The sequence below is a fragment of the Drosophila rhopaloa genome, unplaced genomic scaffold (genome assembly GCF_018152115.1).
Source record: "Drosophila rhopaloa isolate 14029-0021.01 unplaced genomic scaffold, ASM1815211v1 contig_203, whole genome shotgun sequence".
Lineage (NCBI taxonomy): Eukaryota > Metazoa > Arthropoda > Insecta > Diptera > Drosophilidae > Drosophila > Drosophila rhopaloa.
In genome coordinates this window covers 2,259,295-2,369,386 of record NW_025335088.1, presented here as the reverse complement: position 1 = coordinate 2,369,386, position 110,092 = coordinate 2,259,295, and the positions used below count along the sequence as shown (strand labels likewise).

The window sequence follows — 110,092 nt, the reverse complement described above, 5'->3', positions numbered from 1 at the left end:
ACAATTTATAGGGCTAGCATCTTACTTTCGGCAGTTTGTACCAAAATTTTCAGAGACCTTAAAAATACTGTATTCGCTCACTTCAAAGAAAAATTCAGATTTCGTTTGGCTGTTAGAGCATGAAAGAATTCGCTCGAAAATAATATCCGTTTTAACTCAGGAGCCGGTGATAACCATATTCGACCCTCAACATTCGATTGAACTTCATACAGATGCCAGCGCAATTGGCTATGGTGCAATTTCGCTTCATAAAATCGACAAAAAGCCCTATGCTGTTGAATATTTTAGTAAATTCACGTCACCTGCTGAATCAAAATACCACACATAGGAGCTTGAGACTTTGGCAGTCGTCAATGCCATTAAACATTTTGGTCATTATTTACAGGGGCGTAAATTTGTTGTATTTACTGATTGCAATTCGGTAAAAGCTAGTCGAACAAAATCGTATTTTTCACCAAGGGTGCATCGATGGTGGGCTTTTCTACAGTCGTTTGATTTTGACATTCAGTACACGAAAGGAGAAAGAATGGCACACGTAGATTTTTTTATCAAGGAATCCGATGATTAAAGAATGCAAGAGCGTAGAGAAAATTGTTGAAAAGCGAATTGAATTGACTGAGGTAACTGACAATTGGATAGTTTCTGAGCAACAACGGGACCCTGAAATAGCTGATTTATTAGCTAAGCTTAAAAATAACGAATTGCCGGAAAATTTAGATAAAACTTATGAATTGAGAAAAGGCGTTATATATCGAAAAATACAAAGGAACGGCAAAAACAAGTGTTTACCGTAATACCTAGGGCATTTAGATGGGCAGTGATTAATCACGTCCACGAATCTATTATGCATTTAGGTTGGGAAAAAACCTTGGATAAGGTATATGGGTTTTATTGGTTTGAAAATATGTCGAAGTACGTTCGAAGGTTTGTCGAAAACTGCATTACCTGTAAACTAGCCAAGCCACCGGTTGGGAAAATTCAGGTGGAATTACATCCGATTAACAAGGTCGAAATTCCGTGGCACACAGTGCACATAAATATTACTGGAAAGTTGAGTGGAAAGAACGACCTAAAGGAGTATGTAATTGTTTTGGTGGATGCGTTCACAAAATTTGTTTATTTTCATCATATCTTAAATATTGACACAGAAAGTTCTATTAAAGCCCTTAAAGCCGTCGTGTGTTTGTTTGGTGTGCCTACTCGAATTATAGCGGATCAGGGCCGTAACTTTGCCAGCTCAGGATTTCGTGATTTTTGTTCTTCCCAAAAAATTGAGCTTCACTTAATTGCAACGGGCGCGAGTAGGGCAAATGGCCAGGTTGAACGTATTATGAGCACACTTAAAAGTATGTTGACCGCTGTCGAAACAAGTCAGAGATCGTGGCAAGATGCATTGGCTGAAGTACAGTTGGCAATGAATTCCACAGCTAATCGAGTCACCAAGGTCAGCCCATAAGAAATGCTTATCGGTAGGGAAGCTAGACCTTTCGGCCTATTGCCAATTGGTGAAGAAGAGGATAATTTAATTAATAGAGAATCCGTAAGAAAACAAGCTAAGGAGAATATGGAAGTTAATGCTCGTTACGACAAACGTAGATTTGATAAGAACAAAGCAAAAATAATTAAATTTAACGTTGGAGACCATGTATTGTTGAGAAAGGAAGAGCGACACCAGACAAAACTTGACCCAAAACATAAAGGTCCGTTTGAAATCATTGAGTTACTAGATGAGAAAGAGATCATATAATAGAACATATAAGTATGCGCATGAATTTTTGAGAGCATTGCCGAATAGACAAATAAGTGAAGAAGTTGATGAAGAATTCGACGACTCAAAAGGAGCTGAGTCTGATTCCCAAGTGGGAAATGAAGATATGGTTGGCACTGAAGGTGCTTTGGAATCCCAAGAGGGGATTTAATGACCGCACCATAACAGATGGACATGTTATGGCGGGGGTCAGTGGTGACCGCACCATAGCAGACGGACTTGCTATGGCGGGGGTCAGTGGTGACCGCACCATAGCAGACGGACTTGCTATGGCGGGGGTCAGTGGTGACCGCACCATAGCAGAAGGACTTGCTATGGCGGGGGTCGGTAATTTGGTGTGAATGAAAATGCACAAGTTGATAAAGTTCATAAGTTAGTATGAATTGTTAAATATGGTTAAGAAATAAAAGTAATGTAAAGAATGTTATCAAGAAACTTATTTGTTTATGTTGGTCTAAATGCCTCAAATTATGTGAAGAAATTTTAATGAAAAGAATAAAAATGAATTACAACTGATATGTGAAAATTGTGTGATTTAAAGGTAGCACACGAGGACGTGTGATTTGTCAGGAAGGCCGTGTCGGAGAGCAAATACATGTTCTTCGTAGGTCAGTGTGTGTTCGCTGCGTAGGTGCATTTCCTAGAACGTCATTTAAAGTAGGCGACGCATTGGCGAGACATATTTTGGAACTTTGGATTGTAAATGCGCAGTTAACGGGAAAGAAGCATAGTAGCGGAAATTGAGTGTCTGCTACTGAGTGAGGTCTGATCGTATGTCGCGAACTGAGTGAGAACAGAGGCAGGAGCAAAGAAGGAATTGGTAAAATTGAGCTCTGCGTTCTCGGAGGTCAGTTCGGTTTGCGGCATAGAGACGAGCAGAACTTGCTGTGCTTTAAAGAATAAATAAAAATGAATCCGTCACTAGAGGAGCCCCCGACATATACATCCAAGGTTAGTACGGTTGCGTCGCTCGAGCACTAAGAATCGTCTGTGGGCTGTTTCGTAAGAGTACCCTAAGCTATTGGGGCTCGATTTGCAGGGAAGGCTTACTATGAATCGGCCAGAAGAATGTTGATGTACTGTATCAACGAACGCCTGGGATTTTGTAAGTTCTGGTATTTGCTCAATTTCCCAAAATCTCTTTAGAAGGGAGTCAACTGCAGGAGGCTCGTCAACCGTCCCTAACATGCAGCAGGCTGATGATGCCAAGGGACGCGAAACTGTACAACTTCCGGAAGCTACCCTACCGAATACTGTCTTCTGAAGAGTGGGACCGGAGTCGCTATGTCGAATCTTTCCTGTTGTCAGCAAATCAAAAACATGTCTGCCCCTATGAGAAGATCGATGCGCCTAGACGTGTTAAAAATGGGATCATCAAGGCGAAGGTCTTCAGGAATCCAATCAGTGGGTGCTGTGTAATGCACAGGATAATACAAAACAATAAATTCAACGACGACCTCGAAGGTATTGAAACGTGAGCAAATTGTAGTTTGAACTGCATGGCGAGCTGTGAAACGTGAGTTGCCAATGCCTGATAATGTCGTGTTGTGTTGATACCTCTTCAATTGAAGACCCTTTGCAAGTTCTTCGGTTATGAAATTAACCTGTGAGTCCGAATCTAAAAGAAACCTCGCCGTCTGTGTTTGACATGATTGACTCTTTACATCAACCAGAGCCGTGGCTAACAAAACCTGAATGACACCATTTTGTTGACTATGGCTCAATGATGCGTTAAGTGATTGCTGAGTTATCTAGTACATTTGTTCTTCCCACCTAGAACGCGTCGACTTTGGTCATTACAATGTGAATAATCATAGCGTTTGCTAAAGTTTTATCGTTACCAAGAGATAGTAGAGGCTCATAGACTGCCGTGACCGTGTCGATGAGCGACCTCACCGAGGTGGCAGACGGCAAAGAAATTGTGGGAGTACTGAACAGCAGCGCTCCGCTATCAAAAAGGATTAAGCAAGGATTTTCATACACTCGACTAAGACTCTCCAGTCCCTTTGCGTAATTATCATCCGTTATTTGATATGCCTTGACAGTACCTAGGGCTTCCTTTTCTAGGCATGACAGCTGGTGATTGAACTTTTATACATTTGTCAATTGGCGATCTGCGTCAACTAAGCTTTTTAAGAGTCCCAAAAAATGTTTAAAATTCGCATAATTGCCATCATGGTTCGGCAACTTCATGTGCGGGAGATATATGGACGTATTTAGTCCCAAGTTGTAAGACGATCTAGAGTGTTCCCAATCTGCGTCTGACCTAGTGCAAACTGACATAAGGAACGACCTCGTTCAAATGCATAATTCTTCCAGGTCCGCGCGACGTGCTATGTCCAAGCTGATTTCCTCGATTTCCTCCTGAAGGGTGAATGCCGTTTTGATATAGTCATTGAGAAGGTCCAATCGACATTACATCTCACACGGCTCGAAATGACGTGTCTGCGTGCGAGCTTCCTTGTTGATCCGTTCAATGTTTCGCCTAACGCGGTCCAGCTGTTCAAGCAGATCATTTGTATCGGTATGATCTTCTTCGACGGAAGAAGTTTTGCATATACGCTTCTTACCCATATTTGTAGAAGTGGTTAAATTGAGCTCTGCGTTCTCGGAGGTCAGTTCGGTTTGCGGCATAGAGACGAGCAGAACTTGCTGTGCTTTAAAGAATAAATAAAAATGAATCCGTCACTAGAGGAGCCCCCGACATATACATCCAAGGTTAGTACGGTTGCGTCGCTCGAGCACTAAGAATCGTCTGTGGGCTGTTTCGTAAGAGTACCCTAAGCTATTGGGGCTCGATTTGCAGGGAAGGCTTACTATGAATCGGCCAGAAGAATGTTGATGTACTGTATCAACGAACGCCTGGGATTTTGTAAGTTCTGGTATTTGCTCAATTTCCCAAAATCTCTTTAGAAGGGAGTCAACTGCAGGAGGCTCGTCAACCGTCCCTAACATGCAGCAGGCTGATGATGCCAAGGGACGCGAAACTGTACAACTTCCGGAAGCTACCCTACCGAATACTGTCTTCTGAAGAGTGGGACCGGAGTCGCTATGTCGAATCTTTCCTGTTGTCAGCAAATCAAAAACATGTCTGCCCCTATGAGAAGATCGATGCGCCTAGACGTGTTAAAAATGGGATCATCAAGGCGAAGGTCTTCAGGAATCCAATCAGTGGGTGCTGTGTAATGCACAGGATAATACAAAACAATAAATTCAACGACGACCTCGAAGGTATTGAAACGTGAGCAAATTGTAGTTTGAACTGCATGGCGAGCTGTGAAACGTGAGTTGCCAATGCCTGATAATGTCGTGTTGTGTTGATACCTCTTCAATTGAAGACCCTTTGCAAGTTCTTCGGTTATGAAATTAACCTGTGAGTCCGAATCTAAAAGAAACCTCGCCGTCTGTGTTTGACATGATTGACTCTTTACATCAACCAGAGCCGTGGCTAACAAAACCTGAATGACACCATTTTGTTGACTATGGCTCAATGATGCGTTAAGTGATTGCTGAGTTATCTAGTACATTTGTTCTTCCCACCTAGAACGCGTCGACTTTGGTCATTACAATGTGAATAATCATAGCGTTTGCTAAAGTTTTATCGTTACCAAGAGATAGTAGAGGCTCATAGACTGCCGTGACCGTGTCGATGAGCGACCTCACCGAGGTGGCAGACGGCAAAGAAATTGTGGGAGTACTGAACAGCAGCGCTCCGCTATCAAAAAGGATTAAGCAAGGATTTTCATACACTCGACTAAGACTCTCCAGTCCCTTTGCGTAATTATCATCCGTTATTTGATATGCCTTGACAGTACCTAGGGCTTCCTTTTCTAGGCATGACAGCTGGTGATTGAACTTTTATACATTTGTCAATTGGCGATCTGCGTCAACTAAGCTTTTTAAGAGTCCCAAAAAATGTTTAAAATTCGCATAATTGCCATCATGGTTCGGCAACTTCATGTGCGGGAGATATATGGACGTATTTAGTCCCAAGTTGTAAGACGATCTAGAGTGTTCCCAATCTGCGTCTGACCTAGTGCAAACTGACATAAGGAACGACCTCGTTCAAATGCATAATTCTTCCAGGTCCGCGCGACGTGCTATGTCCAAGCTGATTTCCTCGATTTCCTCCTGAAGGGTGAATGCCGTTTTGATATAGTCATTGAGAAGGTCCAATCGACATTACATCTCACACGGCTCGAAATGACGTGTCTGCGTGCGAGCTTCCTTGTTGATCCGTTCAATGTTTCGCCTAACGCGGTCCAGCTGTTCAAGCAGATCATTTGTATCGGTATGATCTTCTTCGACGGAAGAAGTTTTGCATATACGCTTCTTACCCATATTTGTAGAAGTGGTTAAATTGAGCTCTGCGTTCTCGGAGGTCAGTTCGGTTTGCGGCATAGAGACGAGCAGAACTTGCTGTGCTTTAAAGAATAAATAAAAATGAATCCGTCACTAGAGGAGCCCCCGACATATACATCCAAGGTTAGTACGGTTGCGTCGCTCGAGCACTAAGAATCGTCTGTGGGCTGTTTCGTAAGAGTACCCTAAGCTATTGGGGCTCGATTTGCAGGGAAGGCTTACTATGAATCGGCCAGAAGAATGTTGATGTACTGTATCAACGAACGCCTGGGATTTTGTAAGTTCTGGTATTTGCTCAATTTCCCAAAATCTCTTTAGAAGGGAGTCAACTGCAGGAGGCTCGTCAACCGTCCCTAACATGCAGCAGGCTGATGATGCCAAGGGACGCGAAACTGTACAACTTCCGGAAGCTACCCTACCGAATACTGTCTTCTGAAGAGTGGGACCGGAGTCGCTATGTCGAATCTTTCCTGTTGTCAGCAAATCAAAAACATGTCTGCCCCTATGAGAAGATCGATGCGCCTAGACGTGTTAAAAATGGGATCATCAAGGCGAAGGTCTTCAGGAATCCAATCAGTGGGTGCTGTGTAATGCACAGGATAATACAAAACAATAAATTCAACGACGACCTCGAAGGTATTGAAACGTGAGCAAATTGTAGTTTGAACTGCATGGCGAGCTGTGAAACGTGAGTTGCCAATGCCTGATAATGTCGTGTTGTGTTGATACCTCTTCAATTGAAGACCCTTTGCAAGTTCTTCGGTTATGAAATTAACCTGTGAGTCCGAATCTAAAAGAAACCTCGCCGTCTGTGTTTGACATGATTGACTCTTTACATCAACCAGAGCCGTGGCTAACAAAACCTGAATGACACCATTTTGTTGACTATGGCTCAATGATGCGTTAAGTGATTGCTGAGTTATCTAGTACATTTGTTCTTCCCACCTAGAACGCGTCGACTTTGGTCATTACAATGTGAATAATCATAGCGTTTGCTAAAGTTTTATCGTTACCAAGAGATAGTAGAGGCTCATAGACTGCCGTGACCGTGTCGATGAGCGACCTCACCGAGGTGGCAGACGGCAAAGAAATTGTGGGAGTACTGAACAGCAGCGCTCCGCTATCAAAAAGGATTAAGCAAGGATTTTCATACACTCGACTAAGACTCTCCAGTCCCTTTGCGTAATTATCATCCGTTATTTGATATGCCTTGACAGTACCTAGGGCTTCCTTTTCTAGGCATGACAGCTGGTGATTGAACTTTTATACATTTGTCAATTGGCGATCTGCGTCAACTAAGCTTTTTAAGAGTCCCAAAAAATGTTTAAAATTCGCATAATTGCCATCATGGTTCGGCAACTTCATGTGCGGGAGATATATGGACGTATTTAGTCCCAAGTTGTAAGACGATCTAGAGTGTTCCCAATCTGCGTCTGACCTAGTGCAAACTGACATAAGGAACGACCTCGTTCAAATGCATAATTCTTCAAGGTCCGCGCGACGTGCTATGTCCAAGCTGATTTCCTCGATTTCCTCCTGAAGGGTGAATGCCGTTTTGATATAGTCATTGAGAAGGTCCAATCGACATTACATCTCACACGGCTCGAAATGACGTGTCTGCGTGCGAGCTTCCTTGTTGATCCGTTCAATGTTTCGCCTAACGCGGTCCAGCTGTTCAAGCAGATCATTTGTATCGGTATGATCTTCTTCGACGGAAGAAGTTTTGCATATACGCTTCTTACCCATATTTGTAGAAGTGGTTAGCAGTTGTGCATACAAGCACTGCGAAGGGATGAGAGAATGAATGGTAATTTGCTATAAACTAATGCACTGCTACTCCCGACGATACGTATGTATGTAGACCCAAGAAACGAAATCAATTAAGCATGATGCACTCAGCAGTGGAACCAAAGAGCAGCGATGAAATTTCCGCTCAAAAGACATCAATAAGAACACGCGGTTCCCAACGAAAATGAGGAAGCAGATGAATGCAAATTGTAGTACAGCTAATCTGCGCAAATATAGCTAGTGTCGTTGTATTACTTTGTGTGCGCTTGCAGCACAGCTAACTTCCCTGCAGTTCCGAAATTCATCACTACAAAAATTCATCACCGTTTAATCAGCAGCGGACTGCGACGCCGGCAGAGCCAAAGGCAAAGTCGGCAGAGCCGAAACTCTCAGTCCCCGATCGTAGTGAGAGTGATGAATTTTTCACTGATTAACTCCTAGGACATGCCAATGTTAAATTCATCACTAATTTGTATGAAGTTTCATCGCCGATTAATCAGCAGTGATGAATTTTTGGTGATGAAAAAGCGATTAAAAGGTGATGAACGGTACTGCAGGGTCATCACTCTTTGAACAGCGTTTACTGATGAACATGCGATGAACGAGTGATTAAAATGCGATGAAATAGTGATTAACGAGTGATGAATTACTGATTAAAAAGTGATGAATTCATCACATTTTCATCAGTAATTCATCACTCTTTAATCAGTAATTCATCGCTTTTTCATCTCATTTTCATCGCTTTTTCATCGCATTTTCATCGCTTTTTCATCGCTTTTTCATCGCTTTTTTTCATCAGTAAAATTCATTCAGTAAATTTTCATATAAATTTCATTTTTTATTTTATTACAATATTTCATTATTATTTCATTTATTTCATTACATATAACTAATTAATTTAACTTAATTCAATCTACATATGTACGTTTTCAGTTGTCCCGGAGGTGTTGAGGATGTTTCGGTTTCCGCGCCCTTTTTTTGACTTTGTACTTTATGTACTGGCTCTTCCTGACCAAGTATATCTGAAATAGAAAAATTATTAAAAAAATAAAAACTTACTGCGTTTTTTGTTTTGCCGCCGGCCAAGTCCAGCTTAGTTTATGCTGGCCCAACAGTTTTATTATAAGCTTCGCCTTAAATAATGAATAAATATATTAACAGTATATGTAGGTACAGTTCAAAATAATTAATAAAATAACACTTACATAAATTTCTGATAAATTTAGTTATAAAATTTCACAAAAATCTCAGCTTCGATCTGTTCTCTCCGTTCTCTCAAATGCAAGTGCACGTAAAAACCGCGAAAACAACTTCAGTTGAAAACAAGGGCGCCGTTAATCCTATTGTTCTTTCCTTTGCCTAATTTGTCTTTACATGTTTCGCTTCGCGTCAAAGCAGGGTATATAAAAGCATGTCCGACTATGAAAAATAATCACATAACTTAAATTCACTAAAAAAGGAATCCATACCTTTCAAAACTATCATAATAATTTTATTTTTAAAAAGTATTTCCATAAAATAATATAATTAATAAGAATCAACGACTACAATACAAAAATTAGGCTAATTTATTTTCAAGGGTGTATAAAGGTCGATCTGATTTTATTACATTGTCCTCCACCTCTCAGCTCATTTTATGGGGAGAGAGACAGAGTAAGAGAGGGAGATGGAAATTTTTCTGCGTTGCCTACGATCGGGGACTGAGAGTTTCGGCTCTGCCTGCGTCGCACTCGGCTCTGCCGACTTTGCCTTTGGCTCTGCCGGCGTCACAGTCCGCTGCTGATTAAACAGTGATGAATTTTTGTAGTGATGAATTTCGGAACTGCAGGGCAATTTGATGTCCACGAATAGAAATATGTGTTTGCGAAAATGATGGTCATTAGCAGATTGTTACATACATTATTTGGAGACACTTATGCAATTCCAACGGCGAAATTATGACTTCCAGAGTGCGTTCACGTGTGTGTGTGTGGGTGGAGCCGGCGAATCCAACGAGATTTGTGCCCAAACGTCGTTAATATTTAGTATTTATCCCTAAAGATTATAAAATGAAAGACCGATTTTTAAGGGGATACGGCCACAGCCCAAACCGTAAGAGCAAGAGCAGCCAAATTTTTTCACAGTATTCCATTGGGGGCGTGGGCGCCCACTTAGATCCGATATGTCCCCCCAGTGGCCCCAAACAGTTCCAACATCCATTATTCTGAGCAAAAAAAAGTTTATGTATTTAAGCTTAACTTACAAAGTGGTTGGAATTTCGATATTTGGGTTTTTCCAAATTTTTATGTTTTGAAAAGGCCTAATTAGAAATCTAAAAGAAATTTCGATATCCCCCATAATTTGGGGGCTACATTTAAAATTAACTTTTCGATTTAAAAAATATAAACCGCTGCCCCGATCAAGATGATTTTTCGCTCAATAGTTATTCTATGGCCCAAATGCTTAAGTTTAATTTTTCAAGTTTTTAACATTTTTTTAAGTATTTTTAACGAATTTATTTATATTTTCTAAGTCATTGCGTTGCATTTTGCGGGAGCCTGTCGAGAGAACGAAACCCAGAAGCCAAGAGAGCGACGGCCGAGAGAGCACATAATACGTTACTTTGCTGTTTTTGTATTGGATGCCAATCTTTTACTGTGTGTACAAAGGTTTTCGTTTCATTCAAAACAAGAAATTTGAAAACAACAAATTCCAATTTACAAACAAGTATACATATTTGTGCGCAAATTAAAATTGCATTGATAACATTGTAACTGATAAAAAGTATACTAGCTCACGACTTTTACTTGGATCACTTTCATTTATTATATAGCTCTGCCAGTATCCTTCTGATTCTCTCTCTTGAAGGATCTTCTACAAAGGTTGTTTAAACAAAGGTTTTCAAAAAACGCCCAAATAAGAAATAAGAAAGTCCTGACAACCCAATTTCCTAACTCTAAACTAATATTAAGCGAACGAGCAAAATGTCGTATACAATACAATTTTACAAAGCGTTGGGGCTGAGATGGGTGAAATATTTTTTTTGGATGCACCTGGAGGGACAGGTAAAACCTTCTTGACAAACTTATTGTTGGCAAAAGTTCGAAGTTAAAAAAAAATGGCCCTAGCTGTAGCATCTTCCGGTCTGCTCAATGGAGGTCGAACTGCTCATTCTACATTTAAACTTCCTTTGGATTTAGTTAATTTAGAAACACCTCATTGCTCTATTTCAAAGCAATGTAATATGGCTGCGGTGTTTAAAGATTGTAAGTTAATTGTTTGGGATGAGTGCACAATGTCACATAAAGGTGGGCTTGAAGCCATAAATAGAACCCTGGAAGATATTAATAAGAATACTATGTTGATGGGTGGTATTACAGTCCTGCTAGCTGGAGACTATCGCCAAACCCTTCCTGTTGTGCCAAGAGGTACAAGAGCTGACGAAATAAAGGCCTGTTTAAAATCTTCATTTTTATGGCCACAGATAAAAAAACTAGCGGTCACGAAAAATATGCGAGTGCACTTAAAAGGAGACAGTTCTGCAGGAATTTTTGCCGAAACTCTTTTAAAAATTGGGAATGGCGTCCATCCAACAGTTGATGGAAAAATAGTTATAACATCACGCTTAGGAAATGTAGTCAAAAACGTTCAAGACCTTACATCCAAAATATTTCCTGACATTTCCAACATATCATGTAAAAGCTTAGATTGGCTGTCTGAGCGCGCCATTTTGATAACGAAAAATGAAAGAGCAACCACTATTAATAATTTATTGCTAAACTCATTTGATGGTTTAGAAGTCTCCTATAAATCGGTCGACTCTGTTCATGATGCTGATAATGCTTTTTCATTACCCTGTTGAATTTTTAAATTCCTTGAATCCTCCAGGAATTCCTTAGCATAATCTGTCTCTTAGGATTGGAGCACCCGTAATGTTATTGCGAAATTTAAGTCCCCCAAAGTTATGCAATCGGACACGATTGCAGATAAAAGGTCTTCATAAGAATGTAATCGAAGCAACAGTATTTACGGGGTGCACGAAGGGGGAAACAGTGTTTATACCCAGGATCCCATTAATACCATCCAGTCTGCCGTTTCAGTTTAAAAGGCTACAATTCCCTCTAAAAGTTTGCTTTGCAATAACTATAAATAAATCGCAGGGGCAGAGTTTGAAGCTGGCTGGACTGGATCTTAGAGAAGATTGCTTCTCTCACGGACAATTTTATGTCGCATGCTCTAGAGTTAGCTCTGCCAGTAGCCTTATTATTCTCGCTCCTGAAGGATCTTCTAAAAATTTTGTTTACACAGAGGTTTTAAAGTAATCATATTAATTAACATTATTAAACCTAGAAAGTTTCAGTGGAATAGGTCTAATTGGAGATACCACATTAAAAAAAACGAGCCAATTTCTCTACCTCAGGGGTGGTGTGGAATTGGGAAAGTCTTGACAACCGTACTCAAAACTAATTTTAAGCGAACGAAGTCGCGCCGGGTACAGCTAGTTTAGTATATTTTGCAGCAAAAACTGCTGGTAGACGTCGGTGCATACTATGTACCAACACTTTTGTGTTCTTTTTTTTCAATTTTTTCCCACTCAGACTGCAAAATTATCTTAAGGGAGACTTTGGAGCAATTGCTTGCAGTTATAGAGCAGCCACTCCTTGACCAAACAGGAGGTGTGTTTGGGGTCGTTGTCCTGTTGAAAAAGAAATGTAGTTTCAACTGGAGCTGGTTCGCGCTGTCCTTAAGAATATCCTTCAAAATTTTAAGTTATAGATGCTTGTCCATTGTAGTGTTTATAAACATGCAATTGTTTCGTGTTAAACTCCTAATCAACAACCAGAGAGTGATCTCCAACGTACACTGTTGAGCCTTGATCGTGCATTCATGCAGTGCAGACGCGTTTTATTTTTGAATTGCTGCGAAATTCTTGGTGAAGATTCTATGGACAAGTCCACCTTCGTGGCAAAACAATTTGTTTTTGTTAGCCAGGGAGCAAAAGCTGCAGTGACAGTGTTCATACGCCCCGCTCGCAAAGACAAGTGAAACAAAAATCAAAAGACAACAGTTAAATTTTGTTAATCTTGCAAATTAAATCAATTTCTAACATAAACTTAATAAAAATAAAATAAACAAGAGAGAACGCTATAGTCGGGTGCCCCGACTATCAGATACCCGTTACTCAGGTAAAGGGAGTGCGAGGGAGATGGAGATAGAAACTTTGATCACGCATAACTTTTTAACGAATGGTCCGATTTGAAAAATTTACATTACATTTCGATAGGTATTTTTAAACACAATAAAACTGCATTTTTACTTTTCCGAAATATTTAAATTTTTAAAATCGTATCTAAGCGATTGTGGGCGTTAAAGGGGGCGTGGCACCTTTTTGAAACAAACTTGCGCTGCGTAGGAACTCCTAGAATCTGCATGCAAAATGCCAATCTTCTAGCTTTTATAGTTTCCGAGATCTCAGCGTTCATACGGACAGACAGACGGACAGACGGACATGGCTATATCGACTCGGCTAGTGACCCTGATCAAGAATATATATACTTTATAGGGTCGGAAACGCTTCCTTCTAGCTGTTACATACTTTTGCACGAATACAATATACCCTTTTACTCTACGAGTAACGGGTATAAAAACAGACATCCGTTCCCCGTATTTGAGTACCTAGTGCCTCCTGCCTGCAAGGTGCACACATTGCTCACCGGGCTACGAATACTTCTGTGTAACCTACTCTAAGTGGGTTTGTGTACTGAAAGTCGGAAAAGTAGTGTCAAGCAGTGCACAGTTTCCAATATGCCTACATTGTCGGACTCCGAATCCCAATTTGACATTCATTCTAAGGTGGCTAAGACACAAAAGAATATGACTAATGCTCTAAATTCCTCATTGAAACAATTTAGCAGCATTTATAAAACCAGCTCCATCACCGCCCCACCTTTACCATCCCAAGACATTGAACCCGAGCTGGAAGCCATAGCTGGTGACGATGAAGATTGGTGGACCCCAATAAGAACAAACGCCGTTCAGAATCCAGGTCTCCCAATTCTGCCAACAAAATGCAGAGAAAATCGAATAGTCCCAAAACGTCTGAATCCGCCAACCGCTTTGCTCAGCTTTCAAACATGGATACAAAGGAAGAAAATATAAGAGCCTATCAAACAGCCAGACAGTTGAGGAACAGCAACAGTCAATCAAACAATGAAGGCAACAACAGTATTAACAATAGTACCAATAATAATATCTCCAATAATAGCACAGACAACATTACCAAACACCATCCCAATCACAAGCCACTTTCAATTGTGATTAATAACTGCGAGAATCTAAACGTGCTTATCAGCGTGTTCAAGTGGAATTACACTACAACAAGAAAGGAAAGCTAACTTCGGGCGGAGCCGAAGTTGATATACCCTTGCAGAATACTCTGTTAATTATATTCTCCAAAATTATTCATATGATGCATTCTTAATACTCATAAAAAATCCCAACTTCCTAACTTTAAAAACACCAAAGTTATGGCATTTCCAACGTTCAGTTATATGGCAGCTATAGGATATAGTCGGCCGATCCTTATGAAATTTGGTAGGTCGGATTGATTGGCCAAAAATAAAACCCATAGAAAATCCCAACTTCCACTCTTAACAAACACCAAAGTTATGGCATTTCCGATTAATCAGTTATATGGCGGCTATAGGATATAGTCGGCCGATCCTTATGAAATTTGGTAGGTCAGATTGATTGGCCAAATATAAGACCCATAGAAAATCCTAACTTTACAAACACCAAAGTAATGGCATTTCCGATCAATCAGTTATATGGCAGCTATAGGATATAGTCGGCCGATCCCGGCCGTTCCGACTTATATACTGCGTGCAAAGGAAAGAAGGGTGTGTGCAAAGTTTCAATTCGATATCTTTAAAACTGAGAGACTAGTTTGCGTAGAAACAGACAGACGGACAGACGGACAGACAGACGGACAGACAGACGGACAGACGGACATGGCTATATCAACTCAGGAGGTGATCCTGATCAAGAATATATATACTTTATAGGGTCGGTGATGTCTCCTTCACTGCGTTGCACACTTTTGACCAAAATTATAATACCCTCTGCAAGGGTATAACAAAAGTGTCTTATCTCTGCGAGCGTTATATTAAAAACAAATGAAAATGTGTTGCTCGCAATAGAGAAAATCTCGAAACACAGTGACACAAAACAACAATTAAAACAAAATACTTTTCCAAAACAAAAAATATTATAAAATCCTACAACGACATACAAAATTTAAACTTCGGAAAGGAGAACAGTGGTGAACCTCGGCGAAAATTTTAGTCACCAGGAAATTTTTAAGGAAGGAAAAATTGCAAAAATAATGTGAGTGGAATCTTAAAGTTACATTGATTTTATATCTGCAGTGTTCCAAAATAAAAAACAAATTACAGTTAGTCGAGTTAATTGAATTACTTCATTATTATTTTGCATTAGGACAACTTTTTTCTGCAACACTTACAAATAATTATTGAACCAATTTCTCATTGTGATTTTTTTAGGCCACTTCAGAGGGAAATACGTTTTGTTTTCTTTTGGAAAGACTGTCAGAAATTGAAATAGAGAACATCCAACTCAAATAATTTCAGCTATAAAAGTGCAAGTAAAAATTAATTTAATCATTAAATGCAACGTAAACATTTTTTTGGTTTTGTTATTTCCTTCTTTGGTTGTTATTTCGCTGCCTCCGTGCGGTAATACGAAACCTGCAACAGGTTCGTTTTATCTTGGTTTATTTTTGTTCCCTTTTATTGGGTCTGCCCATGCAAACTGTTGCTCGTATGTGTCAGTCTGACTGTCTTACTACTCATGAATGACGCATTCAATTGCTATAGAAGCGGAAAACATTATTCTAGCAATTCGGAATCTGGGGGTGAAGGAGATATTTTAGCTTCGCTTGCAAACTTAGCAATCGTAGAACGTCCCAAGGCCACAGCCATGGACTCAGAACAGCTTAAAGCCATCATTGAAACTGCCGTTGGCAGAGCACTAGCAGAGCAGGCCGCCCAGAACGAGCGTAAGGAACAAGAGCTACGGCAAATAATTGATGTGCTCGCCGCTCGAGTAGAAGCGGTGCGCGTCGCACCGACCTCAGCTCCGGCCCCAGAAATAAGGGTGTATGAAGCCATAAAGATTATGGATGATGTTCGTTGTGATGAGCCTCTAGATGCCGTCAAATGCCTCCCGGAATTCTCGGGAGCCCAAGAAGCATACGTCTCTTGGAGACAAGCGGCCGTCGCTGCTTATGAAATATTCAGACGGCACAATGGCAGTTCTCGCCATTATCAGGCTGTAATAATTATAAGAAGCAAAATCAGGGGCCCCGCCGATGCGGTCCTTTCATCATTCGGCACTGTACTGAATTTTGATGCGATAATAAGTCGCCTTGATTTCACTTACAGTGACAAACGTCCGATGCACGTCATCGAACAAGAATTGGGCACCCTAAGACAAGGGGGCTTAAACTTGTTGCAGTATTATGACGAGGTCGAGAAGAAGCTCACCTTGGTGACCAATAAGGCTAATATGTCCTATGATACAGGTATGGCAAAAATCCTGTGTGAAAAATTCCGTGACGATGCGTTGAGGGTCTTCATATCGGGTCTCAGACGAAACCTAACAGACGTACTTTTCGCAGCAAAGCCAAAAGATTTACCGTCGGCCCTGGCTTTGGCACAAGAAGTCGAATCTACTTTCGCTAAAAGCCAAGAGGATAAGGACCGTAGGCCGGTTGAAAAAGAGCAAAAGGGCCAGCAGGGAAGGGCACCTCAGGATAAGGACCGTAGGCCGGTTGAAAAAGGGCAAAAGGGACAGACGCCCAGGTTTTCAGCGGCAAAAATCCGCATTATAGTAAACAACAATATAAGGCACAGGTCCACTCAGACCAAAACGCCTATAAGCACCGCAATAATAACGTCTTTAAAACGGAACCTATGGAGGTTGATCCCTCCCTTTCGAAAATAATTCCACCCACTCACGCGCAGGCCTCCCAAAATAAAAGACCTGCTACATCCGAGCGGTCAGGTGGCCCGAAGAGGCAGCAGACGCTTCATCATACCACGCAAAGTGTGGAAAGTGGCCCACAGTCCTATGACCGCACTGCCGCCAGCGCGGCGCGAGCGATCGACGATGACGTCAGTTGCGATTACGATTCCGACGCCATCAATTTTTTAGGGGAAAATCCCTGCTACCTTTCATCAGAAGAAGAGTAGCAGGGATAGGGATGAAGTTCCTCATCGACACCGGGGCGTCCAAAAACTTTATTCGGCCCCACAAGGTGTTAAGAGGTGTCCGCCCAGTGGAATCACCGTTTTCAATCCACTCAATTCATGGCGGGACTATGATAACAGAAAAATGCTTCGTCTCACTATTTAATATAAAGGCCACGTTCTTTATACTACCAGACTTGTCGTCCTTTGATGGGATAATCGGCCACGACCTGTTAAAACAGGCAGGGGCATCTCTTTGCTTAGCTTCTGGTCAGTTCAAAAGGGGGACCGAGGTTGAAAGTATTTCGTTTCAAAAATGCCCTGATGTCAACTTCACTAATAAGATGCACCGCCTTTGGTAAAAAATGCGTTCTTGGAAATGCTCAAAATTGGGAGTAAAGCTTTCGCAGACCCTGACGAAGCTTTACCCTACAACACTTCGGTGGTAGCCACCATCAGAACAGAGAGCGAAGATCCAATTTATGCTAAGTTATACCCGTACCCCATGGGATCAGCGGACTTCGTCAGTAGGGAGAGACCTGCTAAAAAATGGTATAATCCAAAAGTCGGCCTCTCCTTACAATAACCCGATATGGGTCGTAGATAAGAAGGGTATTGATGAGGCGGGCAATAGAAATTTGCGACTGGTCATAGACTTTCGCAAGCTAAACGAGAGGACAATTGCCGACAGGTACCCCATGCCGAATATCTCGATGATACTTGGTAACCTTGACAAAGCCAAGTACTTTTCGACGCTGGATCTAAAATCCGGCTATCATCAAATTATTCTCGCAGAGAAAGACCGCGAGAAAACTTCCTTTTCCGTAAACGGGGGAAAATACGAATTTCGAAGGCTCCCATTTGGCCTGAAAAATGCCGCCAGTATTTTTCAAAGAACTATTGTCGATATTCTGCGAAAGCAAATCGGCAAGTTCTGCTACGTCTACGTAGACGATGTCATCATTTTTTCGGAGGATGAGAACTCTCATCTTAGGCATGTGGATTGGGTTCTTAAGAGCCTATACGATGCAAACATGAGAGTATCCACCAAAAAATCACGCTTTTTTAAGAAAAGCGTAAGTTTCCTTGGGTTCATCGTCACCAGTAGTGGCACCGCAACAGACCCGGAAAAAGTAAAGGCTATGAAGGAGTTCCCCGAGCAATAGAATGTATTTGAGGTAAGGTCATTCCTAGGTCTTGCAAGTTACTACAGGTGCCTTATAAAAGACTTCGCAACGATTGCCAGACCTATCTCAGAAATCCTGAAAGGAGAGAATGGAAGTGTATCCAGGTACAGATCCAGAAATATTCCAGTGCAGTTTTCTGAAGCACAGCAGCGGACTACAAAAAGGCATTCGATCTAACGACGGATGCCTCAGCCTATGGAATTGGTGCGGTGCTCTCTCAAGAGGGTCGACCTATCACAATGATTTCGAGAACATTGAAGGATAGGGAGGTAAACTACGCCACCAATGAAAGGGAACTTTTGGCCATTGTTTGGGCACTTGGAAAATTACGGCATTACCTATATGCAGTAAAGGACATAAATATCTACACCGACCACCAGCCGTTAACGTTCTCGGTATCGGAATCAAATCCCAATTCCAAAATCAAAAGGTGGAAGGCGCGCATAGACGAAGCCGGCGCAAAAGTTTTTTACAAACCCGGCAAAGAGACAGCAACTGAACGCCATGGAAACGCAAGATGCTGAGTCTTGCGTGGCGACAATTCACAGTGAGATATCACTAACTCACGCTATAGAAACAACCGACAAGCCGCTTAACTGCTTCCAGAACCAAATTGTTCTAGAAGAGGCGCGCTTCTTGCTAAAACGCAGTTTCATACTCTTTGGAAACAAGAGACGACACGTAATTAGCTTTCCTCACGAGCAGACATTACTCGATGAACTCGCAGGCTCAATAGTCCCCAAAGGTGTGAATGCAATACATTGCGATCTACACACACTTGCATTGATTCAAGACGATCTGGTCCGGGCATTCCCAGCCACCAAGTTTTGGCACTGCAAGAATAGGGTCACGGACATTTTTGCGGCCGATGAAAGAAGAGAAATCCTTACGGCCGAACATAATAGCGCCCATAGAGCAGCCCAAGAAAATGTGAAGGTACTACTTCCCAAAAATGACTAAGTTAGCTAACGAAATTGTCGCTAACTGCAAAACGTGCGCTAAGGCTAAATATGACAGGCACCCGAGGAAGCAAGAGTTAGGCGAAACACCGATCCCTTCTCATGTGGGAGAAATGTTACGCATAGACATTTTTTCCACGGATAAAAAATACTTTCTCACCTGCATAGACAAGTTCTCAAAGTTTGCCGTGGAACAACCGGTTGCTTCCAGAACAATCGAGGATTTAAAAACAGCCTTACTACAGCTCATGAATTTCTTCCCGAATGCGAGGACAATTTACTGTGACAATGAACCATCACTAAATTCGCATACGATTTCGACTATGCTAAGTGATCACTTCGGTGTTGCCATTGCAAATGCATCACCTCTGCACAGCGTCTCAAATGGTCAAGTGGAGCGCTTTCACAGCACTCTTCTTGAGCTGGCAAGATGTCTGAAAATCGATAAAGGCATAAGTGACACCGTGGAGGTGATCCTGTTAGCCACCACAAAGTATAACAAATCAATCCACTCGGTCATCAATAAGAGGCCAGCTGACGTTATACAGGGTGAGGATGAAGACATGCAGCAAGATGTTTGTGACAAAATTAAAAGCGCCCAAAACGTGCTTAGGACCAGGGAAAACGCTTCGCGACAGAACAGGGTTTTCGAAGTTGGTGACAAAGTTCTTGTGAAGTCCAACAGGTGACTTGGCAACAAGCTAACGCCACTATGTGAAGAAAAAATCGTTGAAGCGGACCTGGGGACCACGGTCCTCATTAAGGGGAGGGTGGTCCACAAGGACAACCTAAAGTAACATCTTCAGGCAACTCCCGTAATTTTTATTCATTTTTCATTATTAAGCAAAAATAGCCACTTGGCATTAGTTATAAGACCCATCTTCGAGCCTAAGATTTATCATTTTAGACATTCCTTTTGGTGGTGGAAAGCCTCTGCATGAATAAAACAGAAGGTATACGGAATCTCAGTTAGTAAATTCGAATAACAGACAGATAGAAATAAATAAAGTCCAAAATCAAATTAATCAACTAACAGTTACAGTTAACCAAATTCTGAATGTGGCAAAAAAATCAGAAATTAACACCGAACGTTTATATGAAACTCTTCTTGCTCGTAATAGAATGTTAATGATGGAATTGCAAAATTTAATGCTCGCCATTGCATTGGCTAAAGTCGATATTGTCAGCCCTAATATATTAGACCATGCAGATTTAGAATCAGTTTGGCTGGAAGACCCCACCAACACCCCCATTAGGGATATTTTGTCCGTTGCGTCCGTAAAAATACTTAAATCTACCAATGTCTTGTACTTTATAATAAAATTTCCTGTAATAAAGTTTGTATGTAGGAAGGTCACCATTTTCCCAGTCGCCCACCATGATGTGATCGTACGGATGAAGAACAACGTCGTTGCGGAATGTGATGGATTCTTAATACTCATAAAAAATCCCAACTTCCTAACTTTAAAAACACCAAAGTTATGGCATTTCCAACGTTCAGTTATATGGCAGCTATAGGATATAGTCGGCCGATCCTTATGAAATTTGGTAGGTCGGATTGATTGGCCAAAAATAAAACCCATAGAAAATCCCAACTTCCACTCTTAACAAACACCAAAGTTATGGCATTTCCGATTAATCAGTTATATGGCGGCTATAGGATATAGTCGGCCGATCCTTATGAAATTTGGTAGGTCAGATTGATTGGCCAAATATAAGACCCATAGAAAATCCCAACTTCCTAACTTTACAAACACCAAAGTAATGGCATTTCCGATCAATCAGTTATATGGCAGCTATAGGATATAGTCGGCCGATCCCGGCCGTTCCGACTTATATACTGCGTGCAAAGGAAAGAAGGGTGTGTGCAAAGTTTCAATTCGATATCTTTAAAACTGAGAGACTAGTTTGCGTAGAAACAGACAGACGGACAGACAGACGGACAGACAGACGGACAGACAGACGGACAGACAGACGGACAGACAGACGGACAGACGGACATGGCTATATCAACTCAGGAGGTGATCCTGATCAAGAATATATATACTTTATAGGGTCGGTGATGTCTCCTTCACTGCGTTGCACACTTTTGACCAAAATTATAATACCCTCTGCAAGGGTATAAAAAGGATGAAGTCGTACAATGCCATCGTTGCCAGGATTTAAACCATACGAAGATGTGGTCAGAAACATGCCATTGAGAGTTGCGAACGGGATGTCATCCTGTTAAATGTATAATTGTGGTGAAAATCACACAGCAAATTATAAAGGCTGTGTTGTCTACCAGCAGATAGTAAGACTTAAAAAAAAACCTTCCATCCCAGGGTAACGCTCTCCCCCAAAAATCCCTCACAAAAAGCAGTACTGTTCGATCGGATGTCGTGGGAGCTTTGTCATACGCAAATGTCACCAATGGTCATTCTCGGCAGCAAACCCAACAGCGTGGCCGACCCCAGTTGCAGCAACTTGCGAACCTGCACCAGAGCCAATTCCCTCCACTGGAAACAAGCAGTAATCAGCAACATAAACTAAAGGATCACCCTCGGTTACAGCCACAAGCCATACAGACGGAAGCCCTTGACCAACAAAAATACCCAGAGACCCGCGAACAGCAGCAACATCAACGAAATATCCAGCATTTCCAAAACGATCAGCAATAGAAACGACAAGAACAAATATATTTACGATCTGAAGAAAAACTGTTTGTCCTCGTTGCTCGGTTTGACAAAATGCTCCAGATGATGATGTCAATGATGTCCCTTAAACCAACCTCTTACCCCAAATAGCGCCAGGATCTGCACAAGCAGTCGCTGGTCTACACACTGCCTTTCCAGCCCAACCATGAGTCAAATTGGACTCAAAATCGGTGTGTGGAACGCACAACAAGTCACTCGAGATGGAGCTTTTTGTAAAGCAACATCATATCGACGTTATGTTAGTCAGCGAAACTCACTTCTGCTCTAGATCATACTGTCAGCTATGGGGGTGTGACGTTCATCTCTCAAACCATCCTATCCTATCCTATCGTGGAGGATCCGCAATTATCATCAAATCGTGCCTTAAATTCTTATCTGTAAAACACCATACGGCTCAGTGTGTTGCGGTTAAAGTCAAAACTGACCAAGGGGAAATAGTCATTGCGTCTATATATTGTCCCCCAAATTCTCAGCTCACAGCTAATCACTAAGAAGAACTTCTTTAAACAGGGGCAGAACTCTAGCGGATATTATTCTCACATCCCATAAGCAGGTACTTGCTAGTCGAGGGCCTACACATTACCCATACAGCCAACGCATGCCATCAGCCATAGACTTTGCCATCTACAAAGGAATTCGTTCTGATTTTCTAACCATCTCTGAAATTCTTGAACTGAGTTCGGACCACATTCCATTAATAATACAGTACAGAGTTTCCGCTTGTAAGCTTTCCCGCAAGACGTGCATCCTGCCCCATAATGCAAATATACCAAAGTTTCAGCAAGCGATTAACGGTTTAGTTAACCTGAACATGCACCTGAACACTCCTGATGACATCGACGATGCTACTGAAATGTTGGTGCGAAATATTAACATCGCTGCTGAGTCATCAACCTGCGGACAAAGACCAAACAACCCATCTGATCCACCTGATGCTCTTTTAAAACCTGAGGTCCAGGATCTGGTGAGGTTTAAAAGAACATTGCGTCGTAGATTTATGCGTTCTCGAGACCCTGCTGACAAAAGAGAATATCGTCGTGCTGAGCACAATCTTAAGAAACTATTGCTCAGAACGAAGAGAGAATACTTTGACTATATGCTCCGCAATGCAGATCTCACAAAGCCGTATGGATTCAACCTCTGCAGAGCAACAAGGAATATAAAACGACAGGCCCCTCGCCGAATTCCAATAAAGCGTGCCGACAATACATGGTGCAGATCAGACGGCGAAATCTCGACGGCCTTTGCTGAGGAATTGGAAGGGCGTTTTCAGCCATTCAATTTTGCTAGGCCTGAACACGTCGATGAAACCCTAGCATTCCTAAATGCACCCTCCTCGACAATTGAACCTATCCCTCAAGTGAGTCCGGAAGAGGTCCGTCTTCAAATTCGCAAGCTGCAACGTAGTAAAGCTCCAGGTTTCGACGGCATCGACAGCAGAACTGCCAAGGCGTTACCTAGGAAGGGTATACTATTTCTAGTTCTCATTTTCAACTCCATGTTACGTATCCACCACTTTCCCACTCAGTGGAAGTGAGCGGTGATTTCGATAATACCCAAGCCAGGTAAACCGGAAAACCTTGTTGCGACCTACCGACCAATAAGTTTGCTGCCTACTTTCTCAAAAATATTCGAAAGAATATTCCTCAGTAGAATGATGGCAGTAAGAAGTGTACAGGATGCCATTCCAGACCACCAGTTTGGCTTTAGAAATCACCATGGTACACCAGAACAAGCCCATCGAGTAACACAGAACATTCTTGGAGCTTTCGAAAACAAGCAGTACAGTTCAGCAGTCTTTCTTGATGTCAAAGAAACTTTTGATCGCGTTTGGCACGATGGCTTGCTGTTTAAGTTAAAAACTCTCCTGCCAACTGCACAATATCTTCTCCTAAAATCGTATCGTTTAGAACGAAATTTTATGGTAGATGTAAGAGGCGAAAGGTCGTCTATCAGATGCATTCGAGCTGGCGTACATCAGGGTAGCGTACTTGGTCCGGTTTTATTCACCGCTGACCTGCCATACCCTAGGGCACCGGGTACCCTCTTGGCTACATATGCTCATGATACAGCCTTATTGCCAACTCCATGTGTCGAATTAAAGCGACTGAAATCACCCAAAACTTTTTAGACCTGTATGGCGAATGGACGAATCGATGGAACATTTCGATAAACGGGAATAAGTCCCAGCACTGCAACTTCTCTCTTAGAAGTAAAATTCTCCCCAGAGTAAAATTCCAGGACACAGTTATACCGCAATCTTCCCAGGCTCAGTACTTGGTCTTGATTTTGGACAAACGACTTACGTGGAAGCAGCACATAACGAAGGTAACAGCAGCATGTCGTACTAAGCTTCGGAAACTAAATTGGATGCTTAAAGGAGCAAGTAAACTCAGCCTCAGCAACAAGATGTTGCTGTATAAGTCGATTGTAGTTCCTTCAATGACATATTGCATTCAAATATGGGGTACTGCTTCAGACTCAAATGTCATGATGGTCCAAAGAGTGCAAAACCGGGCGCTACGAACAATTATGAATGCACCGTGGTATGTAAGAAACGAGGTTCTAGCTAGCGATCTTCACATCCCCATGGTGAGAGAGCAGATCAACATGCATTCTAGCCGATACAATGACCGTCTACTAGCCCACACCAACCAACTAGCAGCATCCTTGGCAAATCAAACTACCAGAAGACTGAGGCGTCGACACCCTGGTGACGTCATCAAACCCGCGACTTGAGACAATAGGGTAGTCTGTCTCTGTTATAAAATTGTTACATTTTCTCATTTCTGTTATGTTTCATGTTATTTTTTCTTCTTTGTTATTTCCATGCGTTTTATAGCCATTAAGTGGGTTGATCAACGCTTTAATAAATATTAGTACAAAAAAAGTCCAGCTTCTGGGAATATTGAAGAGCTGCTATGCAATAAGAACCGTTTACAAAAAGCTGTGCGGTTAATTCTTCCACAGAACACCCATAAAACATTAGAGTCTTCAAAAAAGAAGTTTCGCAGTATAATGTAAAGATTTCCTCTCTGAATATTATCCAATTGAAGCTGGAGTACCCCAAGTGCGTGTTTGGACCGACACTGTATATTATTTGCACAGCAGATCTACCGACAACCAGTCTTACAACAATTTAAGCATTTGCTATGCAATTTCAACAATGGAATCCTCAAACCAATTTGACATGTCGCTCCGAGCTTTGAGAAATAATCCATTAAATTAAAGTAATTGAGAACCAAAACTTCCCCACCCAGCAAAAATAAATATCTTAAATAAGGATTTGCATAATTATCGGCAATCTATACGAAAAAAGATTCAATAAATAAAATACCGTTAAGATATGGATAATAATAATAATCCTGGAGTTTTGTTTTAAACTGATCTGTGGCAAAAAACTTTTACTGCGGTTTCGTAAGTGGGATACAAATTCAAAATTAGCATCTTACTCTACTACAATTTCTCTAATTAATTGAGCATCTGCATCCGTATAACGTAATACGAAGTGCATTATTGAATTACAAGAAACTATCTTCCGCATATTTTAGAGTATTATGTAATGACTATAACAGACTCTACCAGATTATTTCTACTGCCTACTGTTTGGATTAAAAGTAGCAATGCTTTCTAAAAAGGCTAAATGTAAATTAGTATTAGTGTTTTGTTTTGTATGTATTTTGACTTCGTTCGTTTTCATTTTTTCAATTCTCGCGCTCTTCTTTTAACCCCTAAAGAGGAATAGAACTCCGCGCGTAAAAACAAAGAGTACGAATCTATTTAGAAACATTATATGCATAGAGAAAGAGTCTATATCACTTTAATGAGAGCGAGCAGTGCAGCTTAAGTATTCACAAGTATTAATAAGTATTCATACAGATTCATACTCCATGTCCGAGTGATGTTCTATGGTCTTAAGACGGGTATTCTTTAATGTTGGTCATGCTAAATTAATTTCATTTTGAATACCCGTTACTTGTAAAGTAAAAGAGTATATCGTATATAACGGATAGAAGGAAGCGTTTCCGACCCTATATGCTTTACATATACTTTCAGTATTTTCCAAAACGCACCATTTTTTTTAGAAGTCATTCGGAATTTAGGTGTTAATTACAACGTTACTTGGTATTTAAAAACTGAGTTCATATATCTGAGAAAGCAAACAAACTATTAGCGGGGTGCTGGGTGCGAGGTGGTTTAACAGAATTTATACTTTATAGAGTCGAAAATGTCCCTTGAGCTGTCTTTCAAACTTTTGACTGAATTATAAAAACGTCTAATAAAAAAAATGGAATGTACATAAAAATAATGTCAGATTTAATTTAATTCTTTCTTTTAAAGTAACTGGAGGCTCTAATCAGCTGTCAACAGCTATATATCATTTTAAACAAACTAAAATTTACTTAATATCGTTTTAAAAAAAAAAAGAAGTTTGTACTTAAAAATCGTCCACAATTTATTTAGTTTGGAGAATAATTATAAAGATCTATTTAAACTTTTGGCGAAGTCTTCGTTTTTCATAATACGTACTAAAATATATATCTAATAATTAATAATTATAACTATATAATTAACCTACGATTAAATTAAAATAAATAAATTACGATCTTTTTTTAATAGGAAATCAGTTTTTGGTTTCTTTACTGTCTTCGTTTAAATCAGGGAATAAAACCGAATCTCTTTTCAGTCCCGGTACCTAACCGAATCAACTGTTTTAGTTAGGGATTCCATTTTGACTTTGAATTTGGTTCCGGCTGTGGATCCGGTTTCTCCCTGTACGGCAACGAAATCCAAAAAAAAATGTTTTATTACAAATATTACGCATTTTAATTAGACATGAAAAAATACAAACATACATTAAGTCGAGTTTAGGTCCTTTTTAGGGTAATTTAAAAAGACTTCGCTATCTCGTACTTTTCTTTAAAATACGTCTGCTAAATTAAATTAATTTTAAAAAATTTTTAATTTATGCAATACTTAAAATCAAAAAAGTAGTCAGAAAACCGTACAAACAATTTTGTTTTCAAGGTTGACATTTTCGGTTCTGGTTTTACTTCCTGGTTTAAAACAATAAAATAAATATACGAGCGAACTTTAATTTTTAAAATTTTTACTTGTTTACTTGGCTGAATATAGACATTAGTCGTCCATGGTATATGTTTTATCTTAAATAGTTGTTTACGCAATATACACAATTCTTCACAGTCTTCAGAATTACTTACATACATACATGCGTACATATTTATGTCACATTAATAGCATATTAGTAAAACATAACGCTATAGAGTTTGAATCTTCGATTATTTCAGTAACATTTTATCTGGCAGAAAAAATAAATTTAATTTAGTTTGCAGAAGTCAAACATAAACATTGTATATAATAGTTTGAAGAAACTCATGCATAAATTATAATGAGAAAGACGAAGCAGACTGTTTGAATATTGATTTGAAGAATGCCCAAAAACCGTATGTAATTTTTTGGTATTCATAATATTAAAAATGAAATGGGTAAAATTTTAATTGATCTTGTATCAAAGAAAACAATATCACAGCGTAATATATATATAAGTAAAATAACTTTACTTAGCAACGAAGAAGAATAATATTTTTGCAGTAAAACATACACAAGATAAGAAACACATTCTTGAAAGCTTTAAAAATTAGACCATTACGTAAGTTTAAAAATACCCTAATTGATATTTCACTAATTGGAGATGGCTTTCGGTTGATTATATTTCTACTATATATTCGTTTATTGATTGCACCTTTCAAAACAGTTTTTATTAGTAGTTTATGCCTTGCTAATATTAATTTTTAAGATCGTAAATATACACAAAATTAAATTTTAAATAAATTAAAGTAACATTTTTTTTACTATAAACATAAAAATATTTTAATTTAATTTAAATTCGCAGTATGCACAATAATGCAGTTAGATTCAAAGTATTTAGTAGGCTTTTAGAGCAAAAGAAAATTTACATTTACTTGCTAATATATGTATTTATATACATTATTAATAATAGTTTCTAAGCTTACATTGCGTCTTTTAATAAGAAAAGCGATATGGCGCATATTTGTAGCCATACTTTGTTATTTAATCAAACCCAATTTAAAAAACAATTACAAAAACCATTTAGGAATTGTATTTAAAATTGTAAAAATAATTATGTTAGGAAGATTTGAAATTTTTAAAATCAATTTAAGAAATCATGCTCCAGTTATCGCAACCGGTTTCAATCTTTATAATATTATGCCTACGTTATAAAAGGTAACGAAATCACAGCGCAATATGTAATTCCTTACTTAAAGATTACCTTTTAATATTGGCATAACTCAAAACATTTTACTGAGCTCTAAATTTTGACAATTATTATTTAAAAATAACCTGTTCAACGATGTATTTAAAATATCTTAATATCCAACAACAATTTGTAATACTTTCGGTAGCCGTTATCCAAACAAAAAAACGAAATCAAATACTCCTTTATAAACCGTTTTAACCGTAGAATCGTACGATTTGCATTAATCGATGCACAAAATTTGACGATTAAATAGTAAATTCAACCGTTTGGCGATAACCGGAACATGGGATGATAAATATTTATTAAAAGTTTTTTTTAATTGGGGAAGTACTTGGAGTTGTCACTTTTTTTAATGAAAATGTCTTCCATTATTGTTACGTACGTATTTCTTAATAATTATTAGAGACTTGTTTCGATCAGGAATCACTTTTTATCAGCTTTAATCATTACACTTTTAAGTAAAATTAATACATTTTATAATTAGCTGTTAGACAATAATGGTGAACTAGATGAGTTGGGTCAACTGTAAAATAAAATTCTATGTGGGCCACAGATTTAATCATGGGTTTGTGTCTGGATATTGTTTGGAAACTTTATTATTTACGAGTAAGTTATGCAATATTTATGTTGGAATAAAATAAAATATGTTTAAATTAATTGATATTAAGTACAAAAAAATATTTCGATATAGATTTTTCCTGTAAGTTACGTATATAATTTAAGTAAACATTATCATATGTAGTATTTTGTAATTTAAGAAAGTAACGCTTAAATAATTATTTTAGGCGGAGTCTTTGGTTATCTTATTGTATATATAAGATCTAAAAATTCCTTAAACTAGAATCGGCAAGGCCGGAGATTGATAAATATTGCTGAGATGCGGCGGGACGCGAAATCGTAAAAGTTTATAATTTACATTCACATCAAGTCGCTGTGTTCGGATCGTTGCGATTCTGATTTTGGTATCGGTTGTTGTGGATCTTCTTCCTGTTTTCTTAATCAAAAACCGCCGTACCCACCTATGTCGGACGGCTTCAAGTGATCAAATACGCTCAAGTGATGCGAGGGGTGACTATGGTGTGAATGATGATGGGTATGTGGATGAGTATAGCTTGGGTAATTCGCTTGAGGCGGTGTGTGACTATATGGGCTGTGTCCAAACGGATAATTGGGACTCGGCACATGTAAAGTTGCTGTGCTGGCTGGTACAGTAGACTGAACGGTACTGCCCAGACCATAGTGACCGTGTGTTGCTGCATATTCTCCTGTGTTATGTTGTGGATGCGATCCATATGCAGATGGACCGTACATTGAACTTACATTTACTTGAGGGATATGTGCCACGTGGTGCGCTTGTTCCATATACATTGGATGCGGATGTGGGTGAGGAGGCGGATGAGGATGGGAAAGCGGATGGGGATTTGGCTCCGAACTATTAACAGTTACCCCAAGAGCGCTACCGATCAGATGAGTGGCATGATGAGGATAACCGGACGGGCTAAGAATAGGATAGTCAATACTGTTGCTACAATTGTTGTTACTATTTCCGCTTTCACTGTTGCCACGGCTTTCTCCACTGTTTCCGTATATAGCTTCGTTGTCAGTTCTTGCAGTCGAAGCAGAAGCAACTAGACTGCTTACTGAGAAATTGTTATTGATCACGTTGCTGTTCTCTCTCGTAGGTCTACATGACTCCGCTTGTGCCGTATTTTCTTGATTACAACGTTTTGGTTGCTGCTGTTGTTGTTGGATGTGCAGTTGCTGTTGTTGTGGTTGCTGCTGCTGATGTTGCTGTTGTTGATGGTGGTGCTGCAAACCTAACAAACGACTTTCAACAGCAGCCGCTGCTGCCGCTGCTGTCGCCGATGTTATGTTGCTGCACTCGTGCTCTCTTATTGATGGTATTTGATCAACAAGCGACTCGAGGCCACACAAGCTTTTATGAGCTACATCTGAGTTAATGTGTCCTGATTGAGAAGAATTCTGATGGCTTTGATTTCCCACGCGTGGAGCCAGATGCTGGTGGTGTGCAGAAATCAGCATATAGGGATTCGCATTTTGTTCCTCGTAGCGCTGCCAGTTCTCCGACTGTTCCTGATGAAAATGCTGCATGGGGTGATGCAAGTGCTGATGTGTCAGTTTTTGGGCTGGCTGATGACTTTGGTGGGGATGCGGTGGTAGCCACTGTTGGTACTGGATATGAGGATTAGCTGGGCTCGCATCGCCATCGTGCGCCGGACTATCATACTGGTCCTTATCCACTGATTGCGGTTGCTGTTGGCCTATCTCAACAGCTTTAGTATGCTCACCTGAGCGCACCTGGGAATCTGAGTGCTCGTCTGGTGGGTCGAAATCGACAGCGGTGCACATGTTTGGCGAGCTTGGAGGTGGCGTTTCACCCAAGTGGGGTTGATCCCGCATATCAAGTCCAATCTCCAAGTTCCCATGCTGATTCTGTTTCTGTGTAGAAAGGTGTTCGTTCTGGGAATCGATGTTAGGCGACGTGCCAAGAGCAACGGTAGTTTGGTGCCCTACCGGTGGAGTTCCATGACCGTGCACTTGGGTATAACTGCAATTAAGGGCGGGGGATGCCATCGGTGATGCCGATGCCGTGTACAAAAGGTGCGACGGTGGCGGGGTATTGTACAAACTGGGCGGCATTTGATGATTACTTTGTGGTGACGCTGCTATATGCTCCATGGAGAGTGTATGCATTGAGCTTACTGACAATCCTGGTCCTGTGTTTGGATTGTTGTTTCCGTGCTGAAGCGGTTTCACTGTCATTATGTTGTCAATAGCGGGTTTCAGTTTCTTTGGTCTACCCCTCTTCTTTTTAGGAGTTTCAATGCTGCCACTGCCAGAGATTACCGAGAGGTTAAGTATATTGTTAAAATCATGATGGGGCATATGTTGTCCGCCTATGGTTATTTTACTGCCTACGGAATGATCAATAATCTCTTGCCCCTTTATCTTCTTTGGACGGCCCCGTTTTTTTTTCTCTATTGGCTGCTGTGGAAGAGATTGCTGCGAGCCAAACACAGACAAGTAAGTGTTTTCACTTAGAGGGGGATTCTGGTTCGATACTGTTAGCATGGGTCTTTCGTCTCCCGAATAGGAAAATGATCCACGGTCCGTCACATTATTAGTCGATGGCACATTGGTATTCATATGAGACATCAATTTTTCAGATTGAACCTGATTCGAATCCTCGGCGACAGATAAAACATTATTTTCACACTCCGCAACCCCTGCCCTTGGGCCACAGTTACCCACGAAAGCCATACCCGCTTGATGGTCACTAATAGAAGTTTGAAGTGGTTGCTTGATTTTACCACTGGTTTCTGTCTGCTGCTGCTCGCTACACTGGCGGATCCTCTGATCTGTAAACACGCACTCCGACTCATCAATATGGGGTATCTGGCCGTTTAGAAAGTCGCGGAACTTCTTCAAAGCCGCATAAAACGGAACTTTGTCGGCAGCACGAGGCAATTGCGCACATCGTGCTGATGATGATGGCATCACCCAAATATACTGTAATGTAAAAAAAAAATTATTTAAAAATGCTGTCAAAAATATATCAAATATGGCACATGTAAAAATAGCTGAATTAAGCAAATTATTCTAAATTATTCTAAATTTATTTCTTTTCGTAGTGTTATTGAATTACTCGAGGTCATACGTTGGTTATATTTTAATTTCTTCTATAACACAACGATTTATTCCATTTAACTTTCATCACACTTACACTCCCTGGGGAGTGAACCCGACTATGATAGGACTAGCTAGTTTCGTCTGCACGTCACCTCACCTTTTTTATCTTTACCGTACTTTATCCTAAACCAACCAAGTAGTTAGGAGAATTATTCTCCACACTATCTGTGCGCTTCGCCACGTAAGCACTCAAACTCTGAGAATTACATAATTTTACGTAGAAACACTTTATTGTGAAAAGTTCATAAGATTCAAAAACCACTCAAAAAATCTTAAACATTTTCCAATTTGTCGACTTTTGGCTAATTTTTTGGTCCTTAACTTTATTTGCCAGACGGAGCATCGGGGCGATAAATGAAAATCTATTCTGCAAATTAGATATTTTTATAATTTATATTTCTTTTTATAATTTCAGTCAAATGTTTTCAACGCAGTGAAGGAGACATTTCCGACCCTATAAAAGTTGTCTTTCTATTGCAGGCAGTATATAAGTCGGAACGAGTCGGATCGGGCGACTATATCATATAGCTTCCATAGGAACAATCGGAAAAAAGAAATCAAAAAAATTATAACTTTGTTGTTTTTTTTTTTGTTCTTTGGGATTTGGTAATATTTAAATAAAATCGAATTACGGTTTTAATTAAATTAAAATCTGACAACAACATCATATAGCTGCCATAGAAACGATGGCCGAATGCAGCGCAAAATCGACATAGCTTCGTTGTTTTTAGTAATATAGGCATAGCAATCGAAATGTAGTCGATTTTTAATAACAGCAAGGTATATAAACTTCGGCTTGCCGAAGTTTGCTTCCTTTCTTGTTTCATCGTTAATCTGGTAGCGCCCTTAGTGATAATTGGAAATAAAAAAGAGTTTTCTTCGCCACCAAATCCACAATAACAATATTCTTATTAGTGGTAGTTTGGCCATGATCGAGTTTTTCGACTATAAAATAACCGGTTCTAACCAATTTTGGATATCTCGAAATTCATACGGACGGAGAGACGGCCAGACAGACGGACATGGCTTAATCGACTATTAACCCTGATCAAGAATATTACAATACGAGTACGGATATAATACACAAGGCATGAAATAAAGCGACGTAACTACACAATTTTTACTTCACGGATAAAGGGTAAAAAACGTCCCAGTGGTTTGCCACTTTTTATGTTGCCGGAAATTTGTCGAAACTTATAAAGAATTAAAAATTGTTTAAATACGAATAAGTTTAAAAAATACGTATATATATGTTAAAATAACTATTTTCAACCAAATCGAAAACAAAGAGTTCTTATATTCTTAAGAGAATTATTTTTAACAAGCGCAAAAACTAGCACTTACGGTGTCAGTGCCATCGACGCGATCAGGTTGACGACCAAAATGAAACTCCTTTTTTCCTGAAAACACCTCGAATATTAGTTTGCCATTGAAAACGGCTACTTTTGGCCGAAACCTCTGCAGCTTTTCCAGCAAAATTCGACTGCCCTCCTTTATTTCCTTTCTTGTAAGGTCAGCTGAACCTTTGGTGGCTCGCGCCACCATGTTAGTAAATCCAATTCCTTGCTTTAGCAGTTTGTGATCTTCATCAGCATTCATTTGCTCCTGAGTGAGTCCCGCCAAGTAAAGGCACTTCCAGAAGTGATTGCCTGGCCCTGCATAGTGATGACCCTTGTATGCGGCAAACAATCCAGGATTTATTCCGACCTGTAAATTGTTAAAAAATCGATAGTTATTATTAGTCTCTGCTTATATTACATTTATTATTTTGTATAAACATCCGAAATTTACAACTCACTATAACGATATCAAGATTATCACACAGATGATCTGGAATTGTCCGTTTAATTACTTCCTCCTCGGACATTCCATTGAATCTGTCATGTTTTTTGCGTTCCTTGGGTTTCATGGTTTGCAATAGATCACCAGTACCATCTTCGCAGACTGAAGTGCCGCCAGATCTGCTAAAAAATAATTATAAGAATTCATAAATATGATTTTTAACATAATAATGTTAAACATACAAAAAACCCTTATGAAAAGTTTTCTGTTAGTAAAATAATATAATAACTTTTACACTGCGAGAATAATTTGCATTTAACCATACGCCAAATATATGATAGTTGTCGGACAACGCCGTTTAAAAACTTGGTATGTGTACCACAATTAAAATATGGTTTTGAAAACCTAAAAACATTTCTTAAATACTAGATCCATTACAGCAAGACCTTTTATATTTACGTTGTACTATTTGTTTCCAAATTTTTTTAAGCGAAATAATTTAAAATTTTTTTTTTGAATTAAATACGTTAGTAATTATGTCCTTACGCAAAGTAGCCTCTCAGATTTAAAGCTAACGGACGTCTTTTTTCTATTCTAGGTTATATTGAAACGGGGCATATTGGACGAATAAATCATATAACTGGAATAGGAACTTTAAAAAAAAACAATTGTAAAAACGAACAAATATTATTGCTGCCATAGTACATATTCGAAAATAAATAGAAAAACATTAAGAATATCCCTATAACTCTTGTTTGTTGTCGACATAAGGAAAAACGATGTAATAAAGTACCTCTACTAGCAGTTACCAGTTCAGAATAAGACCACAATGGAATAATTATTCCCATTACTCGTAGAGTAAACAAGTATCAGGTAGAAGGAAGTGTTTCCGGCCCTATAAAGTATATATGTTCTTGATCAGGATCAACTGCCGAATCGATTAAGTCATGTTATATAGCATAGAAGGGTGTGTGCAAAGTTTCAATTCGATATCTTAAAAACTTGCGTAAAAACAGACAGACGGACAGACTCAGGAGGCGATCCTGATCAAGAATATACATACTTTATAGGGTCGGATATGTCTACTTCACTGCGTTCCACACTTTTCACCAAAATTATAATACCCTCTGAAAGGGTAAAAATATTAAAAAAAAAAATGTTTGTGTTTTTCTATTTATTAAAATATTTTTTTTGAGATTTAGTAATTATTTACTATATCAGAATTACATTTTTAATTTTGTCAATATCGGACAACAATATCATATAGCTGACATAGAAACGATGGCAAAATGCAGCGCAAAATCGACATATTTCATTGTTTTAAGTAATATAGGCATAGAAATCGAAATGTAGTCGAATTGTAATAACTGCAAGGGTATATAAACTTCGGCTTGCCGAAGTTTGCTTCCTTTCTTGTTTTTTTAATTGGTTAGCTGATCAATCTATAAGATACCCATAATCGAATCACTTGAATATAGCTTTTCTTCCTGTTATTTATTATAATTGAGATATATCTATTTTAACGACGAACGTTTTACTTACTCCTGTTGAATCGCTTGTGTTGTTAATTGCGTGGTTTCAGTACTGTCAGCAACCAACTTTTTTTTGCGCCCTCTCTTTTTTGGTGTCGGCTTAGAGTGTAAGCCACATTGAGAGTTATCAGTTTGTTCCAAAATAATTGTACTATGTTGGGTGGGTTGGTATATTTCTCCGCTTAAACACTCTGGAGCACCATTTGACGTTGGCATTGAAACTGGTCCTGTCGCGTATCCCGTCGTTCCAGTCGTTACATTTTCCATGTGGCGATGGGCTGCCGAATGCATTCGCATTTCCTCACCCATAAAACTGTACGGATCGACCACAGATGCATGACTGGAGCACCGAGTGCCCCCACTTAGCTCGATATGTGTCTGGGAGGCGGAAACCTGTACTTGATTACCGTTGGATGAAGATGCACTGGGGTCATTGTGAGCTTCTCCAGAGAGGGGATTCTTTGCCAATAGCAGCTCATCAGACTTTTTCTGATTTTGCGACAAAAGCACGATGTTAGGATGTTGCATTTGGTGTTGAGGGGTAACCGAGTGAGTGGACGAACTATGCGAATTCGGAGTTAAAACGTCGCCAGCACTGGTCTCGTACCCATCATCTTGATTTTCAGGCTTTGCGTTGCTTGGAGAGAGCGTTCTGAAAAACATTTTTTAAATAGTTATATGAAAATAGAATATGAGAATATAAGGCCAACCATTATTACTATTCGAAATTCTACAAAAACTCTAACGGCCAAAAGATTTAAAAACAAATTTAAAAAAAGGTTTTTAACGATAACGTTTATTTAATAATTGTTTACTTATTTTGTTAGTATAAAAAAAAAACAAAGGGTTCCCAATTCTTATATTCCATTAAAATTTTAAAATTGGTCAACCAAATAACGAATTGAATTAAAGTTTCAGATTTTCGTTTCGATATATTGGCACAGTGTTTCGATACAGCGTAAAAATGGTTAGACAGCAGAGTATTATATGTCATATTATTTATACATTAATTATTAATACTTTATTAATACTTTTAGCCAAGTTCGGTGATACGGATCTTTAGGTTGCTCTGTTTTAATTTTAGAAGTTTGCCTATTAAGAACGTGCTTTCTTCTGGCAAACTTTGTTACTCATGCATTAAAATGTATGAGATAGTTAATGTTTGTATACCCTTGCAGAGGGTCAAAAGTTTGCAACGCTGTGAAGAAGGATCAGCATCACCAGGAGAGTCGATCTAGCCATGTCGGGCGAAAATACAGCTCATACAGCTCCCATAGGAACAATCGGAAATAAAATTTAAAAAGTATAACTTTGTTGTTTTCTTGTGGTTTTTGGGATTAGGTAATATTTAAATACTATGGAATTACGGTTTTAATTAAATTAAAATCGGTAATCTATTTCTTATAGCTCCCATAGATAAATTAAAAAAAAATTTTATTTTGCTGTTTTTCTATTTATCAAAATATTCCTTTGAGATATAGTAATTATTTACTATGAGAATTACGCTTTTAGTTTTGTCAAAATCGGACAAGAATATCATATATCTGCCATACATAATTCACCATCGTAAAATACAGCCCAAAATCGACAAGCTTTATTGTTTTTAGTGATATAGGCATATAAATCGAAACGTAGTCGTTTTGTAATAACTGCAAAGGTATATAAACTTCGGCTTGCCGAAGTTTGCTTCCTTTCTTGTTAGATATGATTTTATTTATCTCTCATAAATTTAACTTGCATTAAAGTATTGAAATTGACTTTTTATTGGGAGTTTTCATAATTTTTAAGTTATCCTCTTTATAACATGGTATTGGACCGTATTTATTTAATTAATTATGGTTAATTCCTTGCAAAATCTATCATTTTTCACGAATTTTTATTGGCAATACGAATAGGTTCAGTAACATTTTTGTTTTTCCAAGTGATAATACAACATTTAAAATATTAAAAAGTGAGTGAGACATAGGCAATCTCCGTCGGCAGCTCGAAGAAGAGGTGGTTTCCCCGGTAAAGGGGAAAAAAAGTCGAAAACTTCGATTTTCGCCCAAAAATACGAGTTATTTGTTGTTGTAAAAATAATAAATGTTCCCGAAAACAAAAAGCGTTACCTAAGGAATTTACTAAAGAAGTACTGTACGATTCGTCCAGCAGATTTTGCAGGATCGTGTACACCGACTTTGTCAACTTTTCAGGTTTTTTGCATTCAGAAAAATATAGTAAGTCGGGAATAATTTCTTAAAACTGACTTATTGATTTTCGGGTATTAAAACTTTGTTTTGCCTAATAAATGGCTACTTACAGTTTGAATGCTGTGGTCGGCTCCTCGTGAAAATCATCCATTATAAGATCATGGTAAGCTTCGCGCAATGGCTGTGATTGCTGTGTCGGCTGATGTTGGTTTTGATGAGTTTGCTGCTGTTCATGCTGCAAATGATGTTGCTGGGAAATAAGGGACGGCTGGTGTAGGTGCCCATGACACTCCATGGGATGTTGAAGCGGTTGCTCTTGTTGGTGCTGACGTTGGTGATCATTTCGATGGGTACCAAACAACGGAGAATTCTGATAAGGGGGGATATAGCTGGCATAACTTGCATGCTGCTGATGCCGAGGACTGCTTTCATGCATGCTTTGTGGCTGGTGATTTTGATGAAGATGCTGCTGCTGCATCATTTGTGTATAAAAATTATTATGCAACTGACTATCCATGATAGAAGGCGCTTCTGTTTGGCCATATTGCTCCTGCGTCGCATTATTATGGTGGGGCTGCAATGCCATTGGAATCGCTTGTGAAAATGCACCCGTTCCAGAGCTTTCCTTCTCGATTTGAAGTAAAAGATCAGAGTGACGATGCTGATGTTGGTATATCAGTTCTGGACTAACATCGACAGGCTCTTGCTTGCTCCCGCTGGACGCTGACTCTATGTGCTGCTGCGACTGCCCAGACTGATCATGGTGAGGCGTCCATAAAGAAGTCCTTTGATCATCCAGCAAAATATCACCCGTTTCAGTCGTTACTGCTAGCTTAGTAGGAATTCTTAAGTTCAAATTGGAAGAGTCATTTGCACAACCATCGATTTTATTGTTTGCTAATATACTTGTGGAACTACTAGAGTTATACAGACCAGCCGTACTGTACTGCAGTTTGTTATCAATGATCGATGACGATGCTGTCGGCGCTTCTCCAAGGGCGCCATGCCTTGGTTGCTCGCACTGCCCAACCGGCATGCTTGATGAAGAGGTTTGAGGAGCTGGAACTACTAACTCCACGCTAGTAACCAATGCTTGCTCTGGTGGCACATAACAGCGTTTATCGAATGGCACCATTTTCTCTGGACTTTTTCTCTCTGAGCTGTCCACAGATAATGTCCCCTCAATGACGCTATTGCAGTTGCTTGGCAAATGCTTTGCCATTTCATTTGGCTTGTTCTCTGACATTCTTGCATTTTGATCCACGTCAGGGTCGGTAATTGGATTGCACACATCATTGACCTGGCTGCTGTTTAGTTCAAGAGTGGACAGCTTCAGCCGTTTGCGATTATTAGGCAGGCCGGGAAGATACTTCTCTGGTTTCTTATTGTTGCCACTTTCCGAATTAGTTAGGTATGGCGTTGATGGCGTCAATGTCGGCACTGTTCCATCTGTCGGTGCCAAGCTTTCATCCACCTTTGATGCCATTACAGTGCTAACGGGAATCTTTGCCCCCTGCACTTTGGCTTGACCAGTCACTGAAAATTTCAAAGCCTGCAGAATTCTTATAAAATCCTGTAAGGCAGCAACAAAACTTATTGCTTGTATTTGAGCTATTCCTAAGTCTAATGAAGCTACTGTAGGCGCGTGAGTGAAGGAACTACTTATCAGTGGGATGTTTTCACTTTCCACTTGCATACCCTATTTATAAAACGTCCATCGTCAATTGATCGTTTCCAATAGCATTTCCATCAAAAATTATATTTCGTATACTATTTCTCATGCCTTAGTCTCAATCAAATTACTTCGTTAGGTGTGTTAAGTACCAGATGCGCTATAAGCATGCCTGAAAATAAAATTGAATATAAAGGTAAGTTAATCAAAAGGAAATGATTCTATTTTCACATATAGTATTATGGTTAAACATTTACAGACTTTCAGGACTTTTTTTACATTTGCAATCAACTTTCAACCCTCTGCAAGGGTTGTTGCTATATTGTATTATAATTTTGGTCAAAAGTGTGCAACGCAGTGAAGGAGACATCTCCGACCCTATAAAGTATATATATTCTTGATCAGGATCACCTCCTGAGTTGATATGGCCATGTCCGTCTGTCCGTCTGTCCGTCGGTCTGTTTCTACGCGAACTAGTCTCTCAGTTTTAAAGATATCGAATTGAAACTTTGCACACACCCTTCTTTCCTTTGCACGCAGTATATATGTCGGATCGGCCGACTATATCCTATAGCTGCCATATAACTGATTGATCGGAAATGCCATAACTTTGGTGTTTGTAAAGTTAGGAAGCTGGGTTTCCTATGGGTTTTATTTTTGGCCAATTAATCCGACCTACCAAATTTCATATGGATCGGCCGACTATATCCTGTAGCTGCCATATAACTGAACGATTGGAAATGCCATAACTTTGGTGTTTATACCCGTTTCTCGTAGAGTAAAAGGGTATATTGTATTCGTGCAAAAGTATGTAACAGGTAGAAGGAAGCGTTTCCGACCATATAAAGTATATATATTCTTGTTCAGGATCACTAGCCGAGTCGATCTAGCCATGTCCGTCTGTCCGTCTGTCTGTCCGTATGAACGCTGAGATCTAGAGCTAGAAGATTGGCATTTTGCATGTAGGTTTTAGGAGTTCCTAGGCAGCGCAAGTTTGTTTCAAAATGGTGCCACGCCCCCTCTGACGCCCACAAGCCACAAGCTGTGGCCACAGTTTTGATGCTATTATGAAAATTTAAATTGATATGTATTTGTTTCGTCAATACCTATCGATTGGCCTAATAAAAATTTGCCACGCCCACTCTAACGCCCAAAAACCCATTAAACGCTTAAGCCTGGCTAGCGCCTACATTTCCGCCTTTCATGGCCCGTAGCGCCATATAACGGATGACTTTGGATCAGCTGGCCAAGGTGCTAATTCGAGCGGCGAAAAACATACAAGAAGGCATATTTATATTAAGTTGTTTAGCTGAGTAACGGGTATCTAATAGTCTTGTTTTAAAGTTAGGAAGTTGGGATTTTTTATGAGTATTAAGAATGCATCATATGAATAATTTTGGAGAATATAATTTACAGAGTATTCTGCAAGGGTATATCAACTTCGGCTCCGCCCGAAGTTAGCTTTCCTTTCTTGTTTTTTATTTTTTTTTGGTTCTTTGGGATTTGGTAATATTTAAATATTATATTATGGAATTACGCTTTTAAATAAATTAAAATCGGACCATCGCTGCCATAGAAACGATAGCAAAATGCAGCCCAAAATTGACATAGCTTCATTTTTTTGTAATAACTGCAAGGGTATATAAACTTCGGCTGGCTGATGTTTGCTTTCTTTCTTGTTAGAAATAATTATTTTAACATTAAAAATTGTTTTATTTTAACAAAAAATTGTTCGCCCCCATCCTTTAAGAACCCAATTCCTTAAAACCAAGATTTTAGGGCTCTTTCCAAAATTAAAATATTTTTTTCTTTTTGTGGACATGCATATATCGTGCTGGAATCATTTCAATTGTGTTAAACATCTCTATATACAACAAATAGATGGTAGGTGCTTAAATATCTGCGAAGTGGGCCGAAGGAGAAAATTTTAGAGAGTGAGAATGTTTTATTATTTTCGTCACAAAATTTTGTAATAACAAGAAATAAATAAGTTTATATACCCTTGCAGTTAATACAAAACGACTACATTTCGAGCAGCTATCTAATAATTGTGTCCGATTTTAACATAACTAAAGGAGTAATTCTGATATAGTAAAAAACAGTTTTTGGGACACATAGATTTTATATAATTTACCATTGAATTGAGCTTGTCGTGATATTTTTATACCCTTGCAGATGATATTACAATTTTGGTCAGAAGTATGTAATGCTGTAAAGGAGACGTTTCCGACCCCATAAAGTATATATATTCTTGATCAGGATCAATAGGGGAGTCGATATGGCCATGTCCATCTGTCCGTCTATTTCCATACCGTTTGCGAGCTCAGTTTAAAAGCTAGCGATCTGAAACCTTCACAGTCGTCCTAAAACATGTGTACGCAGGTTAAGTTTGAAAAGCGGACCCCGATCGGACGTCTATATCCTATAGCTCCCATAGAAACAATCGGATATACCTTGCAAGAATTGATGATATTTCGCGCAGTTTAAAAGCTTTTGACATGAATCTTTCCAAATCCTATATTTTTATGCATATTTTGATCAGGGTAAAAGCGCTTGCCGATCGGACGTCTATATCCTATAGCTCCCATAGGAACAATAGGGTTAAAATTTAATGATTTTAAGGAAATTTCGCGCACTATATAAGTTATTGACATGCATTTTTCCAGGTCTTATTTACTTGAGCATACCTTGACCAGGGTAAAAGCGGTTGCCGATTGGACGTCTATATCTTATAGCTTCCGTAGGAAATATTGTTAAAGGCTGCGAAAATAACCTTTTTTTTTCTATTTTTATATGACATTTTTGCAGTATAAAAGCTATTGACATGAAACTATGCAAATCTAATTTATTTATGTATACCTTATTCCTTTCGCTACTTTTTCAATTTTAGCAATTTCGGCAAAGTTTCCAAGGGTATTAAAACTTCGGCTTGCCGATGTTTTAATATATATGAGGACTTTGGAAAGTATTTTAGGGGGAGTATTATTTTTTTAATCATTGTATGCAAATATGTTTTAGAGTGTTCCTTTCGGGACTGGTAAATACGTTTGATAGAAATATGTATGCATACACACAATATTTAGCAAAACCCCAAAATGCAACGAAGCGAAAAATGGCAGTGGCAAGCTCTGAATGTGTGCACGTACTTGCATTTATATGTATGAGCCCACATGCACAAATGTTTGTGCTTACATATGTATGTGTCCAAACTACTGTACCAGAAATTTTAGCAAAATCAAAAACAACAGCCAAATGAGTACGCACTCTCGAAAAAGCTCAAATTGTGAGTTTGTGTGAGTTTGAGAGATGGTTTTTGTGAGACAAAATATACAGTTACTAAGCAGTATACAACGCGCCTTAGCCCGCGAACCAATATGTATACAAAATCAAACACATTTTAGTCGTGTGAAAACAATATTGTCTTTTAAATCTTAAAATATATAACAAAAAAATTTAACTAAGAAAACCAAACCAAAAAAAATGGTTTTCAAAAACTACACTTATAATAGCAGCTAGTCAAAAAATGTTGTCACGGAAATCTCTACATTTTATGTATGCAAATACAATTTCATCTGTGCTTGGTTAAAGTCAGGAATTGATTCCATTATAACATTTTCTACGCAAAATAATGTAGTAAGGACAGTGGTGCATACAAATTTCAAGGGCCCTTGTAGCCAATTGCTCTGCAGCAAAAATACAACAAAAATTTGTAATATTACTAAACAATTAAGATCCAAAATTGCACAAAAATTTTCAATGACGTTAAGGTATGGTGACTGGGCAGGTGGATTCACTACATGCTTCTGAATGTTTAGGATTGTTATCCTGGTTAATACCGAAATTGATCGCGTATGCCCAGTTTTTCAGCAGTTTGCAGCAGGTTTTTCTTTAAAATTGCTTGATCGTGGCTTTTAGTTGTTTGTTTTCAAGCTCCGTATAAGGTCGCCGCCAAACATATTGAACCAAAAAGGTTAAGTTTTGACTCGTCTGCAAATAACACTTTATCCCAAAACAAAATCAAAAGAAGAATGGTCTACCTTGTCCCTAAAAATGTACAATTTTGTTGTTATACCCTTGCAGAGGGTATAGAGGGATAGACGGACATACAGATAGACGGACGGACAGACGGATTGGCAGTGCAAAAAAAAGTATCCCAATCAAAAATCGAAATCAACTCATCTAAAAATGTTAGTATATTCTTATGAGTGACTACTTTTGAAACGTATAAATTTTCCTTTATGGTAAAAAAAAATGTGTACTACATTTTTTAGCATTATTACGGGGTTTATATATATGTATGTATATATTTATATAAAATGTGGCGGAAGAGTCTAGGTAAAGTAGCTATTAGGTAATTTATGGAAATGAAAACCACGGTATAGTAAAAGGTTCTCAATTTTCCAGTAATCTGGGTAAGGTTAAGGGAAAACAAGAAAGGAAAGCTAACTTCGGGCGGAGCCGAAGTTGAAATACCCTTGCAGAATATTCTGCAAATTATATTCTCCAAAATCATTCATATAATGCCTTCTTAATTCTCATAAGAAATCCCAACTTCCTAACTTTAAAAACACCAAAGTTATGGCATTTCCAATCGTTCAGTTATATGGCAGCTATAGAATATAGTCGGCCGATCCTTATGAAATTTGATATGTCGGATTGATTAGGCAAAAATAAAACCCATAGAAAATCCCAACTTCCTAACTTAACAAACACCAAAGTTATGGCATTTCCGATCAATCAGTTATATGGCAGCTATAAGATATAGTCGGCCGATCCTTATGAAATTTGGTAGGTCGGATTAATTGGCCAAATGTAAAACCCATAGAAAATCCCAACTTCCTAACTTTACAAACACCAAAGTTATGGCATTTCCGATCAATCAGTTATATGGCAGCTATAAGATATAGTCGGCCGATCCTTATGAAATTTGGTACGTCGGATTGATTGGCCAAATATAAAACCCATAGAAAGTCCCAACTTCCTAACTTAACAAACAGCAGAGTTATGGCATTTCCGATCAATCAGTTATATGGCAGCTATAGGATATAGTCGGCCGATCCCGGCCGTTCCGACTTATATACTGCGTGCAAAGGAAAGAAGGGTGTGTGCAAAGTTTCAACTCGATATCTTTAAAACTGAGAGACTAGTTCGCGTAGAAACAGACAGACGGACAGACAGACGGACAGACGGACAGACGGACAGACGGACAGACGGACATGGCTATATCAACTCAGGAGGTGATCCTGATCAAGAATATATATACTTTATATGGTCGGAGATGTCTCCTTCACTGCGTTGCACACTTTTGACCAAAATTATAATACCCTCTGCAAGGGTATAAAAAATGTAAAAAAAAACATTTTTACAAAATGTAGATTTTTTTATTATTTGGAGTGAATAGTTTTTTCAAAGTTGCAGTTGAATTATCCTGTTTTTATACGTAGTTATGCCTGATTATTAAATCATTTGAAAATAAAAACAAGAAAGGAAAGCTAACTTCGGGCGGAGCCGAAGTTGATATACCCTTGCAGAATACTCTGAAAATTATATTCTCCAAAATTATTCATATGATGCATTCTTAATACTCATCAAAAATCCCAACTTCCTAACTTTAAAAACACCAAAGTTATGGCATTTCCAATCGTTCAGTTATATGGCAGCTATAGGATATAGTAGGCCGATCCTTATGAAATTTAATAGGTAGGATTGATTGGCTAAAAATAAAACCCATAGAAAATCCCAACTTCCTAACTTAACAAACACCAAAGTTATGGCATTTCCGATCGTTCAGTTATATGGCAGCTATAAGATATAGTCGGCCGATTCTCTTGAAATTCGGTAGGTCAGATTGATTGGCCAAAAATAAAACCTATAGAAAATCTCAACTTCCTAACTTTACAAACACCAAAGTTATGGCATTTCCGATCGTTCAGTTATATGACAGCTATAGGATATAGTCGTCCGATCCCGGCCGTTCCGACTTATATACTGCGTGCAAAGGAAAGAAGGGTGTGTGCAAAGTTTCAGTTCGATATCTTTAAAACTGAGAGACTAGTTCGCGTAGAAACAGACAGACGGACAGACAGACGGACAGACAGACGGACAGACGGACAGACGGACATGGCTATATCAACTCAGGAGGTGATCCTGATCAAGAATATATATACTTTATAGGGTCGGAGATGTCTCCTTAACTGCGTTGCACACTTTTGACCAAAATTATAATACCCTCTGCAAGGGTATAATAAAGTGCATATGTGCCAAAATTTGGTTGTCTAAAATTTTTAGAGGAAAAAAATAAAAATTTAACTTTAGAAGATTAAGCAAAATAGAAAACAAAAAAGTAACATTGGCGTTAATAAGTACATATGTATGTATGTAGAGTCTTTCAAACTCGAACTGAATGATTACCCCGGCAGCGTACTTATCTTAATCGTTTTTTTCGTAGAACATTATTTTGCGCGCCAAAAATTACGGTATAAAATCTATTATGAATTACAAAAATTTGTTTTTTTAAGAAAAGTTTAGCTAAATAGTATCCACTTTTCGTTTATACTTTTTAAGCTTCTACTAAAATAAAATCTGAAGTTTCCAAATGCTTATAAAAAGTTATTTTTAGGCTATGCTAAATGTGTCAATTAAAGATATTTAGTGACTGTCTTAACAGTAAAAATGGAAAAGAACAATGGTTCAGTCGTTGCTGAGTAATTTTTGGTTACAAACTTAGAAACAAGGTTTCAAGAAAAACAAATTTAAAGTTTGTCTCTTTTAAAGACTTGAAAATTTTTTTAATCCAAATTTTTAGGACGTTTCTTTAAATAATTAAAGCCTAGAAATATGGATAAAACCAATTTTCACAAAAGGTGTTAAGATGCTAACCCATTAATTTTGAGGAATGACCCAGAAATTTATTTTGATGAAATAGGCCTGTACATCATATTTAAATTTAAGAACGTACACAAAATAAGAAGATAAACTTAATTAACTACAATTCATAGACCAAAAATCAAAAGCTCTGATATTACTTAACTTTTTAACTTTCGGTTTAATTACTAGACATTGAAATTGCTTTTTCTGACCGTTATATTTGACTTAAATACCCCCATAGGCAAGATATATTCATTGACGCTAAGCAACATCTCAACACTCTATTAAAAGTAGTAAAAAAGAAACGACAAATTTTGGAATCTTAAGGATCTCTGAATTTGTACGAGTGTTTTCCGATTCCAGCAATTCAAAATTTCGTTTGCAAGGGCATTGTGCAATTTTATGTATTATTAAAAAAATGCATACATGTTAATGTATGTATATATGTGCATGAGTTAAATACATAAACAGAGACATGTGCAAACATACACAAATGTATATATCAATTTATTTTTACGTATAATATTCTTTATATGCTATGCTGTGCTGTGCCTACCTATTTGGATTCGGACTCACGGATACGAAATACAAACACACGGACCCGATACCAAAATAAAAGATAAAAGACTAGTCGCCATTCGACTCGTTTTTTTGTTCACATGTATATGCGTTCATTTATGTATGTATATGGTATATACATATATGTATTCCTGGCTGTGGTTTTGCTAGAGATGATGATGTTTCTGCTTCTGTTTTCGCTTTCCACAGCGGCTGTGGCAATAGCTAGAGAAACGTGAGCAAGGCGAGAGGAAGGAGGAGAAAACGACGACTCGACCAACAAAAATAAGTTTGTTTGCCTGTATGAATTTATGTAGAGAATATTTCTGCAAGTACATGAGCATGTACTCACGTTTCGTTCGACGGCTTGAGCACAGGATAAGTACAGGGGAATTCGCACACATACATAAAAGTTACATTTTCATCAATTTCTTGTTTGAAGCACTGCTCCTTAACTTGGCTTCGCATTATATTGCACATTTTGCATAATTTCGATTTCGTATGTATATGCAGACATATGTATGTGCATATATTGTAGTGTATGCATACATACACACACACATCAGTTTAGAGAGGCAGAATGCGAACAAACTGGACACACACGTTTCACACTGCAGTTAGGAGTTAAATGGCACTGTATCGCAGATGTATCGTAATCAGAAAACAAAACAGAACTTTGGATGAGATATATGATAATTTTCAACTTTCTGTTCATTCGACACAGTACACGACGACAGGCCACGAACAGCAACCGACACCAATAAAGCCGCAAATAGAAAGACGAGAAAAGAAAGCTTTGCTGACTTATGTGCAGTTCATATAAGCTTTTTCGACCGAGACGACGTACATAAACCGACAATGTCATCGATGTTTTTAAAATATAGGTAATATCGATATTTGGCAGGTTATCATTGGTGTTTTTCCATCTCTAACTTGTACCGAAAGAAATGGTTGTTATTCAAACATTAAAAAATGTTAACACGATACAATATCTCTTTGGTTCTTAAGCACGTCCATCACCCGTTAATCGTCGTTTTATCGATTCCATTTCTCTAAGCTTTTTTCGACCGAATTGACGTAAGCAACTCGCTACTATGTGGTGCGTTGCGGTACGTTTTGTTCTTACGTTGCACTCGAAACGGGATTTTGAGAAAGACTCTAGCGCGTTTAGGTCAGTGGTGCACTTAAACAATCTTTCATTGGGATAGTTTATTAATTAAATAGTAACTTTATCCACCGATAAAGAGCACTTATGAACATGGGTAAATTGTTGTTGAGATTCTGCAAAAATTTAAACACGCCTTTTAATTTGGCTTCCTAAAGATGCGTTAAGGTATTTCGATATAAACTGTTTGGGATTCACTCCCGTTCTCACGAATTATAGTATTCGACGGATACGTAAAATAAGCGAGTGTCGATGTCAGTCGTAAGGCGCTGTGTGTGTGTGTGTGTGTTGTAGTTGTACGTATTTTATTCTATCTTATTTCTACTTGGATTTAAAAAGTGAAATTAATCTAAGCTGCAATTGAGATGTCGATGAGGCAGCACGAGAACAGCTATAAAGATTTCATATTTGTTGTTACCGTTTACTATGATTATGTGAAGTGTCATGTCTGTTGAGCTGGGCCAATATGTACTCATGGAAAGCTTTATTGAAAGAATGGGAAATAATCGTATTTACAGAGAAATTGCTTTGCTAATTATATAAACTCTTTGATTTTAAACATTGTCGATTTACTATCTCGAATTACTAGGCACAACTTCCTGAAATTTATGTATTTACGTAGAGCAGACACACATAGATAGATATGTTAATAAAAGACACAGGTTACCATATTTTGAATGTTCATAAATAGGTATGTATTGTGCAAAATATCATTTACTCGTATTTATGTAAAAACCTTGAACAAATTTTTGAGCTTGGAACGAATCAATTTAACGAACGGGGGAAGTGAACAGCTGATACATTTCAGATAGCTACACACACACTATGTAAACAAATAATTTTATTTACTTTAAAGCTTATTAAAAGTAAGTAAAGTTAACGTATTTAATTATATAAATGAAGCTAAAATTCTGAACAAACTTGTATTTCATTGCAAAGGGATATTTTTTATGTACATTTGTATACATATATGTAAAAAAAAGTAAGCCAACTTCGCCAAGCATCACAGCTACATATAACAAATGGTAAAATGCAATAAAGATTTGTTGATTTACCGATTAGGTTCATTAGCAGCTGTATTTTTTTATATAAAACTTGAAATGCATATTTGAAATCGAAAGAAATATCTTAGTTCAATTCGCATACATATACTGAAACACACGAAATGAATTCCATTTTCCTATTTTTTAAATTTAGAAAAATTGAGTTGAGACAAGTTGCCTAAAGCGCCACAATGTTTCAATTTAATTTTTATTTAATTTAAATTTTTTACTGTCTATTATGCTTTGTTCATATTCGACAGGTGTCGAAATAAAAAAGATTTTTAAATAAAAGCCTAGTACTCAGATGGAAAAACGAGTTTGCTAACGGAAAAACTTTAATCTTTCCAGTGTGAAGGCATTTTTTTTAGAGTTCATCAGAATTAAGTATGGTACGGTCGTACTTTCAATCAGCTGTGATTGTGACAAACGCTTAAAATTCAAAAAACTCGCTTTCATCCCGAAGAGATTTCGTCGATCTGAGTTTTGGGCTTCTGGCTTGAATGAATGTTTGGGATTTTCGTCAGTTGCAGTCCATTATTTGTCTTCGTGGTCTGAAATATCTTTTTTTCAACTTTTCTTTTACCTTTATATACTTTCTAAGAACTTTGTTTCTTACATGTTATAGGGGCAATTGAAAAGAAGCGATTAATTCTTGACGTTTAACCGTTTAACCAATAGTTTTTTTTTAGCAAATCAATTAATAGTAAAAAATGTTGTATTTTTTTAAGAAATTTAGTTTTTAAATTCAAGTAAACTGCATTGCTGTGCTATTGCTACAATAGTCTTTTTATACGATTGCAGAGAGTATTATAATTTCAGTCAAAATGTTGCAACGCAGTGAAGGAGACATTTCCGACCCTATAAAGTATATATATTCTTGATCAGCATAACAAGAAGAGCCGATCTAACTAGTCTCTCAGTTTTAAAGCTATCTGCTTGAAAACTTCCCAAAAGTTGTCTTTCTATTGCAGTTAGTATATAAGTCGGAACGAGCCGAATCAGGCGACTATATCATATAGCTCCTATAGAAACAATCGGAAAAAAGTTCAAAAAAATTATAACATTGCTGTTTTTAATTTTTATTTTAATATCTTTGGGATTTTGAAATATTTAAATATTATGGAATTAAGGTTTTAATTAAATTAAAATCGTACATCTATATCATATAGCTCCCATAGAAAAATTTAAAAGGAATAAAAATTAAAAATTGTTATTTTGGTGTTTTTCTATTTACAAAGTATTCCTTTAAAATTTAGTAATTATTTACTATCTTAGAATTACGCTTTTAGTTTTGTCAAAATCGATGGCAAAATGCAGCGCAAAATTAACATATGTATGAAGCTTTATTGTTTTTAATATATATACTTTGGCTTGCCGAAGTTTGCTTTCTTTCTTGTTTACATAGACACTCGTAGCAAAGCTATAGTTGAAATAAAAGTTAAGATGTTTTTTCCTCAACATAAGATGGACTTCCCGTGGCTAAATATTCTTTGGTTATTATGGTAGATCCTTGCAACATCTTACCACCAATTTGAAAAAAATCGCAGTATTCATTGGAAAAAAGTAACGGGTACAAGAAAGCGTTTATATTCTTGATCAGGATCAATGGCCGACTCGATTAAGCCAATTATTCGGTCAATGTCTTTCGACACACTAAAATAGCACTATTACTTTAAAAGTTATAGGACATTAAGTGTTCATTATGACGTCACTGTATATTTATACCCGTTACTCGTAGAGTAAAAGGGTATATTGTATTCGTGCAAAAGTATGTAACAGCTAGAAGGAAGCGTTTCCGACCCTATAAAGTATATATATTCTTGATCAGGGTCACTAGCCGAGTCGATATAGCCATGTCCGTCTGTCTGTCTGTCCGTATGAACGCTGAGATCTCGGAAACTATAAAAGCTAGAAGATTGGCATTTTGCATGCAGATTCTAGGAGTTTCTACGCAGCGCAAGTTTGTTTCAAAAAGGTGCCACGCCCCCTTTAACGCCCACAATCGCTTAGATATGATTTTAAAAATTTAAATATTTCGGAAAAGTAAAAATGCAGTTTTATTGTGTTTATGAATACCTATCGAAATGTAGAAGAAATTTTTCAAATTGGACCATTCGTTAAAAAGTTATGCGTGATCAAAGTTTCTATCTCCATCTCCCTCGCACTCCCTTTACCTGAGTAACGGGTATCTGATAGTCGGGGCACCCGACTATAGCGTTCTCTCTTGTTTAGAAATGGAGTTCAAATATTTGATAGAGCGCAGAAGAGCGAAAATCTAAATTTGTTGAAATTCATTATCAGCTGGGGCATAATTATTTTGAAATTGGTATCTTATATTCGATGCACTTGCCTATAGCAATTTCGCTTGTTTTTTTTTGTGGACCCATGGCGAGAGACTCGATAAATAAAACTGTTTCAATTAATTTAGGAATCTGACTCTAAAGCTGTCTTTTGTTTTACCCCGAAATCATATCTAGATATTTAATCGATTTTATATTCTGTTTTACGCAGGAGAATGTTGTTCGCCGGCTAAAAGGAATGGTAACATGTTTAATTAGAAGGCGACGTATGAGACTCAAGAGAAGAGGCGCTAAAATTCAACGTGCTTAGAGGGAAAGGTCTGACTGATTAACAAGCTACGAAATTGTATATACAGGTCGTTTCGTTATGTCTGATTTGGGAAGCGGAGATGAAGGCATCTCAGGATCAAGTAAGTGGAAGCTATGTTTATCGACAGACATATACAAATTGGAATATTTCAGAATACAATGTCGCAAACATGGAGGGTTCCTCCAGTAGGAACGAGTTTGATTCCTCAGTAAAAGGTATAAAGTGGTCTGTCTATTATTTCCTTTTTCTTTTGCTCCCATTCTTTTTGTTTAAGGTGGCAGCGGAGTGGAGCAGGAATTGGCCACCAAAATGCTTCAAATACAATCCAAACGATTTTATCTGGATGTTAAACAAAATCGAAGAGGTCGCTTTATAAAAGTTGCAGAGGTAAATATAAGCACTGTGGGGCTATGACTTAAGCATTTGTGTTATTTCAAACTTAAGACAAGAAAGAAAGCTATCTTACAAGAAAGCTAACTTCGGGCGGAGCCGACGTTACTCCTTGCATAATATTCTGTAAATTAAAACTCCAAAATTATTCATATGATGCATTTTTTATACACATACTTCTTTTGAATTTGACATATCTACCCTTTTCAGCCTCTTTTATAATGCGAGGGAGTGACAGTAATGGGCAGTAACGGTTATAGAATTAATTATATAGGATATAGTCGGCCGAACCTTATAAAATTTGGTAGGTCCGATTGATTGGCCAAATATAAATCCCATAGAAAATCCTAACTTCCTAACTTTACAAACACCAAAGTTATGGCATTTCCGATCAATCAGTTATATGGAGGCTATATATATATAGTCGGCCGATCCCGGCCGTTCCGACTTATATACTGCGTGCAAAGGAACGAAGGGTGTGTGCAAAGTTTCAAAACTGAGAGTCTAGTTCGCGAAGAAACAGACAGACGGACATGCTTATATCAACTCAGGACGCGATCCTGATCAAGAATATATATAATTTAACCTCTGCAAGGGTATTGCATTTACATTTATTGTATGTTTAGTTTTGATTTTTTAATACTTAATAAAATTAATTTTTAGAATTTACAAAACAATAAAGTTACTTTTTTTTTAAGCAACACGATTAAAATCTTAACATTCTCAAAGGCGTTCAATTTTTTTTAAATTGAATATGTAATCGAATATAATTACCTTATATCGAATACGTAAAAACTATATGGCACCAAGTAATTTGTTGTTTCATTTTGTACCGTACTGTCGGTTGAATCAACCAAAATATGTTTATTGTATTTTATTATTTCTACGTATAACCTAAAACTTTTGCATTTTTCTTAGACTTTTGCTTTTATAATTCCCAACCAATTTCAGAGCTTTTTTAAAACAAGAGGAAACAAAATAGACCACTAAAAGTTAGTTAGTTTTAATAATTTGTAGCTCTACATGAATTCATGAACCTGACAAACGAAGGCTTCAGAACCAGAGAAACAAAAATTTTCCATTCTAAAATATTTGTTGGCTTCAAAAACTAAAAGTCCCGAATGTATTGTTTAATATACGCGAGTTCACCAGAACAAGAGTATTGCTAAAGGAATATATATGCTTAGCACAAAGTATTCTGACATCGAAAAAACAATTACGATAACTCGTCGCATCTTCCTCGTAAAGGTATATTTGTCCATATATGTATATTCGTGAAGAACGAATTTATGCCGCTTCCGCCAGATAATTTGTCCGATCGTTCCTATGCTTACTAGTTGAACCTTTTTTGATATGGATTTTGTTTTTGTGCTGTCAAATTGTAAGATCCTAAAAAAGCGCGTGTATAAGGAAAGTAAGTTAAAATTAAAAAGTTTAAAGTAAAAAAATATTAAGGGGAAATGAGAAATGAGTTCTTTTCATACCTTTTATTTTTGTACTTTTGTAGAGCTTCGATTTACAAAGTCAGAAAGTTGAGACATTTCCGACCCTATAATCTATATATATTCTTGATCAGCATCGATCTAGCAATGAAATTATAAAACCCTTTTCAAGGGAATAACTGCAAACCGATTTAAAAAATATTTCCTCCGGCAGATGGAGTAATTAAAAAATTTAATCTTTTGGCGTGCGCTTCTCACTGAACATTATAAGAAATGGAGGGAAAAACTCAAAAAACTCACAAAAGTTGATTGCAGGTGTTTACATGTGAGGACAAAATAACATTAATACTATATGTGGTGCCTCTTGTCAGAGCAAAATGTTTTTTAGGTCCAGAATGTACGAAAAAACACAATAAAAGTGCAGCTATGAACTTTAAATTAGCAAATAATTATCAGTAAATTAAAAAAAAACAACTGTTAAATTTAAATTGTATTGTTTTTCAATTTCTTTGTACAGCGGCAGACTTGTCTTGCCAAGGTATTTGATAATATATTTTAAGGGCTCTTTCCCGCAAATACGATATTTGAATGTTAACTGCTTGTCAACAAAGCCAGCTGATTGACAGTACGACCGTAGCACGCTTAAATCTGATGAACTCTCAAAATTTTGATCACACTGGAAAGATTAAAGTTTTTACGCCAGCGTAATCGTTCGTCGATCTGGATACTAGGCTTAAGAAACACTTTGTTCTGACAAGAGGCACCCCCAAAGATTAACTCCCTCACAAGAAAACTCCTGTAATCGACTTTTACGGGTTTTTTGATTTTTTCCCTCCATTTTTTAAAATGTTCAGTGGGAAGACAATCAATCCGACCTATCAAATTTCATGAGGATCGGCCGACTATATCCTATAGCTGCCATATAACTGAACGGTGGGAAATGCCATAACCATTGGGATTTTTATGAGTATTAAGAATGAATAATTTTGGAGAATATAATTTACAGAATATTCTGCAAGGGTATATCAACTTCGGCTCCGCCCGAAGCTAGCATTCCTTTCTTGTTTTGTAATAAAATAAAAACTTTAATCTACGAAGCTCATATCAAACGTTTTGTTATTACAAATCCTTTCCCCAGTACTTTTTTAAAAATTAAAAGTGGAAAAAAAAAAATTAAAAATTTCAACAAAAATAAACACGATTTCCAATGCATAAAATTTCCCCTGAACCAATATTAAATATTTATGGTATCTATTTAAACTTTTTTAACTATCCTATTTTTAATTGAACAAAATTGGAATTCAAAAATTAGGTCCAATGAAACTCATGTATATATGTATGTAACTTGTAACCCTTATAGATTTAAGAAGATTTTATTTATATTGAATTTTGAATTTCAGATTGGCGCTGATGGCAGACGAAGCCAAATATATTTGGCTCTATCAACTGCAGCCGAATTTCGTGATCACTTGTCGTCTTTTAGTGATTACTATGCTTCTCTAGGTATTTACAAATTCGAATAACGTACCCTTTAAGTATGTATTTATAGTTGTTTTCGACTTCCTTGAGATCAATATTTCTGATAAGTTGTCAACCTTAAAACTCACTCCTTAAAAAGAAAAAGAAAGCAAACAAGAAAGGAAGACAAATTCGGCAAGCCGAAGTTTATAATCCCTTGCAGTTATTACAAATCGACTAAATTTCGATTTATATGTAATACCAAAATACACTGCAAAAGTATAAAATAAGAAATCCAAAATTTCATTTTATCGGGAATATAAGATATACCCTAATCAAAAACACTAGACATAAATTATAGATATTTAAAAAATACATCCACGATAGAGAGATAAGCAAAGTAAGATTACTTTTACACAATCTCTTAAAACCAATGTACTTCACATTGCATCAAGTTAGCGATTGAATGTCTAACGCGATAATTGTGTTTTTTTTTGTTTTGATTTGAATGCGGATGGTAAAAAATTGTTTTTGTTACGGGTAGGCAACGTGTTCCACCGTTACGTTGAATTTTTTGATGAAACATGACTCTTCTCAACTCGAAGGTTCTAAATAAATTTGCATCCAGCTCATCGTTTTGTAATTTCTCAATTATTTCCGATAAACGACTAATATTTTCCCAATATTTCAGTTAATCTTACCTTTATAAATTCACTTAAATCATTATTAAAATTGAAAGTACATTGTTTGATTTATGAATTTTGAATTTATTTGCTTCGATTACAACTCTAAAGCCTTGACTAAGAGTATCAAAATTAAGAAACTTATCCATTATAACATGAAGCATTATTCCTGGAAAATGTTCGTTAATATTAACATTACAAAGGATACAGGATCATTCCCTATACCCCTTAAGTTCACTGAGCTAGACAGACGTTTTCCTTGTAACTTCGCCGCTACGCTTTCCTTTACGAGAGAACATACGATGCGTAATGACTTAGCTCCCCTCATTTGTTCTAGAGCTGCGCTGGTCCGGTGTCGTTCTTCATTTCGCCTTTTGAGACAGTCCGCAGTTTTATGTCCAATTCTCCCACAGTAATGACACTTTACTTGAAATGGCATTTTCATGTTCCTTTCGACTTCGTTGCCACCCACAGATTCGCTTCGCCTTGCATAGTTTAGTTGTTGTTACAGATCGTCACGGCTACCCGTAAGCATGTATTTTAAAAGCGAGAATCCAAGTTAGAATGGTGTGTTAAGACAATGGATACGACGAGTTTTTCCAGTTCAATAGATTTGAATTTTCGACTTATGTGTCAGACTAACCGGTTGTGTTTATTTCAAGGCTCCCGTATTTAGCCCGGTTAGTCCGACACATAAGTCGAAACTTCAAATCTATTGAACTGGAAAAACTCGTCGTATCCATCGTCTTGACACACCTTTCTAACTTGGATTCTCGCTTTTAAAATCCATGCTTACGGGTAGCCGTGACGATCTGTAACAACAACTAAACTGCCTTGTCAATAGGTGCCTCTCTGATACTTCTGATGAATTTGATGATTCCATTTATTCAGACACCTCACCTGTCCCTATGACCATTTTTTGACCTTCACCCTTCCTTTTGAGGGGAATCATTGATTTTAGGCAACTAATTGCCTTACTATCTTCTGTGACCAATGGTTTTCGCACCTGTAGGGTTACTGTGGATGACGGCAATGTTTACCGTGTAGTCCAAAAGCTTTTCAAGGATAATGGAATTCCTGTCAGCACTTTTCAGTTTAAAAATGAACGAGCCTTTAAAGGGACTTCACGCTTCCACTGAAATAGCCGAAATTACTGCAAAACTTAAAGTACTGGGACACAACCCTCGGAATATACTCAACCCCCCTGGTGAAAATGGGAAGGCGAACCGGGATATATTCCTTGTTGAACTGGAACCAGCTAGAAACAACAAAAATGTATATGATATCCAGATAATTGACTACCAGGTGATTAATGTGGAACCGCAGCTTCAGAAAAAGGGTTCTTTAAGGTGTTACCCATGTCAAGAATTTGGATATTCTGAAAATTTTTGCTCACTCTTGCCAAAGTGTGCCAGATGTGCTGGTGACCATGAGATAAAAGACAAGGAGAGGTGGTTGGCCATAAATTATGAACAACTAAAGTGCATTAACTTTGGTTCTAATCATAGTGCGTCTTCCCGTCGATGCCTGCCTATTTAGAGGCTATTGAAAGACGTAAGCCCACTGGTTCTGTAGAGCGTAGACCCACTCAAAAACGTACTTTTTAGCCTGCCATGCCCCCGGCTCAAAATGCTTGGTTTTCTACACGTCTTTCTGCATCCTTAAGTCAGACTTCGCCAACGGCTAATTCACATCCAAGTGAAAAGACCTCCTTGATTGAACAACCAGGACAGGCTTCTGGAATTTATTAATGGATTAAGGAAGCAACAAGAGGCTGCTGCGATAGCCCAAGCGGCTGCAATTGATAAGTTTTGTTACGCTTTGATCAAATGATGTCAGTAATGACGACAACACTACAAATGTTACAAAGCATGATTTCTAAGCACGCCAATCTATCAGGGTCAACGCATTGCGATGACTAATTACGGTATAAATCGGAAATTTGGAACGCCAACAACTTAGTTGGCAAATCACTCGAGATTGAGCACCTCCTCCAGGAACGCAACATTGACATTTTATTAATCTCAGAGACACATTTTATCAGCCGTTCATTCTTCCACATTAATGGATATGCTGTTCACTCTGCCAACCACCCTGATAATCGACATCTAGGTGGTGCTGCTGTCATCGTCAAATCCTGTTTAGATTATCACCTAAGCGCCACAATATCGGAGCCTCACCTGCAAGCAATTGCCATAAGTTTGGTCACTGGGTTTTGCAGAATTTTATTTGTTGCTATCTACTGTCCACCTGGTCACCACCTTTCTTGGACGACTGAGGAATATCTGCGTCTGTTTAGCTCTGTAGGTAGCCGCTTTCTCATTGGAGGGGATTGGAATGCGCACCACAGTTTCAGTTAATCCAATTAATCCTAACCAGAATCACGGATTTGCGCTCTGGAAATGCAGCCGCAACCTTAAAAGACGGGACTTGAGCCCACAGAGATTCCGAGATTGCTGAAGTATTTGCTGATGATCTTGAAAATGGCTTTACTCCATTTGAATTTGCAACAAGCGAAGAAGTCCAGACAACAATCTCTAGGTTAGGGCTTTCCTGTTACTGTCCGTCCAGTAGACGAAGATGAGGAACGTGGTCATATAAAGCGACTGGTTAGTACTAAAGCTCCTGGTATGGACGCGATTGATGGCAAAGTAGCAAAGGCTCTGCCTAGCTCAGTCATTGCACAGCTCTGTCTCCTCTTTAATGCTTGCCTGGACCTAGGCTATTTTCAATCACCTTGGAAACGAGCATTAGTCACAATGGTGGCAAAAAAAGGAAAATACCCATGTTGCCCGGAATTTTATAGGCCGATTAGTTTGCTGTCCACTTTCTCCAAGATTTTTGAGCGGATCATGCTTGGTAGACTTCTAGCTATTAACGCCTTTGAAGACGCACTTCCGAACCACCAGTTTGGTTTCCGTAGTCGCCATAGTGCTATCGAGCAAGTGCACAGAGTAATTAACCATGTTCTGGGGCTTTCGAATACCACAAATACTGCTCAGCCGTTTTTCTCGACGTTCGACAGGCCTTTGACAGGGTTTGGCACGAAGGACTGTTCTACAAGCTTTTGCCTGAAAGACTCTGGAATCTCATTGTATCGTTCTTAGATAATAGGGAGTTTGCTGTAGATATTCGTGGACACCGTTCTGGACTTCGCCCAATTCGTGCTGGTATCCTGTAGGGAAGCGTCCTTGGTCCGGTCCTGTATACGTCCCGACGTATCCAGACATTCTTAGACGAATTTGAGTGCTGGGCCTCTCGATGGAACATTGCGCTTACTATTGACAAAACGCAGCATGCCACTTTTGCTCTCCGCCCTGGCCGTTCGCGTAGCCTTTACATTGATGGGAATAGGCTCAAGCACGAAGATAATGTGACGTACCTCGGAGTTACCTTAGACCGTCGCCTTTGTTGGAAGGGACAAATTGATCGAGTTTGTGGATCAGCAAGAAAAAAACTTGACAAAATGGACTGGCTCCTTCATCCAGGTAGCGGCCTATCCCTTGAAGTCAAGGTGCGGCTTTTTAAGGCCATTGTCCTTCCAACTTTAAACTGGGGAATCACTTGCTGGGGCACGGCCTGTGATTCGTCACTAAAAAGGGTGCAAACGTGCATTAAAATGGCTCTCAGGAGGATGCTAGGAGTGAAGTGGCACCATTATGTAGAAAACCGAGTTATGTTCCAGGACACGGGAGTGCCGACGGTAACTGAGACGATTTGTAAATCGTCAAGTCGATACCGGGAACGTTTGCTCACACTTGCAAACTGTCTGGCAAGACATCTTGCAACACCACTGGGTCGACGGCGCCTCCGCAGACGTCACGCGGCAGACTTATGGATTCTCGGCCGTGACAGACTGATTAACTTTTGACCGGCTATGACCACACCTGATTTGCCCAAGAATGGAGCACCCACTCCCGCTTTTTTTGGGATCTTTAGAAATAATTTGTCAATACACGAAAACAAGGTCCATCCTTGTGTTCCAGTTCCATCAATGCTCGATTCTAGGCCTTTAATGCAACCATAACACTTGTACTAATCGAAGTGTCGCGCTCTTTAACGACAACGTCTCTTCTTTCCCGAGCTCATGATCCCTCTTCCACCTGCGCAACCGGGCCACACTCGACGGTTATGCCGTTTTCCAAAAGGTCTGGCAATACTATCTCGCTAACATTGCGGTCTCGCTCTTCAGAAAGAACGAGCACTTTGGATTCTAGGAATAGGTCGCCTTCTAGGAATAATGGACAGGGCCGTCGAGAGAGTGTTATATGTACATCAGAAGCTAAATGAGTTTAGTCACAGAACAAAAGTGGACTTTTTGATTTATATTTTTCTTTCTTGATTTGCCTTAACATCTAAATTTTAGTAACAAATTTCTCGCTGCAGGGCCCCTGACCAATGCGGTCCAGGGAAAATCAACCGGCTGTCACCCCTCTCATCAGCTTCGATACCAGCGAAATACGAAAACGGCTTCTAGAATTCAAATAATTCCAAGAACTGCGACATATTTGTATACTTCATTACCTTTCTGATGAAATACAATTGGCTTTTGTTGATTTTTTACATTTAATGGAATTCCCTTAAACCGGGTGACCTGTCTACAATGAATAGCCTTATCAAAAATAAGTGTTAAATAAAAATCATACAAATACTAAAAGCAAAAGCATTTTGGGTCACTCCAGGGCAAACTTCTCACAACAACGAGTTGTAGTGACTTCTTTCCGTCTGTTTTTAACACATGTATTTTCTATGGGAGGAAAGGTGTATTGACTTTTATTCTAACGCATGTTTTTTATCAATAAATGAGTTATGTACATATCTCGGTAACTTTAACTTTGAACCCACACTAGGCCGGAAAAAATTGAGCAGTTCTTAGTTTGGATCCAAAGGCTCAAACCGGAGACCAATATAATCTCTAAGATGCATAGCGCCACACGATTTTTTTGCACACGAATTTTTTGTGCTGGCTTAACTGCCTTTTCGCTCTCGTGCCCAAAAGCCAGCGAGGGAGCGCTTGTATTCACAAGCATTTCTTCGCTGCAGCGCGCTGTCGAAATATACTCTTTATTTTAAAATTCTAACGTTATTAAAAATACTTATTTAATATTGCCTTTATATGATTATTGGAATGTAGTATATTTTTAAGTAATGACCAAATATTTCTACGTATATTAAGATTCATCATTTATTTCATAGATGACTTCACATTGGCATAATTGTCATTTGGGTATTCAGCGTGCGACGAGTGAACGATTTTTAGGAACCTCAGAAATTTTGCGATTGAACAGGATGAATATTTTTGTTTTCATTGTATTTTAAATATATGGATTTAAAAATATGTGGTATTTATACCCGTTACTCGTAGAGTAAAAGGGTATATTGTATTCGTGCAAAAGTATGTAACAGGTAGAAGGAAGCGTTTCCGACCCTATAAAGTATATATATTCTTGTTCAGGATCAGTCTGTCTGTCCGTATGAACGCTGAGATTTCGAAAACTATAAAAGCTAGAAGATTGGCATTTTGCATGTAGATTTTAGGAGTTCCTACGCAGCGCAAGTTTGTTTCAAAATGGTGCCACGCCCCCTCCCCCACGCCCACAAGCCACAATCTGTGGCCACAGTTTTGATGCTATTATGAAAATTTGAATTGATATGTATTTGTTTCGTCAATACCTATCGATTGGCCTAATAAAAGTTTGCCACGCCCACTCTAACGCCCAAAAACCCATTAAACGCTTAAGCCTGGCTAGCGCCTACATTTCCGCCTTTCATGGCCCGTGGTACCAATGCCTTGGGGTAGATGGCGCAATACAATATCGCCATCTAACGGATGACTTTGGAACAGCTGGCCAATGTGCTCAACAGAGTCAACGTTAATTCTCGATAAGGATTTCTATTAAAACATACAAGAAGGCATATTTATATTAAGTTGTTTAGCTGAGTAACGAGTATCTAATAGTCGAGGCACTCGACTATAGCGTTCTCTCTTGTTTTATATTATATGTATTATAATAACATTATATAAAATTATTAACATAACATAAATTAAATTTATATAAGTATTTGTATACTATTTTAATTATTTAGAAAAAAGAATCCAAAGGGGAAACAAAAAAGAGATTATATTGGTCTTTGCTCAAACTATCGTTTTCGTGTATTTATTTATATATATATATACTTATATTGTAAATGCACTAATAATTATAATTTGTTTGAACAAAAATTATAGAGCGTATTATAATTTTAGCCAAAACTTTCAACGCAGTCAAGGGCACATTTCCGACCCTATAAAGCATATATATTCTTGATCAGCATTACCAGTCTCTTTCTAAGCAAATTAGTCGATCAGTTTTAAAGATATTTGCAAAGTTTCAAAAAGTCTTATTTCCTTTGCAGGTAGCTCCCTTAGAAACAAACGGGAAAAGGAAAATAAAATTATAATTTTGTTGTTTTTAATTTTTAGCAATATTCTTCCTAATATATTTTTTACCAATTTCAGAAATAGAGTTTAAGTTTATTAAAATCGACTATTTCATATAACTGTCATCGAATCAATCGAGAAAGAATGAAAAGTAAAATTTTAACTTCGTTGTTTTTTAACATAAACCATTTTATGTTGGTTTTGGTATCGACCTTGGTCAACAATAATGTTAGTGTTATTGAATTACTCGAGGTCATACGTTGGTTATATTATATTTTAATTTCTTCTATAACACAACGATTTATTCCACTTAACTTTCATCATACTTACACTCCCTGGGGAGTGAACCCGACTATGATAGGACTAGCTTTGGCAACTCACAATTGCCAAAAAAAAGCTTCTCTGATCGTAACATTGGGGAGTTTCTGATGCTCTGCTTCCATCCCCGTAGATAGCTGATGAGTCTGAGGTGACGTGCAGACGAAACTAGCTAGTCCTATCATAGTCGGGTTCACTCCCCAGGGAGTGTAAGTGTGATGAAAGTTAAGTGGAATAAATCGTTGTGTTATAGAAGAAATTAAAATAACCAACGTATGACCTCGAGTAATACACTAACACTACATCAACCATTTTAAAGATATAGTAATTTTTAACGATTTCCGAATTACGGTTTTACTTTTATAAAGGTCGAGCGACTATGTCATGTAGCTGTAATTAAAGCGATTTAACCATTTATCGGGAAATCGATATCCTATAGCTGCCATACAACTGAGCGATCAGAAATGCCATAACTTTCATAAGGATCGGTCGACTATATCCTATAGCTGCCATATAACTGAACGATTGGAAATGCCATAACTTTGGTGTTTTTAAAGTTAGGAAGTTGGGATTTTTTATTGGTTTTTTTTGGCCAACAAATATAATTTACAGAATATTCTGCAAGGGTATATCAACGTTGGCTTTGCCCGAAGTTAGCTTCCCTTTTTATACCCTTGCAGAGGGTATTATAATTTCAGTCAAAAGTTTGCAACGCAGTGAAGGAGACATTTCCGACCTTATAAAGTATATATATTCTTGATCAACATCACCAGGAGAGTCGATCTAGCCATGTCCGTCTGTCCGTCCGTTTCTACGCAAACTAGTCCCTCAGTTTTAAAGCTGCTTGAAACTTTCCCAAAAGTCTTTCTATTGCAGGTAGTATATAAGTCGGAACGAGCCGGATCGGGCGACTATATCATATAGCTGCCATATAACTGAACGATCGGAAAAGCCATAACGTTGGTGTTTGTAAAGTTAGGAAGTTGGGATTTTCTATGGGTTTTATTTTTGGCAAATCAATCCGACCTACCAAATTTTATAAGGATCGGCCGACTATATCCTATAGCTGCCATATAACTGAACGATTGGAAATGCCATAACTTTGGTGTTTTTAAAGTTAGGAAGTTGGGACTTTTAATGAGTATTAAGAATACATCATATGAATAATTTTGAATTTGAATATAATTTACAGAATATTCTGCAAGGGTATATCAACTACGGCTCCGTCCGAAGTTAGCTTTCCTTTCTTGTTTGTTTTAATTTATTTTTTTCGATTGGTTTTATGCGAGCTATATGATATAGTCGCCCGATCCAGCTCGTTCCGACTTATATATTACCTGCAATAGAAAGACAGCTTTTGGGAAAGTTTCAAGCAGATAGTTTTAAAACTGAGGGACTAGTTGGCTTAGAAACGGACGGACGGACAGACGGACGGACAGACGGACATGGCTAGATTGACTCTCCTGATGATGCTGAACAATAATATATATACTTTACATGGTCGGAAATGTCTCCTTCACTACGTTGCAAACTTTTTACTGAAATTATGATTTATTTAAATTAAGATTTATTAAATTTTATTTTTTTTAATTTAAATATTTTAAAATTTTTATTTTATACTTGGGCTGATTTTCTCATGGAATGTCAAATGGTTTATTCCCCTAAAATAAACATAATTGGTACTAAAATGAACATTTGTAAAGGGCATTTTATATTCGGCGGCACAAAAAAACCTAATGTTTAAGTATTTTGGAGTTAATAAAGCAATCATTAATAAAAAGCTGGTCAAAATACAGGCCCCCCTAACACTGACAATTTACCGGAGGATGGTAAATTAAAATCCGAAATGATGATAAAAGATTATAGAAGATATTATTTGGACTTAAAGGAAAATGCGCGAGGACGATTTCTACGGGTAAAATTTTAAGTTATATAATTCACTAGTTTACAGCCTCCCTAGCCGTTGTCGCTAAAGTATTCATTTTTGAAATAGTTTTCTAAGTAAATTCAAGTTTTATATTTTTTCGTGTTTTGTTCTTTACAAAATGTTCTAGGATTGCTATAAATTTACATAAAAACTGAATAAATTTAACTTAAATAATAAATTATTTTCTTAGGAAATACTGAACTAATATTTTGTCGGTCTGAATTTAAGCTCAAATTCAACAGGATTTTAACAAAATTTCAGCTTCTGTCTGTTGCTTGATAGTAAAATGGCTGTTGATATCGTAAGAAAAATAGAAATGTTTTAACTTATAGTCCCAACGAATCAAACAGATTTTCTTTTAAAGTTTTAATAAGTTTATTAACATAGGAAGAGCTACATCCACCATCCATTTGCGGGATAGTCATTAGAGTTTTTCCAGTTAGGGTTTCTATTCTACTCAATATTTAGAAGATGGTTTTTCTGTACAGCCCTAAATTCTTCGCAGGAAACATGTTAAATGTACAAGTCGGCCATCATTATTTCCGTTAATCAGAGTCGTAATGGAAAGCGAAGAGGGGCTTCCCACCGCTTTTCCAGCCAGCATTTGTAAGCAGAGTAATAGGCCAGCAATTATTTTAAATTTCAAAAAAGGTTTTAACCCTATAGAATTTATTTAAATAAAAGCATGTAAAAATATTTTTAAAACAGTTTAATAAAGTCAATTTTCCCCACGACACTAGAGCAACTGTGCTGGGCTTTTTTGGATGGTGGATAATGCTCAATGCAATTCTAAGTTTCATGTCTATAAAAAAAAACAGTCTGGACAACGGTCGAACTAAATTTTTTAAATAGTAAAAAAAAAACAAGACACAATTGAAAAAAATCATTAAACAACTTTAAACATAGATATAAAAATTTGAATATAATGAAAAAAGGTCGTAGCTGAAATCAATAAAAGTTTAATATCGATTTGCTGTTTCGCCAAACCTTATACATTTTCTATTCCAGTATATGAAGCAGATCAAAATGATTAAAGAAAGTTTGATTTAAAATTACCACTTAAAACGTGACTAAATTAGAAAAAACAGAAAAACAATCTTTAAAAAAAATTTAAAAAACCGACTGGATGTTTTCGAAGGCGACACAGAAATCTACTTAGATAAACTTTGTATTTAGATCATATGTATTTACATTCCAACGGAATTTTAACCGTTTATGCAACGAAGAGTGGGCGTTAATTTGCACCTGCAATTCTCGGTTTTGATAAACTTCCAAACCAGTTATGAGTGCTTATTGATGGTGATCGCGGATAGTAAGTTAGTAATTTCAACTGATGATCCAGATTGGCTATCTTGTAAATCAGATGGCATACAATCGCGTTTCCATCTTTTTCGATAAAGCACGAACCTTTTCTTAATTTTAAAAATAAAACAAAGTCTCACAAAGAGTAAATATTAAATGCCAGTATTGAAGTCCAAGGGCTTGACTTGAATAGAAATTGTCATCAACGGCTAGGGAGTATTATTTTCGTTTATTAATGTTCTTTACATATACTATTATATAAATTAAAACAATTTTAGGTGTCACAAACCATTACAAGAGGTGGACCTAGATCTCAAATCGCTCTACCAGCTCAAGGCATGATTGAGTTTCGTGATGCCCTTACAGATTTGTTAGAAGAGTTTGGAGCAAACGATGGAGGGTAAAGTATAACAAAAAACTTATAAATTAATTTGTTATATTATATTAATAAAGATTATCTTAAGCCGATCATATTAATTATCTCTTTGAAATTACCAAAATAATATATATATTTGCCAAAATTTCCATCGTGGTATCATCACGCAGAAAATATGAACACAATAAAAATATAGGCACATTTCACTCCACGCTATTTTATTAATATTATTATTTAGGTCAGAAATATTATGTACCTGTTGTGCATACGCTCGCTTCTATACAAAGCCAAGTTTTTCGTTGAGATATTTTGCAAGCGTTTGGGTCAACTCTCCTTAAACAGAGCTGCTACTTTGTCGCAAAAAGTGTGTTTTTAATATTGAGGTCCTATCATAAATCACATTTTTAGGGTTAAAAATGGTTGTTCCTTTTTTATATAACTCAAATTGATAAATATTTTTCTGCTAAACCGGATATACGGTCTTAATTTTAAAAATCCCGCAAATTAAGTTTATATACTCTTTTCAAAGCTATAACAAAAATGTAAGATTCTATACAAAGATATTTTTTGCGAGTTTCTATAATTTTTGGGAGTTTATTAGAATTGAGCGGGTTACGGTCGTACTATCAATCAGCAGGGTTTGTTAACAAGCAGTTAAAATTTTAAAGTCTTATATGTAGGAAAGAGCCTTTAAAGGATATTCTCAACAACTTTGGTAAGACATATCAGCCGCTATTCAAGGAAATTAGAAAGCAATATATTTTAAATTTAACAGTTGTTTTTTTTAGCTACTGATAATTATTTGGTAATTTAGAGATCATAGCTGTCCTAAGTTTTTGCAGGCGAAATTTCTAGGTTTTTTGTTGTGTTTTTCCGTCTATTTTTTGACCTTTGAAATACTCTGCTCTGACAACAGACACTCCAAAAAATAAATTTTTTCCCAGCGAACTTAAGGATTAAGCCTTGTACTCAGATCAAAAAACGAATTCGCTAGCTTAAAAACTTTATTCTTTCCAGTGAGACCAAAATTTCGAGAGTTCATCAGAATTAAGCGTGCTACAGTCGTACTGTCAACCAGTTGGGTTTGTTGACAAGCATTTAAAATTTAAAAATGGTATTTGCGGGAAAGAGTCTTTAAAAAATATTATCAACTACCTTGGCAAGACAAGTCTGCCGCTGTACAAAGAAATTAAAAAAACTATACCATTCACAGTACGACCGCAGCACGCTTAAATCTTTTGAACTCTCGAAATTTTGGTCACACTGGAAAGATTAAAGTTTTTACGCGAGCATAATCGTTTGTCGATCTGAGTACTAGGCTTAAAAATAAAACAATGTCCCACAAAGAGTAAATATTAAATGACAGAAGTCCTAGAGCTTAACTTGAAAATTTGGAAATAATTTTATTCTTCTTAGCAAATGTTTCCAAAAAATTGCATGGGATCTGAGGTAGTCACATTTAGCTAATAGCACCATTAAATATTTTTTAATTCTGGAAAAGATATGTTAAAATCCACTTGGACAATGTTAAAAATGCACTTGGACATGTTGTCAAAAAATATCGGTAATATGAACCGGTTCGCCTGTTATCGAGATTTAAAAATACAAATTCTGAATTAGGTCATCCTTTGGTGGAACATTTTACAGGCCTTGTTAAAAATTGGTACACCGAATTCTATTAGAAAAGTTTAAGCCCATTAATGCAAAAAGAATAAAACTTAAAAGTTGTAACATAGTTTAATCTTAAATTAAAAATATTGTCTTTTGTTTTCTTAAAGAACGTGATACTTATTAAAAGTTTCGGCATTCATTTTTTAGCAGGTTTAAAGGGGACTTGCCTGAGGAGCGGCATATGAAAGTGGATAATAAAAACTTTTATTTCGATATCGGACAAAACAACCGAGGAGTCTACATGCGGATAAGCGAAGTATATACACAAATATTAGTTGTGATTTTTTTTGTTATTGAATTTATATTTTTTAATTAAAGGTAAAAAATAACTTTCGAACTTCGATAACTATCCCAGAGAAATGTTGGATTCGCTTTCGAGATATTTTTAATGATTATTGCGAAAAAATGAAAAAATCGTCCGACTTAATTACTGCCGAAAATAATCTACCGACATCCTCAAATAGTCTTAAATAAATAAATATCGCGTGATTTATGCAATCTTAATAGAAGGCATAAAAAATGTATTTAAATATGTCGATTGACCAACAAAAATGAAAAGCTTGTAATGTTTGACATAACTAACTAAACTCAGAAATATGCGAATGATTAAGCTTGAATGACACACAAATATATTTATTTAGTAGCATTTAGAAAAATATTTGTTAGTATTATTTAGTTTTTTATTATAAAATAATAACGTAATTTAGTTAGCGTTAAAGTAGAGAAAATTATATCTTTAAATCACTCAGACAGAATCGAATAATTAATTTGTGCTTGGTCTGAGAATCTGCGCGCCATGTCACCATAATGTAATAATATGTAAAAATCCACTATTTTATCTTCGGTTTTTCAATGACCGATTTAGGTTGGTCAAAAGGACCCAATATAATATCTCATATGGCTAATTGCTGTCCCTTGCGGCCCTTACAAGGCACAATCAACTTTTAATTAATTCATGAATTTATCGGTTATAGTTAATACAATTTATTAACAATAATTAAAACGAAATATGAAAGGTTTTAAATATAACAATTACGGAAAGAAACAATTGATAAATTTGGAGAAAAGCCAACTTCAGTATAAGTAAAAAAAATCGGATCCCATTTAATAATACAAAATTTGCATTCTGATACATAAAGAGAAGATGTCAAATCTCAATTACAAATGTTTCTAAACTCTATGATTTGGTTTACCCTACTAATATATTGATACACCGGTTCCGAATCTTATATTTTGGCAAAAGTTTCAAGGCTTTCAATTGGCTTTTGCATGTTTTGTTTTGATGTGTTAGATTTATCCGTAACCAAGTCCGTCCGACCGTCTATATAAAACCCTATATCTCGGTGAATATAAAAACTATAGCTTTGTAAATAAAAATTACTGCTCGATAGATCTTAATGGAGGGGACATAGCAGAACATTTACAATACAAAACATTTTAAATACAATTGCGTTTGCACCATAACTTTTACAAAAATATTGGGTTCCGACTATCTTATATAAAATATCTTATTGCCCCAACTTTTGCGTCATTTTTTTTCTATTCATTGATATCAATTCTATTGTGAGTTGATATAATACAAAATAAATATTAAAACACTTTCTACTTGTAATGGGTAATTCGTGCCGCTTGGAGTAATGTTTGTCATGAGATATATTGCTAAAATATATGGGTTCTGAAAAATTTAAATCAGGTTTCTGTAATTAAGAAACATTCATAAAAAGTTTAAAAAATTGTTAAAGCTTCTAAAAATAATATGTTATATATTATTATACAAATTAAAATAACTCCTAAACGCGTTTTTAAAACAAAAGTTTCAATGTGATCACGTAGAATAACAAAAATTACTAAGTACGATGAAAATGCATAGCAAAATAAAGAAACAAATCGAATGCGACACGTAAGCACATACCTGATAGATTTCCCAGAGGAATATTGTCTACAGATTGTGCTGCAGTGTGTGCTGAATAATAAACTAGAGCTATTAATTATTTAGAATTAAAAGTTGGCAGATTTTGAGCTCAATGAGAATTCATTGAACTGTTATGGAAAATTGTGAATTAGCTCTCGTTATTATATTTATAAAAAACCAGAGCCAGTTCATTTGAAGAAACAAATAAATAAAATAATTTAATTTATAATAATACAATTGAAACTTAAAGCCGAAAAAGTCCTAACCGTTTCCCTATTAGAGTCGATGTTAATCTGACTATAAACTAAAAATCTTTATATTTACCGGGAAATGTAAGCGGCAATATGTTAAAGAGATCCAACAAATTAGTTAATTATAAAAAGTTGGTTTATCTTCAATGTTGTTTGGCAAAAAAGCATATTGTGTATTTTAAGAGTTTTGTGAAAATAATATGGAAATAAAGTTGAATTTAAAAAAATGTGAAAGGAATGATTTAATTAATCATGTATTTTATTTATAAACAAACTCAATAGCTAATGCACTAATAACTCTGAACGAAATTAATGTTTGTGCAGTGGTATGATCATCAAAATATTACTATGGGCAGTGCATGAACTCCGTTCAATAGTTATTCAAAAAATAACTTTTACGGTTTTTTTATAAATAAATTTGTATTAAAAAATTAAAATTAATTTTTTTTAAATTTTAAACAAAATTTTATGATATAAAAGAATAAAATAACAAGGCTTACGCAAAGTCAAAAATGGTTTACAAACATCATAAAAACAACGAAGTTAAATAGACCAATCAATTTTTCGGTAGTGAATTAAACTTAAAAAAAACATTCTTTTCAAGATAAAAAACATTCTATTCTATTTAAGATTAAACACATTTTAAGAAAACGTATGTAGTATTTAATCGTACATATTACAATTTAAAGTTTTCCAGTGTAAAAAAAACAGCTGGTGGCAAAAGGGTAACACCCCGCAGCATCAATAAAAAACAGCAAAGCACTCCCGCCGATCACAGCAATCTTGCTAAGATCAGCAGTTAAAAAGATCCGGTATATGAACAATCCGTAGCGGAATGTATGCAAACTGGCACCTATAAAAATTCTGATTTGTCTGCTGGGGCTTTACAATTACTGTATCCACCCAACCCTCAAAATATACATACAGGGGTGGTCAAATGTATTTGCACAAATTACTCGTACTTACTCATAAGAAATGTGCAAATACTTTTGAAATTTGAGTGAACTCAAATCTTACGTCAGAGAAGTTATTTCTTGGGGATTTCAACACTATTGAAATTATTTGCGAAAAATTATCGTTTAATGTTAACTCTATATAACTAACAAGCTTATATATTCCGCCGTTGTCTAAACTTCTTATTATTTAAATCACTTTTCCGTTTTCAAATCTGTTCCGTCCGTCCGTCAGTCTGTCCGTCTGACTGTTTCTACGCGAACTAGTCTCTCAGTTTTAAAGATATAGAATTGAAACTTTGCACACACCCTTCGTTCCTTTGCACACAAAATATAAGTCGGAACGGCTGGGATCAGCCGACTATATCCTATAGCCGCCATATAACTGATTATCGGAAATGCCATATTTTTGGTGTTTTTAAAGTTAGGAAGTTGGGATTTTCTCTGGGTTTTATTTTTGGCCAGTCAAATTTCATAAGGATCGGCCGACTATATCCTATAGCTGCCATATAACTTTGGTGTTTTTAAAGTTAGGATGTTGGGATTTTTTATGAGTATTAAGATTGAATGATATGAATAATTTTGGAGAATATAGTTTACAGAATATTCTGCAAGGGTATATCAACTTCCTTTCTAGTTTTAAGATATTTAAGTGATCACGAAAAATTCTCCGTGCAGGGTACAGCTCTCGCAGGAGCGGAAATAGTTTTATAACTTTGTTTGCACCAAGCGTAACTCTAATTCTTATTCTTCCTAGCTGTCGTTTGAAAACATGATAGCAACCACAAATCAGGCATTAGGCGATTTATTAGTCCAATTATTTTATTATAGATCATTCAGCACAGCTTTATTCTTACTACAGGGTTTCCAGTTGATATTTTTATATGTATACTAAGTTATCTGAGTGGTAGGACCATTTCAAAAATTATTTTTCTAAACATCTCTGTGTTACCTCTGTGTCAAGGGGCACATCTTGGTCAGCTTCTTTTTGCATTATTTATTAACAACCTTGCAACCTCTGCCCACTTCTTCTTTATATTATTTACTAGCTGTACCCGGCGCGACTTCGTTCGCTTAAAATTAGTTTTGAGTACGGTTGTCAAGACTTTCCCAATTCCACACCACCCCTGAGGTAGAGAAATTGGCTCGTTTTTTTTAATGTGGTATCTCCAATTAGACCTATTCCACTGAAACTTTCTAGGTTTAATAATGTTAATTAATATGATTACTTTAAAACCTCTGTGTAAACAAAATTTTTAGAAGATCCTTCAGGAGCGAGAATAATAAGGCTACTGGCAGAGCTAACTCTAGAGCATGCGACATAAAATTGTCCGTGAGAGAAGCAATCTTCTCTAAGATCCAGTCCAGCCAGCTTCAAACTCTGCCCCTGCGATTTATTTATAGTTATTGCAAAGCAAACTTTTAGAGGGAATTGTAGCCTTTTAAACTGAAACGGCAGACTGGATGGTATTAATGGGATCCTGGGTATAAACACTGTTTCCCCCTTCGCGCACCCCGTAAATACTGTTGCTTCGATTACATTCTTATGAAGACCTTTTATCTGCAATCGTGTCCCATTGCATAACTTTGGGGGACTTAAATTTCGCAATATCATTACGGGTGCTCCAATCCTAAGAGACAGATTATGCTGAGGAATTCCTGGATGAATTTAAAAATTCAACAGGGTAATGAACAGCATTATCAGCATCAGGAACAGAGTCGACCGATTTATAGGAGACTTCTAAACCATCAAATGAGTTTAGCAATAAATTATTAATAGTGGTTGCTCTTTCATTTTTCGTTGTCAAAATGGCGCGCTCAGATAGCCAGTCTAAGCTTTTACATGATATGTTGGAAATGTCAGGAAATATTTTGGATGTAAGGTCTTGAACGTTTTTGACTACATTTCCTAAGCGTGATGTTATAACTATTTTTGCCTCAACTGTTGGATGGACGCCATTCCCAATTTTTAAAAGAGTTTCGGCAAAAATTCCTGCAGAACTGTCTCCTTTTAAGTGCACTCGCATATTTTTCGTGACCGCTAGTTTTTTTTATCTGTGGCCATAAAAATGAAGATTTTAAACAGGCCTTTATTTCGTCAGCTCTTGTACCTCTTGGCACAACAGGAAGGGTTTGGCGATAGTCTCCAGCTAGCAGGACTGTAATACCACCCATCAACATAGTATTCTCATTAATATCTTGCAGGGTTCTATTTATGGCTTCAAGCCCACCTTTATGTGACATTGTGCACTCATCCCAAACAATTAACTTACGATCTTTAAACACCGCAGCCATATTACATTGCTTTGAAATAGAGCAATGAGGTGTTTCTAAATTAACTAAATCCAAAGGAAGTTTAAATGTAGAATGAGCAGTTCGACCTCCATTGAGCAGGGTAGCAGCTATACCGGAAGATGCTACAGCTAGGGCTATTTTTTTGAACTTCGAACTTTTGCCAACAATAAGTTTGTCAAGAAGGTTTTACCTGTCCCTCCAGGTGCATCCAAAAAAAATATTTCACCCATCTCAGCCCCAACGCTTTGTAAAATTGTATTGTATACGACTTTTTGCTCGTTCGCTTATTATTAGTTTAGAGTTATGAAATTGGGTTGTCAGGACTTTCTTATTTCTTATTTGGGCGTTTTTTGAAAACCTTTGTGTAAACAACCTTTGTAGAAGATCCTTCAAGAGAGAGAATCAGAAGGATACTGGCAGAGCTATATAATAAATGAAAGTGATCCAAGTAAAAGTCGTGAGCTAGTATACTTTTTATCAGTTACAATGTTATCAATGCAATTTTAATTTGCGCACAAATATGTATACTTGTTTGTAAATTGGACTTTGTTGTTTTCAAATTTCTTGTTTTGAATGAAACGAAAACCTTTGTACACACAGTAAAAGATTGGCATCCAATACAAAAACAGCAAAGTAACGTATTATTTTCAGATTCCATATTTGATCGATAAACGGGTATAATAAATCATTTTATTTGTATTTAAGCACATTATCTACTTCCGAATAGAAACATACACACACATTGTATGTATGTACATGTATTGTACATATAAGCAAATCAAAACATATCCAAATATACATATGTACATACGTATTTGGTCAAAAGTTCGAATCTTAAGATTAATATTTAACTTGGAAACATTTTGGCTTTGCTTACAGAATTTGTAGTAATTTTCTATTTTCTTCCATGGTGGAAATTAAATAAGGCTCTTACTTCTGCTACAAAATGAAAAATAAAACCTAAGCATTTGATCCACAGGACTGACTATTGATCGAAAATCATATTGATCGGAGCAGCAGTTTAAGTTTTTAAAATCCAAAAGAAATTTAACTTAAATTGCCTCTTTCCCCTCCCCTTTCCCTGCAGCACTACCCCTCCCCCTCATCAGTTTTCTTGGCTGTTGCTCTCTCGGCCGTCGCTCTCTTGGCATCCGCTCTCTGGGTTTTGTTCTCTCGACAGGCTCCCGCAAAATGCAACGCAATAACTTATAAAATCTAAATAAATTCGTTAAAAATACTTAAAAAAATGTTAAAAACTTGAAAAATTAAACTTAAGCATTTGGGCCATAGAATAACTATTGAGCGAAAAATCATCTTGATCGGAGCAGCGGTTTAGATTTTTTAAATCGAAAAGTTAATTTTAAATGTAGTCCCCAAATTATGGGGGATATCGAAATTTCTTTTAGATTTCTAATTAGGCCTTTTCAAAACCTAAAATTCGGAAAAAACCAAATATCGAAATTCCAACCACTTTAGAAGTTAAGCTTAAATACATCAACTTTTTTTTGCTCAGAATAATGGATGTTGGAGCTGTTTGGGGCCACTGGGGGGACATATCGGATCTTAGTGGGCGCCCACGCCCCCAATGGAATACTGTGAAAAAATTTGGCTGCTCTTGCTCTTACGGTTTGGGTTGTGGCCGTATCTCCTTAAAAATCGGTCTTTCATTTTATAATCTTTAGGGATTAACGATCTCCCTATAGTCGTGACAAAGTCGCCTCATGTACGCAGACGACGTTAAGTTATGCATGCAATATAGCGACAATCTTATCCAAATGCTTTTTATACCCGTTACTCGTAGAGTAAAAGGGTATATTGTATTCGTGCAAAAGTATGTAACAGCTAGAAGGAAGCGTTTCCGACCCTATAAAGTATATATATTCTTGATCAGGGTCACTAGCCGAGTCGATATAGCCATGTCCGTCTGTCCGTCTGTCCGTCTGTCCGTCTGTCTGTCCGTCTGTCTGTCCGTCTGTCTGTCCGTATGAACGCTGAGATCTCGGAAACTATAAAAGCTAGAAGATTGGCATTTTGCATGCAGATTCTAGGAGTTCCTACGCAGCGCAAGTTTGTTTCAAAAAGGTGCCACGCCCCCTTTAACGCCCACAATCGCTTATATACGATAAATTTAAATATTTCGGAAAAGTAAAAATGCAGTTTTATTGTGTTTATAAATACCTATCGAAATGTAGAAGAAATTTTTCAAATCGGACCATTCGTTAAAAAGTTATGCGTGATCAAAGTTTCTATCTCCATCTCCCTCGCACTCCCTTTACCTGAGTAACGGGTATCTGATAGTCGGGGCACCCGACTATAGCGTTCTCTCTTGTTAAACATGGTGTTGTGAAAATCATTTCGATTTTCCTTTTTTCCGGTGAATTCATAATATGCCACGTTGGGTGGTTTTCAGTTGACTAGAATCATACATGCCAATGACCTTGGCGTCCTTCTAGACCCAAAACATAAGTTTTTTGACCATGGTGAATAAAGTGCTCGTATTTATCAAAAGGTGGTCAAGGGAATAGGATGATCTAAGGATCATAAGTGTCACTAAGAGTTTATTTATTTCACTTGTCCGCCGAATTCTCAAGTACCGCTCACCAGTTTGAAGTAAACCAGATGTACATATAGACAAATAATTTTATTTGTTACGTTACGGAGCCTTAACTGGGATGCAAGCCCTATATTATTATCTTGTCAGATGAAAGTTAATCTGTAGCTTTATCTGAAAATATGAATAAATATATTAGTATATTGCAGTAATTTTCCCCTACTCCTCGAGAATCACATTCTTAGATGTTATCGTGTGTCCTCGGATTTTCCTCTCAAGAAGATCCCAAAAATGGTCATTTGGGCTTAGATCAGGACTTTGGGGAGGTGTTCGCAGCTGATTTATGACGTTATACAGCAGCCAAAGCTTGGTATTCTGCGCCGTATGCTTCGGGTCGTTGTCTTGTTGGAACCAACATTCACTTTCGAGCCCTAATTTTTCAGCACTGTCTTTTAAATTGTTTTTTAATATGTCAATATAGATTTTCTGATCCATTATTAACTCGATAAATACCAATTTTCCAACGCCACTTGCTGCCATACACCCCCACACCATTATTCCGCTTCCTCCTTGCTTTACTGTGCCAACCAAATTTTCTTAATTTGAGGCTTCTCCGCTTTCCCTCCATACCAAAACCTTTCCCTTGAGTCGGGAAATATAATCTTATTCCAGAAGTCTTGGTGTTTGGAAATATACTCATTAGTAAAGGTTAGGCGCTTTTGTCTATTGACTTCCGATATGAGAGGTTTTTTGCGGGCGGCTCTGCTATGGTAGTCAGCCTTTTTTATGGTCCGGCGTACAGTATCTTCGGAAACTCTTTTGGAAAATCTATCCTCGACCTTCAGCTTTGCCTGGTGAGCTGTCGTCCTTGGGTTGGGCTGAATAGATTTGATAATATTCCTCTGCTCGCGGTTTATAAGCAAAGGCGGACGGCCAGAACGAGCCTTTGGCAAGATACTTCCAGCCGAGTTGCAGTTATTTATCACTCTTTGGATGGATGAGTGGGTTCTACCAACTAAAGCACCAATTTCTCTATAAGATTTTCCATCCAAAAAACCTTTTAATATAATTTTCCACTCCCCAACAGAAATTTCCTTGCCTTTTTGTTCCATGTTGCAATATGCTCGTTATTATAATGAAAGAGTTTCATTTTAACTGCGTAATGTCTATTTTTAGACATTCTAAAGTAGATCCGCGACAACAAAATTAACGGAAATCGCACAATCCTGCATTCCTCGAAGTTGAAAACTGCTGTACGCAGACTTTTGCGCGTACACTTTTTCGTAGTGTTAGGTTTAAAATTAAAAATAAAATATAACCCCCTGTTGAATATTTCAAATATTTCTACGTCAATGAAGACAATATACCATAGTTTTGTTTAAAAAAAGAATGAATAAAATACATGCATAAATGGCCGAACAATTAATGTTCAAAGTTAGATTTTGAAATTGGGGTGTACGCAGAGATATGCGAGTGAGTGTATTTCCCCTCTTTTCAGTCTTTCTCTTCGTCGTTGAGCGCTGTTGGAACAGCACGCACACCAACGGTAATATCTCTCAGAGGTGTTTTATACCGGAGTTAATCGGTTAATAATTCCGCTCTCCCTCTTTTCGTTTCTATCTCGTTTCGTGGTGCCTAACATCAAAGTTATTCGGTGTTTCGCTCCCGCTCTGTCGCTCTGCTTGATCTCTCTTTAAAAAGTTCTTTAGCGCTTTCGATTTTTTTGTCCGCTATAGTGCACAGTGGTCCGTGGTCAGCGAAAATGGCTTTCTGTTCATTAAAAAATTGCAAGAAAGTTATCTCGGCTGGACAGCAAAGTATTCCCTGCCATACATGTGATAAAATTAATCACGCAAAGTGTCTTGGCTATTCTGGCCTGGTTCGTGATGCCATCGATAAGAGGAGTTGCCTACGCTACGGTGAATGGATTGTATACGAGAACCAGGCAATAACTATTAGGCGGCTCACAAAAAGCAGTGTTACGGAATTAATCCGGAACTGCCGTAAAAATACGGACCTGCTCGTTGCGCTTGAGTCGCAGCTCACTAGTCGCATGCTAGCTGAGCCCGAGTCCCCAAAGCGCAAAAAAGTCGCGGTCAATGGGCATTCTATGGCAGGTGCCGTGCAACCTGCTGCTCGCGATTCGATTCCAGCTCAGCTGCCAATCTTAGGCGCCACTCAAATGGTACTTAGATCGGGGGCAAAAAATGATTCGGCATCCGAAGTTGCTGGAATCGATGTGGTCCGCTAGGTACTTCCGCTCTGTCCGATCAAAATAAAGTAGTGGCCCCAACACCTCATGTAAACTTAACGTCCGGATTACCGGCCAATATTGGTAGTACAGATACAAATTCTGTAGTACCAAAAAAGGTTGCATGTGTTGTACCAAAAACGGTTACTTGTGTTCGGGTGCCCCAGCTAAAACATGTATTTGTTTCACGGCTCGCCCCAGACCACTGGATATTACGACTTATATCCGTAACAAAATCCAAGTTGATGATCTGAAGGTCGAACAATTTAAATTTTCTTATGCTAGGAAAGTATCATCATTTAAGATTGGTATTCCTTGTGCTCTTTTTGCATCTGTGTGTTCCACCAGTTTCTGGCCCGAGGGCATATTTGTAAAAGAGTACGAAACTAAGAGAAAAAAGAATAGTTCAGGGGAAATGGAAAATACCATTAAAGAACCATCCCCAGCGCCATCCACATCCTCTTCTGTCCCAAAAAACTAGCCTCCTCTTTTCTTCTTTGCTATCAGAATACAAGAGTCTTACTTAGTAAGCTGACTAAATTGTATTCGGATAGTTTTTCTTTCCCATATAATATTATGGTATGTACAGAGACCTGGTTAAGGCCGGATATTCTTAGCTCCGAAATTCTCCCGGGTAAGTACACAATTTATAGGCTTGATCGTCAGACCAGACGGGGAGGTGGAGTCCTGATTGCTGTCGACTCCACCTTTTCGTCTAAATTACTAACTTTCGAAGAATTTTATGACATCGAATTCCTAGGAATAAAATTATCGTTTCCCGGTAGTTTTGTATATATTACTTGTTCATATATCCCACCATCATCTGAGTTCCCTATTTACGCAAATCACCTTTCCGTTATTCAGTCCATTTCCAAAAAACTGTCAGATCGAGATCAGTTAATAGTATTGGGAGTTTTTAATATACCTAGTGCGACATGGTCCCCTGACGAAAACTCTAACATTTTACTTCCTTTAGCGCAGCATGACTTTATTGACGGCTTGCTTGACATTGCGCTATCCGAAGTGAACCATGTCAAGAACTCCTCCTGTTTCAAATTCAGAAGGCGTTTGCCTATCAAGAACGTTACCACTTACACAACCAGAAGATCCTTATCATCCAACTCTAGAGCTGACTGTAGACGCCAGAACAGAGCTGAATAAAAAATCCGAAAAGTAACCGAAACGAATCCGCTGCTTTCGTAAGGCAAACTTTCATCTTTTAAATACTTTTATATCCGGCTATGACTGGTCCGAATTTTATTCATGCACTAACGTGGATAAGGCCGTTAATATATTTTATAATGCATTGAATTCCTTCTTTTGTCTGTGTGTTCCGTTATACCATCCGTCAATTTCAAATAAACCTCCGTGGTTTAATAAAGAGTTGTCACACCTAAAAAATATTAAGTCCAGACTTTTCAATAAATTTAAAATGTGCGGTTCACAATCTGACTTCTCACGGTACCTAAGGGCTCGGTCAAATTTAATCGTGCTTAACGCCCGGTGTTTTTAAAGCTATTTGACTCGTTGTAGGGTCCAATTTTCACAAGATCCAAAACAGTTTTATAATTTTGTTAACACTAAGCGTAAATCAGCCTGTTACCCTGCATCGCTATCATTCGAAAACTCTACGGCAAACTCTGATCAGGCAATTGCCGATCTATTTGCCCATTTTTTCCAAACAACATATTCTGTTTCATCCCGTCCAAATCCGTCTTATTCAAATGGCATACCCAAGTCGAACTTGATTTTTTGTCCGAGGTTAAGCGAAAACTCCCTTCTTTTGGATCTCCGTAAAGTTAAGCCAGTCCATTCACCGGGTCCGGACGGAGTTCCAGGCTGCGTGCTTAAATATTGTGCTGAAACTCTGTGTAGACCTCTGTACAAATTGTTTACCTTCTCTTGAAAAACATCTCATTTCCCACTTATTTGGAAGGAGTCATTTGTCATTCCCCTTCATAAGAAAGGAAATAAATGCAATACAAGTAATTACAGAGGCATATCCAAATTATTTGCCATCCCAAAGCTTTTCGAAAACACTATTACACCCCATTTGCAACATCTTTGTAGATCGATTATATCTCCATGTCAACATGGATTTAAAAGGCGAAGATCTACGACGACAAACTTCTTGGAGCTAACGTCTTTTGTAATACATGGCTTTAGAAAGAACATGCAGACCGACGAAGTTTACACTGATTTTAGTAAAGCGTTTGATTCAGTAAATCGCTCGCGTATTAAAGCTAGACTTATTAGGGTTTCCATGTGATCTTCTAACATGGATCTCAAGTTATCTGAGTGGTAGGACTCAACGAGTCCTCTTTAAAAACTCGATCTCTGATTTGATCCGAGTTACTTCAGGCGTCCCACAAGGAAGCCACCTTGGCCCACTTCTTTTTACTTTATTTATAAACGATCTCCCTCTAGTCTTGACTAAGTCGTGTGTCCTTATGTATGCAGATGACGTTAAGTTATGTCTGCAATATAACGAAATTTCGAGCAGTTCAGACTTACAATCTGACTTAAATGCTTTTCAAACATGGTGTTGTGAAAATCTTTTGGATTTAAATAGCATTAAGTGCAATGTAATGACATTTTTTCGGGTGAACACACAATATGCAACGTATACGCTGGGTGGTTGCGCGTTGTCTAGAATTACGCATGTTGATGACCTTGGCGTCCTCCTTGACCCAAAACTTAAGTTTTGTGACCATATTACTTCTATGGTGAATAAAGCCAGGGGAGTACTTGGATTTATTAAAAGGTGGTCAAAGGAATTCGATGATCCCTATGTTACAAAGATTTTGTTCATTTCACTAGTCCGTCCAATCCTGGAGTACTGTTCAGCAGTTTGGAGTCCTCAGTATGGTGTACATATAGACCGGATAGAGTCTGTGCAAAAGAACTTTTTATTATTTGCTCTACGGGGCCTTAAATGGAATTCAAGCCTTATTTTACCATCCTACTCTAGTAGACTTCTCCTAATTAATCTACCATCCTTAGTAAACCGTAGAACGATGCTTGGTACAACTTTTATCTATAAACTTATGCACGGGGATGTGGAGAGTCCCGAGTTACTGGGTCGCATAAGCTTCTCCGTGCCTAATAGAATTACCAGGAACATGTTCCTCTTACATTAAATATTTGTAGATCTAACTTTGATATGCATGAACCGTTTAGAGTACTGTGTAACGACTATAATAGACTATACCATATTATTTCTACTACCGACTCTTTGCCAAGCCTAAAATCATTAATTTTATCTTACTTAGCACAAAATTAGTATTAGTATTAGTCTCGTACGTATTTCTAACCTTAGTCTGTCCGCTTCTACATTGTGCTTTTTAACTTCTCGCGATCTCGTTTTTACGCCTATTAGGCTCCGCGCGTAACAAGCACTGCTTGGTGTCGTAAGGGCCACTTGTTTGCGCTGATCATAGTGCATCAACTTCCGAATCTGGGTACATCCGAGGCACACGCCTTGTACGAGGCTCCCGTGAATTTGAGTTGAAATGGGAAATTACGCTCCGTTCTTGGCCATTCAAGTCCTTCAACAAGTTGCAACTGGGAGTACGTTGGAAAGCCACATCTGGCGAATTCTTTTTGTTCCAAATTTACTAGCTCGCCTATTTGACTTGGATATTGTACCACATCCTGAAGGTGTGTTTCTGTCCACGGTAGCACCATTTACGCAATCAACGATCCATATCATCCTACTATCGAAGTAACAATCGACACGGGTATTGTAATAGAAGAACAAATCCGAGAATTCAACTAAAGGAGTACATTGTTTTCGCAAGTCAGTCTTTTTGAGGCTCAATAATTTATTAGTGGCTTTATTTGACAGATGGCTCTACTGACCGATGCCCTTAATGTTTTTAACACAATAAAATCATTTTGAAATTCCTGGTACTATCCGTCAATCTCCAATAAATTTCCTTAGTTTAGCTAAGAGTTTGCACACTTAACAGGAAAGGAAGTAGACCTCAGCCAGCCGAAGTTTATATACCCTTGCAGTTATTACAAATCGACTACATTTCGATTTCTATGCCTATATTACTAAAAACAATGAAGGTATGTCAGCTATATGATATTGTTGTCCGATTTTAATTTAATTAAAATCGTAATTCAATAATAAACAAGAAAGGAAACTGACTGATATAATCGCCCGATTCGGCTCGTTCCAACTTATATACTGCCTGCAATAGAAAGACAACTTTTGGGAAAGTTTCAAGTAGATAGCTTTAAAACTGAGGGACTAGTTTGCGTAGAAACGGATGGACGGACAGACGGACAGACGGACATGGCTAGATCGACTCTCCTGGTGATGCTGATCAAGAATATATATACTTTATAGAATATACTTTTTAGAATACCCTCTGCAAGGGTATAACAACAAAGGAAAGCTAACTTCGGGCGGAGCCGAAGTTGATATACTCTTGCATAATATTCTGTAAATTATATTCTACAAAATTATTCATATGATGCATTCTTAATACTTATAAAAAATCTCAACTTCCCCTTTTTAAAAACACCAAAGGTATGGCACTTCCAATTGCCATAGCCGCCATATAACTGATTGATCGGAAATCCCATAACGTTGGTGTTTGTAAAGTTAGGAAGTTTGGATTTTATTTTTAGCCTATCAATCCGACCTACCGAATTTCATGAGGATCGGCCGAATTTATATAGCTGCCATATAACTGAACGATTAGAAATGCCATAACTTTGGTGTTTTTAATGTTAGGAAGTTGGGATTTTTTATGGGTATTATTATTTCCCCATATTTTGAAGGAATAATTTCTTTTCACAAGATAGTTAACAATACTAAGAAGATAGTAAATATACCAGTAGTTCCCTTAGCTTTTCCAAGAAATGATTACTCCTCATCTCCGTGCCGCCACGGATTTATTAAACGTATTTGCGATATAGGGCTTTAAAAGTAGGTCTCCAACAAACGTCATTTACACTGACTTTAGTAAACTCTGACTCTGTAAATCAGTTATGGTTGCCAGTTGATCTCCTTTTATTGATATTAAGTTATCGGACTGACAGTCAATGAGTCTTTTTTAAAAATTCTCTTTCTTACATTTTTTTTTGTTACCTCCGGTGTCACGCAACAGAGCCATCTTGGTCTTCTTTTTACATTATTTTTTAACGACCTTCTCTCGGTTATAAGTCATTCTCATACTTATCTTATGTACTTATATCATACTTATGTTGATGTACTTATGGTGTTAAATTATGTCTAAAGGATTGAAAGCACCCGGGTGCTTACTTCTGTCCATCGCTCATCTAGCAATGCAAAAAAAATAAATTTCACCACCTGATGTGCACATGCTATCTACGAAGATTTCCGCCACCGAACGACTCCTTATTCAGCGCAGAGAATTCTCCCTTGAATGAATTATTCCATATAGCTGTTTAATGTCTCAACTTCTTGCTCAGTTCACGCATCGCATAACCCTTCATGGCGGTAACCAGTTGATTGTACGTCTCGTGTGGGCAAGATACTGAATTTCAAAAAAAAAGCAGCAGTAAACTCCTATCCACAAGAAATGGCTCGAACGCAGCTGATGGCCGAAGATACGAGCTTCGTTCTCACGGCATTTCACATTCGCCGGCTTACTCCACTTACAAAAATATACCGATAGCGAGTGTCTCATACTAAAGGGAAGAATCTTAAAGGACGAGAATCTGACGTCCAACGAATAGCGGCTCGGCAGAATTGTTTTTGTCTTCCCAGGAGCCGATGGCAGCGTCCGAATAGTAGACATCCGATTCAAATTCGTCCTTCTGCCAGTGGAATATTTCAATCTTCTCCAAGAAAGCTTCCCACGTATAACTACTTAATACTGTCTTAGTCCACACAATTCTAAATATGCCGGCGCGTTAGCTTGCTTCTTTACAGTGCTCAGCATCTTCTTCGCCCGCTCCAACGCCCTCTTCGCTGCTACAACGTCACAGCATCAACGTCCTTCTGGACTCCTTGGTTGCCGTGAATACCGGTGTCAAGAACATCGATACCGCAGCGCTTATCGACCCATCAATGCTTCTATGGCCGCCTCCTTTCGATTGCCAACGGCCAGTAATTGGGGACGAAAAGGTGTGCACAGAAACGATTTAGTCCAAAGTCTGTACGACTCAATTGAAGGTGGTCCTCAAAATCAAACACAATATACGTATCCGCACACCGATTAGGGCTCTCAGCGACGCCAGCCGTGCCAAATTTAAGTTTATTTAGCTTGCGGATGAGTTGTGATCCAGCCGGAATTTGTCATGGTCGACGAAAAATTACCGATCGCCGTGATCGGGTGGATAATCTCCGGCTCCTGCAACCAACGGATATTATATTTTCCAACGCTGGCGATTTCAAGGGCGGAATGTTCCTGTGCTGACCCGACACCAATCCACCACAACGTCCACAACAGAGATAATAAATAATGATTATTTATTATTATTATTAATTACGGGCAGGAATTACAAGTTTTAAATACTTCAAATGGTTTATTGTTTGCCAAGTAAATAAATAAATATTACTCTCCAGCACTTTTAATTTCTTTTAAATGTTTTTTAACTTTTTCAGATACAGTTACGACACTAATCTTATCTCTTCGGTAATTTAATTTAAAGAATAGACTACAAATCCAGAGGTTTCATTAGTTCCGTCCGAACTTCTGCCAAAGCTCTACCAATTACAATTTTTTTTTTTTTGGTGAACACGCCACACAAGAATGGACCGTTTTTTTTGTGTATTGAGAAATTATTTCTAAAGAAAGTGCCAACGCTACGATTAAGGGAAAACCTCTGAAGCGGCTGTCTTTTAAGGTTGCCTGTGCATTTCCACAGCGCAAGTACGTGATTCTGGTTAGGATCAATTGCACTGAGCTTGTCAATAAAAAATTCAGAAAGAGGAGAAGGGGCAGAGCAGAGTCAGAGCAGTGAGTTGCGCACTTAAACTTGTTAGATCCGAACCCCGAGGAAAAAGCCTGGATTTGGTAACGAGGCCACGCAAAAATATATCAGGAGCGGAATATGATCAGAGGAAAGCCCAGGGCTCTTTGATATACACTGCAAAATCAATGGCCATCGGGAGGTGGTCATTTATCATTTAAATGAGTGGGTCCGCCACTAGCAATCTGCATGTTTGAGTCAGCAATGAGGAAGCGGCTACCTACAGAGCCAAATAGACCTCAGCCGACCAAGAAAGGCGGTGACAGCACCAAGCGAAATTCTCGCAATCCCTATGACCAAACTTATGGCAACAGTTTGCAGGTTGGGCTCCGATATTGTGGAACTTAGGTAAACGCTGCCGAGGACTGACATGAGGATGGAGAAAGACGGCAGGCTTAAAAGTACGCTTTTAAGTGGGTCTACGGGTCAATGAGAGCGAGCCGTGCAGCAATAAGTATTTACGGGATTTGACTGCACTTTCGATCGACAATTGAAAAACTAATAATCAATGCCGCGAGAGCGGCTTTGCAGTCAACAGTCAACAGCGATAATTTTAAACCTTCTGCGGAGATTTTAGAGTGGGCATGTAAAGTTATGAGCCGGATATTGCATCAAGAGTATTAAGTAAGAATCTGTATAAAGGCGTCCCTGTGCTGCGCTCTCTTGTGATTTTGCCAGTGATGCAACTTGGGGAAAATGGGAAAAAGAAAGTGCCAACAAAACATCTTGTTCGACATTTATTTGGGTTCCCGGATTCAAAATATATTAATGCATACTTTAACCATATTTATTAGTGATTTTAAAAACGATGCTTTTTTCTGTGTTTGCCTCAAATAAATTTAATTTTAGTGCGGACCGAATATTACAAATTATTTTTTTGTTAGCATCGCCAACAATGAAATATAAACATGATAGGTACAAAGAAATCTGGTTCCGAACGTATTCATGATTTTTAATATTCATAAGCATTTTCTTAGACAGAATGGTACACAACTCGAAATAAAAATTTATCGATCTATCTCCCCAAATACTACATCCAATGTACCGATAATGGCCACTACATCGGCCAACATGTGCTGCTTTCCAATCTTTTCTAAAGCTGCCAAGTGAGCAAACCCTGGCGCCTTAATTTTGCAGCGATATGGGCGGCTCGATCCATCTGATATAAGGTAAACCCCAAACTCGCCTTTTGGAGCTTCAATTGCCGTGTACGTTGCCCCAGGTGGAACTTGATAGCCTTGGGTAAATAACTTAAAGTGGTGAATTAGAGCTTCCATGGATGTTTTCATTTCGGAACGCGTCGGTGGCGCCACCTTGGCATCGTCTGTTTTAATTTCTCCAGCAGGCATATCGTTAAGGCACTGATCAATTATTCGCAAAGACTGACGCATTTCCTCGATACGACAAAGATATCGGTCATAGCAGTCACCTTTAGTGCCGATGGGAACATCAAAGTCTACCAGGTGGTAGGCATCATACGGCTGCTGTTTGCGGAGGTCCCACTTTATACCGGAGCCACGCAACATGACGCCGCTAAAACCATAGTTCAGAGCCTCTTCTGCCGTTACAATACCAATATCCTCGGTTCGCTGCACCCAGATTCGGTTCGTGGTTAACACATCCTCCACTTCGTCCAAACGCTCGGCAAACTTTGATGCAAACTCATAGATATCGTCCATTAGGCCAAGAGGCAAGTCCTGCAAAAAGGCGTAGGTCAATAATTAGCTTTTACAAATGTGTGCGAAAGAATTACCAATGACACGCCACCAGGTCGGATATAAGCAGCATGCATTCTAGCACCAGAAACTCGCTCATAGAATTCCATCATTTTCTCGCGCTCTTCGAATAGCCAAAAAAATGGCGTTAATGCACCAACGTCCAGAGCGTGCGTGCCAACAGCCATTATGTGGTTCAAAATCCGGGTAATCTCGGCAAACAACGCTGCATTCAGCACATAATACAGAAAGAAATATTTAAGCGCATTTATTAAGAATTATAGGAATGGCTTAATGGAATGAGGTTTACTATCGGAATATGACCGGGACCAAGTCAAAAAGAAGGTTGAGCGTTGCACCATGAACATCGTAATTGTCCTTAACGAGAATAGCTTAGAACACCTGCCGACTCAACTGAACTCTATAAAGTGCGACTACTCATCTACCATGCGGACAAGATAGCAGCGGATGAATTAGCAGCCTGTGTATCCTACGAACATCTAAGTGACAAAAAACCTTACTCAAAGGAGAATACCGGCAACACATCAACCGACAAGGAGCTCACTGAGTCTCTGAAATGCCTCCACACCTTCCAACGGTCAGAATCGATCTAAACTTACTCACACATATCATTCTACGTAGCTAACGACCAAGATAAGTCCATTTGTGACATCATTGTTGAATAACTCATACACGCAGACTCATAAACTCATCCTAATCTCAAAGACCCAGCTTTACCACCTCAAAATGTGGATTGGGAGCTGAGCACTCCTGCTCAGATAATCTCTAGAATTTATAATACCTCCCACTTGGTTGGAAAGACTGGCCAGGAGGCCATGGGTTGCTGAAGTCGGCTGGCTTTTTTATTTGACATTTTTATACCCTTGCACTAATTTCAGTCAAAAGTTTGCAAAGCAGTGAAGGAGACAATATCGACCCTATAAAGTATATATATTCTTCGATCTAGCCATGTCCGTCTGTCCGTCCGTCCGTCTGTCCGTCCGTCCGTCTGTCCGTCCGTCCGTCTGTCCGTCCGTCCGTCTGTCCGTCCGTCCGTCTGTCCGTCCGTCCGTCTGTCCGTCCGTCCGTCTGTCCGTCTGTCCGTCCGTCCGTCTGTCTATCCGTCCGTCCGTCCGTTTCTACGCAAACTAGTCCCTCAGTTTTAAAGCTATCTGCTTGAAACTTTCCCAAAAGTTGTATTTCTGTTGCAGGTAGTAGTCGTAGTATAAGTCGGAACGAGCCCTATCGGGCAACTATATCATATAGCTCCCATAGGAACATTTGGAAAAAAGAATGCAAATAAATTATAACTTTGTTGCTTTTCATTTTTTTTGTTCTTTGAGATTTGGTAAAATATTATGTTATTAACATGAAGTCTTAAAGTGCCAACAAAAAAAACGAATTTCTATGTATCATCTATTTAAATGTATCCTTTTATATGAGTACTAGTACTTAGATCGAAAAACGAGTTTGCCAGCGGGATATGCTTATATTAACTCAGGACGCGATCCTGATCAAGAATATATGTACTTTATAGGGTCGGAGATGTCTCCTTCACTGCGTTGCACACTATTGACCAAAATTATAATACCCTCTGCAAGGGTATAAAAAGGACTGACGAAAAGAAGTCGCCACCAGTTTGCCTTTCGCTCTCTCTCATAGCTGACGAAGGGATTTCATCGATCTGAATACTTGGATATACTTTGCACTACCTCCAAAAATACGGTCCCAACTCTAATTGTTTTTTAATACAGAATTAAGACAATTACAGGTAAAAATAGTAAAATCTCTTAAAAAAAAAAAGAAAGGAAAGCTAACCTCGGGCAGAGCCGAAGTTGATATACCCTTGCAGAATATTCTGTAAATTATATTCTCCAAAATTATTCATATGATGCATTCTTAATACTTATAAAAAATCCCAACTTCCTAACTTTAAAAACACCAAAGTTATGTCATTTTCAATCGTTCAGTTATATGGCAGCTATAGAATATAGTCGGCCGGTCCTTATGAAATTTAGTAGGTCGGATTGGCCAAAAATAAAACACATAAAAAATCCCAACACTTTTGACAAAAATTATAAAACTCTCTGCAAAGGTATAAAAAGAAACTTAAACATATCTGTCAAATTGGATCGAGAATATTTTTAAAATGTATAATGGTGGCAATTTTATTAATGCACATCCACAGTGAGGGAGCGACCAAGGGGAACAATTAGTTTCGTATTCGATCAATATAAGAACCAAAGAAAGAACATGGCAAAAAATATTGAAAGTTCTTAAAGAACTATTATTTACTTAAACTTAAAAATGTCTGCAGAAATTAATTTTACTATTTTAGCTGTAATATGAAATTTTAACTGAAAAAATGGGCTTACATACATTCTAAGACGGGAGAAAAGGCTACACGTAGGGGAAAAGGGTAAAAACTGTATTCATACAAGAGATAGAAGGAAGCGACCCTATAAATATACAACTTCTTGATTATGATCAATTGTCAGTATGTCTGTCCGTCCGTATAAACGTCAAGATCTCGGAAGCTAAAAGAGCTAGAGATTTTTGATTTAGCATGCAGATTCTAGTTATCCCTACCACTAACCATACAACATATAGACTGGTCATTTCGTACTACAAAAATGGACAAAAAAATTTCTTAGCGACGGGCCTCATGACTCTTAGCAGTAGGCCTCGGACGCTTCGTGTGCGTTCTGGTTTTTTGCGCTCTCATTTTTATTCTCATTTTGATGCAAAATTTATTTATCAAATTTTGTTATTGGTAAGATAGCATTATAAAAAGGAAAATATTCCTATGCTATGTTCTTTTTGAGCGTGCAATCGTCGGTAAGGTATGTTTTCTCAATCACTTAAGAGCAGTCGGTGTTTTAAGAATTAGGGATCAGACAATTTGCAAGGATTAGTTTCCATCAGAGATAACATTATGCAGCCCTGATGCTGCAATTGAACTATGTCCCCTATCAGAACGTCTCGTGGAACAAATCAAAATAAAGCTGTCATTTTACCAATTTTAAAGTGACTTTGATTCCACTTGTGCAGCGCTCTACAGAATTTCGACGAGGTCTACTTACTTCTAATATACTTGGCTCGGAGTGGCACCTCGATGTTAAGGAGCTTCTCCACAGCCAGCGAGTAGCACTGCTCATTGCACATCATGGAGACGTAATCCAGCCGGTCGAAATAAGGCAACGCCTGCGTGTACGTTTTGTACTCGATGAGCTTCTCGGTGCCTCGGTGCAGCAGTCCGATGTGTGGATCCGCACGCATCACAGTCTGCAGAAACGGATAATGGGATTTAGATCTAGCTAATTGATCTGCGACTAAAGGCTTTAACCTCTCCATCTAGCTCCAGAACCAGACGCAGTACTCCGTGGGCAGCGGGATGTTGCGGGCCGAAATTCAGGGTCAGGTTGCGCACGGATTTCTCGACAGGCGTAACCTTGCCTAGCAATACGAAAATTGATGCATTAGCTCAAGTGCCAAGCAGATTGCATTACCAACTAACTGTTCCATGGAGGCACCTTCCAGAGCGATGTAACCTCATCTGGATACATCACCGGACCGCTGAACTGCTTCATGAATTCTGGGTCAGGATACCATTTTGCAGCACTGCGCCGACTTTGATGCGTACTGGAAATCGCGTATTTGGAGAGAGTGTTCAAAACAAAATAAATTGGTATATTTTCGCATTATGTAAGCAGAAAATCTTTACTTTAATGTGCTCGATCCTGCTAAAAACTGCTGCCGCAACATCAAGTGGGATAACCCGGGGGCCCAGGAGCGCCTCGCTATATTGGCAAACGCCATCCTGATAACCAAATTGTTCTTTTATGTTTTTAATAAGCGTTTCGCTCAGTTAGAACAACCAATTAGATAGAGTAAATCTTTATTTCGATGGGACAATCGACACGAAAATCGCCGCAAAAAGGCCATTTACACCTGCCAATCAGTTGCAGCATATATGGTATTCTCACTGGGTTTTTTTTGCGGGACGAAACAATAATATACAGCCGCGAATTTCCTATCGATAATAAGTTCAATTTGTTATGGTTATCGACTTTTTTATATGGGGTAAAGGTTGTAGTTCACACAACTAGCAACATTATAAGTCATCCTTTGTTAAAAAAACCAAACACTCTTTGGTCCGAAAGTTTACTCCAAGCCCTAGATTTAGCTAAGAGGGAGAGCGAGAGGCAAATAATTTAAATCTTTTGAATTGTCTGTTGTCAAAACCAAGTGTTTCTTAGGTCAAAAATGGGCGGAAAAACACAACTAGAAAGTTCGAAAAATCGTCTGCAAGAACTTTGTGCAGCTATGAACTTTAAATTAACAAATAATTATCAGTAAAGCCTGGTACTCAGATCGACAAACGAGTTCATACTGTCAATCAGCTGGGTTTGTTGACAAGCAGTTGAAATTTAAATATCGTAGTACAAAAATATTTAAAAACAATACAATTTAAATTTACCAGTTGTTTTCTTTTAATATACTGATAATTATTTGCTAATTTAAAGTTCATAGCTGCACTTTTATTGTGTTTTTTTACATTCTTGACCTAAAAAACATTTTGCTCTGACAAGAGGCACCCCAGATAGTATTAATGTTATTTTGTCCTCACATGTAAACTCCTGCAATCGACTTTTGCGAGTTTTTTGAGTTTTTCCCTCCATTTTATAAAATGTTCAGTGAGAAGCGCACGCCAAAAGATTAAATTATTTAAGCCTAGTACTCACATCGACGAAAACTGTACGCCAGTCATGAGAGAGAGCGAGAGGCAAAAAGCTGGCGTTCACTTTTCGTCAATGTTTTTTTTCACCTCGCTCCGCAGATCGATGAAAAAAATACCAGAAAATTGCATAGCGTTGCCAGTCTGCGGAAATGAACTTTGGGTGAACCCTAGCGAAAAGATTGAAATAATCTTTTGGCGTGCGCTTCTCACTGAACATTTTAAGAAATGGAAGGAAAAACTTACAAAATTCGCAAAAGTCGATTGCAGAAGTTTACATGTAAGGACAAAATAACATTAATACCATCTGGGGTGCCTCTTGTCAGAGCAAAATGTTTTTTAAACCAAGAATATACAAAAAACACAATAAAAGTGCCGATATAAACTTTAAATTAGCAAATAGTTATCAGTAAATAAAAAAAAAAACTGTTCAATTTAAGTTGTATTGTTTTTTAATTTCTTTGTACAGCGGCAGACTTGTTTTGCCAAGGTAGTTGATAATATCTTTTAAAGGCTCTTTCCCGCAAATACGATATTTGAAATTTAACTGCTTGTGAACAAACCCAGCTGATTGACAGTACGACCGTGGCACGCTTTATTCTGATGAACTCTCGATATTTTGGTCACACTGGAAAGATTAAAGTTTTTACGCTAGCGTACTCGTTTGTCGATCTGAGTACTAGGCTTTAATCTTTTCGCTAGGGTTCACCCAAAGTTCATTTTCGCAGACTGGCAATGCTATGCAATTTTCTGGTATTTTTTTCGTCGATCTGAGGACCGAGGTGAAAAAAAACGTTGACGGAAAGTGAGCGCCAGCTGTTTGCCTCTCGCTCTCCTTCATGATTGGCGGATAGTTTTTGTCGATCTTAGTACTAGGCTTAAAAAAACAAATCTTATTAAATTTAAATTATGTTATTATAAAATTTCTCTGTATAGCGGCAGACATGTATTTTAAAGGCTCTCTCCCGCTAATAAGATTTTTGAATTTTTACTGCCAGCTGGTTGACGGTACAACCATAGCACGCTCAATACTGATGAGAACTCAAAAATGCAGTCACACTGGAAAGATTAAAGTTTTTCCGATGGCGAACTCGATTTGCGATCTGAGTACTACGTTTCAACAACTTCACCTATGAGGTAAGTGCCTCTGCTAAATATTACTACTCCCATACGCCTTATTATGGTATTTTTTGGCATTAAATAGTATATTTATTTTTACTGTCGTGAGCCGGATTACCTAAACTCCAACCGCGGTCACACTACTGAGAAGTTTTTTTATAATAGCTCTAGAAATACAATATTTATGTATATATTTATTGTATGTAATCCAATTATAAAAAATTGCCAATAAAATGAGTTGTTTTCGAGTATCTTTCTTTAGACGCAAACCTGTTCGGCGCTTATTTTAAACGCCAAGTGAAAAATGTAACTGAAAATTTACTTGGAAATTCAAGGTGCTATTGTGTTTATATTTGCTTGTCTTTTATTTTCTTGACGAATATGTCTGTAAACAATCTTGTTACGGACTGCTCCACTAATTTGCTTTAAAGTAGCTCAAAGTTATTAATTTCTCCAATGTGGTCAAATCTGTGTACACATATAGAGTTGACTCCGTCTCCACTGAAGACAGTGTCGTCACTGTGTATGTATACAGAAAACGTCTCTCTTTCGGTGTATACATACATATGTATGCATCCGTATATGTATAAAAAAATACTTGATAAACTGTTTTTAATCGATGGCAAATTGCTACTTAGAAACTGTCTGCCCTATCAAATATGTTTATATTTATGTAAAGTGTATTTAAATGTTGGCTAAAAGTTTTAAACGCAGTGAATAAGTCATTTCTAACCCTGTACTGAATATGTATATATTCTTGATCAGAATAACCAGGCGAATGCCTGTTAATATTTATTTGTTAAAACTTTCAAGTTAGCTCCTTTTATCTATAAAATGTACTATACTTTTCCGATTGTTGCTATAGGAGCTATGTAATACAGGGGCCCGATCTGGTCAGTCCGACTTATATTCTACCTGCAATAGGAAGACAACTTTTGGGAAAGTTTCAAGCAGATAGCTTTAAAACTGAGTGACAAGTTTGCGTAGGAACGGACGGGTGTACTGACAGACGGACATGGCTAGATCGACTCTCCTGCTGATGCTGATTAATAATACATATATATATTTTATAGGGTCGGAAATGTCTCCTTCACTCCAAACTTTTGACCGAAATTAGAATATGCTCTGCAAGGGTATAAAAAGTATAACTTTGTTTTTTAACGTTTTTTTCTGTTCTTTGGGATTTGGTAATACTTAAATATTATGGAATTACGGTTTTAATTTAATTAAAATTGGACATATATATAAAATGGAAAATTTTAAAAAAAAATACAAATTAAAAAAATGATTTTTTTGTTTTTATATTTATTTAAATGTTTTTTTGAGATAAAGTAATTTTTTACTATATCAGCATTACGCTTTTAGTTTTTTCAATTCCGGGCAACAATATCATATAGTTGTCATAGAAACGATGCATCCCAAATCGACATACATAGCTTCATTGTTTTTAGAAACTTACATATTACGCACGTTACATATTAATGTGCGATTCGCAACGATAGTATATAAAAAATATATACACAAAGCATTAATAATAATTATTATATTTACTAAAGCGCTTAAAATGTAAAACGTACATTGTAGATTTGCGAATGACTTAAAAATACGAATTATGTGGGAAATAGATCGAGCACGATTGGCGAGATTTTTTAAAGTTGTCGGCGTGAACAGTGCTAAGAAGCACTAGGTCGACTTAAATTGAATTTATAAAGTTTGACATGTTAATTTTTGGACCACCAATTATTTTATTGCCCACCTCCAGAATCTTAAAATTTTTTTTTGGGAATCACAAAAATGTTTTCTCACTTTTTTGAATTATGAAAAATAAATTTTTAAATATAATCATATTTTTCTCAAAAAAAGTTTAAAAATGTTTATTTTTTTAATTAGTAATTAGAATTGATGCCACCCGGACCTCTAAAAAAACCTTATTTGACCAAATAACACCATTAAAATAGTTAGTTCAAAAAAAAAATATAAAAATACCATATGTTTGCCTACCTCTTCATGTTTTTTTCCGAAAATAACATTTTACAATCGATTTTTGTTAAAGTATGTTTTTTTAGGAGGTGGATGTTTATTGTTTTATTAAATTATTTTTGGGAAAATGAGTTTTTGTAATTCATACTTTAAAGAGGTGAGCAAGCATCGGCATTTATTTTTTTCTGTTAAAAAACAAGGGGCTTTTTCTTAAGGAAAATATCTAAAAAACTTAAAAGTGACATAGTTATTTTTTCTTATTTGATTTGTAAAATTAATTTTAGGATATAGTCAATTCAATGAATGGAATTGTTTCTTATTCAGCTACAGGAATAAGGAATGGAAAGTATTTTTGTTTCGTTTTTATACCCTTGCAGAGGTATTTTAATTTTGGTCAAAAGTGTACAACGCAGTGAAGGAGACATCTCCGACCCTATAAAGTATATATATTCTCAAGAATAATCTCCTAATCAATCAGGATCGCGTCCTGAGTTGATATAAGCATGTCCGTCTGTCCGCCTGTCTGTCCATCTGTCTGTTTCTACGCGAACTAGTCTCTAGACATAGAATTGAAACTTTGAACACACTCTTCGTTCCTTTGCACGCAGTATATAAGTCGGAACGGTCGACTGTATCCTATAGCCGCCATATAACTGATTGATAGGAAATGCAATAACTTTTGTGTTTTTAAAGTTAGGAAGTTGGGATTTTTATGGGTTTTATTTTTGGCCAACCAATATAATTTACAGAATATTCTGTAGCATAATTTCTATCAAAAGCTTGCAACGCAGAGACATTTCCGTCCGTCCCTTGCTACGCAAAAAAATTTTTTAAAGTTAACTTTGTTTTTTTTTTTTTTGTTCCCAAAAAGTTGATAATGTTTAAATACTATGGAAGTACGGTTTTAATTAAATTAAAATCGAGCATCGAACTACAAAAAATCAAAATTTGAAACAAAATTTTATTTTTCTGTTTTTCTAATTATCAAAATATTTCGTTGAGATATAGTAATTTTTTACTATATCAGAATTACGCTTTTAGTTTTGTCAAAATCGGACAACAATATCATATAGCAAAATAGACATAACTCCACTGTTTTTGGTAATATAGACATAGAAATCGAATTGTAGTCGTTTGGCTTTGGGTTTTATTTTTGGCGAATCAATCCGACTTACCACATTTCATGAGGATCGGCCGACAATATCGTATAGCTGTCATATAACTGAACGATTGCAAATGCTATAACTTTGGTGTTTCTAAAGCTAGGAAGTTGGGATTTTCTATCAATCCGAACTACCAAATTTCTAAAGAATCGGCCGACTATATCCTATAGCCGCCACATAACTGATTGATCGGGAATGCCATCATTTTGGTGTTTTTAAAGTTAGGAAGTTGGGATTTTCTATGGGTTTTATTTTTAGCGCACACATTTCATAAGGATCGGCCGACTATATCCTATAGCTTCCATATAACTGAACGATTGGAAATGCCATAACTTTTGTGTTTTTAATGTTAGGAAGTTGGGATTTTTTATGAGTATTAAGAATACATCATATGAATAATTGTGGAGAATATAATTTGCAGAATATTCTGCAAGGATATATAAACTTCGGCTCCGCCCTAAGTTAGCTTTCCTTTCTTGTTTTAATTTCAATTTTTATTGGGTCGGAAAAAATTTGTTCGAATTTTTATATTATTTTTAACAAATACAATGTACTCCCTCACTCGACAAATGAGAGGTATACAAATGTCTACTTTATGTATTCTATTCCTTGCTTAAATTTCTACGAGTTAATATTGATTTTATTATTTGCAGATGGAGCAAGACATACATTTGTATGTACCGACACGGATATAGCTGAAAACCAGTAATCATATTCGTAAGGTGCAGCTATCTTGTAAAAGATCGGGCTATTTAGCAAGCGGGTTATTAAAGAACTAAACTTCTAAAAACCAAATCGCTAACGGAATGCAAGACAGATTAAAGACGTAGCCTTACTTTTGCCTGGACCCAGTCAAATTCACAGATTCAAACTAGCAATCCACATTGCAGTATGTTGGCTCGTAAGAGACGCTTAACTTCCAGTAAAGTGCTTGCCGACCCGCAACCACCACTTATGGTAGCTCTCCCGAATTGCAACACGAAATATCAGCACAAGCAACATAGAGTACAGATATACTCTGGGAATCCATTGAACATCAAGTTATACGTGCCAGCGAGTGTTGAGAGTATGCCAAGTATACGGAGTAAGGCATTAAATACGACGAAAAACCAACAACCAGCTATGCATCGAAAGTCCAAAAGTAAAAGCAAGTTCCCAGCTTTCAGCAACCTTTCGCCCCTTCATTCATCAAGTGAAAGAGAAAATAATCCTTCCGCGAAGCATTCATTGGCACTGGAATCTGTCGAAACATGTGAAGTAACTTCTGTAGGGATAGGAGTAAAGGCATCGCGGCATTTCTCTAATATTAAAAAAGCTGCAAAAAACCAGCACAACAGCAATAACAGGATTAGAAACCGAAGCCGCTTGTTTTCTTCGACTCAGTCTACAGCGGTGAGATGCAAAATGATGATTCCATTTCCGACATTTGGCGCAACATCTTTCGTTACTTTGCTCACTTTAATTTGTATGGAGACGGTTTTGCTCTCAACCATGTCCAGTTGCGCCAAAACGTTCTACATGCATTGGAATACATCGAACAGCATGTGAGTATAACAATTAAATCCAAGACCTGAAATACGATTTTTATTTCAATTAAATATCAACAATTTCAAAAGTAGATTTAAGGAAAGAAACTTTCAAATAGAGTTTTATCACTGCACAGTCCACTTAGTACACTACAACACTGAAAGACAAAATTAAGTAATTTCACCATGAGTAAATAGATAGCAATATTGACAAAATTTAAAATATAATTGACTTACTTAAAACAAAATTATATATGTTTCAGTTAAGAAGCATAAGACTCAGCTAAAATTTCTTCAAAGCTCAAAGAGAAACATATATTTATACCCTTGCAGAGGGTATTATAATTTTGGTCAAAAGTGTGCAACGCAGTGAAGGAGACATCTCCGACCCTATAAAGTATATATATTCTTGATCAGGATCACCTCCTGAGTTGATATAGCCATGTCCGTCTGTCCGTCTGTCTGTTTCTATACTGCACGCAGTATATAAGTCGGAACGGCCGGGATCGGCCGACTATATCCTATAGCTGCCATATAACTGATTGATCGGAAATGCCATAACTCTGCTGTTTGTTAAGTTAGGAAGTTGGGACTTTCTAAGGGTTTTATATTTGGCCAATCAATCCGACGTACCAAATTTCATAAGGATCGGCCGACTTATCCTATAGCTGCCATATAACTGATTGATCGGAAATGCCATAACTTTGGTGTTTGTAAAGTTAGAAAGCTGGGATTTCCTATGGGTTTTATTTTTGGCCAATTAATACGACCTACCAAATTTCATATGGATCGGCCGACTATATCCTATAGCTGCCATAGAACTGAACGATTGGAAATGCCATAACTTTGGTGTTTATACCCGTTACTCGTAGAGTAAAAGGGTATATTGTATTCGTGCAAAAGTATGTAACAGCTAGAAGGAAGCGTTTCCGACCCTATAAAGTATATATATTCTTGATCAGGATCACTAGCCGAGTCGATCTAGCCATGTCCGTCTGTCCGTTTGTCTGTCCGTCTGTCCGTCTGTCTGTCCGTATGAACGCTGAGATCTCGGAAACTATAAAAGCTAGAAGATTGGAATTTTGCATGTAGATTTTAGAAGTTCCTACGCAGCGCAAGTTTGTTTCAAAATGGTGCCACGCCCCCTTTAACGCCCACAATCGCTTATATACGATTTTAAAAATTTAAATATTTCGGAAAAGTAAAAATGCAGTTTTATTGTGTTTATCAATACCTATCGAAATGTAGATATGTAATTTTTCAAATCGGACCATTCGTTAAAAAGTTATGCGTGATCAAAGTTTCTAGTCTCCATCTCCCTCGCACTCCCTTTACCTGAGTAACGGGTATCTGATAGTCGGGGCATCCGACTATAGCGTTCTCTCTTGTTTTAAAGTTAGGAAGTTGGGATTTTTTTTGAGTATTAAGAATGCATCATATGAATAATTTTGGAGAATATAATTTACAGAGTATTCTGCAAGGGTATATCAACTTCGGCTCCGCCCGAAGTTAGCTTTCGAAACGATTGCCAGGTCACTTGATGTGGTGGGTTGGCTTCTAAAATGCATAACAATCATAGAAACCACTCAAAAAGACCTGGCACCAATTCCAGTGTTTTATACAATAAAACGTGTATAAAATCATATACGAATGTGTTTAAATTAACTTTAAATTTTTTGTCATGGTGCATCTTTTTGAAAGGGGTAGGCGGGTATACAGATACTTTAATATACCAGTATAATTAAAAGTTTTTGAATGCAGTACGCGCATATGTTGTATCTCTAGTTGGGTAACTCTGCCTCTTTATGCAGAGCTTGTTTGGGTAATAAGTGGGTTTGAAACAAGTAGAAGTAACAAAAAATACGTTAACATATTTTAATAAAAATTCAGTCGCCTTTAATAATTTTAAATTTTGATTGATAAGTAACTAACTTCCTCATTTATTTATAAAGTTCCTTCAAATGGTTACCTGCCTTTCATATTTAATTATTTTAAAATATGTTTCAACATTCTAATCCACAGATTTCGGATTGATAACACTGATCACATAATCGATGTTAATAAAGGCAATCTTGCATTTGAGTTTGATCAGGTGCATATAATATGCCCAGTTTATGAGCCAGGGACTTTTGAAAACGAAACTGAGAAATATATAATTTACAATGTGTCTAAAGTGGAGTATGAAACATGTCGTATAACAAATGCAGATCCGCGAGTAATAGCTATATGTGATAAACCTCAGAAATTAATGTTTTTTACAATAACTTTCCGGCCATTTACACCGCAGCCAGGTGGTTTGGAGTTCCTACCTGGAAATGATTATTACTTCATTTGTGAGTTCGTTTAAATAACTTTAATTTAAAGATCAAATAATAATAAGTTTTGTTTTTTTGTCTACTTTTAATATAGCAACTTCATCCAAGGATGATTTATATCGACGAATAGGGGGTCGATGCTCTACAAATAATATGAAAGTAGTCTTCAAAGTTTGTTGTGCCGCCGAGGACAAGAACAGAACCACACCGATAAACAAATCTATATCAGGCGCAGACACTGGGGGAACCATCAGTGTTAATATAGCAGCTAGTGATGAAAGTCAAGTCCGCGGACAAGGCAACTCCATAGCTATTGGAACCAACATTGGAATGAGTGGAGGACTAATTCCAGGAGGACCACAATCCGCAGGAATTCCAATCAATCCGATCAACGGCAATAGTAATATAAATGGCATAGCAACTACTATTAATTCAAACATTGACCAGTTTAACCGAATACCGATTCAACCAAACATAATTGGTAACAATGTGGGAAATAACGCTCTAGGACCTGGAATGGTTGGTGGTGGTGGAATAGTATTAACTCCAGGCCATGGTCACGGCAACATTAATATGTTGCAACCGGGACGCGGTGGAATAAATGTAGCTTACCCCGGACATCACCACATCCAAACAGGGATCCGAATAAACAATGTGCCGACGCACAACAGCTATCCACCTCATAAGGGTAATGCTGACAGCAATACTAACGGGAATGGTAAGTAATGGCCAGAATATATGAGGTAACAGGATAGAAAAAAATGTAGGCTCTGAAGCACTTAACCTTTTTACTTAATTTATAAGATATTTATAAAACTAAGGCCCAACAATCAAAGCGCATGTGAAACCATAGGAACTTAAGGATCAGAAATAAATTAAACGAGAATAACTGATGGTGCTAGTATAGAAACTAAAAAGTATTCGAGCAGTATATATTAATCACTTTTAAAAAGTCGATAGGGAATGAACTGGGCAAACTCATTATTAACTTTGGGTACAACTGCAACAGTTTTAAAAATTTTGGATTGCCAAAGCTATCTTATCTTCTTAAAATTGGAGTTAAAAAAATACACCCTACCCTACAAGAAATTAAAAGTGACTGTTTTCTTATTTTTATACCCTTGCAGAGGGTATTATAATATTGGTCAAAAGTTTGTAACGCAGTGAAGGAGACGTTTCCGACCCCATAAAGTATATATATTTTTGATCAGTATCAATAGAGGATTCGATATAGCCATGTACGTCTGTCCGTCCGTCCGTCTGTCCGTCTGTTTCAACACCGTTTGCGAGCTCAGTTTAAAAGCTAGCGATCTGAAACTTTCACAGTCGTCCTAAAACATGTGTACGCAGATCAAGTTTAAAAACCGCTCCCATACGAACAATGGGATATAACTTGCAAGAATGGAAGATATTTCGCGCAGTTCCCATAGGAACAATAGGGTGAAATCGGTTAAAATTTAATAATTTTTAGGATATTTCGCACAGTATATAAGCAATTGACATGAATCTTTCCAAATCGTATTTTTTTATGCATACCTTGATTAGGGTAAAAGTGCGTGACGATCGGACGTCTATATCCTATAGCTCCCATGGGAACAATAGGGTGAAATCGGTCCAAATTTGATGATTTTCAGAATTTTTCGCGGTGTGTGAGCTACTGACATAAATTTTTCCAAGTCTTGTTTATTTACGCATATCTTGATTAGGATAAAAGCGCTTGCCGATCGGACGTCTATATCTTGTAGCTTCCGTAGGAAAAATTGTTAAAGGCTGCGAAAGTATCCCTTTTTTTCTATTTTTATATGACATTTTTGCAGTATAAAAGCAATTGGCATCAAACGATGCATATTTAGTTTATTTATGTATACCTTATTCCTTTCGCTACATTTTCAGTTTTAGCAATTTCGGCAAAGTCTGCAAGGGTTATCTTCCGTCCTCTATATATACTTGTAGATGGTATTATAATTTTGCAAGTTTGCAACGCAGTGAAGGAGACATTTCCGACTCTATAAAGTATATATATTCTTATCAGCATCACACCGAGAGTCCATCTAGCTTTGTCCGTCCGTCTGCCTGTCCGTCCGTTCCTTTCTACGCAAACTAGTCCCTCAGCTTTAAAGCTATATACTTGAAACTTTCCAAAAAGTTGTCTTTCTATTTGGGGTAATAAATTATGGTATTTACATTTTTTTTTTTGCCCTTCCAAAGTCGATGAACACGATCCTGCAAAATCTACTGGACAAATCGTTTTGAAATTGCACACAATTTCTGTACCTAAATCCGCAGTTACTGACGTTTTTATGCTAAAATCACGTTTTTGACTTTAAAGTGGTATCAAAAATCCAAAAATTGAATAAAAAAAACTCATCGTAGTTACCTTGAGCAACATCTTAACTAATGAATAATTTTTTTTGTTTTTTCTGATGATCCAGTAAGGAATTATGCTGTTCACCGCAAAACCTTTTTTCTTGGAGACGCCTACGAGCTTGGCTGCGAACGGCTCATGTATTTTTTTTCGATGAAAATTTGTGAAAGCATATCATAAATGTTGTACTTTGATATGCTTATAAAATAATTGATCTGACATTAACCGTATCGTGTGAAAAATTCTCGAAAATATGCCTTTTTTTTGACGAATTAACGGGATGAAAGAAAAAATTTTAAAAATAAGTATTTATTTAGTCGAGTGCCTAATTATTTTTCGTCCCAAAAGTTGATATCAATAACTTTGTATGGTGGAAGTGCGTTTTTGTTTAATTTTATTAACATATTAAAAAAATTGTCGCGACTTGACTGATTTTTCCTGTTATATTATTAAAAATATGTTTTTTTTTTTGTAAGATTCGATCGAAATAATCAATGGAACTTTTTCCAGTTAATTATACCCGTTACTCGTAGAGTAAAAGGGTATATTGTATTCGTGCAAAAGTATGTAACAGGTAGAAGAAAGCGTTTCCGACCCTATAAAGTATATATATTCTTGTTCAGGATCACTAGCCGAGTCGATCTAGCCATGTCCGTCTGTCCGTCTGTCTGTCCGTCTGTCTGTCCGTATGAACGCTGAGATCTCGGAAACTATAAAAGCTAGAAGATTGTCATTTTGCATGTAGATTTTAGGAGTTCCTACGCAGCGCAAGTTTGTTTAAAAAGTTTGCCACGCCCACTCTAACGCCCAAAAACTCATTAAACGCTTAAGCCTGGCTAGCGCCTACATTTCCGCAATACACTAGCGCCATTTAACGGATGACTTTGGAACAGCTGGCCAAGGTGCTCAACAGAGTCAACGTTAATTCTCGATAAGGATTTCTATTAAAGGAAATTGCGATGGTTTTCATTTGTCAATACCGAACTATATCCCAAGAACTATGCAAATCAAATCAAGTTAGCCAAATTGGAGGTCTGAGTCAAACAATGGCGTATGTGTGTATGCTGGTGCAGGATAAAAGCTGCCTTCGCTAAAGCAGCGCTGGTGCTGATGCTCGTGCTGTAAAGTTGCCAGCTCTAAGAGATCGCCTAATTCAAATTGATAATTTGAACTTTTTGTCCTTTTTTCCTGTGGTCACTCTAATTCACATTATGTTAATGCAAAATCTAAAGTTGTTTAGCTGAGTAACGGGTATCTAATAGTCAAGGCTCTCGACTATAGCGTTCTCTCTTGTTTTGATTTAATTTCATTATTTATGGTTCCGTCTTTTGCTTTAAATACGTACGAATGTTGAGTTCGACAACATAATTTGTTGGATATGGCAATTCTGTAAAAAATTTTCAGATAGTTTGTTTAAGGGCCAAAAGTAATCCTGCTAAACCAAAAATATAAATATCGAGACCGTTAAAAGTTGTTTTTTCTTAGAAAGAAGTTTGAATAATATGTTTTATAAAAATGTTTTGGATTTGAAATAAGTTGTACGTATATTAATAATCGAAATTAATTTCAGATGACCACCACCATTACAACAAACATCCCAATGAGGTTGTAAAGAACGAAGAGCTCACGTACAATAGTGCTGCAGCGCCAGCAGATAGCCACTTCTTTGCTTTGTGGATTTGGCCCTTGTCATCTTTCCCACTGCCGTCTTTTGAATGCTGTTTGTCTGTATATTGGCTAAACTCATCTTTAGTACTAAGCATTGCTGCAATCCTCGGAATCCACTATCTAGTTGAAAACGCGCTGCAAACCACGTTGCAGCCCTATAAACCTGGAATGATAGTTATCAGTCCAACTTTTAGCAACAACTTTTTTGACTCCAAACCCGCCACTATCGGATATGATAGGTGAATTTGTAACGAACAACAAATTTTGTGTTCCCTTGGTTAACATTTATTTTTTAAGAATACCAATATCACTCAATAATTTTTGTCACTCCGCTCCAACTATGTTAAAATAATTAGTCATAAAAAGTAGTGGACTGGAAAGGTTGGAATCACATGATATGCTTACTGATATTGATTTGGAAATGTAATTGCAATTGAACGAGTTAATCTGACTCAAAATTTAATATAATAGATCAGCTAGAAAGGAGAAAGGTGAAATAGAATTAATAAGTAAACAAATTAAATATATCAAGTACATCAACAGTTAAATATAGTGGTCTAGATGTAACTGATACCGATTAAGAAAAGAAGGAGGATAGCAGAATGCTATTGCGAAACAGATCAGCTGCAATACAGAGGGCCAGGTACAAGCAATTTAGCTATGCATTTACCACCATCAAGTGCCTAGCCACTATGTCGACTGTCCTCCTTATAATTGTGTCCTTCTGGTTTTTTTGAAATCACTATTTGGGGTATGTGCGCGTAAATAATATTATTTACAAGCATACGCAAAAATTATAAGGCGATGTAGCGATTATTAAATCTTTGCAGCTATAGCTTTATTTGCCAGTTAAAATTATCATTCCGACATTCTCTTGTATTATCTAAGAACATATTGAATGAAATGTCCAAATTAATAGTAAAAATATACTAAAACACAGAGAATCGCATGCCCTCGGAATGGCTTAAGTGGATTAGAATTAATCTTATCACTGGAAATCTGAAGCCCCAAAAATGTTTGAAAAATCCACAAACTTAATATTATTTAATCCTCGTGCAAGCACATGTACGAAGGGTATTTCGACTGAAGTTAAAACAAAAAAATAATTAGAAACGCTTATTAAGAAAGCACGTATAAAATTAGGTATAAGTCATTCAAAGACAGTATAATGGAGATTGAAGATGACTACGCATATGTATAATCGTGTAAGATCAAATGAAATTTGTATGTGTGTTTAGTATGCATTGATGTATATTTAAAATCGTGGTAGGTATTTTGAATATGGTAAAGGTGAAATTCAAAGAACTCAACTATAAGTTTTATGTTCTTATTTGTTTTGTTTTATTTTAATGTTTTCATTTGAAATAATACCATTTTATTTTGTAAATGAGCCAACAGTATAGAGAAGTGATTCTTAACATTAAATAAAATATATATGTATATACATACATCATACACATACTTACTTATATACAAGAAATGTTTAGGTGAAACGTTAAAAACTTTGTAAATTTAATATAACTTAACTAAAAATTGAAAATAAATAAAAAAAAGGGGATGATAAAAAAAAATTATAATATAAAAAATATATTGAGGCATCTTGTGCTACCTTCGTGTGAAAATTAAAAGGTTACAATTATAAATAGTCTATATATAGTAAATAATACGATACATTAGAGCGTGATTACATAAGCGTGTCTATAATTTAGTCCGACAAACATGTGTTAAAAATGTAGGCAGAACAAAATTTGCCACAGCGAGTTAACTATTTACAAATTATAATTCAAGACCCAGGAAACAGCTACATCCCATATTTCATCTTTGGGATGAAATCTCAAATCTTGATTTTTTGCGATTAAATTTAAATATAACACGTTTATTGTGCATTTAGTGTAAGCTTCTTTATGTTTTTCGTGTTTTCTCTTTGTTTCATAAATCTGTGCTAGTTAACCTACTGCAATTCTGCCTTAAAAATTAAATTCTTTAAATTTCCAGAATTTTCGAACTCTAGGCGAATTGTATTCGTGTACTGCCACAGCAAACCTGAACACTAAACCGAATTTATTACGATCCAACGGTAACAACCAAAATCTGAATTCAGTCCCATTCTATGAGTGAATACCTTAAAAATATGCATTGCTCTACTTAGGCCTGTACCCGACACTTGCTGTATAGGTAATGATGGTTTATAAAGTTACAACTTTTATATTTTGTAACATTATAAGCTACTTACCTTGACAGATAAAATATAAATGCGGACCGTACTGTTACTTAATCAAATACTTAATATCATACTTACAACCAACATTACATACTACAAACAAACATACATAGATTCATACAATAGAACCGTAACTAAGTACATAATAAGACAAGAGTCAAAATAATATAATGAGTCGTTAGGATAATACATATTCATACAGCACACATTACATACAAACAGTTTTATATGCGAGCAACTTTTTTAAATTTGAAAAGCAGATGCTCACAAAAAACTTGATATTTAAAAACATTCGGCCGCGTTGTTTGCGATAGTAAACAAACTATGTTCCCCCTAACCTACCTTCATTTCCGTCTAGGACAATGCTTTTTTCACGCTACCATCATAAAAAGGCATACACCAAAACATTCTCAGATCGTTATATTTAAAACTTTTTTAAATGCACTCTTATTAAGTTTTTGTAATAGGTGCTGGCGCAAAAAATTTATAATTAATACTGGATTATTTATTATTTTAATAAATTTAATATTTTAACTGAACGAAATTAGTATATATTGTGGCGAATAACTGAGTCGTTTTAATTTGGAATTTGAATAATAACATAATTATAATTAAAAATTAAATTGAATCCTGTTTGACATAGGTAGACGGCTCTGTATCGTTTACAAAAAATATAAATTCTCATTTTATTTCTAAGAATACAATGACTATGAACAAAACAACTGTAAACATAATGAGACAACCCAAATCAAATTGCAAAACACAAGGCCGACTAATTTGATTTGATTTAATTGAATTCAACAATTTATTACACTATGCATTCACGCTAGTAAACACTTGTATTTGTATGTTACCGGAGAGAAGAGTATATTGTAGTTTTTAATAGTAGCTCAGCATATTTATATCTACTTATACGACGGTTTAAGGAGTAACATAAGCAAGTGCATATGACAAAAACTATGTATGAGCATAACAGATAGCCAAGCATCAAGTAATAATGGAGATGTGACATGCAGATGATAAAATATATTAATGAAAATAAAAAAATTTTGAATTTACATCTAATTTTAAATTAAATATATTAAATTTATTTTGGGCCTTCACATCACAAAATTGTTTAATTTTCACTGAGTCCGTGCGGAACGAGCTATACACCGATCGAAATTTTCGAATAGTGGAGTTTTTGGGGCCGGTTGTTCAGAATGTTACTGTTGGGAACAATTAACGTTGCCTGAAAATATAAATGCGCCGAAAAGTAAGCGAATTTAATTTGGTGCGGATGAAGTCTTATTGCAATTTCTCCAAAACATAGTTGCCAAAATATAAACCAAACGTTTTTCAAATGGTTTGGAGCTAATAAAGGTAAACTGAGATCCGATATTTACTTCAAATTTATTCAGTAAATGATAAAGAAGGATAACTGGCAATTATAATTATTATTAGCTATTAGATATGTACATAATTACAATGTACATTAATAAACGAATACATTTCTAATAGAATTCGGTGTCCTGAATGCAAGTCACAAAAATGTTCGTGCACACCTGCGTTTTGAAAAAAAAGTGCATTTAGTTCCAAAAATGTACAATTTTGATAATTTTCAAACCTCAATTACAGGAGAATGACTATTCGACTTTTGAATATTTGTTTTCAAAAAATTATAAGATTATAGCACAGTTTGAAAAATAACAAAAGCTAACTTCGGGCGGAGCCGAAGTTGATATACCCTTGCAGAATATTCTGTAAATTATATTGGTTGGCCAAAAATAAGACCCATAGAAAATGCCAACTTCCTAACTATAAAAACACAAAAGATATGGCATTTCCAATCGATCAGTTATATTCGGCCGATCCTTATGAAATTTTAAAGGTCGGATTGATTGGCCAAAAATAAAACCCATAGAATTTCCCACATAACCGATTGATCGGAAATACTATAACTTTGGTGTTTGTAAAGTTGGGAAGTAGGGATTTTCTATGGGTTTTATTGAAAATGCCATAACTTTGGTGTTTTTAAAGTTAGGAAGTTGGTATGTTGTATGGGTTTTATTTTTGGCCAACCAATATAATTTACAGAATATTCTGAAATATTCTATCAGTTTCGGCTCCGATTGAAGTTAGCTTTCCTTTCTTGTTAAACAATGATGTTGGTAATGTTATTAATTTGAAGTTCAGATATTATCAAAATTCACATTTTTTCAACCTTGAGAATAAATTTCTTCAAACTTCTACTTGGTGCCAAAATTTTTCGATTCAAAAAGTATACTTACAAATTTTTTTGTATGTAATTAATATATTTTTTTCCAACATGATTTTGGAATGAAAAAAGAATTTGTTTTCAAGGACCTGGATATTATCAAACTTAATCGGCACACACATAAAATATGTGATTAGGTAAGTTTCAGATTTTACATAACGCGAATTGGTATTTGTATTTTTGTGGTGTACAAATACAAGAATGTCGGAAGTTAGTACTGTTTTTAATGGACAGGTACATAAAGAGAATCGATTTAAAGGACTTAAAAGTGTATTTAATATTTAAAGAAGAATAAACCATTATTACAAGTTTTTTATTTTCGTAGAACATCTGAAACCAAAAACTAATAAAATAAATGATTTAGAAAAAGCAATTATTCCCCATTAATTTTTGAAATGTTTTTTATAAACTTAAGTTAATCTTTTTGCTTTTATACGATTGCGTATATATTAAGAATAACATTTACATGTACATGTGAACTATTTAACATTATTTCACATACAAAAATGCATTAGACCACTACATTAACAAATTTAATGAGTGCATTTTAATATTAAGAAAAGCCTTCAACCTACTCAGATCGAAAAACAAGTTTGCCAACGGAAAAACTTGAATCTCTCCAGTTCACAACGCATTTTAAAGCACAAGATACCCAACATGTAAAAAAGGTGCAATTTAATAACATAAAAATTACACATTTTTATGAAAAGTGCGTCCTATTTTGTTGACAATTTTGATTACAATAATAAATTCTAACAAACTCGAGGAATTCAGATAAAGTTCAATGTCATTCACAATGGAAGTCATATAAATGTAAATGCTTATAAAGGGTGTTTATTTTAGAGGCATAAATAAGCCTAGTACTCAGATCGACGAAAACTGTACGCCAGTCATGAGAGAGAGCGAGAGGCAAACAGCTGGCGTACACTTTTCGTCAAGGGTTTTTTCACCTCGGTCCTCAGATCGACGAAAAAATACCAGAAAATTGCATATCGTTGCCAGTCTGCGAAAATGAACTTTGGGTGAACCCTAGCGAAAAGATTAAAAAATTTAATCTTTTAGCGTGCGCTTCTCACTGAACATTTTAAAAAATGGAGGGAAAGATAAAAAAACCCGCAAAAGTCGATTGCAGGAGGGACATGAGTACATGTGAGGACAAAATAACATTAATACTATCTGGGGTGCCTCTTGTCAGAGCAAAATGTTTCTTAGTTCAAAAATGTACGAAAAAACACAATAAACTTTAAATTAAACTTTAAACTAGCAAATAATTATCAGTAAATTAAAACAAACAATTGTTAAATTTAAATTGTACTGTTTCTTAATTAGTTTGTACAGCGGCAGACTTGTCTTGCCAAGGTAGTTGATAATATCTTCTAAACACAAATACGATTTTTGAACTTTAGCTTGTCAAGAAACCCAGCTGGTTGACAGTACGACCGTAGCACGCTTAATTCTGATGAACTCTCGAAATTTTGGTCACACTGGAAATATTAACGTTTTTACGCTAGTAAACTCGTTTGTCGATCTGAGTACTATAGAACTTTATGTTGGTATTACTGTTCAAGATGGCGACCGATTTAACAGCTGTCAAGCGATTTATTCTCAGTTTGGTTTGGCAATTCATCATCATAGAGTAAGAAACTATATAGAGGTTTCATTTGCTCTGCCCGGGCCTCTGCCAAAGCTCTGCTGAGAGCCATGTTCGAAGCTAACTTCTTCTAACTTCGGTTTCTCACCTCTTCTAACATGTGCGAAGCACAAGCAATAGTATGGGGAGTTTTCGCACCAATCCTTAGCAATAAGAGCGACCAGTGCAGCACTAAGAATTCACCATGGGCATGGAATGAAGCTCGATTCGAACAAATGAAAAACTCTCTTTTTTTCCGTTTTTCCCCTACGTGGCATCACTGGCAAAGTCACTCGAGAGCGCGGGCAGAGCAAATGAAACCTCTATATAGTTTCTTACTCTATGTTCATCATGAATAGACTCACGCCTGAACAACGCTTGCAAATAGTTAAACATTTTTTCGAAAATAATGGTTCTGTGCGGAATACATATCGCGCACTACGTCCATTTTATCGTCGACAAAATCGTCCATCAGAGCAGTTAATTCGATTAACCATGGAACGTTTTCGCACCACGTTTACTCTTATTGATAATTTGCATCCCCAGAGACTCCGTACCGTGCGTACAGAAGAAGCTATTGCTACTGTAGAGCGTAGCATTGAATAAGACCCGAATGAGTCCATCCGCCATCGAGCACAGGAATTGAATCCATGTCCATCCACTTTATGGAAGATTTTGCGGAAGGATCTTGGTTTGCGAGCTTACAAAATCCAACGTGCAAGAATTGAAGCCAAACGATCATCAAGCAAGGTGTAGATTCGTCGAATAGGCCCAAAACAAGATTGCCATTGTGCCCGAAGCG

The 110,092-nt window shown here is 37.1% G+C and overlaps 4 protein-coding genes across 12 annotated transcripts; 2 read left to right on the top strand and 2 right to left on the bottom strand.

Moving 5' to 3' along the window:
• Nucleotides 1–27,084: 27,084 nt before the first annotated feature.
• Nucleotides 27,085–47,567, bottom strand: LOC108048280. Of its 3 annotated transcripts, none has more exons than XM_017128816.2 (6): nt 46,973–47,567; nt 37,634–39,367; nt 35,345–35,986; nt 33,819–33,984; nt 33,365–33,727; nt 27,085–31,840 (listed from the first exon to the last, which is right to left on the bottom strand). In XM_017128816.2, exons 2-6 carry the CDS (start codon nt 39,217–39,219, stop codon nt 29,309–29,311), a joined length of 5,289 nt encoding a protein of 1,762 aa, XP_016984305.1. In that variant the 5' UTR covers nt 39,220–39,367; nt 46,973–47,567; the 3' UTR covers nt 27,085–29,308. The 3 variants fall into 3 exon arrangements, with proteins under 3 accessions (XP_016984305.1, XP_016984307.1, XP_016984306.1); XM_017128818.2 differs by having other exon boundaries at nt 33,819–33,981; XM_017128817.2 differs by lacking the exon at nt 46,973–47,567 and adding an exon at nt 46,619–46,919.
• Nucleotides 47,568–47,697: 130 nt separating this feature from the next.
• On the top strand, nt 47,698–69,828 carry LOC108048281 (transcriptional activator protein Pur-beta). Of its 7 annotated transcripts, XM_017128821.2 has the most exons (10): nt 48,028–48,081; nt 48,375–48,476; nt 51,340–51,538; nt 51,591–51,653; nt 51,713–51,825; nt 54,671–54,773; nt 63,947–64,065; nt 65,658–65,779; nt 67,574–67,682; nt 67,745–69,827. In XM_017128821.2, exons 3-10 carry the CDS (start codon nt 51,496–51,498, stop codon nt 67,898–67,900), a joined length of 828 nt encoding a protein of 275 aa, XP_016984310.1. In that variant the 5' UTR covers nt 48,028–48,081; nt 48,375–48,476; nt 51,340–51,495; the 3' UTR covers nt 67,901–69,827. The 7 variants fall into 7 exon arrangements, 6 of the variants coding, with proteins under 6 accessions (XP_016984312.1, XP_016984311.1, XP_016984314.1 ...); XM_017128823.1 differs by lacking the exons at nt 48,028–48,081; nt 48,375–48,476 and adding an exon at nt 47,698–47,791; XM_017128822.1 differs by lacking the exons at nt 48,028–48,081; nt 48,375–48,476 and adding an exon at nt 47,786–47,882.
• Nucleotides 69,829–85,317: 15,489 nt separating this feature from the next.
• LOC108044946 (NADH-ubiquinone oxidoreductase 49 kDa subunit) lies at nt 85,318–90,229 on the bottom strand. The gene is made up of 6 exons (XM_017124117.2): nt 90,033–90,229; nt 89,826–89,950; nt 89,655–89,764; nt 89,392–89,593; nt 86,347–86,534; nt 85,318–86,290 (listed from the first exon to the last, which is right to left on the bottom strand). The coding sequence occupies exons 1-6, from the start codon at nt 90,125–90,127 to the stop codon at nt 85,601–85,603; spliced, it is 1,410 nt and encodes a 469-aa protein (XP_016979606.1). The 5' UTR covers nt 90,128–90,229; the 3' UTR covers nt 85,318–85,600.
• Nucleotides 90,230–92,287: 2,058 nt separating this feature from the next.
• Nucleotides 92,288–106,475, top strand: LOC108044943. Its single transcript, XM_017124107.2, has 5 exons — nt 92,288–92,500; nt 95,962–96,852; nt 98,857–99,167; nt 99,244–99,867; nt 103,085–106,475. The coding sequence occupies exons 2-5, from the start codon at nt 96,200–96,202 to the stop codon at nt 103,423–103,425; spliced, it is 1,929 nt and encodes a 642-aa protein (XP_016979596.1). The 5' UTR covers nt 92,288–92,500; nt 95,962–96,199; the 3' UTR covers nt 103,426–106,475.
• Nucleotides 106,476–110,092: the final 3,617 nt, after the last annotated feature.

What these genes read in the sequence shown, in the direction of transcription:
- LOC108044943 (XM_017124107.2), top strand. Translation starts at nt 96,200, where the DNA reads ATGTTGGCTCGTAAGAGACGCTTAACTTCCAGTAAAGTGCTTGCCGAC. An exon ending in TGGAATACATCGAACAGCAT is followed by an intron (nt 96,853 to 98,856) that starts GTGAGTATAACA and finishes TCTAATCCACAG; the next exon opens with ATTTCGGATTGATAACACTG. An exon ending in AAATGATTATTACTTCATTT is followed by an intron (nt 99,168 to 99,243) that starts GTGAGTTCGTTT and finishes CTTTTAATATAG; the next exon opens with CAACTTCATCCAAGGATGAT.
- LOC108048280 (XM_017128816.2), bottom strand. Translation starts at nt 39,219, where the DNA reads ATGCAAGTGGAAAGTGAAAACATCCCACTGATAAGTAGTTCCTTCACT. An exon ending in CCGACCACAGCATTCAAACT is followed by an intron (nt 35,987 to 37,633) that starts GTAAGTAGCCAT and finishes AATGTTTTTCAG; the next exon opens with AACGCTCTCTCCAAGCAACG. An exon ending in ACACAAGCGATTCAACAGGA is followed by an intron (nt 33,985 to 35,344) that starts GTAAGTAAAACG and finishes ATTATTTTTTAG; the next exon opens with CAGATCTGGCGGCACTTCAG.
- LOC108048281 (XM_017128823.1), top strand. Translation starts at nt 51,496, where the DNA reads ATGTCTGATTTGGGAAGCGGAGATGAAGGCATCTCAGGATCAA. An exon ending in GCTTTATAAAAGTTGCAGAG is followed by an intron (nt 51,826 to 54,670) that starts GTAAATATAAGC and finishes TTTGAATTTCAG; the next exon opens with ATTGGCGCTGATGGCAGACG. An exon ending in TTTGGAGCAAACGATGGAGG is followed by an intron (nt 65,780 to 67,573) that starts GTAAAGTATAAC and finishes TTCATTTTTTAG; the next exon opens with CAGGTTTAAAGGGGACTTGC.
- LOC108044946 (XM_017124117.2), bottom strand. Translation starts at nt 90,127, where the DNA reads ATGGCGTTTGCCAATATAGCGAGGCGCTCCTGGGCCCCCGGGTTATCC. An exon ending in GCAGGATCGAGCACATTAAA is followed by an intron (nt 89,951 to 90,032) that starts GTAAAGATTTTC and finishes CGCGATTTCCAG; the next exon opens with TACGCATCAAAGTCGGCGCA. An exon ending in CCGAGCCAAGTATATTAGAA is followed by an intron (nt 86,535 to 89,391) that starts GTAAGTAGACCT and finishes TGCTGAATGCAG; the next exon opens with CGTTGTTTGCCGAGATTACC.